Genomic DNA, 132,995 nt, shown 5'->3' with positions numbered 1-132,995 from the left:
AGTGAGTCACTGACAGAACTCTCTTTCAGTTGGTCAGTGTCTATGGGCATTGAATGAGGGTTAGTGAGCATAGTCTCACTCTCTGGGTCAGTGGCACCATATTCTCCATGTGTGTCAGTGTCTGTAAGTGTTGTAAGTGTTGCATTACCCAGAGAGTCAACAAGTACAGTCGTTCTCAGTGTGTCAGTGAATGTGGATTCGTTCAGTGGGGATGAGCCATTGTCTTTGGGCTCTCTCAGTGAGTCAGTAACTCTGGTCTTTGTCCATTGTGTTGTACATGAAAACTCTGTTGGTGGATCACTGTCTGTTATTGTATTCTCTCTTTGTGTGTCAATGATTTTGACATAAGCTTTTTCCCCAGGATCAGCATTGGTAAATGCTTCCACTGGGCCAGTGACAATATTCTGCCTGAGTGAGTCAATTACAGTCGACGGTCCATCATAAAGTACAGATTCTGTCAGTGAGTCAGTGATTGTAAGTTTTCTCTGCAAGTTTGTAAACTTTCTCAGAGATTCCCTGAAGCTAGACTCTTTCAGTTGGTCAGTGACTGGAAATTCTTTGGGCAAGTCAGTGAATGTAGATTTTTTCAGTGGAGTACTTGTTTGGACAGGTTCCATAACTTGGTCACAGAGAAAAGGCTGTTTCAGTGGGTCAGTGTCTGCTCTGTCTTTCAGTGAGACACTGAATGTAGAGTCTGTCATTGCACCAGGGACCATAGGCTCTCTCTCTGAGTCACTGAGTGTGACTACAGATTCTGTCATTGAGTCAAATATTGTAAGGCCTCTAGAGGGTTCATTAAGTGGACACATAGATTTACTAAGAGAGTCAGTAAATTTACATTCTCTCAGGAAGTCATGAGGCATGGCTACAGATTCTATCAGTGACTCAGTGATTGGAGACTCTCTCAGTGAGTCAGTTTGTGTGACAACAGATTCTGTCAGTGCATCAGGGACTATAAGGTCTTTACAAGGGTGACTAAGTGTACCTACAGATTCTGTCAGTGAATCACTGACTGCAGATTTTCCCAGTGAATCATTAGGTGTGACTACAGATTCTGTCACTGAATTTGTGACACTACACATGTCTAGATGTTCCGTCAGTGAATAATCATTTTTAGACTCTCTTTGTGAGTCACTAAGTGTGACAACATTTTCTGTCACCGATTCTTTGACTGTGATGTCTCTACGGGTGTCACTAAGTGTGACAACAGATTCTGTCAGTGCATCAGGGACTGCAAGTTCTTTACAAGGGTGACCAAGTGCACCTACAGATTCTGTCAGTGAATCACTGACTGCAGATTTTCCCAGTGAATCATTAGGTGTGACTACAGATTCTGTCACTGAATTTGTGACACTACACATGTCTAGATGTTCCGTCAGTGAATAATCATTTTTAGACTCTCTCACTGAATCACTGAGTGTGACAACATTTTCCGACACTGATTCTTTGACTGTGATGTCCCTACGGGTGTCACTAAGTGTGACAACAGATTCTGTCAGTGCATCAGGGACTATAAGGTCTTTACAAGGGTGACTAAGTGTACGTACAGATTCTGTCAGTGAATCACTGACTGCAGATTTTCCCAGTGAATCATGAGGTGTGACTACAGATTCTGTCACTGAATTTGTGACACTACACATGTCTAGATGTTCTGTCAGTGAATAATTTTTTTTAGACTCTCTCACTGAATCACTGAGTGTGACAACATTTTTCGACACTGATTCTTTGACTGTGATGTCTCTAAGGGTGTCACTAAGTGTGACAACAGATTCTGTCAGTGCATCAGGGACTGTAAGTTCTTTACAAGGGTGACGAAGTGCACCTACAGATTCTGTCAGTGAATCACTGACTGCAGATTTTCCCAGTGAATCATTAGGTGTGACTACAGATTCTGTCACTGAATTTGTGACACTACACATGTCTAGATGTTCCGTCAGTGAATAATCATTTTTAGACTCTCTCACTGAATCACTGAGTGTGACAACATTTTCCGACACTGATTCTTTGACTGTGATGTCTCTACGGGTGTCACTAAGTGTGACAACAGATTCTGTCAGTGCATCAGGGACTGTAAGTTCTTTACAAGGGTGACGAAGTGCACCTACAGATTCTGTCAGTGAATCACTGACTGCAGATTTTCCCAGTGAATCATTAGGTGTGACTACAGATTCTGTCACTGAATTTGTGACACTACACATGTCTAGATGTTCCGTCAGTGAATAATCATTTTTAGACTCTCTTTGTGAGTCACTAAGTGTGACAACATTTTCTGTCACCGATTCTTTGACTGTGATGTCTCTACGGGTGTCACTAAGTGTGACAACAGATTCTGTCAGTGCATCAGGGACTGTAAGTTCTTTACAAGGGTGACCAAGTGCACCTACAGATTCTGTCAGTGAATCACTGACTGCAGATCTTCCCAGTGAATCATTTGGTGTGACTACAGATTCTGTAACTGAATTTGTGACACTACACATGTCTAGATGTTCCGTCAGTGAATAATCATTTTTAGACTCTCTTTGTGAGTCACAAAGTGTGACAACATTTTCTGTCACCGATTCTTTGACTGTGATGTCTCTACGGGTGTCACTAAGTGTGACAACAGATTCTGTCAGTGCATCAGGGACTGTAAGTTCTTTACAAGGGTGACCAAGTACACCTACAGATTCTGTCAGTGAATCACTGACTGCAGATTTTCCCAGTGAATCATTAGGTGTGACTACAGATTCTGTCACTGAATTTGTGACACTACACATGTCTAGATGTTCCGTCAGTGAATAATCATTTTTAGACTCTCTTTGTGAGTCACTAAGTGTGACAACATTTTCTGTCACCGATTCTTTGACTGTGATGTCTCTACGGGTGTCACCAAGTGTGACAACAGATTCTGTCAGTGCATCAGGGACTGTAAGTTCTTTACAAGGGTGACCAAGTGCACCTACAGATTCTGTCAGTGAATCACTGACTGCAGATCTTCCCAGTGAATCATTTGGTGTGACAACAGTTTCTGTCACTGAATTTGTGACACTACACATGTCTAGATGTTCCGTCAGTGAATAATCATTTTTAGACTCTCTTTGTGAGTCACTAAGTGTGACAACATTTTCTGTCACCGATTCTTTGACTGTGATGTCTCTACGGGTGTCACTAAGTGTGACAACAGATTCTGTCAGTGCATCAGGGACTGTAAGTTCTTTACAAGGGTGACCAAGTGCACCTACAGATTCTGTCAGTGAATCACTGACTACAGATTTTCCCAGTGAATCATTTGGTGTGACTACAGATTCTGTCACTGAATTTGTGACACTACACATGTCTAGATGTTCTGTCAATGAATAATCATTTTTAGACTCTCTTTGTGAGTCACTAAGTGTGACAACATTTTCCGACACTGATTCTTTGACTGTGATGTCCCTACGGGTGTCACTAAGTGTGACAACAGATTCTGTCAGTGCATCAGGGACTGCAAGTTCTTTACAAGGGTGACCAAGTGCACCTACAGATTCTGTCAGTGAATCACTGACTGCAGATCTTCCCAGTGAATCATTTGGTGTGACTACAGATTCTGTCACTGAATTTGTGACACTACACATGTCTAGATGTTCCGTCAGTGAATAATTATTTTTAGACTCTCTCACTGAATCACTGAGTGTGACAACATTTTCCGACACTGATTCTTTGACTGTGATGTCCCTACGGGTGTCACTAAGTGTGACAACAGATTCTGTCAGTGCATCAGGGACTATAAGGTCTTTACAAGGGTGACTAAGTGTACCTACAGATTCTGTCAGTGAATCACTGACTGCAGATTTTCCCAGTGAATCATTAGATGTGACTTCAGATTCTTTCTCTGAGTCTATAACTGTGATCTCTGAAAATGGGTCATTGAGTGTGTCTACAGGTTCTGCCAGGAGGTCAGCAACTGTATTTATTCTACATCGATCATTAAGTGTAAGTGCACCTTTCAGAGGGTCCCTAAGTACAACTACAGATTCTTTCAGTGAGTTGATGACTGTAGAATTTCTTGGTGGCCCACTAAGGGTGACTACAGATTCTGTCAATGAATCACTGACTGTAGACTCTCTTGGTGGGTCACTTAGAGTGACTATATATTCATTTAGTGAGTTGGTGTCTGTAGACTCTCTTGGTGGGCTACTTAGAGTGACTACAGATTTTATCAGTGAGTCTGTGACTGCAACATCTTCCCCTACAGGAAGTGATATACTCTGATTTTTCTCCAAGGCAAGATAGTCATCTGTCTCCAGTTCCAGTTGGATCCCAGATTTTCCAAAGTTTTCTGGACTATGGCTGGTGGGTTGGCTGACTGAAACATTAAAATTCAGGATGAGAACATTCAGCATTTCTGAAAACTTTTACTGTAGTTATTTTGTGTAAGGAGTTTGCTGAATAATCAAATGTGAGAAATGCATTTGATTTCATTTTATGAAAATTGTGAGGTTTTCAAACACCTACAGTAACCACTATCTAAATGACTCATAAACATGTCTCTATGTGCCCCTGAATTAGTATTATTTTATATACACCGATGAGCCAAAACATCCACAGATGAAGCAAGTAATGTTGATTGTAGTTGATGTGTTGGATTTGGGAGAAATGGGCAGGTGTAAAAAATACCTGAGCGACTTTGACAAGGACTAAATCGTTATGGGCAGTAGACTGGGTCAGAGCATCTCCGAAACGGAAAGGCTTGTAGGGTGTTCCCAGTCAGCAGTGGTGAGTACCTACTGGCAGAGGTCCGAGGAGGGACAAAACCACAAACCGGCAGCAGGATGTTGGGCACCGAAGGCTCATCGATGCATGAGGGCAACGAAGGGACCCTGCCACATGCGCAAATTGTTTGGGAATGGTTTGAGGACCATGCCAAAGAGTTCAAGATGTTGCCCTGGCCTCCAAATTCCTAATCTCAATCTGATCCACTGCAATTTACAGGAGTTAAAGGATCTGCTGTTAACGTCTTGGTGACAGATACAGGCCTTGTAGAGTCCATGTCTTGGTGGGTCTGAGCTGTTTTGGGGGCACGCAGAGAACCAACAGCATATTGGCCATAATGTTTTGGCTTGTCTGTGTATATTTTTACCACAATGTTTATTTTATTATTTTTCCAATTTGGAAATCCCAAACATATTTGCTCTCAGATTCAGGATTTGATTCCAGCTGATATTTTCAGTGTAGGAATTAGAGAGCAGCTATAGGACATGCACAAGGCATTATGGTAAATTCATAGGTAATATAACACACTTTGCTTATATTTTCAAGTTTACCTGTTGGTTTCTCCCCCTTCACCAGGGTGCTGGCAAAACTAGCTTTCTGGTTATCTGGCAAAGTGACATATCCTGTTCCTGTTTCACCGGGTATAGATTTAGCATTCACCTATAGCAAGAGAAGATTGAACTAATGAAGCAAAATACAGTAAGTTGTCAATAAACATCTCTGAAAGATGAGTGACATGGCCTAAACAAAATATATTATTATCCCTTAATACAGCGCTACTCAACTCCACGTCCTGTCGGCCGAAGTGTCTGTTGGTATTTGCTCCTACTGTGCGCTACACCACCTGATTTCACTAATTATTTTACTTGCCTGGTTTGGGTAATAAGCGAATTAGTGAAATCAAGTGGTGTAGCGCATAGTTGAAGCAAATACCTGCAGACATTGTGACCTGCAAAATGCGGAGTTCAGTAGCCCTGCCTTAATACCTTCAGGGAGTGTACGAATCCATCTAAATTGCCATGCATGCAAAATGTCATAAATATAATGTTCTGGTTTTCCATGTTACAGGGTGTTACAAGTTACAGAGGAACCAGTCCAGTCAAACTGCTTTCCTCAAAAGAGTGGAGAAAAAAACATTTGGAAGCAGGACTGGGTCCATGATTCACAGAAAGCCAACAAAAATGACAAAGGCCTGAAAATATAAGTTCTTCTTTTAAAACATCAAGCATTCAGTTGTTGCTGAGATTGCAAGATGAAACATCTTTACCAATGAGTCAAGTGCACTTTAGCAATGTCTTGGGTGACTTTACTGACATTATCCCTCTTGAAAATCCCTTATTTTGGAAGTACAGCACAAGTGTAAAATAAATAAAAACATAGGCCTAAATATCTGGATAATTCACACCAATATGGATCGTTCTTAATCATATGGCTATTTCCTTGATGACAAAGTGTTGGAAGCCAAGCTGCCATAGTAACCAATTAATTTTTGTGGTCAAACACAGGTGTTAAACTAGGTCTAGATGAGATGGCATCCATTAAAAAGTATTATGATGCTGCCAATATTAGTTTTTATATAAAGCTTGGATGGCTGACCTGTAACAGGAGAAATATCTAAGAGTGGAAATTCACTCCTCCAGCAACCCTCTGCATGCCCTCTGTAGGTCTGGGTTGCACCAGCTGTACTTCAGTTCAAACATAGCCTAGTTCGCTTTAACATTAAATCCTACCAATACTCTTGATTTATGCATTACTAACATAAAAGTGGTGACACATAAATAATAAATAAATAAATGTAATCACACAGTCACTCACTAATGGTAAAACATATTTTCTGCAAACAGCATAATTTTTCAGTAACACCATGGTATTTTGCAATTCAGTAATCAAGTAAAAGACCTGAGCGACTTTGACAAGGACTAAATCGTTATGGCCAGCAGACCAGTAGGGTACCTACCGGCAGAGGTCTGAGGAGGGACAAACCACAAACCGGCAACACGATGTTGGGCGCCCAATAAAGAGGTTTCATTTATGGGTATAATATTTCAGTAGCGATCTAGCCAGCTAACTACAATGCCAAGTGAAAGTCGGTGACCACGAGCCGATACCACAAGCCTCTCATCTTAGTCATGACTTTATGTCCAACAGAGTTAGTATATATTAGGGCTTTTCTTAGATGCAGTTGCACACCTGCCAGATCCGAGTATGCCCGGCGCATAAGGAACCAAAATATTAAGGAATATTAAGGAGGTCCGCTGCATACTAGCGCCCCTGATTGCCCCGGAATCACTGTCTGGGGCTTGAATGGATGCGTCTCATTTGCTTTCCAGCTGCCAGGAGTTAGGGGTTGTAGCGGTGTTTCCCCAAATATACATGGGTGATTTAAATAAACAGGGTACAATTGGCCACCAAAATTTGGAGAAAAATGTGAAAATATCAGAAGCAACATTGGCTCATGCTTGCTTGAACGTGACTAAGTTATATGATAGAATGCATTAAAAGTAAACTTACCAGTGACAAAGTGATCAGAATGTACACTCAGTGAGAAATGTATTAGGTAGACCTGTACATCAGCTTGTTAATGCAAACATTTAATCAGCCAATCATGTGGCAGCAACTAAATGCATGAACGCATGCAGATTTGGAAAAGAGGTTCAGCTGTTGTTCAGACGAAATGTCAGAATATGGGGGAAATGTGATCTAAGTGACTTTGACCATGGAATAATTGTTAGTTCCAGACCGGGTGGTTACCAATGCTGATCTCTGATTTTCACCCAAAACAGTCTCTAGAGTTTGCAGAGAATTGTGCAAAGAACAAAAAACATAGATAACGTAGATCTGCAGTATTTGTTTGTTAATGAGAGAGGTCTGAGGAGAAGGGCCAGACTGGTCAAAGCTGACAGGAAGGTGACAGTAATGGAAATAACCACACATTAGAACAGTAGTATGCAGAAGAGCATCTCTGAAGACACAACACGTCAAACCTCGAAGTGGATAGGCTACAGTAGCAGAAGAACAATAAGTCTAAAAAATAAGTCTTGCCTACTAACTGTAAATCCACCTTGCTCCTTGACACCTTTTTCTTCTCCCTGGTGGGTAATAATCTTTTGCAAATGAAAAAAAGACTTGTCTCTGTACATATATGCTTTCTAGTTTTTGTACGAGTCAAGGTAACATGGTTTGTGACATGTATTAAGAGTTATCCGTACATGTGCAATATTTTAGTTCATCGATACATGCATATTAAGAAAGACTACATAGTGACTGCAAAATCCTGACAGATGTGTAAAATGAAGAGGATGTTTTATACTATCAGGTTTAAGTTTAAGTTTAAGACACCTGTTCTTTTTTAGTGATGATTAATCTTCAAAACAAACCATTAAGCGTATCAGAAACTATTTTTTTTAATGGTAAAAAGTTAAATATACTGGTCCCTCCCTCCAAAACGCCTTTTACGGAATAACTAGTTTTTTTTTTAACAAGAACTATGTTTGCCTCTGCCCAAAGGGATGCCTTGCAGGAGCAAGTGACCCCTTACTTAATTTATGCAAATAATAGAAATTCAAATAAGGTTGACTGTGACCTGGGATCCTATGGCTGCACTACAGTATATCGACTATATACCATACCTTGGTGAGATTCTGAAGCGAGGTGGAGCTGCTGCTGCTGCTGCTGCTGAGAAAGAGCAGGGAAAACAAGCACCAAGGATGTGTAAATGTCTCACAGGCACTACAAAATTTCAACAAAACAAACACAATAACAAAATAAATTCACACAACTAAATTTAAACTGAAAATGATTTCAAATGTCTGACGCTTTTCTATTTTCTAGGACTAAGCCCACAAAATCATAAAAACACTCTAAAATTCTACATCGCTGATTCATTTTATTTGTGTGTTCTCACTGAGATCAGATCTCTTTTGTAAGAGAGACCTGTGAAAAAATTTAAAGTTTGGTTCCAAAATTAGATACAGTATATACAGAAAAATATATAGTACTGTGCAAAAGTTTTAGGCAGGTGTGAAAAAATGCTGTAAAATAAGAATGCTTTCAAAAATAGAAATGTTAATACTTTATTTTGATCAATTAACAAAATACATGAACAAAAGAAAAATCCCAGTCAAATCAATATTTGGTGTGACCACCTTCAAAACAGCATCAATTTTTCTAGGTATACTTGCACACAGTTTTTTAAGGAACTCGGCAGGTAGGTTGTTCCAAACATCTTAGAGAACTGGAAACAGTTCTTCTGAGGATTTAGGCAGCCTCAAATGCTTCTGTCTCTTCATGTAATCCCAGACAGACTCGGTGATGTTGAGATCAGGGCTGTTGAGATTGGGGCCAATCAGATGCCTCCCTGATGGTATTGCTTGATGGATAAGTATCTGCCTGTACTTCTCAGCATTGAGGAGACCATTCATTCTGACCAAATCACCCAACTCCATTTGCAGAAATTCAGCCCCAAACTTGCATGGAACCTCCACCATGCTTCACTGTTGTCTGAAGACACTCATTCTTGTACTGCCTTCTGCTACCGCCAAATATTTCACATTTTGACTCATCAGTCCAGAGAACTTGCAGCCATTTTTCTGCACCCCAGTTCCTGTGTTTTCGTGCATAGTTGAGTTGCTTGGCCTTGTTTCCATGTTGGAGGTATGGCTTTTTGGCCACAATTCTTCCATGAAGACCACTTCTGACCAGACTTCTCCACACAGTAGATGGATGTACCAGGGTCCCACTGGTTTCTGTCAATTCTGAGCTGATGGCACTGCTGGACATCTTCCGATTGCGAAGGGAAATAAGCATGTTAAGTCTTTCATCTGCTGCTCTTAGTTTCCTTCGCCGACCACTGCGTCTACGGTCCTCAATGTTGCCCGTTTCTTTGTGCTTGTTCAACAGAGCTTGGACAACACATCTGGAAACCCTTTGTTAGAGTGCACTGAGGGTGGAAGACACGAAGGACGAGGGACTGCGATGATGAGGTGCTGAAGGTGTATTTTATTTACAGTGATGAACAAAATAATAATAATAATAATAAACTAAGAAGAAAGATTTTACAACAAACAAAAGAAACTGCTGATGAAAATGGCATGTAAAAAAAAACGTCCTGCAAGACAACGATCCAAAGCATACCTCAAAATTAACCGTGAAGTACCTCCAGGAAAGACAGATGAAGGCTTTGGAATGGCCACCACAGTCCCCAGACTTGAATATTAATGAAACTCTTTGGAGAGATCTCAAACATTCTGTACATCCAAGGAGACTGAAGAATATTTCTGAGCTAGAGGTGTTCTGCCAGGAAGAATGGGGAAATTTCCAAAAGCAATAATCGAAAGACTGTTAGCTGGCCACCGGAAGCATTTACGAGGTGTTATAGTTACCCAAAGAGAAGTTACAAAGTAGTAACTGACTTTTTGCACAGGGCCTTTTTACTTTGTTTTTTTTTTATAATTTTGAAACTTAAAGTAATCTTGCTTTAAAATTTGAAGAAATGTGTCAATTTAACGCTGTACCATTCAGAGGTCAGGTTTGCTTCTGTTCACTTGGATATTAATTGTAAAAGGCATTTTGACCAGGGGTGGCCAAATGTTTGCACACTACTGTATGTACAACATTAAGAAAAATATAACGTGATTAATGAGAGTAAACTGAAAAGCATCAAAGACAGTGTGTAAGTTAGTAACAGCGTGGTTAAACTTGGAGCGAGTGGCACGCAAGATTATATCATCTGCAAAAATCCAGCAAGATGTGTTCAATACAACTGATACAATTCACACATATGGCAGTAAATACACATACAAAAATGATGTTAGATTTTTGTTTGTGACAAATATGTCATGCTGCATGTATAAGGCACAGACACCTACCTCCCTGTGAACCTTAATTGTTGTCTCTGTGACTTGCTTTGTGTATCGGTATTCTTAGTTGGCTAGGTAAGCAGTGTTTGGATAGTTAACTTTGGTCACTTTTGCTCTGTTTGTTTGTTTCTTTGTTCTCAAAAAAAAAAAAAAAGGGCCCTCGTCCTTATCTTTGTTGTACAGGTAGCAATTGAAATTGTACTTCCCTCGAGGGTCTTTCAGCGAACTTATCCCTGGTTATGGGTATGCACTTTGTTGTACGTCGCTCTGGATAAGAGCGTCTGCCAAATGCCAATAATGTAATGTAAATAAGGGCTAACATATACAGCAATATGCAGCAATACCCTTGGTACCTGATCTGAATAGAAAAGATACAACCACATTATATTCTCTCTCCCCCATTTCATTTCAGCAGCAAATCTGCTTTAGGAATAATTAGAAATCACCATGTTCTCCACATAGATCATCTACTTATCCATTCAGATGCTGCAGTGCTAAAGCCATGCAAACCACAGTGCAGCACACAAGAAAGCTTGGCTCCTGTAGAACCCAACTGATCAACACCTATAAAATCTGTCATTTTTCACAATCAGTAGAATGCATTACATTACATTATTGGCATTTGGCAGACACTCTTATCCAGAGCGACGTACAGTTGATTAAACTAAGCAGGAGACAATCCTCCCCTGGAGCAATGCAGGGTTAAGGGCCTTGCTCAAGGGCCCAACAGCTGCGCGGATCTTATTGTGGCTACACCGGGATTAGAACCACCAACCTTGCGTGTCCCAGTGATTTACCTTAACCACTACGCTACAGGCTGCCCCACGGATGCAGACATGGACATATAGCATAAATGATAGCATTACTACAGCAGTAACATTTGCTCTTGACATACTTCACCCAAAGAGCAAATATCTTTCAGTCGCTTATCATTTTGCAATGTTTCAATGGGGGTGGTAAAAAAACTGGAAAGCCTTCAGACAGTCCAGTTATCATGCTTACGAGGCTCACCTCAGCTCTTTTGCACCACGTTGAGCAGTAGTCTTATTTTTGAAGGTGAAGAAGGCTGTGACCCAAGTCCGAAGAGATGGACTGCTTGTTTGTGCGTCTGCATTCTTCTCAACTTTAAGCTCCTGGACTTCTCTAGAAGTCTTTGCTGAGAAAAGACAGACCAGACAAAGGGAACAGATATTAATCAGTGTATTACATCGCACATTAGTGTAGTACATTACATTCGGCAAGTAAAATAAATGTATTTCACAGCAGTGAATGTGTTTTTGTTTTATTTTGCATACTTCAGACCCTTCATTTTGTTGTGAGGTCGTTCTTTCTGGCAACTCTGCCATGTAGGCCTTTGTTGCTAGGTCTGATGCTTTTAATTTATGCACTTGTAAATCGCTTTGGATTAAAAAAATATGTTGTGTTGTTGTCCTGTGAACAGCTACAGCTGTGTTTTCTACTCTTTTTTTCAGCTCTTTTGCTGTGATGTGTGGGTTCTTCTGAGCATTTCTAACCAGGGCCCTGGCCATCTAAAATCTTTCTTGGTCGTCCAGTCCTTGCCTTGACTTGGTTTCTAACAGTGGAAAAACGTAGTTTGAGACATTGAGTGAGTTTTGTAGCCTTTTCCTTCTTGGTGGAAATGAACCATCTTCATTCTGAAATCCTTGGATAACTGCTTAGAAGAACCCATGGTTGGTAATACCAGTCAGAACAGTCACTGCAGTTGGATACTTTACAAGGCATGGAGTTACTTCAGAATAAATAGTTCAGCCCTGGATTATACTCACCTGATCCATTGAAGCCCTAACAAGTAAATCACCTTGGTCAATCAGTCTGGGCCTTAGTAATCATTTTTTTAACAAGTAACAAAGAATAATCCAAAAGGGTTCCCAAACTTTTGCACAGGACCTTTGTCCTTTTTAAAATTTATTTATAAACAGTAAAACATTGCTTTTTATTTTAATCTTGCTTTAAAATTTGAAGAAAGGTCTTATGTTTAACACTGTACCATATAGAGTTCAGGTTTGCTTTTGATCACATACAGATTCTTTGTAACAGACAGAACAGCACCTACAGTTGGATACTGGTTGGTCTGTTGTGACCCGATTGCAAAGAGTTGTTTTGATTCTAATCACTTTACAAACGTAAAGTAACGTTACCATAGGTTTACATTGCAATCCTTTCACTGGCTAAATAAAACCATTTTGAGAAGCTACCACTGCCCAACGTAGCCTATTCATCCCCTTTTCCTAATCCTAGACCGCTGGTCTTCATCCGCTTACAGAGCATGCATACGACCCGACATGTCGAAAGTAATCAACGCTCAACATTCCATGGCTTCATCTCAGGTGATATTCACTCTCTTGCACATATAGTTGGTGGTGGTGAGCATGATAGCTTTGCGATAAATATAATTGTATTTGGCGGTGTTGAAGGTGTAAATATAGCATCAGTTGGTTTCCTTCTTCCTAACAAGTGTTCAGAATGGCAAGCGTCGCGTTTATTGGAGCACATTTGCCAAGCTGGCAAGCCTTCACAGATTCTTTCAAAGTATGTGCCCTGTGTCTACTAGCAGTGTCTCACTAACGTTTTCGGCTAAATGGCCTCACGGTGCTAAGCTAGCATCATGGTCACGGGAACACGTTTACAAAGCTAGTAGACCACCACAAACTATAAGCCATAATCTGTTGGGGGGCTCTTCTCCAAATCAATATTATTTCACCTCATTTAAATTGTAATGCATGTTTGTATTTTATTCCAGGTTAGTACAACCATTGATGACTTCGCATCAGCTTCTGAAGTCACCATTGCTTTTGGGAGGGGTGGCTCATCACCAGTTCAGGCAGATCAGCATCATTTAAAGTGATGGAGCCATTGGCAAAACCTTTTTATTGTACAACCTAGACACAGCTTAGAAAGAATAATGCAGAATGCTCATTTTTTGTGTTATTGTCATTACATTTTAAAGGGGATTTGGCCAGTGTTTTGGCTGTGGCTTCATTTCCAGGCCCCACCATAATACTCTGGATCGAGTCAAAAACTTCAGTGAGGAAGAAATCTTCCACTTCCACTGTGTTTGAGCTTCTGTAACTTTGATCTCGTAATACTGAGAGTAAGTCTTGTAGCTCTTGGAAAACAAACCACAAAGGGTTACCTTTCAGAAGACAGGATTATGCCTGTAGTGAAAAGAGTTCAAGAATAGTTGGTGGCACTGATGGTGCAGTGGGTAGCAGTGTGTGAATGAATGGTGTGTGTGCTCTGCGATGGACTGGCAATCTGTCCAGGGAGTATTTCTGCCTTTCACCCAATGTATGCTGGGATAGGCTCCAGCACCCCTGCGACCCTGTTCAGGATAAGCGGGTTAAGATAATGGATGGAATTTAAGTCATCAACAAAATTTTTCTATTGTAAAACACATTTCATTATTAAATCGCTCAGACTTTAATTCTGGAGTCTCTTATTGAATTTGTGTATCGTGTGTTTGCTTGCATATGATTTTCATTCTTTTTGAGAACTTGTCACCAGTGTGAACTCACGTGTACTCGTCATGACTTTACTGGTGGATGACGGCTGTGAAGAAGTTCTGACATTGCACCTGCATCCACTTCCATGCTGGGGCTCCTGGATCTCCTGGAACCATCGTCCTGTTTTCTGCAACTGTTCCCTCCCCTTTACATCATGAAGCTTTCTGAGGCAAACAGAGCCAGAAAGAGAGTGAGGACAAAAGTGCAAGGATAGCGTCCCTCTATTTCCTATTTCCACCCGAAAATATGGCATTTATGGAGAAAATGGCAGGGAAATAAACATAGTTTACATTTTACATTTAGCAAATGATTCCATGCCGATTTTCTTTTCAGGTTCTTTTCAAATTGCTTGTCTGCTTTATATTCGTCATAATAATATATCCCCATACACCAGGGTCATGGGGGGACAATCATGGTCTGACAGCTGCTGATCTTTCACCCTCCTTTTACCTGGGCGTCAGATGTGAAGCCAGTGTGGCCAATCAGTAGCACTAATTAAGTAGCACTCTGTTAATTATCCAGGAGAAAAGAAATCCAGTGCTGGATTTATGTCCATTTGACACTGGAATTTTGGGCATGGTTGGGAAGTCAGGCTACTAGTTCTAAAAATCCAGTGGCACAACCTTGTGTTACAGGCGTTCTGCGCATGAGAACATTTTACTCTATATACTGATACATTTTACAAGTGCCTAACATTTCCTTTTCCTGGAGCACCTGCCCCTTACCCCCCAAGCTCAGAGACGACTCCAACTAAACTCCCATCTGGACTGCTGCAGCCCTGCTCCTCCCCTAATTCATGGCCACACTTTGACACATCCTGGAGCTACAAATGCATTCCCCTCCCCTCTGAACCTCATACTTTACATCCAGGGCTTTTGTTTTGTTCACTTCTGTTACTCAATTTATTTAATTGAATAAATGAATAAATAATACCGTTATTGACTTCAACTTTGTTTTGCGACATGTTTCACAATTCACAATCGCAGAATTATTGATGTCTTGGGCTTGCACTTATGGCAAAATAAACAAGAAGAATTGTGTAATCGTGTCATGTCATTCTAGTCTTAATATCTGCACCTAAATATGGAACAAATAATCAGTCTCATCATCGGGTTAGTAGATGTCCTTTTTAAGATGTATTGTATTTAAGGCTATAAAGCCTTATGATAGAACATTGCAAACATTGGTAAGGGTTGCTGGATTTGGCATTTGCGCAAAGGGGTTAAAAAGAAAAAAACATGAATCATTTTTCTTACCGTATTCTTTCTTCTTCTCTTTGTAATAATTGCTTATGCCGCTCAAAGACTTCTTGTATCAAGTCAGATTCTTCACTGCTCAAGAAACTCAGATCTATATTTCCATGAAATGCTGTCATTTTACTGCTCTGCAAATTCAATGATTTTGAAAAACTGGAAACTTAAAAGGCCATATACAAGTGATGGCAGATCCCCTTCCTGATACAGCTCCACCACATGTGTTTATAACCTAGGTCTACTGATCTTCTGATTTAATAGCCTACTGATCTTCACATTTTTGTTCAAGATCCACAGGGCATTCCATATTTGGTGCTGTGTAAGGTAGCCTACAGACATGAAGTGATTTTATCATCCTTTCTTCACTACACAAACATGTAGTATTTCAATTGTATTAAAATGTAAGTCCAGTTGCTGGAGCCAGAACTGTAGGTCTGATAAACCTTTTGGCTGTGAAAAACAGCATGTGAGGTGGTCATCCCCCATTTGAATATGTATTCATAATTTAAAACTATGGAAATAAATCTAATTTTCATACATTAACTAGCTCATTTTATGCACCACCACACGTGGCAAAAATATTCATATAAAGGAGTGTGAATTTTCATACCAATATCTGTACTAAGACAATGATATAAAATAAAGCAGGACTGGCGAAAAGTAATGTTTTTTTGTTCAAAACTGCATACAAGCATACTACTCATACTTTCACTGAAATGAAGTAGTAGGCTAAGTATGCAGTTTCCTACACAGCCCTATTGTCTCTACCAACTAACATGGTCATTTCAAGGGAGGGTATGTTGATATCCAGGTGTTAGAGTGTTGACGTCAGGGATTGAAAATCATCAGGGTGATTTTAAAAATAAATTATCAAATTAGAAGAGTAGGCTACAGCACAACAGAGAAGCATTAAAATGCGAGCCATGTAATGGGGAATGAGTATGATGGGTGATACCTTTACCAAGGCTTTTTCTTCAATATTACGCCACCACTTGCCAGGTATTGATCTGAAGCCATTTTGTAGGTATAATGAGCTGGGGTTTTTATGATCCTTGGGCTATAAATGAAGAATATGAACAATATACTGTATAGCTTACATATTAAAATACATAAAGCATGTGGCCACTTTATTATTATTAGGTACACCTATGCAGTACTGGGTTACTTTCATGGCATGGACTCATCAAGATACTGGAACATTTCCTGAAGGATGTTGGTCCATACTGACTAGTTACTAGGGGTGGGGTTTGTCAATATCCCATAATGACATAGTGTTAACATGTTTCAACAGGCCTCATGCTTTTCGAGTATTTGTATTTTAGCAGTGGATGCTGCCATTTGTTCCCTCTTTAAAGTTTGTCTTGTCTTTCTTTAGTGACATTTTGAAAGATAAATGCGGTAACCGTTGTATAAAAGTGCTATGGAAGTACAATTTAAATTGCTACCCGTACAACAAAGATAAGGACCAGGGCCTATTTTTTATTTTTATTTATTTATTTATTTTTTTTAAACAACAAATAAACAAACAACAAAGCAAAAGTGACCAAACTTAACTATCCAAATACTGCTTACCTAGCCAACTAAAAATACCAAAACACTACGTAAATCACAAAGAAAACAATTATGGATCACAGGGAGGTAGGGAGGGATGGGGAGAGGTGCTGCTTGAAGAGGTGCGTCTTCAGTTTGCGCTTGAAGGTGGGGAGAGATTCTACAGTTCTGACCTCAACGGGGAGTTCGTGTCCACCACCGTGGAGCCAGAACAGACAGTAGTCGTGAGTGTGAGGTGGAGGTTCAGAGAGGGGGAGGTGCCAAGCGGCCTGTGGAGGCTGAACAAAGAGGTCTGGCAGGGGTGTAGGGTCTGATGATTTTTTTGTAGGTAAGCTGGGGAAGACCCCTTAACTGCTTGGAAGGCTAGCACCAATGTTTTGAATTTGATGCGAGCCATGACAGGCAGCCAGTGGAGTAAGTAGGGGGGTGACGTGTAAGTATTTGGGAAGGTTGAAGACCAGACGAGCTGCCGCATTCTGGATAAGTTGGAGGGGTCTGATGGCGGACGCTGGGAGGCCAGCCAAGAGGGAATTGCAGTAGTCCAGGCGGGACAGAACCATCGCTTGGACCAGGAGCTGGGTCGAGTAGGGGGTGAGAAAGGGGCGGATTCTCCGTATGTCGTATAGGAAGAACCTGCATGACCGGGTCACCGCCGCAATGTTCTCGGAAAGGGACAGTCTGCTGTCCATCACCACGCCGAGGTTCCTTGCACTGGGTGATGGCGTGAGTGTGGTATCCCCGAGGGAAATGGAGAGATCCAGGTGGGGAGAGGTATTATCAGGGATGAATATCATTTCAGTCTTGCCTGGGTTGAGCTTTAGATAGTGGTTATCCATCCAGCTCTGGATGTCACTTAGGCAAGCAGAGATACGGGCAGAAACCTGTGTATCAGATGGTGGGAACGAGATGAAGAGTTGGGTATCATCCGCATAGCAGTGGTAGGATAGCCCATGTGCAGTGATCACAGGGCCAAGGGAACGAGTGTAAAGAGAAAAAAGAAGCGGGCCTAGGACTGAGCCCTGGGGAACTCCTGTGGCAAGGGGCCGAGGTGTCGATACCGTACCAGCCCAGGCAACCTGGAAGGAGCGACCAAAGAGGTAGGACTCAATCCAGTCCAGGGCTGTGCCACAGATGTCCGTTGCTGACAGGGTGGACAGGAGGACGAAGTGATCCACAGTGTCGAAGGCAGCAGAGATCTAGAAGAATGAGGACAGAGGAGAGGGAGGCTGCTCGTGCGGCATGGAGCGACTCACTGACGGAGAGGAGCGCGGTCTCTGTCGAGTGGCCCGATCTGAAACCAGACTGATGGGGGTCTAGCAGGTTGTTGTTAGAAAAGAAAGAAGAAAGTTGAGTAGAAGCAGCTTGTTCTATGGTTTTAGAAAGAAAAGGAAGAAGAGATACCGGGCGGTAGTTCAGGATGATGGAGGGATCCAGGGTAGGCATTTTTAGCAATGGAGTGATGTGGGCCCTCTTGAAGGATGCTCGTAAACAGCCGGAAGACAGGGAGGAGTTCACAAGGGAGGTGACAAATGGGAGAATGTCTGGTGTGATAGTCTGGAGAAGAGAAGAGGGGATAGGGTCAAGGGCACAGGTTGCAGGGTGGTGGGAGAGCAGGAGTTGAGAAACATCAGAGTCTGTAAGGGGGGAGAAAGTGGAAAAGGAAGGGATGGGCCTAGAGGGGGGGATATACCACGGGTTCTCATTCCATAACGCTTAATTAATCTTGTATTAACATCCATCGCGCTCTCATCCAACATTAATATTATCAGAGTAATATTTAGCAATTTCCCCACTTAGTATTCAGTCAGGCTGATCAGACACGCTGATTGTTTACATACTTGTTTGGTCACTCAATCCAACTACAGATTCTGTCAGTGAGTCAGTGACTGTTGACATACTTGCTTGGTCACTCATTGTGACTACAGATTCCGTCAATGAGTCAGTGACTGTTGACATACTTGATTGGTCACTCAATGTGACTACAGATTCTGTCAGTGGGTTGGTGACTGTTATCTGTCTTGGTGGGTAAATCAGTGTGACTACAGATTCTGTCAGTGAGTCTGTGACTGTTGACATACTTGATTGGGCACTCAATGTGACTACAGATTCTGTCAGTGAGTCTGTGACTGTTGACATACTTGATTGGTCACTCAATGTGACGACAGATTCTGTCAGTGGGTTGGTGACTGTTGACATACTTGATTGGTCACTCAATGTGACGACAGACTCTGTCAGTGGGTTGGTGACTGTTATCTGTCTTGTTTGGTCACTCATTGTGACTACAGACTCTGTCAGTGAGTCAGTGACTGTTGACTCTCTTGGTGGGCCAATAAGTGTGACTACAGATTCTGTCAGTGGGTTGGTAACTGTTATCTGTCTTGGTGGGTTAATCAGTGTGACTACAGATTCTGTCAGTGAGTCAGTGACTGTAGACATACTTGATTGGTCACTCACTGTGACTACAGATTCTGTCAGTGATTTGCTGACCGTTGATTTTCTTGATGGGTCAATAAGTGTGACTACAGATTCTGTCAGTGGGTTAGTAACTGTCAACATACTTGATTGGTCACTCAATGTGACGACAGATTCTGTCAGTGAGTCTCTGACTGTTGACATACTTGATTGGTCACTCAATGTGACTACAGATTCTGTCAGTGGGCTGGTGACTGTTATCTGTCTTGGGTTAATCAGTGTGACTACAGATTCTGTCAGTGAGTCAGTGACTGTTGACATACTTGTTTGGTCACTCAATGCAACTACAGATTCTGTCAGTGAGTCAGTGACTGTTGACATACTTGTTTGGTCACTCAATGTGACTACAGATTCTGTCAATGGGTTGGTGACTGTTATCTGTCTTGGTGGGTAAATCAGTGTGACTACAGATTCTGTCAGTGAGTCTGTGACTGTTGACATACTTGATTGGGCACTCAATGTGACGACAGATTCTGTCAGTGAGTCTGTGACTGTAGACATACTTGATTGGTCACTCAATGTGACTACAGATTCTGTCAGTGGGTTGGTAACTGTTATCTGTCTTGGTGGGTTAATCAGTGTGACTACAGATTCTGTCAGTGAGTCAGTGACTGTAGACATACTTGATTGGTCACTCACTGTGACTACAGATTCTGTCAGTGATTTGCTGACCGTTGATTTTCTTGATGGGTCAATAAGTGTGACTACAGATTCTGTCAGTGGGTTAGTAACTGTCAACATACTTGATTGGTCACTCAATGTGACGACAGATTCTGTCAGTGAGTCAGTGACTGTTGACATACTTGATTGGTCACTCAATGTGACTACAGATTCTGTCAGTGGGCTGGTGACTGTTATCTGTCTTGGGTTAATCAGTGTGACTACAGATTCTGTCAGTGAGTCAGTGACTGTTGACATACTTGTTTGGTCACTCAATGCAACTACAGATTCTGTCAGTGAGTCAGTGACTGTTGACATACTTGTTTGGTCACTCAATGTGACTACAGATTCTGTCAATGGGTTGGTGACTGTTATCTGTCTTGGTGGGTAAATCAGTGTGACTACAGATTCTGTCAGTGAGTCTGTGACTGTAGACATACTTGATTGGTCACTCAATGTGACTACAGATTCTGTCAGTGGGTTGGTGACTGTTATCTGTCTTGGTGGGTAAATCAGTGTGACTACAGATTCTGTCGGTGAGTCAGTGACTGCAGACATACTTGATTGGTCATTCAATGTGACTACAGATTCTGTCAGTGATTTGCTGACCATTGACTCTCTTGATGGGTCAATAAGTGTGACTACAGATTCTGTCAGTGATTTGCTGACCGTTGACTCTCTTGATGGGTCAATAAGTGTGACTACAGATTCTGTCAGTGAGTCAGTGACTGTTGACATACTTGTTTGGTCACTCAATGTGACTACAGATTCTGTCAATGGGTTGGTGACTGTTATCTGTCTTGGTGGGTAAATCAGTGTGACTACAGATTCTGTCAGTGAGTCTGTGACTGTTGACATACTTGATTGGTCACTCAATGTGACTACAGATTCTGTCAGTGGGTTGGTAACTGTTATCTGTCTTGGTGGGTTAATCAGTGTGACTACAGATTCTGTCAGTGAGTCAGTGACTGTAGACATACTTGATTGGTCACTCACTGTGACTACAGATTCTGTCAGTGATTTGCTGACCGTTGATTTTCTTGATGGGTCAATAAGTGTGACTACAGATTCTGTCAGTGGGTTAGTAACTGTCAACATACTTGATTGGTCACTCAATGTGACGACAGATTCTGTCAGTGAGTCTCTGACTGTTGACATACTTGATTGGTCACTCAATGTGACTACAGATTCTGTCAGTGGGCTGGTGACTGTTATCTGTCTTGGGTTAATCAGTGTGACTACAGATTCTGTCAGTGAGTCAGTGACTGTTGACATACTTGTTTGGTCACTCAATGCAACTACAGATTCTGTCAGTGAGTCAGTGACTGTTGACATACTTGTTTGGTCACTCAATGTGACTACAGATTCTGTCAATGGGTTGGTGACTGTTATCTGTCTTGGTGGGTAAATCAGTGTGACTACAGATTCTGTCGGTGAGTCAGTGACTGCAGACATACTTGATTGGTCATTCAATGTGACTACAGATTCTGTCAGTGATTTGCTGACCATTGACTCTCTTGATGGGTCAATAAGTGTGACTACAGATTCTGTCAGTGATTTGCTGACCGTTGACTCTCTTGATGGGTCAATAAGTGTGACTACAGATTCTGTCAGTGAGTCTGTGACTGTTGACATACTTGATTGGTCACTTAATGTGACTACAGATTCTGTCAGTGGGTTGGTGACTGTTATCTGTCTTGGTGGGTTTATCAGTGTGACTACAGATTCTGTCGGTGAGTCAGTGACTGCAGACATACTTGATTGGTCATTCAATGTGACTACAGATTCTGTCAGTGATTTGCTGACCATTGACTCTCTTGATGGGTCAATAAGTGTGACTACAGATTCTGTCAGTGATTTGCTGACTGTTGACATACTTGATTGGTCACTCAATGTGACTACAGATTCTGTCAGTGGGTTGGTGACTGTTATCTGTCTTGGTGGGTAAATCAGTGTGACTACAGATTCTGTCAGTGAGTCTGTGACTGCTGACATACTTGATTGGTCACTCAATGTGACTACAGATTCTGTCAGTGGGTTGGTGACTGTTATCTGTCTCGGTGGGTTTATCAGTGTGACTACAGATTCTGTCAGTGAGTCTGTGACTGTTGACATACTTGATTGGTCACTGAATGTGACGACAGATTCTGTCAGTGGGTTGGTGACTGTTGACATACTTGATTGGTCACTCAATGTGACGACAGACTCTGTCAGTGGGTTGGTGACTGTTATCTGTCTTGTTTGGTCACTCATTGTGACTACAGACTCTGTCAGTGAGTCAGTGACTGTTGACTCTCTTGGTGGGCCAATAAGTGTGACTACAGATTCTGTCAGTGGGTTGGTAACTGTTATCTGTCTTGGTGGGTTAATCAGTGTGACTACAGATTCTGTCAGTGAGTCAGTGACTGTTGACATACTTATTTGGTCACTCAATGTGACTACAGACTCTGTCAGTGATTTGCTGACCGTTGACTCTCTTGGTGGGCCAATAAGTGTGACTACAGATTCTGTCAGTGGATTGGTAACTGTTATCTGTCTTGGTGGGTTAATCAGTGTGACTACAGATTCTGTCAGTGAGTCAGTGAGTGTAGACATACTTGATTGGTCACTCAATGTGACTACAGATTCTGTCAGTGGGTTGGTGACTGTTATCTGTCTTGGTGGGTTAATCAGAGTGACTACAGATTCTGTCAGTGAGTCAGTGACTGTTGAAAAACTTGTTTGGTCACTCACTGTGACTACAGATTCTGTCAGTGATTTGCTGACCATTGATTCTCTTGATGGGTCAATAAGTGTGACTACAGATTCTGTCAGTGAGTCAGTGACTGTTGACATACTTGATTGGTCACTCAATGTGACGACAGATTCTGTCAGTGGGTTGGTGACTGTTATCTGTCTTGGTGGGTAAATCAGTGTGACTACAGATTCTGTCAGGGTGTCAGTGACTATTGACATATTTGTTTGGTCACTCAATGTGACGACAGATTCAGTCAGTGCGTTGGTGACTGTTATCTGTCTTGGTGGGTTAATCAGTGTGACTGCAGATTCTGTCAGTGAGTCAGTGAATGCAGAAATAGTTGATTGGTCACTCAATGTGACTACAGATTCTGTCAGTGATTTGCTGACCGTTGACTCTCTTGATGGGTCAATAAGTGTGACTACAGATTCTGTCAGTGGGTTGGTCACTGCTGACATACTTGTTTGGTCACTCATTGTGACTACAGATTCTGCCAGTGATTTGCTGACTGTTGACATTCTTGATTGGTCACTGAATGTAACGACAGATTCTGTCAGTGGGTTGGTGACTGTTATCTGTCTTGGTGGGTTAATCAGTGTGAATACAGATTCTGTCGGTGTGTCAGTGACTGTTGACATACTTGCTTGGTCACTCATTGTGACTACAGATTCTGTCAGTAATTTGCTGACTGTTGACATACTTGATTGGTCACTCAATGTGACTACAGATTCTGTCAGTGGGTTGGTGACTGTTATCTGTCTTGGTGGGTTAATCAGTGTGACTACAGATTCTGTTAGTGAGTCAGTGACTGTTGAAAAACTTGTTTGGTCACTCACTGTGACTACAGATTCTGTCAGGGTGTCATTGACTATTGACATACTTGATTGGTCACTCAATGTGACTACAGATTCTGTCAGTGATTTGCTGACTGTTGACTCTCTTGATGGGTCAATAAGTGTGACTACAGATTCTGTCAGTGGCTTGGTGACTGCTGACATATTTGTTTGGTCACTCATTGTGACTACAGATTCTGTCAGTGATTTGCTGACCGTTGATTCTCTTGATGGGTCAATAAGTGTGACTACAGATGGGGTTGGTAGTGGGTTGGTAACTGTTATCTGTCTTGGTGGGTTAATCAGTGTGACTACAGATTCTGTTAGAGACTCTGTAGCTATAACCTCTCTATGTGGATCAGTTGGCATTTCTAAATGTTCTGTTTGTGTGTCAAAAACATTTGACTCTCTCAGTGCGCTATGGAGTGTGTCTGCAGTTTCTGTCAGTGAACCAGTGGTTGTAGATTCTTTCTGAGGGTCCCTAGGTGTAACTTTCACTGAGTTGATGACTGTAGACTCGCTTGGTGTGCTACTAATTGTGACTACATGTTCTGTCAGCGAAGCAGTGACTGTTGACTCTTTTGGTGTGTCACGAACAATAGATTGTTTCATTGTGATTGTAGACTCTTTCGGAGGGTCACTAAGTGTGACTATAGATTCAATTTGTGAGTCAGTGATTGTTGACTCCCTTGGTGGGTCACTAAGTGTGACTGCAGATTCTGTAAGTGATTTAGATACTGTCAATGAGTCAGTGACTGCAGTGTCTTCCCCTGTACTCAAATTTTTCTCCAATGCAAAGTGATCATCTGACTCCTGTTCCATGTGGAAGTTTTGGATCCCAGGTTCTCTGGAGTGTTCTGGCCTTGGGCTGGTTGGTCGGCTGACTGAAACATCAAAAAGTCAGGATGAGAAAATTCACCATTTCTGAAATTTACTGTAGTTTGTTCTTTTGAGTAAGATGTATTTGCTGAATAATGAACACAACCCTTGTGCACAACCTGGGTCTTTTCTTGCATATGATTTTCATGGCACTTGGATAGTGACCTTTTCAGATGTACGTATGTGTGTCCAATGTCAACTCACTTTTACTCATCATGACTTTACTGGTGGATGACGGCTGTGAAAAGTCTGTGACGTTGCACCTGCATCCACTTCCATGCTGGGGCTCCTGGATCTCCTGGAGCCATTGTTCCGTTTTCTGTAACTGTTCTCTCCCCTCCACCCCATGGAGATTTCTGAGGCAAACAGAGCAGGAAAGAGAGTGAGGACAGGACGAAAGCACAAAAGTGCAAAGACAGCTTCCCAACAACTGGATTGTTAAACATATTTGCACAGGTGAATATGTTCTACTTCCACTTGAAAATATGGTATCCATCGAGAAAATGGCATATTTATCATGTTTTCCTTTCTCCTACCCCTTTCCCGGATGGTTGACTTTGAGGCAAGTGGCCAAACCCAGGCTTAAGAATTCAGACCCCTTCACTTTTTACACACTTTATTCTGTTGTAGATCAATAACCCATAATGACAGTGAAAACGTGCAAATTCATTACAAATCTAAAACTGAAATCTTTCATTGATATAAGTATCCAGCCCTTAATTCAGTACTTGAAGTGTAGAAGCCCCTGGCAGCAATTACAGCTTTGAAGCTTTGCACACCTGGATTTGGGCAGTTTACCCCATTCTTCCTGGTAGATCCTCTCAACCTCTCAAGTCTGTGAACAGCTGGATCAGATCTATGAATCTTAAGGTCTCTCCACAGATCTTCTATCAGGTTTAAATCTGGGCTTTGGCTGGGCCACTCAAGGACAGTCAGACTTGTCCCGTCACCACTCCAGCATTGCCTTGGCTGTATGCTTCGGATCATTGTCATGCTGAAGTCTGTACCCTCGCCCCAGTCTGAGGTTGCGTGCACTCTAGATCAGGTTTTCTTCACAGATCTCTCTGTATTTGGCTGAGTTCATGCTTCCCCCAATTCTGACCAGTCTCCCTGCCACTGAGAAGTACCCCTATAGCATGATGCTGCCACAGCCATGCTTCACTGTAGAGAAGATAATACCAAGGTGATGAGCAGTGCCTGGTGTTCGCCAGACATAGAGTTCTGCCCAAAGAGTTAAATTTTTCAACATCAGACCAGAATCCTTTAAATGGCATTTGGCAAACTCTTTTACTCAAGAGTGGCGTCAATCTGGGCTTGTGAAATTTTCACTGCACAATCCCAGGTGGCTAGTACCAAGTAGTATCTAAAGTTCCACCCTTTCACTTGTGTGTGTGTGAGTTTATGTGTGTGGGTTTTATATACGGATGTACAAGTTTTACCAACATATGTGCAAGTGTTTCACATACTGTACAGTCAGGTCCAGAATTATTGGCACCCTTGATAACAAGCACAAATACGTTGAGGCCCACTGGTTTAAATCAGAAAAGCACCAGTGAATTACGTAGCAAGCTAATTCCAATGGAAATGTAAGACTCTGAATTTGAAGTGCAATTTTATTGTCACATTCATGTCGTCCTGCAGTCCTTCTTTTAGGTGGTGACTCATTTTACAGTGTTTCAATGAGGGTGGTAAACAACTGGAAAGTCTTCAGGCTGTCCAGTTATCATATGCTTGCAATGCTCACCCAAGGTTATTGTCAGAGCACTCTTTCGCAGCGTATTGAACAGTAGTCTTCTTTTTGAAGGTGAAGAAGGTGGTGACGTGGGTTCGAAGAGATGTGCTGCTAGGGACTGCTTCTGTGTCTGCATTGTTCTTCTCAACTTTAAGGCCCCTGACTTCTCTAGAACTCTTCTCTAAGAAAAGATAGACCACACAGAGAACACATATTAATCAGGAAGTTTAGTGTAGTACATTGCACACAATTATATTTTGACAGCACATATTTCAGAACATAATGGAGAAACACTACAGCATCAAGGCATTTATGGGATTATTATTTTTTTAAAGAAATTATTTATAGAATTAAACTGTTAAATTATTATTCAAATTTATGATCTACAATTTTGTGAAAAATTTATTGTTAGCTTGGCGACATATAAAGACTAAATCCATTCTCATTCATGTTTTATGCTAAATTCATCAAATATGCACTGATATCACTATACACTGATCATATGTTACATGATTTCTTCATAGGCTTTCTCATGAGAACATCCAGATATGAGATCACTGCATGCAAGACTCCAGTGACATTCTTGCCGTTCATATAGAAAGTATACCCTGGCCATGCTGAAATCATACTTCCACATGTAAATATATACAATTCAGCAAAAATACATTGTTAAATGCATATGCTGTTAATTCCTTTTCAGTGTGGATCCTTTGGGGTTGACTTGATTTGGTTGATTTTGCGTGTTAGCTTATATATTTCAGGTAAGAATCTTGACTGCGATCAAAAAATCTAAGCTTTAAAATTCAAAGCCATTCAATGACTGCCCAGTCACAATAGCAGTCTTACAGCAACATAAATGAGAAGCCATTAAACAGTTTAATGCACAAAATACACGTTTTTCTCTTTCTCTAAGAAAGCACAATTCCAGTCAAAAAAGTTACTGTACTTCATGCTTAGACAGTTGAAGGTTTATTTGGCACTGTCATGACTGCATATTCTTGAGGCAGTGGAGGAGCGTACAGTAACTGTATAATGTCTGCAGAGCATGGATTCCTAGCCCTGGTCCTTGAGAACTCCAGTGCTCCAGAACAGCACAATAGGCTGCTTTTCATTCAAACGTATCTCTTGAATTACAACAGTTACTGAAAAAATACAGGAACTGCTTTAGCTCACTACCATTTGTTTTTTCTTTGACTTCATTTTCCAGTTTTAATTTCAATTAGAAGTCACATTTTCAGCATTTGGGACTTTCACTGAGTTCAACTGCTTCTATCAATGAATCAATTCAAAATATAAGCTAGCCTCTTTCAGAATATATACTTTATAATAAAAGTATTTGTTGTCTGAGAATTTATTTTACCTATTAAAAGTCCTTGAATGAAGAAAATGTATTTTGTACCATCAACATCTGTTTCTGAAAAACTGGCATTAGGAGGTTAAAGTATCCCTTGTTAGTGGTTAGTATGTGTTTCCATTGTAAAATCACTTTTACTCATCATGACTTTACTTGTGGGTGACGGCTGTGAAAAGGGTCTGACGTTGCACCTGCATCCACTTCCATGCTGGGACTCCTGGATCTCCTGGAGCCATTGTCCTGTCATCTGCAACTGCTCCCTCCCCTTCACATCATGCTTTCTGAGGCTAACAGAGTAGGAAAGCATTGACTGAGGAGCACAGAATGGTGCTCAGGCCCTCATGTCTTCATGCAGGCAAAGGTGGGGGGTTCAAGTGTGGTTATGGGGGTTCTATGGGGGGGTCACTGGAGCTATTGCACCTTAAAAGCCTTTAGAAAATAAATGAGAGTTAAAAACCAGGCCAACGATCCAAGTAATCTTATTTAAAAGGACTAGAGAAAATACAGTGGGGTACAAAAATTTGGGCACCCCTGGTTCCATGAATATGCATGTGATGTTAAACATAAGACCTTTCTGCAAACTTTAAAGGACTACCATGGTGGTTGAATGTGAAATTGCCAGTAGTCTTTAGTAGAGATGTTCCGATACCATTTTTTTCCTTCCCGATACTGATTCCGATACCTGAACTTGCATATCAGCCCATACTGATCCTACACCTTTGCGTAATTTTCTTTTAAATATACAGAACTGTGAAAAAGTTTTAGGCAGGTGTGAAAAAATGCTGTAAAATAAGAATGCCTTCAAAAATAGAAATGTTAATAGTGAATGAACAGAAGAAAAATCTAAATTAAATAAATATTTGGTGTGACCACCTTTTGCCTTCAAACCAGCATCAATTCTTCTAGGTATACAGTTTTTGAAGGAACTGGGCAGGTAGGTTGTTCCAAACATCTTGGAGAACTAGCCACAGTTCTTCTGTGGATTTAGGTAGCCTTAAATGCTTCTGTCTCTTCATGTAATCCCAGACAGACTCGATGATGTTGAGATCAGGGCTATGTGGGGGCCATGCTTCACTGTTGCCAGCAGACACTCATTCTTGTACTGCTCTCCAGCCCTTCGGCAAACAAACTGCCTTCTGCTACAGCGAAATATTTCAAATTTTGACTCATCAGTCCAAAGAACCTGCTGCCAATTTTCTGCACTCCAGTTCCTGTGTTTTCGTGCATAGTTCAGTCGCTTGGCCACGTCAGAGGTATGGTTTTTTGGCCGCAATTGTTCCATGAAGACCACTTCTGACCAGACCTCTCCACACAGTAGATGGGTGTGCCTGGGTCGCACTGGTTTCTGCCAATTCTGAGCTGATGGCACTGCTGATTGCAAAGGAAAGTAAGCATGATGTGTCTTTCATCTTCTGCACTAAGTTTCCTTGGCCAACCACTGCATCTACTGTCCTCAACGTTGCCCGTTTCTTTGTGCTTCTTCAACAGAGCTTGGACAGCACATCTGAAAACCCCTGTCTGCCTTGAAATTTCTGCCTGGGAGAGACCTTGCTGATGCAGTACAACTACCCTGTGTCTTGTTGCTGTGCTCAGTCTTGCCATGGTGTATGACTTCTGACATTAAACTGTCTTCAGCAACCTCACCTTGGAGTTTGGCTTGGAAGCAGAGAAATTTCCCACTATAAAAGTTCACCCTAACTGTCTGGGCACATGAGATGAGACCTGTCAATTGGCTACGATTGACAGACTGTGCTCCCACTTTCCACACATTGTTGTTTATTACCTTAGTTACCTTCATGATACTTGCTCATCTTGGGAGACTGAATTTTCACAGTCAGTCAGCCTTAGTTACCATGCTTACGAGGCTCACCTCAGATTATGGTCAGATCGCTCTTTTGCACCACGTTGAACAGTAGTCTTCTTTTTGAAGGGGAAGAAGGCGGTGACGTGGGTTCGAAGAGATGTATTGCTACGGGCTGCTTCTATGTCTGCATTGTTCTTCTGGTTTTTCAGGCCCCTGATTTCTCTAGAAGTCTTCACTAAGAAAAGACAGACCCAGCCAAAGGAACAGATATTAACCCTTATAGCAACATATTCAAATAAGTCTTACATTAGGAAAATAAATATATTTTACAGCAGTGTATTTTTGTATGTATATATGGTATACAGTATGATGAGGGAATAAAATGAAACATCTTTATGAGTGAGCCAGTAGCACTTTTCCAATATTTTGGGTGACTCTTGCAAATCCCTTATTTGTTAAGTATAGCAAGTGGGTAAACAAATGAAATCTATTCCGCTCTACCTGGATAATTTACACACCCAATACTGTGATTACTACAATACTGTAGGAATTAATCCAATATCCAGATATTTTAGTCCAATATATTTTCAGTCTTCCCTTTTCCTTTCCTTTAAGGGCAAGAAAAACAAATTTCCAGTCACCTCCACAGAGACGGAGAAAAGCATTTGTTATGTACGGTACTGAGGACCCAAAAGCAGACCAATCATAATCCAAAAACGTAGTTTATTCAGTCCAAGTTCAGAGCCAAGAGATCAATAGACAGTACCCAAATCAAAAAAGCAAAAGAATGGTTGAAAAAACAAAGGTCAAAAGGTCAAAATCCAGGAAGTCAGAAAAATAGAGGTACAAAAACCTACTGCCATATCGTGGTTTATTTATTGGCTGATCTAGAATCTCCGCATAGGGGCCACTAATTTTTAACCCTATTAGTATTCTTTCAGCAACACCAGAAGGACGAGCACGCTGATACCTTCAGCCCTCGCTAAATTCCGTTGTTGGGTTAGCGTGGGGTTTTACACGCTCAGAAACATTCAGACACAGACATAACAGGGGATCACAAATGAAATAACTGTAATGGGCTACAACAACCAGATATGCATGGTAATGAATAAATAACAAGAATAAACACAAATAAACATCAAAACAAACAGAACAAACTGAGAAACATTACACCATTTTGGAATAGCTGCTTATCAATATATAGAGGCAGCCTGCCAAACTGAAATCCATTCTAATATCGTGAATTGTCCTTCACCTAATACCTACACCCTCATTTCCTGGTATTTTTAGCTAGATTTATTAAACAACATATCACCTTTTGTATCTCACCACCCACTTTTTAGGTGAGAAAAAGTATTGGAACATGTGACTGGCAGATGTGTCTTGGCGCGCAGATGTGTCCTGTTAGATTGATTGGTTACACAATAAATCGTTCTGAATGTCTACTCTTGGTTTCAGCCTTGGGTTTTGCCTGTGAATACTGCATTTGTGTTTGAAAAGATAAACCATCATGAAGACCAGAGAGTTGTCTTTGGGAAAAAAGCAAGCCATTTTGAAAAGAGGGGAAATCGATCAGAGACATTACACAAGCATTGGGGATAGCTTGTACAATTTTTTAAAATAAAAAATAAACTCCGAAAATGATGAGCTTTACTTATATCTAGGTAACAATCTTGACACCAATCATAAATTCAAAGCTTTGAAAGTTTGGCCTTGCCCATTTGTACAGTACACTGGGCATGACTGCCCAGTCGTACAGCAACATACATAATAAGCCATTACAAAAACAATTTAATTCACACATTTTTCTCTTTCTGAAAGATAAGGAGCTTTCAACAGTAAGAAATAATACAATTTCTGTCAAGAATTACTGTACATCTGGGGTGTCTCGGTGGCGCAGCCTGTAGAGCACTGACGTCGGCGGTTCGAATCCGACCGTCCGACATTTGTCGCATGTCTTCCCCTCTCTCTCGCTCCCATTCTTCCTGTCTCTTTATACTATATACTGTCCAATAAAGCTGAAAAAGGCCTAAAAAATATCTTTAAAAAAAGAATTACTGTACGTCATGCCTTGACATTTGAAATTTTATCCAGGAGTGTTTTGAGACTCTAAACACCTGGGGTGGTGGAGGTGCTTACAGTAACTGTCTATGATGTCTGCAGAATAGAGGTCCATATCCCTGGAACTGGAGAACCCCATGTTTGCTGTTTTTCATTCAAACTGATCTCTTGATCAATAACTGAAAAACTGCTGAAATACTGTAGGTCTAGGTCACTACCATTTGTTTTCTCTTTTAAAGGTTTAATTTCAATGACCACATATCCTTATTTTCAGCATTTTCAGGACTTACTTATTTCACAATCAATGAATCAATACAAAATATAAGCGAGCCTTTTTCTAAATTAATCATTTTCCACTGTATATTACATACTGTAAAATGAAGGCATTAGTTGTCTGTGAACTCATTTCATAGAATAAAAATAGAATATTAATTCTGGAGCATAAACATCTGTTTCTGAAATTATGGCTTTTTTCCATGTAAATCATCCCTCATTAGATATTAAAAGTGTTTAATAGAAATGAGTGTATATAGAAGTATAAACAGCTCTTTATACTCCATGTACTGCAATTAGCGTTAGAACAAAAACCCGCATATAGGGGGGTTCTGCAGGACCAGGGTTGGGAATCCTTCTTGCAGCCTTTCGTGTGTAGAATAGTTGTGGTCAGTGTCTATGGAATGTGAAAGGATTTTGTGCATATGACCATGTTTCCTGGCATATGATTTTCAGGGGTCTTTTTGAGACTCACTTGTACTCGTCATGACTTTACTGGTGGATGACGGCTGTGAGAAAGTTCTAACATTGCACCTGCATCCACTTCCATGCTGGGGCTCCTGGATCTCCTGGAACCATCGTCCTGTTTTCTGTAACTGTTCCCTCCCGTTCACATCATGGAGCTTTCTGAGGCAAACAGAGAAGGAAAGCATTGAGTGAGGACAGGACCAGAAAAAAGTCAAGAAATCATTATCACATTGTACAGTCAGCATAAGCAGCAGGGAATATACCAAAGATTAGGCTAGTAAAGGCAACATATAGTAATTTTTAGAAACATGTTTTACAGAGAGAAACAGATGGAAAGGTCTACAGTATGCCATTGAATGCTACATATATAATGTAATTCTGGCTCAGCAGTGAAATAATAGAGCCTAAATAATGTAGCACCGGCTGCTTAGGTAGCTAGCGCCGCAGTTGGTTCTGTTGTAAGTTAAGTCAGAATCAGAATGCACAGTGTGGGACGCATTGGTTGTAGGCTATACATTGACTGATTAGGAACATTTTTACTTTATTATACCTACTTACTCATGTAATTATCTAATCAGCCAATTGTGTGGCAGCAGATACAGGTCAGGAGCTTCAGTTAATGTTCACATCAACTATCAGAGTGGGGAAAAATGTGATCTAAGTGACTTTTGACCATGGAATGATTGTTTGCAAAAAGATGGTGCAAAAAAAATCCAGTGAGCAGCAGTTACACAGAGAGAAACGCCTTGTTAATGAGAGACATCAGAGGAGAATGGCCAGACTGATCAAAGCTGACAGGAATGTGACAATAATGCAAATAACTGCACAACAGTAGTATGCAGAACATCTCTGAACACAATGCATCACAACCAAAGTGGATAGGCTACAGCAGTAGAAGTCTCGGTGAGTGTATATTCGGCTTTAAACAACTTGTGTACCATGCTGTACAATAACAATGTTGTCCTGCCACAGACACTGAGTGGTTGACAATCACTGGAAGTACATCATTTACAATAGAACCAACTGCAGCGCTAGGTACCTAGCCAGCCACTGCTATGTTATTTGTCCTAGTCAATTTAGGCTACAGCATATTAGCGAAGGGTGGGTTTGAAAATAGTTATTTATTCATCATCATTCATATCTGGTTTATTGCTTTCCATTACAGTTATTGAATTTGTGATCCCCTGTGATGTCTGTGTCTGAAAGTTCTGAGCCCTAGTCACTCCCCTCTGTGCGCTTCACTATTTGGGTGGTTTCGGTAGTTTCCGGGTTTTCAACATTTCTTTCAACCTCGCATTCCCTACTTCCGGCTTCTTTCACTAGTCAATGTTGTAAAGCACTATTCTTACTAACAACTAACAACTACTAACTAATTTAGATATTGTACAGTACTAATTATATTAATACACTTACTGTCTAACTAATAAACTAACAGTCACTACTCTAATTTCGGTAGTTTAGATTTAATCACGTAACTAACTCACTAATGTTATCTCCTATTTTCCATGCTGTTCTATAGCTCCGCCTTCCTATGCTATCCCTCATTACTTGCTTAGTTTCTGCGAAGTGTTCGCACCTGTTTCTTACTATCACTATGTCTCCAACTCTATGTCCATTCCCTAATCCGGAGCCATATGTCTTACATGTGGGTCTATGTGCCTCCAGTCCACGTTTTCGTCTCTCCTTGTTATTGTATCATTACCCTCTTATGTTTTCCACCTGTTGTCTATTTGTTTAGCCCGCCTCACTCCCAAGCCCCGCCTAGTTTGTTACCTTCCCTCATGTATTTAAACCTCAGTCTCTGCATTTTCCTTCAGAGCTGAGTTACCTGTACGCCTGATTCTCTTCTACAACCCTTTGCCTGATTCTGAGGTTGCCTAAGCCCTTTGATTTGTTTGCACTTCTGTTTATTTGGTTTTGATTTTTGATTCTTCTACCTTTTTCGACATTGATTTTGCCTTACCCCTTGTACCATCGCCTTCTGATTTTCTGGACTTTTTACCCATGCTTGTTTTTTCTACTCTCCTTTTGTATCTCGTTTTTTGGCTTGGGTGTCTTGTGATTTCTTGGCTTTGGACTTGGACTGAAATAAACAACGTTTAGGAATATCCCGGTCTGCGTCTGGGTTCTCAGTACCGTACATAACTTATTTAATAAAGACTACAAAAAAAGATGTCGTTTTTGGTCACTGAAATAAGTTATTTTGAATACAAATAATACATGTCAAACTTATTTAGTATTTTATTTATTGTATTTTTATGCTATTTTACTTTTTAGATCAAAGAAATAATCAATTCTGAGTGGCCCTAGCAGCATTTGCCCACCTTGCCCTATGGCCAGTCCATCACTGATGAGAACTTCTTTGTTATCCAGCTTAACCTGCAAGACCACTCTGGTCAACCAGCTTTACAAGCAAGCCCACTCTGGTCAACCAGCTTTACAAGCAAGCCCACTCTGGTCAACCAGCTTTACAAGCAAGACCACATTAACTGACCAGCTGAACCTGCAAGACCATATTAGTTGACGACCTTCACCAGCTAGACCATGCTGGATGACCTTCACCAACACATCAATATTGACACAAAAGCCTAACAAGGTTTTGTATAAAACCTCAGTTCACATCTCCAATGTTTTTTAGAGTTACACCACCGGACGTGACTAGCTGCAATCTCTTCAGGTGCACTGTAAAGAATACCGATGATGATTCAATGTCTGCAGGAAAATGAAGCTAAGAATTTACTGATAGAATTAGAAGTAGTAAATTCATTCAGCCTTCTCCAGTCATGTCCATGTCATTAAAAAAATAAAAAACGAATCATTTTACTTACCGTATTCTTTCTTCTTCTCTTCTTAATAATTGCTTGTGCCGCTCAAAGACTTCTTGTATCAAGTCAGCTTCTTCTCTGCTCAAGAAACTCAGATCTATATTTTTGTGAAATAATGTCATTTTGCTGCTCTACAAATCTGATGGGTTTCTAGCTGGAGGCTTAAAAGGCCATATGCATGCAATGGTAGATCCCCTTCTTGAGATGACTCCACCGCATGCGTTTAAAAACTAGGTCAACTGATCTTCCGATTGTTCACAACCTATGATCTTATGATTGTTCAAGGGCCTTATGGCATTCCGAAGTTGGTGCTGTTTGAGGAAACCTACAGATGTGAAGTGCCTTTACTATCCTTTCTTCAGTATACAAAGATATAGTATTTAAATTGTATTTAAATGTAAGTCCAGCTGCTGATACCTGAAATTGTAGGTCTGATAAACGTTTCGACAGTGAAAAACATCATGTGAGGCAGCCGTCCCCCAAAAAGCTCATTTGAATGTGTCTCATAATTTAAAACTATGCAAATAATTAAACTTTTCATGCATCAACTAGCTCATCAAGGCACACCCCTTACAAAGGGACCAGGAAAGAATACTCAGGCATATGCTTTTTCATATCAACATATACCAAGATAGTGATATAATACAAAATAAGACTGGCAGCAGGCAATGTTTTCTAGACTGCTATTTCATTCTGCTGCAAGAGGTACTACAATCGTATCTACTACATATCTGACAGCAGCACAGTTGTTTGAGGCTCATTTGATACCTTGGACCCTTGATGACTTAAAACCATTTAGCCAACAAATGTGTTCCATACTGTAATAAACAGCCATTCAATCCCCACATAGGTATAGATGGAAACTGAGATAAGTTGATATTGCAATGCATTTGAATTATCTTATGGTTAATACATACTATATTCAATGTAGTTTGAAGCCATTCACAGATTTACCTTTAAAGTCTTCAAACACAGTCTGACAAGAAATAGAAATTAGATAGTGTTTTTATTATAAACAGAACTGGATCAGTAAGGCATACAATAGATATATACAGTACTGTGCAAAAATCTTCAGCATTCTGTACAGATAAGATTCTTTCAAAAATAATTCAATGAAAGGTCCTAAATAAACATATTATACATTTTACATTTCATTTTAGTAATTTGACAGAATAGTTAAAAACTGAATCAAATCAATATTTTTTGTGACCACCCTTCAGCGTTAAAACTGTATCACTTCTCTGAGATAGCCAACGCTGTCCTGCAGTTCTATAAGACAGTCAGCAGGGAGAACGTGCCACAGTTCTTCTGCAGACTTTGGTTGGCTTCAGACTTTGGTTGGCTCCTTGCTTCTGATCTCAGAGAGCCTTGATCATGTTTTTATATAAAAAGTAGTCAATTGCTTACAGTAATATGTAACTTTTTTAAATTAAATACAAAAATGTCTTAATATTGCTTTTCTATGCCCAAATTAACTGATATGATTTCTGCTATGTATTAATAGACAACCAACAATTATATTGATTATGAATTGCCTACAATAACATTGTAGAAACTTGTTGTAATATTTCATAATATCACTATTTATGTTTATGTTACAAATATTTCATTTGTCTTCCTCAGTTCACTTGTCAGGAAGTGCATCTCTAGTCCCAGTTTCAGGAAAAGCGTCTGACCTCTGCCACCCAGTTGGTGAACTCAGAAACCAGAGCATACACCCCAGGTCTCTCGGGGCGGCCACATCCTACTCCAAACGAAGTCACCCCTACCAATGTCCAGTGTCCATCTTGGTAGCACATGAGGGGCCCCCCTGAGTCTCCCTGAAACACAACACAGCAGCAGTAGCTGCCAGGGTGTCCATGTATGCATACATAGAAATACAAATACATCTTCATGCACACTACACAGGTACACACATACACTGTAAATACATGTACACCAATATTGTCAACAAAGTTTTAGACTGTGAAAGGTAGAGGAGTGGGTTTGAGATTGTGAAAGGTAGAGGAGTGGGTTTGAGATTGTGAAAGGTAGAGGAGTGGGTTTGAGATTGTGAAAGGTAGAGGAATGGGTTTGAGATTGTGAAAGATAGAGGAGTGGGTCTGAGATTGTGAAGGGTGGAGAAGTGAGTTTGAGAAAGCTTGTGAAAGCTGCACGATTAATCAGAGTTGTTGGGATACAAAATCACACTGCTAGCGTGGAAAGAGTGTTGGTCTCACCTGACAGGAGTCCACACCCCCTTCAAGGTACCCAGCACACACCATCCTGGCAGTGATGTTATACTCAGGCAGCTGCTTCTTGCACACGGCCTGACTCAACAGGGGTACGGCTGCTTCCTGCAGTACATCTGCCACTGAACCTAAGGGCAGGACAGAAGTGTTTATATTCTATTAGTGAGGGGGTTCTCGAGTTGGCGGGTGATGTATGTTACATCATCAAAGAAACATGTGCTTCCTTTTTTTTAACCCCTTAACATCACTGGGTGGTAATCAAGGTGTAGCATTGTCATGTGTTACATTATGGAGAGCCTGCACAGTCAGCAGAATGTATAGCTGTACTACTATTTGAGTGGTCTCTAATATGATACTGCTCCTGATTGAATGGGCTGTGCCTTGTTATCAGTGCTGAACTATGCTGCATTCAAGTTTTTTTCCTTTTTCTTTTTTTTTATTTATTTGACGCCTAATGTGGGACTGAGCATCTCCAATTCCTGCCCTAATTTGCAACATTCAACTGTAACTAGCTGTGTTCATGCTACAAACAACATTGCTAATTTGGGAGGGTTCTCCTTCTAACACATGATGTTGCCAACTGTTTCTTTTCACACCATGGACAACAGCTAAAGCTTGCATAGAGCAGAGTGGAGTCGGAGGAAGACCTTTCATAAGCGGCTTTCATATGCAGTCCACAGGTTCCCAATTGACTAGTGGGGGTCACTAGATATCAAACTGAAACCTGCCATACCTTGGTCCATGCTATCGGCAATTGCTCAACACCGTATGGAGCTATCAGGCACATTCAGTACTGGCACGGTCTGGATTCAATGACAGGACATGAGGCTCATCCATGCACCACAGCGTGATGCCTCAACCAAATGGGCCAACCAGCAGCCCGTATTCAGTTTTGTGTTAATGCAGTTGCTGAAGTTTTTGCCAACTGCTGAGAGCAACTTGCCTTGCTCAGCCACTCTTCCCCAGCCTGCAATGAAGCATTTCCTCCCTGGTTCATCATTGTCTGGGAGACAGATGGGTTGGATGTAGTCTAGATAGAGCAGACACGATGAGAGATGGGTAGGTACTTAGTTAAACAATAAAAAAACAGATGAACCAAAGACAAAGTCTTTTTGAAGTGAGCACCTTAAAAAAATGGGTGTTGTGGAAGAGAGTCTGTGAGAAAGAAAGAATGACTACAGGATGACTATTCTGCCCAGAGATGGGATGATGTCCTGCCAGTAAATATTATTATGCTTAAGGGTAGGGATGTTGAGAACTTTTCCATCTCAATGCGACTTGCGGCTTCCATTACCTGTATTAATCTTAAACGCACCTTGAATACAATAATGAATGTAGCCTGTTAGATGAAGTAAAATAAATCTCTCAAACATGGAGGGGATTATTTGACTTTCAGACACACAAAGTACTTGAGTAATATGCTTTAAGCTGTATGCACACCTGTAAAGTTGACCGGTGTCTCCAGGTGCATCATAGCAATGTCACCATCCTTGGTCCTCCTGTTGTAGATCTTGTTGAAGATGATCCGGTCAACCTGTCTGGTCTCTTTGTGCAGGGATGGTGGACCCCCCTGTCGATGGAGGCCTAACAAGGCCTTCCAGCCAGAGATGTGCACATTCTTCCTGCAGGGTCAGAAAATAAGGAGGGAGGGGAAAATGAATGTCACTGCTGAGAAACTACATACAGTCAAGAGAAACATATACATACAAATCATCCAGACTTAAAAATAGGTAAACAAGAGGTGAGAGCTACAGGCTAGACTACATACAGCTAAAATGCAGTTGACACAGCTAGAAACAGTTGAAACAGACACAGACACATACATACTGTACATTTGACAGTTGATACACAGAAACAATTAGCTATACAGGCAGCTGAAACAGACACAGACAGGTGAGACCAACAACAACAACTGTTTAAGCAAGTGAGGCACAGGTGAAGGTGAAAGTAATGGAAAGTTCCAGACATGGGATGGTACATACCCATAGACACAGTGTGCAGCAGTGATCAGCCACTCCCTGTCAATCAGCGAGGCTCCACAGACATGACGCCCTCTCCAGTGCAGAGACACTATCCATGGCCACACCCCTTCCCGCGCATCAGTGCCTCCAACCACTCTGCTGCTGTCATCATCTTCCTGCTCCTCATTGGCTTCTCTTCCCTCTCTCCTTTCCATCCCTCCTTCTGACCATTGGACCATTTGAATGCCACACGCTATTGCATAGAGAGGCCAGCTCATTATGTGTTCAGTGTGGGAAGAAAGGTTACTACAAGGCTGCTACAGGGGACGACATTGGCGGTAAGAGTAATCGTCTGGCAGTCGGGGGTTGCCGGTTCGATCCCGCCCTGAGTGTGTCGAAGTGTCCCAGAGCAAGATACCTAACCCCCAAATGCTCCTGACAAGCTGGTTGGTGTCTTGCATGGCAGCCAATCGCCGTTGGTGTGTGAGCGTGTGTATGAATGAGTGAATGAGAAGCATCAGTACAGTGCGTTGTATAAAAGTGCTATATAAATGCCAAACATTTACAGGGAACTGTGTGCCTGTGTGTGTGTGTGTGTGTGTGCATGTGCGTGTATGCTTGTGGGTTGTGGGTAAGCGTGTTTGCATGTGTGTATGTGTGTGGTTGTGGGTGGGTATTTGTGCATGTGTATGTTAGAGTGGGTGTGTGTGCGTGCACATGGTTATTGGTGGGTGTGTGTGCATGAATAAGAGAGAAAGTGAATTAATGGGAACAAGAAAGTAACTTCATACTTACGCTTGTTGTCACATTGTAGAGATACAGCCATCCCACCAGCACATACATCACTGGGAAATAAAGCATACATTAAATACAATAAATGGTTGTGCTAGCCCATGGAGTGCTACGTCTTTGGGAAACATGTTCTGTGTTTAACACTAATTCACTTACGTTCTGGTAAAAATGACAAACCATAATCTGCCAACTCACAATAACAGCACAATGCATACATTCATAAAGTGTGTGTGAGTGTTCTTAATTTCTTAATGACACTTATTAATTAAATAAGCGGGATTAAATAAACTACAAATAATGTTTTGTTTTTTTGATTGTCGAGGAATAATTCAGTTCAGAATAATGCATGTCAGGACAAATCCAAGCCATGAAGTGCAAGGAACTCTCTGTACACCCGTGGTGAGGCATATATTATGGAAAGGGTATAAAACCATTTCTAAAGCTTTGAGCCCCAAAGAAGATCTGTGGAGAGACCTGAAGATGGCAGACATAACTTGAGAAGATCTGAATGGGATAAACTGCCTAAAACCAAGTGTGTAAAGCTTGAAAGACTTGAAGCTGTAATTGCTGCGAAAGGGGCTTCTACAAAGTACTGAATTAAGGGTCTGAATACTTATATACATTAGAGATTTTAGTTTTATATTTTTAATAAATTTAATAAAAATTTCTAAAGACATGTTTTCACTTTGCCATTATAGGTTGAGTGTAGATTGATGGACAGAAATGGCAATTTTATCAACTTAACACAATCAAGTGTGCAAAAAGTGAAGGGATCTGAATACTTTCCGAAGCCACTGTAGTGGTACACAGGAGTAATTATTTTGTTGTGATTCAAGTCAAAGTGATCAGCATTTAAAGAACACTGTTTATTCTTTCCACCATTTTGGATCCTTTTTCTATGTAAAAATGCAGTATCCTGCATTAACATGACCACTGATTTGTAACAGTTTTTTCATACTTTTAGATCACATCCATTATTATGCTGTCCGGATGAAGAAGCATTGTGTGTTGTAACAAAACATTTAATTAACATATTTAATTGGGGATACTGACCAATTTAAAATAATTGGAAAAGCAAGGATAAAATGACTACAAAAGTTCACAGTACCCATTTATTAATCGTGGTACTAGTAGACCTGTTCAAACTCATTATCAGTCTTTCCCAAATATTTCTGAAATATAATGGAAAAGACAACCACTTTATGTGCATGGTATGATGGTGTATGAATTCATTCCTTGCTCTTACCTTGGGGATTGAGTCATTGTTTGGCATCTGTATTGTACTGTTTGGTGATATGAGTTTAGGCTGTCGCTCCCTTATGTGTGATTTGATTAAAGGATCCACTGTACAATTATTGGTACATTTTGATATTTAGTTTACCTTAGTTCGATGTCCAGAGAGCCATTGCTCATGGGAATCAAAGTGATGAAGGAGCCATTTCCTTCAGAGAGGGGCACCATAGAAGCATTTCCTGCCCTGAAATACACACACGCACACATACTTACTAGGTCATGATGCAGCTGTGACTCACTATGAGCTCCCAAGATCATTCCACAGCTTAGACTCTTGCTTGATCATGACACAGCTATAATATAAGTCTCACTAGGCCATGATACAACTAGAATTCCCTTTAGACCAACGTACAGCTGTAACTCACCGAAAACCCAAATAGTTGCACAGGAACCTGGAGAGCTGTGTTGTCCAGTTATCAGCACACACAGTGTGCCATGAGTTCTGAACCTGGAGCTGCAGCTGATTGATGGTTCCATTGCCTGACTGGAGGTTCACTGTGACAGAGAACCACAGTGTTTGTTCTTCACAAATATCTTGCTATCCGCAATCCACTCCAACTTTTCAAAATACCTTTTATAAATATAACTTTTAGAAATATAATATGTATGTATGTATGTATGTATGTATGAGTATATTTCATCTTTGATCAGTAGAGTCTATATGAGTATGTATTGCAACAAATATACAATATCAGGCATACAAGCACAAGGCTCCACTATGGTAACATGTAGACAAACTGCACGCATACACATCTGATACAGTTAGAGAGAAATTTGCATTTTGCAGAAACACGGGCCAATAGTTAGACCTGAGTTCCTGGCTGTATGAATCATCAGGGAAACCTGTTTGGAATTGTTTAATATCTTACCTGCCCATATACACATGCAGTATATTTGGTCTGCTTTAACAACTTAACTACAGTTTGAGTGCCCAGCTCATCGTATAAAGTGGGCTCCAGAATTATTGGTACCCTTAATAAAAATGGAGGGAAAAGGCTGCATATAATAAACAACATGAATAATGATATATATGTTATGTTCAAACATATAGGAAAACTATTTACTTTTATTTCAATACAGTGGGGTCAAAAAGTCTGAGACCACATTGAAAATCTGGGAATTATTTTTTATATAATCGTGGAAATAAACAGTTTTCGGATTTTTAAACTCTTTAAACAAGATAAAGTTACCTCAAATCTATGCAAGAACTACTTGAAGACCAAAGAAGAGCAAGGAGTGCTGCACAATCCACAATCACCTGACTTAAACCCCACTGAACGCTTATGGGGACAACTGGAAGACTGACAAAAGCCAAGCAGTAACATCACAAGATGGTCTTTGGAATATTGTCAAATAATACTGGGATAACATGGATGATCAAATTTTGGAGTCTGTGCCAGCTCGAGTGCACACTGCTATTAAAGCTGGGGGACATACCAAATACCAAGAAATTCAGAAATTCATGTACATTTTTCACAGATTCAACTTTTCACTCAGAGTGTTATGTTGACAATATAAATAACCATCAGCATGGAAAATCCAAAGAACTGTCAATTCAGAAGATACAGATGTACAAAGAAATACATAAACACTTAGAAATACCACTTAGCACTGTAAGTGCAATAAAATAAAAAGAAACTGTAGCTTTAACTTTTGCCGTAAAAACCAAATGGGGACAAAAAAACTGTTAAACACATGAACAATTAAACATACCACTTAGTACTGTAAGGGTAATACATTTAATAAAAACATATGGAATGATTGCAAACTTGGCAGGAAGAGGACACAAGCGCATATTATCCCCACGGACAGTATCCTCACAGATGGTGAGGGAAGGTCCCAGAAAAAATCATAAAATGGCACCTCCATACCAACAAACTCTTTGGAAGGGTGGCATGAAGACAGCGGCATGAAGACTGACTGAGTTTGGCAAACCTCATTGGAATTATGAGTGTAAGAGAGTGCTATTAATTGAGGCTTTTAAATTCATTAAAGGAATTAACAAAGTGAACTACAGGCCATTCCTTAGGTTGAGTTTGGTTAGCAGAGTTTAGTTGGCACAACTCCGTTCCTCATATTGACAAATGCCAATAACTTTCTCTATGAGTGTGAAAGATGATATCCACTCTGCTCTGTGAGTGTGGGAGATGATATCCACTCTGCTCTGTGAGTGTGGAAGATGATATCCACTCTGCTCTATGACTGTGGGAGATGATATCCACTCTGCTCTGAGTGTGGGAGATGATATCCACTCTGCTCTATGAGTGTGGGAGATGATATCCACTCTCTTCTATGAGTGTGGGAGATGATATCCACTCTGCTCTATGAGAGTGGGAGATGATATCCACTCTGCTCTATGAGAGTGGGAGATGATATCCACTCTGCTCTATGAGAGTGGGAGATGATATCCACTCTGCTCTATGAGTGTGGGAGGTGATATCCACTCTGCTCTATGAGAGTGGGAGATGACATCCACTCTGCTCTATGGGAGTGGGAGATGATATCCACTCTGCTCTATGAGTGTGGGAGATGATATCCACTCTGCTCTATGAGTGTGGGAGATGATATCCACTCTGTTCTATGAGAGTGGGAGATGATGTCTACTCACCACATTCAGCTTCATCGGAGGCATCGGAGCAGTCTGGGTGACTGTCACAAACACTAGTGTTTGAAATACAAGCTCCAGACCGACACTGATAATGTCCAGCAGTACAGGGCTCTGGTAAAATTAGTATTACATCATTAGGTGGTTATACTTCATTAAGTATTCACAAGCTCACACATAAACACACAGACAAACCTCATTTTCAAATGTCCTTGTTTTCATTCCATTTTAATATACGGTAGTTAGTGCCAAACCTTACCAGGCTGACCTAGCCTGAAGCCAGAGGTGAAATTGGCATGGAATCCCCTGCCATATCCTGACTGGTCCGAGAAGAACATAACAGTCATCTGATTGGTTGTGGAGAACACATCTGCAATTGATGTATCACTTCCAGTGAAGACACCTGATATGGAAATAGTCAGATGTCAAATGAAGGGAAGTCAGTAGGAGATGCAGCTTTTGAAAGGTGATTAGGTGAAACAGTAGGTGTACATTTTGGCTGTACAATATGGGCTTAGATAAGATCAGAAAAGAGGCAGTGTTGTGTCAAGGGGGTAATGAGTGGCAAAACAAAATATGATCTAATAAAGTCAAATAGTCTGGATATGTGTGAGCAGTGACACAGGGTTGTTAGTGGAATGAAGGAACATTAAGTGGGACTTACCAAGCAACTCCGAACTTCCTCCAGCTCCATCTCGCACCTCAACCATGTCAAACGTAGCTTCCACGTCAAAATCCGAGAAGTGCAGTTGGATATTTTTCCCTTCCCCTCCGTGGAGGGTCCACACACCTACAGTATGTGTCCAAAGCATACACAATATACATGTAATATGTAAAGCACAGAGAACATTAAAATGTGGGCAGACAGCCAGGTCACTATTATACTGTGCTTGCAGAAGACAGGGAGATGTGTGCGAGAGAGAAAGGCACTCACAGGATGCTCTGTTTCCGTAAGAGCTTGGATAATTGGGGGAGCTGAAGGTGGAGTTTGGCTCCCAAAGGTCAAATGGTCCACCGCAGTCCGCTAAGAGAGCAGAAGGAATACACGGCAAATCACACACACAAGCCACTGGGTGTGACGATGGGTTGAGTATAGAGGTGTAAGAGGGTTTTTTACTGGTTATGAGAAGGCTACATACATAATGTGGAACATAAATATTTGTATAGTACCTTTTATTTAAAACATGTAACCCAAAGTGTTTCACATACATGGAGTAAAATGAAATAAAATTTAAAAAACATACTGTAAGAAAAACAGGTTGTGCAAGTCTAATGAATTTGTGTGATGGGAAATGGGACATCAATATGGGAAAGGGATTAAAATGAATTGTATGAATTGACAGGAACGTAATGTCAGTTTTATGAATCTGTGAAGGGGAGGGGAAGTCATGCTGGTGTGATGCATAGATAATAGGTCAGGAAGTTATGACAAAGAGGTAGTAGGTTTGTGTGGTTATAACATACGAGGAATGGGTGGAGGAGTCGTTGGGATGGGTACAGGGGTAGGATCTGGATAGACTCCTTCCTCACAGGGACCATTTGTGAGGCTAATGTCATCCAAAGCAATATCATTTTTTAACCCCCCTTTCTTCTGAGCCTCAAAAACCACCTAGAGAATATTGGGTAAGCAACACACATCATACACCCATCAGGCAAAACACCATGCAAAGTTTTCCACAGGTGTTGACAAGATATTAAAAGCACAACCTTTATGGAACATTAGTATGCTTGCCAACCATTGTTCAGAGCTTGCTTGCTGAACTCAGTACCTTAGTTAACACAGAAAAGGTATAAATAACCAGGTAACAAAGCCCTCCTGGAGAACACAAGGAATCCGATGTTCTCGTCAGAGAGGAACACTACACCCAAATTTACTTTGTTTAATTTTGAGGAAGGTTGTCCATGCTTAGATATAAAGCAAGATTGTACTGGAATATTCCAAAGTTTGTCTTATGTCCTATTCACAACGGACTAGCATTACAACAGAGATTCTGGGAGTACTGACCGTTAGGTCTGCTGTATCATTCAGAGTAGCCTGTCCATAATTCCATTGGTCCCCGTAATTTCCCTCTTTCTGGAAGACCACTGTGGCTATGGTCTGATTTTCCACAAACACCTTCAATAACCATACATCCACTCCGTACATGTGATACCTGGAGCATCAGACAACATGAATATGTTTGTTGCTTTAGCTACACATTACATTACATAATTGGCATTTGGCAGACGCTCTTATCCAGAGCGACGTACAGTTGATTAGACTAAGCAGGAGACAATCCTCCCCTGGAGCAATGCAGGGTTAAGGGCCTTGCCCTAGGGCCCAACGGCTGTGCGGATCTTATTGTGGCTACACCGGGATTAGAACCACCAACCTTGGGTGTCCCAGTCATTTTACCTTAACCGCTACACTACAACGCTCACCGAGTACTTTATTAGGAACATTTTTACTTCATTACAGCTACTTATTCATGTGATTATCTAATCAGCCAATTGTGTGGCAGCAGTTCAATGCAAACAATCAAGTAGATACAGGTCAGGAGCTTCAGTTAATGTTCACATCAACCAACAGAATGTGGAAAAAATGTGATCTAAGTGACTTTGTGATTGTTGGTGGCAGACAGGGTGGTTTGAGTATCTCAGAAACTGATCTCCTGGGATTTTCACTCACACTAGCCTCTAGAGTTTGCAAAGAATGAGAATGTGGACAGGAAGGTGACAGTAATGCAAATAACCACACATTACAACAGTGGTATACAGAAAAGCACTTCTGAACACACAACGCATCATTACTCCAAGTGGATAGGCTACAGCAGTAGAAGTCTAAAAAATAAAAAATAGTCTAAATTCAACATCACTGATAGACTTTAAATTCAAGATCACTGATTTCACTGATTTCCCATTCTTAACAGACATTAGTCAAAAAAGACATCACCAACCAGAAGCTCAGGCACATTGGCTCTTTTGAATGAGTCAATGGGAGGCTGTAAATCCGAAAGCTCTTTTCCCATGTACCAGGTCCTCCCGGGGTGACGATGTAGTACCCTAAAACATCATCAAATGACATTTACAAGTCTGCTCACTCCTGGCAGAATATGCTGCAGTGGCATACACATTAATGCATAGGCATATGAAGACAATGCCTGCACCTGGTGATGACTACAGTGGTACAAAGTAATCCTGCATCTTTACCTGATTGGTTCCCCAGGGTGTGGTCAAAGCTGGGCCCAGTCAAAGGGGGAAATGTAGGGAAATTGACTCGCATCCAGTCCCCGTCCTCTGTTTGGTCCTGCCTCCAGAGACACAGACCATCCTCAAAAGAGCAATTCACCTTGTCAGCATCTGGCAGGAGACAGATAGCCACCATTACTTCAGCAGCAAACATTTGTAGTATGGATTGCACTCTTTCAGTGTCTGAAGAGACTTACTGGTTAGGCCATGCAGGTTTTCCTCCCTGTAGGTGGCATTGAATCCCTTCAGGTTGTTTATGAAGTCTGAGAGGAACTCAATAGTGGCCTCATGGAACAGAATCCACACAGATCCCGGGGAAGAACCTGACAGGGTAGCTTAAAAATGCAGGGTAGGTTAAAAACCAAAAGCTTATCGAATTGCAGCAAATTGGATGCTACAATCCAATCAGATGGTCCAATCCAGAGTGATTTATAAAGCAACGATGTACAATGTATGTCGCTCTGGATAGGGCCACCTAATTCATTTAGCAATTTAGCCTTATTAATATGAGCAATGCATTAACCTACTAACAACATTCCCAGACCCAGACCGGCATGTTAGGAAGCGGGGAGTAGCCTATCGTTAAAATATCAATGCAAGTTAAACAGTAACCAAGAACCAAGTACAAATTCTAAATACTTACTTCATATTGGTTACCCTAAGCTAAGCAACATGGAACTTACCCTAAGGATGTTCTGCATTATTAAATCTAGCTAGTTAACTTGTTAATTCTGGAACAAGTATGTTAATTTGCCTGGTTAAATACTGACAGTGCACGGTAGCCTATATCTTACTTTCATAAACCAGCGTATTTAATTTATGATATAGCTATGTTGGTAGCTATCTAATGAATATAACTTGTAAGACTGTTAGTTAGCCAAGTTACTGAAAAAGATACTTAGCAAGCACAGTATTTTTTTAATACAACTGCCGACACAGCTAAACACTTGCACTAAAAACGAATAATGTATCATGACGGAGCAGAATGGGACAGGAGAGATAATTGGGTTATCAATACTTTGAAATTCACAGAGCCAGGAATTTAGACATGTAGAGCTTGGTTGATGATTTCGCGGAGCGCAAGTTGCGCTGGGTGTCCTTTTAAATGAGTGAGCAGCATTTTTGCTTTTTACCTTACCGTTAAGGCATTATTCGTTAGAAAGAGTAGGCAAATATAACACTGTGATGTTGTTTCCTGTCTGTTAGTATCATTACTGCTATCTGTTCGGCGGACTGGCTAGCGCTTATCCCTGTGCTTTGTCTACTGTCTGTGGTTCTGAATGGCTGGTACATGCGCGCTGCAAGTGTGAGTGTGGGTAATGTTATTGAAGGGGTGGGGGGCCCGGAGTATAATTTGCACGGGGTCCGATAGGTCTTAGTTACGCCACTGATTCCTCTTCTGGACTTGCGCGGTTAAACTAAATAAATTCACATTTAGACATAAAATAAATGACTTACATAGATCTGCGACAGTGTGATGGTGACTCAGTATTGAAAGCAGTTCCTGACTGCTAGTGGTAGGTCAAACTGAACTAAGGCAAGTTATAATGACTTTGTCACCCCCTTGTGGCAGACACATAATACGCAAGGGATAATACCGTCAGTTGTGAGGAAATAACTGCCCGACAGGGTGGTGCTCGGGGAGGACCGTTTACTGACCTGAAGGGCAGTATACAAAATTAATGCACACCCACGTGTCACGTCTCAGCTGAATGCGGTATTAGCCGTGGGTGGTCGGTTATTTTTTTATGCCGTGGTATAGCTAATACAGCGTAACCAAGGAACGAACGAACCAAAGGGGAGTGATCCATAGTTCTCGCCTGGATTTGGGATATTTATGCCCAAAACAAATTTGGTAAACACCCAAAGTGGATTCTTTTGAAGCAGGTAATGCTTGGCAGTGATCATTTTGGCTGTTGGCGATGAGTGATAATTTGTTTTCAGAATTCTGAATTGATGAAGGTTGTAAAAATTGTTGTAGTGGAGAAAAGCTGCACGGTAACACATTTCATTTGCTCAGGGCCTCACAGGGAAAGTGAGGCATAGAATAGGACTTTGGATTAGCTTTCCAACAATGGAATTCAGACAGCTGTGCTCTGTTTACAACTTACTGATCAGGCTTTTGCTTTTGCCTATGCCCTCATAGACATCGAGAACATCAATATCCTCTTCAGTGTCAAATGACTGGAAGTCTACACGTATGGCATATCCATCCTGAACACTGAAAACAGTAAAACAACAATTAGTATTAATTTTGCAAAAGACCTACATGGCAGTTACTGTCAAGTGTTGACTGAGTCATCGGAAGCAAGAGTCAGCATTGAGAGTGAGCAGTGCTTGAATAACAGCTGTGTTGAACTAGGGCAGATAATTCAGTACGATGAGCAGACTATGAATGGTGGCATTATTGAGTGCAAGACATGTTTGTGAGAAGCAGTAGTTTCCAAGTTATATTTGTGGGAAATGTTTGAGTAGCCAGTGATAGTACTGCATGTAAAGTGTATGAATAATAGCATTGTTGAGGGAGTATGACTACCGTATGACCCAGCGACATGTAGTATCACTGTCATAGGGCAGTGGGAAGTTTTTGGAATGGAAGGAGCCTGTGGGGCCAAGCAGCAGGAACTTTCCATCACAGGTTGTTGCTATGGAGACAGGAGACAGGACAAACCTGAGCTGCAGTTCGCATTTTCTTGCATACTACTCACAAATATTGTATGTTACTCACCACAGAGAATCTCATCTTCATCTGAGCCATTGGGACAGTCGTATACTCCGTCACAGAGCATCACATTGGGAATGCATGTTTGGCCATCGGTACATATCATCTGACCAGAAGCACACTGCCCTAAAGATATTACAACAGACTGAGCTACAAGATCCAAAGGGACATTTTGAAATCAGTGGCGGGTCATCCTGATGGATCATTGGACAGAAAGTATCAAGGTTAAACAGAACATTCAATGCCTGTGAACTGTACCTGGAACTGAGGTGGGCTCACTGGGCTGCACTGTGACGGTCGTTATCGATGGTCGTTCTGTTGGGAGTTTTCCTTCAGCTGCATGGAAATACTTTCTTTTACAAGTATTCCACATCAGAGATGTCACATATAGCTGTATTAGCACATAAGACCCCTTCCATTATCATAATTCATGTGCATTACATCATCATACATTAAAAACAATAATACATTAAATTTATATATTAAAAATTAACAGTATTTGTCATGGAATACTGACAAAAAGATGTTCCTTTCAGTTATCTCCATAATATGTGGAATGACTGCTTTCACTGATAGCGCCCCCATGTGGGGCTGGAGGCCCATACCTGTGATCAGAATGCTCTTAGCATCAATGACCAGAGCTTCCTGAGTTCCAGCCTGCACCCCAACCACTAGCTGTTGCTGTGCCACCTCTGCATCCACTGGCCCAGCAAAGTGGAGGTCAAAGGTCACTACCACACTTCCACTGCTGCAATACATCAAGGAACAGCAGACATTGGATTTTTATGTGCAACTGTCAACGTGGTCAATTCTTGTACAGTTATTGTACTTAAAAAGGTACTGTAACTGTAAAGGTTCAACAGGGCTGGTACCTTGTACAGGCAGACTGACCAGAGCCAATTGACCTGATATAGGTCAATATCCTACTAATTGAAACTGTCCCTCCCTAGCTCCCTTGCTAATTAGGCATTGACTGTGTGATCCATGACCATAAGAAAGAAAATTCTCACCTGAAGCCAGCCACCATACATGCCTTGTACTGTTCTCCTAGTGAGCTCCCAGAATAAATATTGGATACCTGAAAACAAAAGAATCAGTCAGGGGTGGGTTTCCCGAAAGCCTCTTAATGCTAATAACCTCTTTAAAGATCACTTGTTCACAGCAAAGAACCTCTTTAAGATACCGCTCGCAGTCGCCCTTTTCCTTTTCCAATAGAAAGCGTATGCTATTGTGTGTGCACACACAATAGCATACGCTTTCTATTCATGCTTATAGTCACAGCCTGCAGTCTCCTAAAATGTGTAGTCACCTCATAGTCAATTATTTTTCATGTAGCCTATATTGAGAGTAAATATCATAACAGTATAAAATGTGTAGCCTACCCATAAAAAACTATTAAATTGAACATGATAATGTCACACTGATAATTTGACTATTTTTACTCCAATTCAATGCAATTAATAAGAAAATGGTCATTTAATAGCATTCGATTAATAAAACAAATTGCTGCACCTGTATACTTGTATAAATAAGGCCAACACATTGCCATCCCTGCGATGTGGAGAATGGCTGAAGTGAGAGAATGAGAGGGGAGAGCACAAGGATAAGGCGAGTCACAGAAAGAAAAAGAATGGGCAGATGAGAAATGGAAAGGTAACAGAAGGGGGAAATTGGCAGGAAAGTGGGGGCAAGTGGGCTTGGTGCTGTGGCACTGTCTTGTAAACACACTCAGTCTGAATACAGGCTGAAGCTGAAAGTTGTGGACCGGAGAAAGCAGAGCAGCACTCGCCACGCTGGGGGCCTTCTCCAAATAATAAAATGAGTAAACCTACCCATGTGATCCCACTGTTGGACAGTTTCAGTGTTTGCACAATGGGAACATACAAATGAACATCAAAAAAGCAAAACTGTTGTTTGCTATCTCACGAGAGCTTGCAAGATAACTAGCTAGGCTAGCGAGATTGGCAGAACATGGTTAGAGTTTATTAACGTTACATAGCAACTGCCTGGCAGACAGGGAACTATTTTTGTGTCAATTATTCTTGTAATGACATTGTTAACACAAAATGCTTTTAATTGGATTGTGTCTGTAATATCTATATGTTCATATTTGGTAACCATTTTATAAAAGCAATAACTCACTTTATTTTAACTTTAAATTTATCACAGCTACGGGGGTTGTGACACTCTGCTGAGCGTCGGGCCGGACAATGCCCCGTAGCTGTGATAAAATTACGACATACCACTGCCTGTCGTAAGTTATTGCTTAAATATACACCCCCTATATACATTCACTGGGGGCCTACATGCTACCAGTTGTGATCAGTTAGAGGTGTGTCCTTCCCCTGATTGGTGCTATCTTTTCTGTGGTACAGTTTGGCTTGAATAGAAAGTAATGACTGGCACACAGGTGAGTTCAATGGAAGAGTGCAAGCAGAGGAGTGGTGGAGGGTTGTGGTACAAAGGAAGTGAAAATGTCTGCACTCGCATGTTCTTACCAGATGCTCCACGTCAAAGGCCAAAGCTTTGAACTGCAGTGATGACTTGTTGTGAAGCTCCTCTGTAAATATGGCACCCTGGGAAATGACCAGCCTGCCACTCAGATTAACTTCTGTCTCATCTGGTGCTGCAGATCACAGGAGCAGTATTCATGTTTGACTGATCTGTGCCACTCAAACAATCAGACAGCATACGGCCGTGCATGACTGAGCAATAAAAAAAAATAATCATTCCTAAGCAATAACTGCACCTTTGAGAATCTTTCACTCAGAGGATGAAACATCGCATATACATTTGCATATATATTTACAGTATTTTTGAGTATTGAAAAAGTATTTAAATTGTGAATAACCTTGTTTGTAGGTGTATTTTAGAAGGAGATATCTGTGCCTTTAGGAAGGGTGTGGGGTCTAATATGGGTAAAGTTTGAGGGGCCCTCCCTCCTAAATGGTTGGTCATTCAGCTTCATCAAACCACATTATAACACTCTCTCATATAGATTAACATGTATTTTAAAATGTGTTCAAATCTAAAAGGGTGAGGTCAGAAAGTGATTGACTTCAGATGGAATACCTCCTTTAGCTCAATATAAACAATATGGTAATGTTGCCATTTACCCTTTTCACATCTAACAATGGAACTGTCATTCATTTTTGGATGTGGTTTACATCCAAGCATGAGTAGCCTAAATCATATTTATCAACATAAAATTAAACAGTAAATTATTGATATTTATCATCTTGAATGAACTTTCTAAATTATTTTTCATCTTTATCGTACTATATTCAAAGAAACCATAAACCACGGGGGGAAAAAAATCCATAATGCAAACACAGATGATGAACAACAAATAGAAACATAAAACAAGAACCATATTTACACTGGTTTAGTTAGTGGTTATGCAAAACATTTCCCAAAAGTGTCATTTTAGAACTGTTTTAAAAGGTTAAAACTGAAGTGTTTCTTCCACCCATTAACTCAGCCAGCTGATTTATAATGAATTAGTTCTACCTCATGACTGAATAATTGTGCTACTTAGCTAATCTGAGTCATTAGAACAAAATACTAGGGAGGACTTTTACTTTCTGAACCTGGATTTTCCACCTGTAAAAAAGGGAAGCTCTTAAGTGAACACAAGGGTTAAGAAAAGCATAACATAACGATAATAAAGACAGAGAAAGAGAGTGGAGGTCTTGTCTTACTGTCAGGGTGCAAGGCGAGCCAAGTGACAACAATAAGACCCAAGCACACAGCCAGCAGTAGAAAGAAGAGGATGGAGAGCAGGACCTCAGTGGAGGACAGATGACAGTTTCGCCTTTTCATTTCTCTCACACCCTCTAAACTCTAGTACGCTTGCTCTTTTCCCCAGCTCGTTTCCCCAACTCTCCTCTCGTTCAAAATGTTCTTCCTGGAATCTAAAACTCAATTCTCTTTTAGAATCTCAGTCACACATTCTCTGTGCCCTAACAGAGCCAATTTCTGAAGAAGGGCAGTTATTTATAAGGAAATAGTTATAATCTTCTATTGCTGGCTGCCATAAATCTTCATTGTGCTGTAAATGATAAAACAATCAATAGTTAATCAGTGCAAAGTCACGTATAATCCATAGCGATGCTTTAGAGTGTACGTAATGATCAGCGATCCTTCTGTGTGCCGCAGTACACTTTGTGCACGGACAGGATGGTCTGATAAAGAAAAATGTCAATTAACTATAATAAGGGGTCCTTGGAAGCTTTGTATCCACACAGCCAGTAGGTATGCAAAATAATGCCCAGGAATCATTTGCAGACATATACACAAACACAAAGAGAGACATATGCTCACACCAACAACTTGAATTCCACATGAACTCTCTAGTAGACTTTGACCAGGTACAAGTCCACTGATTCCTGAAGGTGCCGATTTGTCAACACGGCACTTTTTTATGCTCTATCATTCCAGTCAGGTAGCAACTGCATTGCTACACCCCTGGGTTTTTATCAATAAAAACTGCTGTACAAAGAGCTCAGTTTGCTGTTCCCAATGAAATGTTTCTTTTAATCAATAAAATGCATACATGTATTTCACTGATAGAATAGATATTTTACTGATATTACAATTTATTGCAATCTGTTTGAGACATGTCTAGTCACGTGTTTTTCCATTTGATAGAGCTTAAGTATTATTGATCGTGTGTTAAGTGGTCATTGCACAATACAAATATATTAGCAAAGATAGTTCAGCTTTAAAAGTTAACAATTAGAGCCTTTCAGGATTAATTAGTACTTTAGCTAGCCATAAAACTGAACTTTCTTCAGTAAAACAGTTATCTGTAATCCCCCGAGGGATGTATACATACTTTATTAAATTCATATAAAAAAAACAAACAAAACAAAAAAACAAAAAAATAATATTTATTGACATATGCTTTATTTTCCATCACGTGTAAACTAGTGCCCAAAAAACAGGTTATTGGCACTCCTGGTTTAATACTTTGTATACAAGTAATACAAAATACCTTTGTAGCATGTGTACTTTCCTATAATTATTGATAAGATTAGAGAACAGATTTGGAGGGATTTTTGACCATTCCTCCATGCAGAACTTTTCCAAATCACTGATATCCTTTGGTTTGCGCTTATGAAGAATTAAAGGCAAACTGTAGTCACTTTTATTTCTTTCAAACATGAACACCACACAAGAAAATTGACTTTCTAAGCTTGTATTTGCGAATGGTCAGTTCAACAAACCTATCAGCTTCATGGTTACAGCTTTTGACAAAATTTACAATAGTCTCCCAACATGTCAAATATGTGCAGAGAATGTAGCCTATTGCACACACTAATCGTGAAATTATTTGTGGTAGGCGACTGTTGGCTCGGTTTGCGGCAAGGAAGCAGGGCAAGCCGAGGACCACGCCTTCTGGTTAAGCACACGCACACCTGGATTACGTTATGAATCAGTCCAGGAAGTTATAAGGTCTGCCTCTTTCCACAGTAGGCCGGGATCCCGTAGGAGAGGAGAAAGAAAGCAGAGACTTGAGAGTGCCGAAAAGCCTTTGTGATCTTAGTTTATTATTTTTGCCCAGAACCCGAGAGGGAGAAGGGCGAAGACCTTTTGTTTATTTTTCGTTCAGGCGTGGGCTCTTCCTCCCACCAGTTTCAGCTGGTTAGAAATAGAGCTGCGGTACAATCCAGAATGTCCTCTTCTCCTGCTCGTCTCACCCTGCCCCCCAGGGGCGTGTCACAGCGTGTGACAGAAACTTGTTTTCTGATATCCTCCGAAACATGCCTGTATATGCCTGTATAGAACCATCCTTCCGTAACTTGCACTCTATTTCATTCATCCAGACTGCCAGAGGCAGTCTAAACCTTTGGATGACTCATGCCAGCAAGGTCAAAGGGACACAGCACATGCCTTCAAAAGTCAAGAGATAAGGCTGACAGAATTACAAATGTAATTTTTGTCATTAAAAATGGTTTCCCCTGTGATGGATCACTCCGTACGAGCATTTCCATGCATGTTCCGCAGATGCTATCATGTCAACATTGCTGCCCCACATGCATGGCGATGGCCAGGTAGCCTCAGTACGTGTCACCGAGTGGGGCCCCTTTGGACATGGCCCATGATGTGGAAATGCTCGTACGGAGTGATCCTTCACAGGGGAAACCATTTTTCTTATACATTTGAGAGGTCACATCCACTATTCAGTGGGAAAGTCTCTGTATGGAGCTCAAGCTAGAGCGTAAAGCTAGCTCCGCTTAGTTGTCTTAGAACTACTAGCAGCGGGAGAATGGACAAGGGCAGGTGTTCACAGCCTCTGGAGGGCAAAAGCAATCACAGCTCGGACAGCAGATGTGAAGCTTCTGTTGGTATATTACTTGACCTGCGCATGGCACGAGGTTGAATATATCCAGTAGTCTAGTAGTAGTAGTAGTAGTTGTATATATCCACCTCAGGTGGTTGCAGAGGCACAAGATTTCAATGTGAGACCCTTTTGACATGACTGTCCCTGAACTCCCTGCACTGCATCGTCCTTGGGTTGTACGGTTTGGCTACATTTTATGATCCCCACAATGTAGCTAGCAATGGATTATACATTTTTGTCATGTTGGTGTCATAGATTTACTTGGTAGATTGGGGGAGATTGACTGTGTGCCCCCTTTGCTTTTGAGCGTTTGAGGCAAGGCGGTAACAGGAGGATTTTACTATGTCACGTTCCGTGCCTCCATGTCTAATTGTTATTTTCCTCGTTCCAGTTTCTGTGTTTTCTGAGTCCCTGATTCTCATTGTCTCCTTGTTAGTCTTGTATTTAAGCCTGTTTCTTTGTTCTGTGCCAGATCATTTTGTGCCTTGACTTTGTGCTTGTGACATACTTTCCAGCAGTTTCTGCCCAGTGCTTTTCCTGCTCCTGTTTTCCCTGCTTCCAAGTTCTGTTCCAGCCCCTTTGCCCATCTCCTGCTCCACCACTGCTTCCTAGCTCTATCTCAGCCCCTGCTTACCCTGCCTGACTGATCTCCCAGATTTGAGCCTTGCCTGATTCATGACCAAGAACATGCCTGTCCTTAGACATGGTCGCTGTGCCTCAACTTCAACCTGTTTCACCTTCCACTCAAAAAATCTATTTCCTGCCATTTCTGATCTGGAGCTACTTCTTGTTCTGCGCCTCCTGACAGTAAGATTGATATTAGCTAGTACTGTGTGCACCCCCCCCTAAAATTAGAGCAGTCTAGAACTGTGCCTGAGACAGTCAGATTTTTCGCCAAACTGTCCTGGTACTTCCCAGGTGTAAAATCCAGCTAAGACCTGCTCGAAATACCAGCTTGACTTTACACACACACACACACACACACACACAAGCCAGTCTGGGAATGTTGTCAGCACTGTATTGCTCTTTTCAAGCAAAATTCATTGGCCAGCCATATCCACAGCAACCTATATTGTACATTGTACTTGCATTGTAAGACTCTAGATACGACCGCCTGCTAAATTACATTAATGGGTAGAATTAGCTGTGAAGTAAACTACTACAGTAGGTAGGTCTGCAGATCTGATTTGTCGCAATCTGATTGTAGCGCCCTAGCTGCAAGATGACTTTTTTCAGACCAGACGAGCAATTTTAGATATATAGGCTACTTCAAGTTAATTTACTGATTCTTAATTAAAAGCTGCTTAACTGCATTCATATGCAGACTTTTTTTTTTTTTTTAATGTTACATTCTTTTTATTGAGGGTGCCAATCATTCTGGAGCACACTGTATATTACTTGGATTCTAATACAGTGCTGTGAAAAAGTATTTGTCCCCTCATTTCCATTCTGAAGATTCAGTGACAAATATGCAATAATAGAAGAAATCAGGAAGGGGGCAAACACTTTTTCATGGCGCTATATGTGTAAATACATGCTTGCAAAGTTGCAATATAAGTTGCATGTCTCTCAATAACAAGTTAATTTATTTCCAAATTAACCATGGTTAATGGTTTAATGTTTGAACATTTACAGGACAAGGAAAATGAAATATGTTATTCTGCCAAAGACTCAAACAAAGCATTGCAGAACTGTGAAGAAAATCTTTGCAGTGCCATGCAAATATGGTGACGGAAATAATTTAGTTTGAGGAGAGGCTTTTGGGTCTTCTCTACAGGTCAATGGTGACAGAGCTAGACCTTTCTCTGGAAGCCACTCTCCCTCATTCTTGCCATCATCTTTTGTCTCTTCCAGTAATTAAATCAGGTCTTCCTGAAGGTATTCGGTATTCAGACTTCAATTCCTGTGACTTCCCTGTGTAGACAAGGACTCCATACAGAATTTCAATTCCGGTTGAGGCTCAAAAGGTGGTTTCTTTTTCCCTGGAAGAGCCAAGTGGAATGAGGATGAGAAAGATAAGGGATTAAAAGCATGGACTCATTCCAGATGCAAGACTTTGCTAGTAAAGAATGTTAACCATAATTATTGGTGTGAGAAGCAGCTCCTACGGGAGTTTCCTGCTTTTAAAAGTCAATAGCATACATTTTGCAGAAGCTTGCATTCACGGGCCCTGTATTCCTAATAGAACAAAAAAAACGTATAAATGTGAAACATACAGAAAGTTGTTTTTGTAATAATGATACATACACAGCAGCCATAGCTTATAGAATGATTACAGAGGTTTTTAATCTTTTAATGAGCTGAACAGTCCTGGCCAACAATCTGAGTGTTTCTAGTTAAATAAATCCTTCTTGTCTGAGTTTTCCCCATCCGTGCCAACAAAGGAGGTGAAGGTAGTGTGGAGGTGCTTGCCTGAGCGCGTGTGCGAGCGAGCACGTACATGTCCGCCTGCTTTTTCTCTGCTCCTGTGCTTCTCAGACTTGCGTCTGCGTTCACGGTTCTTCCTACGCTTGCGCAGTCTGCTGGGCACAGCAGCATCCGTGTGATCTCCTCCCTGCATTTCTGTCCCGGGGGGAGGGCTGGGGGGCAGCGCCAGGGGGCTGGAGCTGGGGTTCTGGGGATTCTGGGACTGTTGCAGTGGAGGTGGCTGAGTCCAGAGGGGGAAAGCCAGAGTGGGCCAGAGTAGAGGAGGTACTGAGGGGGAGAAGGCCGTGGGCGGGAGGTAGCACTGAGGCTGGGGTGGAGAAATATTCAGAGGGAACTGCTCGGGGGGAAATCCACCCACCTACAACACAAGCAACAGCTTTTACTCATCAATTTACACGTTAGGACACTTTAACATTATGACATATTAACAATGAGCGCATAGGAAAGGCAGCTTAGTCATGTGAATTAAAATGTGTGTCTCAGGTGCATGACAAAGTTCCAGTCTATAAGGAGTTTGGGTGTGTCCCTGGTAGGTGGGGGAGTTTGTGTAAGCGGGTGGTCAACACCCAATTCCAGTCCCATTGGAAGAGACAATAAATCACTTTCAGTTATGAAACAGAAAGAACACGTTTCAAAACCCTGCGAGATTATCTTTTATAGCTGTGTGAAAATGTTCAAAATGTATTACTGCAAACACAAAGTAGGTACTACTTGTTGGGTGTGTCCCAGGTAGGTGGGGGGGTTCAGGTAAGCGGGTGGTCAACACCCAATTACAATCCCATTGGAAGAGACAATAAACCACTTTCAGTAAAAAAATTTTTTAATGTATTAGTGCAAACCCATAAATTATGTACTACTTGTTAAGATGACATTTCCCATAGGTTTCAAATTGTATTACATTTGAAAGTGCTAACTTAGTTCAACAAATGAATACATTCCAATTCCATAGGTGTCTGAGCGATGGGGTTCAGGTGGATATCAGGTGTTTGGTAAAAATTCTAGGTTTACTGAATAGTTACGAGATGTGGAATTGTGAAGGTACATGTCTGATGAGTAGGGAATAGGTAAACTGTGTGTTTCAGTAGACTGTAGTTACTCCCATGGGCCAGAGACCTGTCCTCTCACCATGGTGTTCCAGTTCATTGGATCCTGAGAGAGGCCCCTGTTGTCAGGGAAGGCAGAAAAGTGGAACACAGGGGATTCTGGGAAAACTGGGTTAGCGCTGTAAGGAGACAAAAATTTACCACTTCCCATTAATCTAGCTTCAGCAACATACAGTACAAATCAGTGTATCCCCCATTGAATGAATGTTATCACACTGTAATGTATTTAAACTTCTGACATTGTGATTAGCAATCCATATGTTTTCCAGAAGAGCATACACAGTACCACTCATGGGTTCTGCATATTCTAAAGCATGGGGTTGAAAATCTGCTATCCATTCCACAATGTAACATTGGCACAGGAATTGCTGATGGCCTGTTCTGTAAGCCATAGCATCTCCAGTTTTCTGGGCATGTGTTGGCTGTGCAGCACTTAAAAGGGAAATATGGTACCTACAATCTATGCATGTGACATTACATCACAGCTGACCATGCAGCCATATTTTTTTCTGTCATTTCAAACTGAAATGTTACTGAGTCCTAAGTAGTCACAGGCATGCACACTGTTGAACATTGTACATTGACAGTTACAGCGAGATTGGGGAACTCACCTGTGTGGCTCCAATGGGGGGTCACTAGGTCCTGTCCCACCATCACTGTGTGAGCTACCTGCAAGATGTGCACACAAGGGGCAGTCAGGATGCCCCTCAAGCCAGGTTCACACTAACAACCCCCTTAGCTTTATGTGTGCTGTTTTCACACATCCCGGATCCTGGGATGGTACTTTACATGTCATCTTGCATGTCATGTCATCTACTGTTCAAATGCTACAATCCCAAAACATTTTTACATTTGTGCTTCATGAGTGCCACATTCACATTTGTAAATTTATAAGATGGTTCATTTGCATAGCATCTCACTAGCTTATGATTAAGAAACACCGATGTTTGGCATTGTATTGTTAGTCTTATTTGGGAGACTGTCTCTCTGCAGTGAGGCTGCCTGTATTCAACTGTGTGAACTACTGCTGATATGTAAAATATTTCTGCACTGATGGCTAGGTAGAGGCTCTGGTATTTTATATGACAAACAAGCCTATATGTAGACTCACAGTTACAAAGGGCCAACATGCCATTAGGGGTAAACTAACATGTTATCAGCCCAGGGCAGTCAGCTTGAGCAACCTGGTTAAGGATGGCATTCCATATTTGTTTGTTGTACGTCGCTCTGGATAAGAGCGTCTGCCAAATGCCATTAATGTAATGTAATATATCGCAGCTTCAGAATAGTCCATTTCTATTTATGAACAGAAATTTGCAGCTTTCAGACACCTTTTGTGAGGGAACTATAATAACCAATTTGTGTGCATTACAATTCATAGTAAGTTTTTAGCATTGTGTCTTTTGGGGCCCACCAGAGCTGTACTGCAGTCTGATTGGACGGCCATACAGCCTGATGCCGTTGAGAAGGGCAATGGCGTAGGGGACTGCCTCTTGGTGCTTGTAACACACAAACCCATATGACCTTTGGCGGCCCTCCCTGTCCCTTGCGATGGTGACCTTTTTCAGTGGACCTGCCTGGTGAAACAGACCAGTTAACAGCTGACACTGAGATCGCAAACCAGAAACCAAACCAACAGAATATCACTATATAAAAGAATAATGTAGTAAGCTGTTATCATTTTCCCTAATCACTTGCAGGATGCTGAGACTGGTCAGGTGATAAGAATCAGCTTTTAGTTTGCTAACTATAACCAAGTAAAATGAGTAGCTAGCCTATCTAGAAACACATTCCATGTTTCTATTTGAAACTGAATTATAGGAAACGTAAATAAAAACATAACGAAATCGTAACATTATTTTATACATTAGTCATCCATCCTCCTCTCCCTCCCCCGAAACAATGACCACAAGATCCCGATTATAATTACATTATATAAGTTAGCCGTTATATTGTCAGCGCTGCTATTGTACTGTAGATAGACTAACTAACGTTACATTTTCTTCCTACACTATAGCAATGCCTGATGCTATGTCTAATCACTAGTACACCCTTCTCCCCGTTACAAATTATTCACCCTTTAGCATTTAATTTGTATTTTATACAGGTGTCGAAAGAAATACATACAATAAATTAATTACAGGTATGTAGCTAGCTGGCTAGTCAGTTACCTAGCTATATCTTGCCAAGCACAGTGGGAACTTAAGAAATCTAACGTTAGCTAGCTAACTGGCTAATATAATAATACAGATACCTGCAGGAACAGCTCGAAGAGAATCTCCTCTTTCACCGAACTGTGTAAATTTCCCACAAAGACAGTTTTGTCTACCTCACTGTGCTTGGCCAACATAACTGTTCAAACAATTAGCTAATTTATTAATTCTCAATTAATCTTATAACCGCGGCCAGGATCATTGTTGGAAGCCAAAATTTGTTTTTCTGAATCTGAACCACACTGGCGGTTGCTAATAGTTCGTGCTCTGCCGATTGCCGTAAAATATTGTGAGGAACTTTGCGACGTCAAATGACTTATTATGACCAGCAGATGGCGCCATGTCATAATCATGTGGTTTCTCCGTAAAATTACTTTTTTGGAAAATGAATGTTTGAAAATATACATTTTGCCCTTTTCTACTAACATACTCATTCAAAAACAAAAAATCTAAGACCAAATATATTATATAAATAAATCTACAACTTGCCATCCTTATTGACATCCGCCAAACACAAAACTGTCAAACTATCTCACAGTCCAATAACTGCGTAAACCAGGAAGTATTACACATACATACGGTACATATGCTGCAGATTTGTTGGCTGCAAATTACTGTTGAAAATCTCTTTCAATTGGAAAATTCTTCCAATCTTTAACTAGTTTTAGTGAGTCTGTGTCCACTGTAACCTCAGTTTCTTGTTCTTAACTTACAGGAGTGGGACCCAGTGTGGGAGTCTGCTGCTGTAGCCCATCCACTTCAAGATGTGTTGTCTGTTCGGACACACACTGCCACTGTTGTAACACACTGTTTTTGAGTTACTATCGCTTACCTGTCAGCTTAAACCAGTCTAAGGCTAGGCTATTCTCCTCTGACCTATTTATTTAACAAGGGCACCCACATAACTGCTGCGGACTGGATTCTTCAGGTTCTTTTTTGCACACTTCTCTTTTCCTCTAATTTGTTATAAGATTAGAGAACACATTTGAAGGGATTTCTGACCATTCCTCCATGCAGAACTTTTCATAATCATTGATATCCGTGCTTATGACAAAAACAAAATGGCACCTCCATGGTGATACAAAGACGGCTCTTACTGAGCACAATAAACAGAACCAGGTATCTCGAGTTTGCCAAACCTCATTGAAATTATAAGTGGGAGAGAGTGCTATGGCCAGATGAGACCAAAATTTAACATTTTGCAGATACACACCATCAAAATGTTTGGCAGCAAAATGGAATTCATATAAGGGGAAGCACCTCATATTTACTTTCAAATATGGGGTGGGTCATTGATGTTTGGAGATGTTTTGCTGCCAGGGGTCCAGGAGCACGATTTAAGATCAATGTCGCAATGAATTCAACAAAGCACCTAGAATCTTGGCTGAAAATGGTCGCCTTTGCTGGTAAACAGAGACTTGGTCGTAGGTAGATTATCCAGCAGGACAATGACTCCAAACATACATCAAAAACCACACAGAAATGATGGAAAGTAAAAACAACAACCATGTTCTGCAATGGCCATCTCAGTTTCCAGACTTAAATCCCATGAAAAACCAAATTATAGGAAAAGACTCATGGCTGTAAGTATTAAACCAGGGGTGCAAATAATCTGTTTATTGGCAAACATTTTCTTTATTTGAAAATAGAAAAACTGGTTCATTCTACTTGATCATTAATAAAGCACACTGCTTTACACATTTGGAAAATGAAGCTATGTCAATAACTATTATTTTTTTGTTTGCAGCATTTATCAATTTACTGTGCATATTTTTCAAGGGTGCCAATTTGTCACTGTTTGATTTTATGAACAATAATTGTTAGGGGTGTCAATAATTTTGACACCTATGGTTTTCAGAAGAATGGGATTACTTTATAAAAACATAGGAACATGAGAGTAAATGTATTGAAATAAAAGTATATAACGTACATAGTATTATCTATGTTGTTACATTTTTATAAATAAATCTGGACCTCACTGTATTATTAGCTAGGTGATAGTTTAGATACATAAGTTTGACAAGTTCATAAATAGATTATCTCACTGTCACTGAGTATGAAATGAGTCAGAGTATAAACTTTAACCTATGCTTTAAATGATGCAAGTTGGGGTCAATTGCATTTCAATTTAGGTAATTGAGGAAATTAAATACCCACAATGTTCTGTGAATGTACTTTCAATTCTTTTTTGGGAATTACTGAATTCAAATGGAATTTACCCCAACCTTGGTATTATTATGTACATTATGGAAAACTGATATTAAATCAGCAGTTAGAGTGAGATATGTTTAGATGTTTAACATGTTTAGAATTGTTTTCACATGATATTTTAATACAAAATACTTGTATGTATATCATTTTTTGATATCATAACCCTGACTTTTGACGAGCCAAAAAGGTTTTCTAACACACTGACACCCTGCATGATGAACCTGAGCCCATAACAAATGCAAAATTGCTGCTGGATCAGGTTTCTCAGAGTGGAGTGTTCTATGGAGTGGAGTATGTGTCTGGTCTGGCCGAGAAACACAAGGGAAGGTATGACCGAATAAGGGCGGGGACAAGAGTCGCTCTGGTGTCTCTTACTTCCTGGTGTGAGCTGTGAAAGGGACTGTGCAATGGCTGGTTAGACATGCTCAATGCCGCTGTGAAACTGCACCTGTGGGACCATACATTTGAATGACATTCCAGCTCAGGACACACAGGAGAACTGTAACATCCCAGAACGGAAATAAAATTTGTCTTGTTTTCGGGGCTCTGCTGTATGTTTCACACAAGCTCAAGCGCCACAAACTTCAGGTAAGAACTTTTTTGTAACTGTTTTATGTGCCTTTGGAGTATTGCTGCCTCTCACATCCCAAGCTTCACCTGTTTACCACCGTGTGATTCTGCTACTGGTATGAAAAAAGTATACAAACAGTACATTTTGGGCAAGGATTAAAGTGCAGATAAATAGTTGTCCTGCAGATTTCATAACATTTGAGACGCTAGATGAGCTCACTGTGAAACTGGTTTATCCTGTGAACATGTACAAATGTATATGCACACACATGTACACATGTGTAAACATGTATAGAGGAATTTGTTGGGTAACCAACTTACTCTAGCAGAAGTCCCTGAAACAGAAAGTGGTGAGCCATTTGTGTATTATTATGTAACATTTATTAGCAATGACAGTAATGAAATACTTATTTATGCCACATTTTGTATGTGTGTGAAAAGCAGTAGAGCAAGGGATGGGATATTTTCATATTGCAGTAAATTGCTTTAAGGAGGAGCATTAAAATGCTTTTGCCTTGAAATGCACATATACACATAGTGAGCACTTAATTAGGTATTGATTCGACTTATATTTCTTACTTATTAAGTCTTCTGCTGCTGTAGCCTATCCACTTAGAGGTTTGATGCATTGTGTGTTCAGAGATGCTCTTCAATAATGTTGCAATGCATGGTTATTTGCGTTACTGTCACCTACCTGTCAGCTTCGACCAGTCTGGCCCCTCTCTGACCTCTCTGGTTAACAACAGATTTCTACCCACAGAACTGCTGTTCACTGGATGTTTTTAGTTTTTTACAACATTCCCTGTTTTGTGTGAAAACTCCAGGAGATCAGCAGTTTCTGAGATACTCAAACCACTCTGTCTGGCACCAACAATCATTCCACATTCAAAGTCACTTAGATCACATTTGTTCCCCATTCTAACATTTGGTCTGAAAAACATCTGAACCTCTTGACCACATCTGCATACTTTTATGCAATTAGTTGCTGCCACATGATTGTTGGATTAAATATTAGCATGATCAAGCTGGTGTACAGGTCTACCTAATAAAGTGGTAACTGAGTATATATGAGTATATTTATCCCCAGTGGTCCTGTATAAATATGTGTTTCTCTTTGTCACTCTGGGTATAATATATTTATCTATATATTTATATATAGACTTGAATGGGCTTCCCATTTCCATGACAGCATTCTAGTTTGACAGCCACTGAAATGAATGGACTTTAATGTAATGGACTTTAATTTCCATCACATTAAAGCCCATTCATTTCAGTCAACATTATGTATGCACCTTTGTAAGTGCTAAAAACCTAAATGTAATGCAAACGTAAGGTTAGATAAAATCAGGGCGTTCACACTCTATTTAACAAAATGCACCGATGCTTTGTTAATCTATTATATGATGGATAGGAACTGCATATCAATGTATGAGTTAAAACAATAACTTATCTTAACATTGACATTTCCTGGTCTTTTGTTGAATTGAGGGCAACAAATATTCTGCCCATTGAAAAAGGGAAGAAATGGAGTAAAGTAGACTTTTGTTGTCCCAAGTTTAGTGAGTGATGACGTAAGAGGGAAACCTGGGAAGGTGCAGTTGAAGTCTCCAAATTCTTCCTCTATGATAGGCTATTTCCCCTCAGGTACAGGAACATTTGTTTCTCAAAGGCACACTACAGGTTGTGCATTGTTTCCACTTCAGTCCCATTAGGCCTGAGGTGCAATGTAATGTACTGTTACTGGAGTGTCCTTTCTGTGAACTGCTCAAGCCTGGAGAAAGATGGAGGCATTAGATAAAAGCTGTCCTCAAGCTGACACACAGCTCACACCCTACTGACATCCTCAGATCAAAGCCTTTTCTTCCTTCCTCTCTTGCCATCCTAATTTTTGTATGTTTCTTTCTGTTTCTTTCTTTGACTGTTTCTCTTCTCTTTTCTCATCTTTAAATTCCACTACTAGCTCATTCGCACTTCCCTCTTCCCATGATTACACCATCCACCTTATTGAAGGGACCAATTCCTCAATTCCAAAAAAGTCACAAGCCAACTCTCTTCTTAAATTCTTGTAACTCCCTCCACTGGGTCCTTCCAGTAAACAAGCCTGCATCATTTACTGGTTTCACAGCAAGAGAGCAAATGTGTTGCCGGCAACAATTAGCTTTTTAAGAGGAAACTCAATTCAATTAAACGGTGAGCCATATAAATGGCAAGTCATTGTATAAACACTTACAGTGGGCTCCAGAATTATTGGCACCCTTAATAAAAATTGAGAAAAAAGGCTGTATATAATAAACAACGTGGATAATGATCTATATGCTATGTTCAAAATGCTTATTGAAATGTTTATTTCAATACCTTTACTCTCATGTTTTAATGTTTTAGTAATCAAATGCAAATGCATTATGCATGTTTTCAGAAAATCACAGGTGCCAAAATTACTGGCACCAGCAAATCATGGCAGAAAGTATAACTGCCTCTGCTAGGAAGCTGAGACTTGGTTGTAGGTAGATTGTCCATCAGGACACTGACTCCAAACATACATAAAAAATCCACACAGAAATAGTTAAGTGAAAACAACAACCATGTTCTGCAATGGCCATCTCAGTCTCCAGATTAAAATCCCATCAAAAACCTTTGGCCTGAACTAAAGAGTGGGGTCTATAAGCGCAAACCCAAGGACATTAATGATTCTGAAAGGTTCTGCTTTGAGGAATGGTCAAAAATTCCTCCAAATGTGTTCTCTAACCTGGGATGTTCGCACAAAGTATTAAACCAGGGGTGCCAGTAATTGTGGAACCTGTTTTGTGGGGAATTATTATTCGTTTTTTTTTTTTACGTAAGACTGGTTGATTCGATTAAATAATTAATAAAGCACACTACTATACACATGTTGGAAAAAAGTGTTTAACTGAATATATTTTTTTATTTTACAGTAATTTCTATGCATATTTATCAAGGGTGCCAATAATTGTTGAGTCCACTGTATATACATTTTTGTTTTGCATCACTGCAGCATATATTATTATTTTACAATTAATGATTGTATGATGAATGATGGTGGAAATCAGTTTATTCAATTGATTCTGCTTTCTACCAGGAAGATTGCATTGAAGTGGCTCAGTTTATTTAAGAATCAAGTCAGCAATGCATCAAGGGAGCCTCATGTGAATAAGAGAGGGGGGATGGGAATATAGCGTCTCGGTCCACCATGGGTTAACATTTGATTAGCAGTTATTGTGGGCAGTGGTGGGCAGCAAAAGGATGGATGTGCGGTAAGAGCCGTTGTCTGGCAGTTGGAGGGGTGCCGGTTCTATCCCCCGCCCGGCCGGGATGTGTTGAAGTGTGTCTGGGGAAGACACCGAACCCCCAAATGAGCTGGTAGCATAGCCAGTGAGTGTGAGAGTGTGTGTATGAATGGGTGTATGAGAAGCATCAATTGTGCAGCGCTTTGGATAAAGGCGCTATCTGAATGCCAACCATTTACCACCCTGTGAGGGCTATCAACCCCAGCTCAGTGAAATATAGTTTGAATAAACTATCAATTCATGGGGTCATTAATACTTGAAGTCATTGTATCCTTTCCTGGAACTTGTGATTTTAAATCCTCACCTTCATTGTTTGTTTTTTTCATAAGTCAAACCCCTTGCTATGGCATCACTCAGCTCAACATGCTTTCACCAAAACACTGTCACTTTGGGCACACTGTCACTCTGATTTGCACACTGTCCCACCTCTCTGTACCCCGATACTCATGGTTTCACACATGGTGACACCTCTTAGCATACAATCACTCTCTTAATCAGACCATTACAGCTGCGATGCATTCATGTTCTTTGGCATAATGCCACACCAATTGAATTTTATTTATGTTTCTCCACATTAATAAGCCACCTCAACACCCCTACCTCAACACACCTACCCTTCTTCCACTACAAACGTTTCAACGTAATTCTGCACCAATAATTGAATATCATATGCATAATGAGAAAAACATATGACATTCAGCAATTTTGGGGCACAGTGAATACAAATATTTTGTAGCAGTTCTATTGTTGATCTTGGAAATGGTGAGTGGCAATGATCCACATATGAGCCATAACAGAGAGATTGAATGTACCAGCCTCCATACAGTCATCCAATAAATTTTTCCTATTTCACATACAGCAAATTGTAGCAGACCAAAAATAATAGCATAAAATATAATCAATCTTGACATCTTACAGTGTCCTGTCACTGTCACAGCTCAGATCTTTGTTACACATTCACACTTTTTTTCTCCACTGCAGGATGTTGGTCTGGTGGTTTCTGGGTATGGTTGGTGCAGTTACAATCTCAAAAGGTAAGGGTCATTGCTTTATTTGCTATGAATACATTAGACAGAGCAGCCTGAAGTGGTTTGACTGTTGGTATGATTTCCAAGTGTTCTCAATTTGGAGATAATGGTGGTTTGTTGGAGTCCCATAGCCTTAGAAAGAGCTTTGGAGTGGTCTAGTCAAAGTCTTTACTTGAACCCAATAGAGATTCTGAATTGACCTGAAATGAGCATTTAATGCTTGAAAACATATCAATTTGGTTCCACGAAGCAGATTCCTCCACAGTGATGTGCAAGATTGATATCACATTATAGGTAGCATTTGGTTGCAATTTTGGCTGCAAAAAACAGTGGTGCTACCAGTTAAGTTTAAGTGGGCAATTACTTTTTAACCGGGGTGACTTGGGTATTTGATAACTTAATGAAATAAAAATAGCTATTATTGTATTATTATATAATACTTTTTCAGGGCATTGAACACTCAAATGCAGGCACCCACATGCAAATAACATTCTCTTTTAGGCCTGGCTAGAGAATGTGATGACTTCACACGCCTGCACTTCCACAACTCTTTTATTGGAACCAGCTTACGCGTGAGGTTTCTGCTGTACACACGGGCGAACGAGAGCTGCGGGCTGGAGCTCTCACATCACAACGTGTCAGAAACTGCCCTGTTCAACCTGACACGTCGCACCGCCTTCGTGATCCATGGCTACAGACTTACGGGGTCACCACCAATATGGCTCGATGAAATTGTGAAGAAGCTGCTCGCCCAGGAGGATATGAATGTGCTGGTGTTTGACTGGAATTACGGCGCTGCAAACCTTAACTACTTAATCGCTGTCCGCAACATGCGCAAAGCAGCAGATAATGCCACTGCCTTCATCCAGCAGATGCAGGTAGGAGCCACGTTTGCTGGACAATCTAGTGCAGCTTCTGAATGAAAGTCTTGTCAGTGTTGTGATCCACAAAAATACGTAAAATGAATAAGAAGTGAGAGGGAAAGAGGAAGGGCGTGGTGTGTGAATGAGGGAAGCTGAAAGATATGTAGGGCAGACTCTGTGCAAATGGTCCCTTGATGGTCTCTTATCAGCATTATAATAAAGTCGGCGCAATGGTAGAATAGCGACCGGGAGTGAGAGATCAGGAACTACTTGAGTCAACAAGACATGCTAATACAATCACAGAAGGATGGTCAGTACACTACTTCCTACTTGAGATGTGCCACAGGATTGTCTGCATCCTCCCTCTATGTGTATAACTCTTGATCAAAGCTGGAGTTATAAATTGGAGCTAAAACCCTGAGTGTCATTTGTGCGCTTTGTCACTACTGGTATCAGAATAAACCTTTCATATTTTCATCAAGTTCGAAAGACGTCCTTTTTTTCCTAACAAAGCTGTTGGAGTCACTTTGGCCCTTATCTCGTATATACACTCAGTGACCACTTCATTACGTAAACCTGTACACCAGCTTGTTAATGCAAATATTTAATCAGCCAATCACATGGCAGCAACTAAATTCATAAAAGCATGAAGATGTAAGAATAGGGAAGAAATTTGATCTAAATGACTTTGATTGTGGAATGATTGTTGGTGCCAGACAGGCTGGTTTGAGTATCTCAGAAATTGCTGATCTCCTGGGATTTTCACGCACAAGAGACTCTTGAGTTTGCAGCGAATGGTGTGGAAAAACAAAAAAACATCCAGTGAGAAACAGTTCTCCGGCCAAAAACAATCTCTTAATGAGAGAGGTCAGAGGAGAAGGGCCAGACTGGTCGATGCTGACAGGAAGGTGACGGTAACACAAATAACCTTGCATTACAACAGTGGTATACAGAAGAGCATCTCTCAACACACATTGTGTCAAATCTCTAAATGGATAGGCTACAGCAGCAGAATAAGTCTAAATAATAAATACCTAATAAAGTACTCACTGAGTGTATGTAATTTAGGTACCTAATATTCACAGCTGGGAATTAACAGGGGATATTGTGGGTTAATCACCTGGCTGTGTGATTCAGTACTATCCAGTCCTTGACCTGCCTGGTCAGAGGTCCACTTGTCTAGCCAGTCCCTGTTGATGCTTTCTGTGCCTCTGGATTTATTGTGTTTCTGTGCACTTGTCAGGCTTGGTCTGGGTTGTTGATCTCACAAAGTCTGTCTCCCTGTCCTGTTTCTTGCAGTTTGTGCCTTTCTGTTCTTTCGGACTCATTTGGTCTGTCTCTGTGCAGGAAAATGGGGCCTCCCTGAGTTCCATCCACATGATTGGTGTCAGCCTTGGGGCACATCTCGCTGGCTTTGTGGGGAAAAAATTCAAAAATTCAAAAATTCATGGGAAAATTGGAAGGATCACAGGTGAGTTGCAGAGAAAAGGCGATCATATTTTAACCTCTCTGAACCCTATCCCTTTTTTATCATTGCTTCATTTTTCCTGTCCTTTTTCATTCAATCTCTTTATCTCCCTTTCTCTATTTACCCATTTCTCTTCTCTTGCTGTCACTTTTTCCAGTCTGATCACCCTTTTTCTATCAATCTCTTTTCTTGGTCTCGCTTCATAGACTGGCACAGTTAATTTGTTAGTGGTGAATCAATTTCACTTAGTTTCACTCAGTTCTTTCCTTACCCTGTCATATAATTGGCTCTCTGCACTCCTTTCAAATCATCTCTCTGCTTCTCTGTACTCCATTCACACAGCACTGGACCCAGCTGGACCTGAGTTCACCAACAACCCTCCAGAGGACCGTTTGGACGTGACAGATGCCCAGTTTGTGGATGTTGTGCATACTGACATGGATGGTAAATGCTACGAAAGCAGAATGTTTTGTGAAACTATTTTTGCGTTGTATTTAGACAAATGTGCAGCTGACTGACCTATTTTTGTGTGTCACACTGTGTTTCTACAGCTCTTGGGTTCAGGGCGCCACTGGGACACATTGATTTCTATGCTAATGGAGGAGCTGACCAGCCTGGCTGTCCCAAGACCATCTTTTCAGGTTGACCAGAAATGCGTGTGCTCATGTTAATGTTAGATGTATCGGCCACTGTACGTGGATGTACATGTTATATGTGACCCGTATGAAAATATCATGTGATATTTGCTTGAATGAGTTTTTTGTCATGCAAATGAAAATTTCCAATTAAAAAAAGTCATGTGAAATTGAAATCTTCACATGGGAATTCCATATTTTCACAGGACATTTTTTCAAATGTGAACTAGTTTTCACATGTGAAAACAAAACATGTGACTTGAAATAAATAGCATGTGATATACACATTGTGATTTTTTTCATACTCTACAGGCTGTCATAGCCTCCTACTTCTCCTAAAAAATATATTACATATGAACAGAACAATTTTTGGAATCCAGTATGACCATTTGATGGTTTTGTACTTTCTCCAATCAATTTAAAGTACTGTACCACCATTCTTGCAGTTATATTTACAGGAAAGAAAAACTGTGTATGTGATGAAAACACTATGTGGTGGACTTTGTGTGCGTGTCACCTTTGAGGGCATTAACAAGAAGGATAACAGAGCGGCCTCCTCTCTCGTGTTCTACAGGGAAGCAATACTTTATATGTGACCACCAGCGGGCCGTGTACCTCTTCCTCTGCTCTTTGGATAAGGACTGCAATATCACAGCCTACCCCTGCTCCTCCTACGACGACTTCCTAGATGGGAAATGCACACAGTGTGATACCTTCAAGCCCGCTCCCTGCCCGATACTCGGTGAGATATGCTCATGGCATTTATTTAGTATCAAAAATATTGCACGCAAGAAGTCGTAAAATGAGCACACAGAGGGGCCGGCTAGGCCAAAATTCTAACTTTGTTCGACATGTATAAAACTCACACATACTCTAATGTCTCTTCCCCAAAACGAGCCACAGGCAAAAAGGGAACTAAAGGTGCAGGTGCAGTCACCAAGCTCAATACATCTCTTCTCACAGGTCTTGCTGTATGCATTCAATGCAGTGCAACTCACTATTAGAGGTCAACTATATCGTCTCTGTAGCTATTTCTGAATAAAGCTGGTAGGTTTAACCACAGTAAACCAATAAAAGTACTTCATTTTGAAAAGTGTGTCAGTGAGTCAGAACCATCAAGGCTAGGGTCGGAATGTGTCAGAAACGTGAAACTATTTTGCCTTTCAGATCACAGAACCGTATTCCGGATATAATGCACCTTCCTGAAAATTGTTCACACATACATAAACACATGCATATACAGTCTATTTTAATACTTGAGTATATACACTACCGTTCAAAAGTTTGGGGTCACCTTGTCTTTTTCTGCTTTTTCTGATTTAATATTTTATTTTCTGTTTGTAATCAAACAATTCATGTGGTCAAAGTACAGATTCAGAGCTAGTATATGTACACTTTTATTTACAGATACACTCACCCAGCACTTTATTAGGAACATTTTTACTTTATTACATCTACTTATTCAAGTGATTATCTAATCAGCTAATTGTGTGGTAGCAGCGCAATGCATACAGTCATGTAGATACGAGTCATGAGCTTCAGTTAATGTTCACATCAGTGATCAGAATGGGGAAAAATCTAAGTGACTTTGACCATGGAATGATTGTTGGTGGCAGACAGGGTGGTTTGAGTATCTCAGGAACTGCTGATCTCCTGATGGGATTTTGACACACACTAGTCTCTAGAGTTTGCAAAGAATGGTGCAAAAAACAAAAAAAAATAGAGTGAGAAGCAGTTCTACACACATAAACGCTTTGTTAATGAGAGAGGTCAGAGGAGAATAGCCAGACTGGTCAAAGCTGATAGGAGGCTGACAGTAACGCAAATAACCACACAATACAACAGTGGTATGCAGAAGAGCATCTCTGAACAATGCATCATAATAAGTGGATTTTATTGAAGTTATTGAAGTGAAGTTTAATAAATACCTAATAAAGTGTATATGAACAAAGTTTTAAATATGGCCTAGACAGACCCTCATACAGAGCAGTATTTGCACGTGTGCAGCTGCGAAGCCACCGTCGAGGGAGCATTTCTGTTTTGCAAGCAAAAATGCAGTCTCATCTAAGAATAGCTATATATGTATAGACAGCGACGCCAATAGAAACCTATGGGGGGAAAAAATCTGCCACACAGGGCACCAGGAAGTGCAAAGGTTTGGCTCACTACACATGTTCAATCGTGTGCTTGGTCACATGCCTAGTCACATGCACAATGAGGAAAATATTTTTTAGGTTTTTTTGGCCCGCCATCATCACCCCCACTCTGGGGGACAGCTGAATTACACCAATAATTGGATTATACATATTTGTCCTCTGGTGTCCCTCCCTGTGGAGCTCAACATAGTGACGTGGGTTTACCCTCTTTTCTAAGCTTGCTTTTCTCCCAAAGACACCTCTCTGGTCTCCATGTTGGTTTATCGCTTCTAACACAAATGCAGTCTTCACAGGCAAAACCCAAGGCTAAAACCAAGAGTAGACATTCAGAACTACTTATTGTTTAACCAATCAATCTAACAGGACACATCAGGGCAACAAGAAATACCTGTCATTGTAATGTTACAATACTTTTGCTCACCTAAAAATTGGGTGGACTGATGCAAAAGGTGATATGTTTAAAAAAAAAAAAGAAATAAATGCTGAAATTCGGATCTGTCATCTCATGTACTGTACATCTTTTGAGCTCAAACTCAGTTGTCTTCAGTGCAAAAACAAAGGAATTGACCTTGCTGGTCCAATACATTTGGAGGGGACTGTACATCAACAAACTGATGTTGTATGAATTTTGGAGCCTTGAATCTTGTGATGGTGGAGCTGTGACCCATGTGAACTTGGCTTGTTTGCTCATGGACTGTGGGGACGGGGATGGGATAGAGATGTCTCCACTCCCTGTTGTTGCATTCCTCAGAAGTGACCGACTGTTGTGTTCTGAGTAAAAAAGAAAAAAAGGTTTTTAGCCCATTAATATCCATTAAATTGTGTTAAATACTATTGGATTATCATGATCTCTTCAGCAGACCAGGACAGGGTGGGCGTGAATCCTGTGCTGATTAACATTCATATTTGTATCATATGTAACTCATTCCTCCTCACTAGGTTAGAGCAAGTCAGGAGTTCTGAATTTAAAGAAATGTTTGGGCTTTTGCCGATTTCTGTAGTCTCCAACATGTTTCCCTGACTATCAGGTCCTTTTTATCCCACCAGGTTATTACGTTACTGAGTGGAAGGACACACTTCTGCAGCTGAATCAGACGAAGGCATTCTTCTCCACCACTGACAAGAATCCTTATTTCAGTGAGTAGATGACAAACAAACACCATCTCATAGCACAGCCACACTCTGCTCAAAGCACAGTATACCATCTCACATCTTTACCCACACTCTCTGGCAGGGGCTGTTCCATTTCTTCACACTTATATATGTGTGCTTGGGTACTTACATACTTTGTGGTGTATTGTGATGTAGATTAAGTTTGTATTGCAAGTATGTGGAACAAGTATGTGTGCAAGTATGTAATAAGGGCCTGAGTGAACACACTGTTATGTGGTCTCTATTTCAAATTTATTGTGGTCACAACCCTATTAATTACTGTGGAGCTTTTCTTTCCTTGCTTTGCTCCGGTTGTTACACAAACAGGTGCACCCATTTTTAAAGGAGCACTGTCACGTAAAAATCACAGTCGGTTTAGCGGTTTCCTAAATATGGGGCAAAACATCGCTCAGGCTAGCCAAGGTAGGTTTCATGATATTTGTATGTTAACGTTACCATATTTTCTGGGAGTGCCATGTGATCGCCTTGATGGGTGGCTGTCCATGAACCAGTCTCTGCGTTCAAGGATGGAGTTTGAGCGCCCGTTACCTTCTGGGAAACACAGGCTGGAGATTCAAGCCAAACATGTCCAGTGACTTTTGCCCCATATTTAGGAAACGGCTACACTGACGATGATTTAAAAAGTGCCTACACACATAATGTAAGCATTTAATTTCTAAATAAGCTCAACTGAAAAAAGCGTGACAGTGCTCCTTTAACCCTGCCAACACCACCAAGCTCATTCTGGCTCATGTTCTGACTAGCTGTTGGTAGCTTTGTGGCTAGTTCCGTTGCAGAATACCCTGTGCCGTGTATACAAACCCCTGCTTTAGTAGTTTCTTTCCACAGACGCCATTTAGCTAGCTATTAGCTAGTTACTCATGTTTGTATTTAGTTATAGTTAGTAGCTAGCCTATAGTTAGCCAACACTAGCCACAGTGGATTCAGTCTGCTATCCTATCCTGCACAATTCTGTACGCACGCACACTCACTAGCGCATCACCCTGGTGTAAACTAAAACCAGCTTGAATACAAGAAGTTTCAGAACATAGCTTGAGCTGATCAAACCATGTTGAGCATGGATCTGGTCTAACTGGTCAACCAGCTATTAGCTTATTCAAAACCTTGCCTGAGCAGTTTTTTTTTCAGCAGGGCAATTTATAGGGAGTCTTGGATTTAGGCATGAGCTCCCTGCCCCAAAGAGGAAATAAGCCGGTTGAATCTCCCGAAAATATGCTGTAGCTTTGTGCAGTGGGACCCAGCTATCATGGCTAGCCGGCTGACATACAAAACCGAATTTAGTTAGTTTATAACGCCACTTGATTAATGGTTAGCCACCAAGGCTAATCTCTTGAAAACCCAGCTCAGTACTGTAGTAGCCAATCCATACATGTCTCCTCTTGCCCTGCACCTCCTTCTGTATTGGATCATAGAACGTTCAGTGTATTGGACACATGCCCAGAAGCGGCCCAAGACGTTTTTAGAATGACAAATACAAGTAGAAAAGAAGGTATTAGGCAGAAGTGAACACAGACAAAGGTTGCGAGTGTATCATAGTAATAACTATTCGTTTTATAATATTCTCAAGGTGAACATCCTGCATAGTATAGCTAGTAATAGCAAAAGCATGATGTGGGCTTTCTAATTACAGATAAATTAACCGAGCGTGTTATTGTTATATTCAGATTAACAACACTATCATAACGCTATATAAATAAAATATAAAGTTACATTTGTAAACCTCTTTCTTACATTGATATTTTGGTTCATTAGATTATTCGAGAAATGGAACACAATTCTGCTAAGCACAAGAAGGTGCATGGCAAGTGCCATGCATGTGTGAGCAAGTGTGCATATTGGGGCAGCCTCACAGTAGATCTGCCTTTGAAACCCATACACTCAGTTTGATTCTACTCTTCCACAATGCATACTACAGGGTGGCCTGTAGCGTAGTGGTTAAGGTAAATGACTGGGACACGCAAGGTCAGTGGTTCTAATCCACAATAAGGCACAATAAGATCCACACAGCCGTTGAGCCTGTAACCCTGCATTGTTCCAGGGGAGGATTGTCTCCTGCTTAGTCTAATCAACTGTACGTCGCTCTGGATAAGAGTGTCTGCCAAATGCTAATAATGTAATGTAATTGCATGTTAACTGAATCTAGGTGCTTTGCAGTACAGCCTTTAGATGTAACTTGGGTCTTTAGGGACAATGTGTCTATAGAGCTGCTCCATTTTGGTCCTGCTCCTGGGGCCTTTTCCACAGAGCAGGATTAATGAGATTAACTACACTCGGTCCCAGCAGATACCACAGCCCTTCTGGATAATAATGACTAATGATTTCCTTGTTTCCCTCTGTGACAGAGACCTACTACCAGGTAGATATTGTGCCCTGGAATAAACCCATTCGCTGGGGAGTGCTCACCATTAAGCTGCATAATGGTACAGATGTGGCAGAGGCCAAGATCAACCAGTGAGTCAATCAGGAGTATCTCTCTTTTAGTCCACTGTCTTGTATGTACCATTACTTTAAACAACAATGATGCTGTAATGTTGCCATGTCCTGTGTGGGAGATGTGTTATCATCATCATCATCATCATCACAAGTTGAGTATTATTAATTAGTCAATTCTCCTTGCTTTTTCTCTGCCCCCTCTGGTTGACTCTCCCAGTAAATCCACCAAGTTTGAGCAATATAAGTCAACTCGAATGCTGGCCCAGTTTGACAAAAACCTACAGACAATCCGAAAAATCTCACTTCAATTCTCTACGGGGAACGTGGCTGGCCCTAGCTACAAACTGCGCCTGCTTCGCTTCCAGCTCAGGTCCCTGGAGCACTTTGACAGGTCAGCGTCCCCTCTCTGCTCACCTGTGTCTATTCACTTTCTTTCTCCTCAGCGGCATCCATTCACCTGTGACATGGTCCATACCCCTCTCTCCCTATATTGATATCAATGTCCACTCATGTGAATCTCAGTCGCCTTCATCTGTGTAATTTACAATCTGATTATTTTGCTGGTTCATTTAAGAGTGAACCAGCTACAGACCCCTGCAAATCCCTTTTTCCACCCTGTTTAAGGATGTTCTCTGCTCTGTGGTGAATGAATCTCCTTTTCTCCCTTTCCTTTGTCCCGTTTCCTCTCTCCTGGCTGTGCATTGATTCTGAATTTACTGACTCTCCTCCTCACAGACCAGTGCTCTGTCGGTACGACATAATCCTAGAGGACAACGTGGACGTTTCTTTCAGACCCATACCCTGTGAGACGTCTGACTTCTGAAACAAAACCAGGTGGCAATTCAGGGAATCCTATGCACTTTGAAGAATCCAGCTTCTGGACCAGCAGCAGGGAACTTTCTACTTAACCCAGAATCACTGATTCTAAGGAGTCTTGCCTCTGAGCCAGGGTAGTGAATACAATTGTGAATACAGAGCCTTGATATCCAACCAGGGTTGGTATCTGATGATAGTACCACAGGTCGCTAATGTCTGAGGACCTGATGCCTCACTAGCTACTTCAGACTGTTTGTTTCAGATTTTTCTCGTTATCATTCATGCAATTATATAGACTATATTATATTTATAACTCCTTATATATCCTCTGCTGTAACTGTGTAGACTACTGCGATCACTGAAGGCACATAACAGGTGATTTTGTGTCAAAATTTGTTCAAAAAAATTGGAAATGAGGGATTTGCTTTTGTTACTTTTCTATGTATATCTTTTCTTTTTTCATCTGGTATGATTGACAGCTGCGGATGAGTTTTCAAAGTGAGTGTTTTGTTTTTTAAATGAACCAGTTGTTACTTGAAAGTGGATTCCATAAGTAATCAAATCAACTGTAATTATTTTTGTACTAAGCTTTTTGTACTTTTATTAGTCTATGTACATTGCCAGATTATAAAAAACAGTATTGCATTTTTTTTGTTCAATTATTGAAATTATCGTTTAATAACTTTAAACAGTGTGCATCTTGACATGGAACAAAATCGTTTTTTCCAATATATAAATAATTGTTGAATCTGATCTCAAAAGTTGAATTATTTTGCAGATTGTTTATATGACTAATGAGAATCAACAAAAAATGGTCTTTTGCATGCACCATGTCCACAGGGTCAAAAATGATCCACCCTCAACAGACATTCTGTGATAGAACCAGTATTGTTTTTGCAAAAGCCTGTGACTCATCAATACATTTGTGATTTAGTTTAGTGATTTAGTTACAATTTGTACATGACATTCGCACATTTTTGTCGACCATCGGCAAATAGGTCCATGTGTGCAATGTAGTGTGGCGCAGCTGGAGATGGTGGTGTGGCTGTCAACCATTAGTTGATCTGCCAGTGTATTCCCAGTGCAAGCAGGGTATTCCTGGCCTGTGTAGCCCCCTGTGGCCAAAACAAACATAATGGCCATTATCAATGACAGGTTTCTACGATCTTGACACTCATAATTTCATTTATTTCTTAATAAGGTGCAGCTAATGGATATTGCTGATACTTTAGATAAACAATTTGTTTACAGATATTCTTTATATTTTCTTTCTTACTACAATATGTCTGTGCAAGTGTTACTTGCAATCTGTGATGTGAAGAAGAAGTAATAAAGGCCTTGGAAGCTTCAGCTAGGAGATATCACATGCTTGTCTGCCCACCCCCAAATCAATAGCAGATAAATTGCAGCAAAAAGCTCTGACATACTGGATGTTCCAATTTGGGGATAAAAGGGGGGGAAAGCAAGGCAAAATGTAAACCTGTTCCTGTTCATACAACAACACATGGTTTAAAGTTTTACTGTCTTTATTTTGTGCTCATGCTGAGGGGCCATGCACTATGACTACAGTAATCACACTCTTACACTAACAACAATGTGCTCCTCTTTATTTAAATATGCAGGATGAGACAGAATGGTTTAAATGCTTGATTACACATTCACTTTTAACCTGATGTGGAAGACCCTAACAGCCTATTGCACCCCCAGGGTATGCTTTTTGCCATAAATTATTCTTGAACAGATTTTACACACACAAAGAAATCAGTAAGTAAGAGACAATGTGTGTACACCCATGTGTACACCCATGAAAGGTCTCTCACCAAAACATACACAACTGAATTTCTGGGTTTGCCGAAACCATGAAGTCACAATATTCCATTTATTCACTTACTGATTTACTTTTATTTAGCCAGCCAATACCACAGAGATCCACCTTTTAAGGTCTTTAAAACCCTGGAAACTTACAGTGGAATTTAGGTTGAACGCAGGACCGGGCTTCAAATAGAATACTAAATATAACAGTCAAAAATCTGGCCATAGAATCTAAATCCGGGCCAGGTTTTCTTTCCTCCCAGGTAATTAAATGAATAACTAGGGCTACTGATTGGCCAGACTGGTTTAACACCTGACTCCCAGGTAAAGGGAAGGTAGAAAACCAGCAGTTCTTGGCCCTCACTGAAATAAATAAATAAATAAGTCAGTCTTAACAAGTATCTTAGTCATATATTTAGACTTAAAATCTTATTTCTATACGTCTGCACTTTTTTGCTAAATGAGACTGAAAAACATTCAAGTTTGACTCATTTCGAGATTTGGGGTGAGAACATTTCACTGTCAAGCAAACAGTAACTTAAAACAAACTAATATTTTCTGCTTGAGAGAAAATAAATATCTTAAGCCTTATTACAAGACTAAAAATGCTTGTTAAGACAGACATTTTTGCAGTGCTTGAGGACTGTGATTTGAGGAACAGGGGTCTAAAGTGCGGTTCATAAACTTTCTGGGGCAAACCAGCTAAAAAAGAAAACACATTTCTGTGGCTGTCAACTCTTACTAAGATGTAGATGGCAAGCATATGTTAAGATATGTTTTAACATGAACACTGATTGTAACTAGTGCAAAGTTCAATGGAAAGGACATGACATACTGTGGTTTCTTTCATACTTGCTGCATCAACCACCTCAACTCCCTCCATGACCAATCAGTGCGCCCTGACCCAAAGTTGGGAACTAATCTTGGCCAGAACCAAGGCCAGTCCTGAATTCTGAGTTTTCCTGATACCATCAGGGAGTCTGGATCTTGCACAGTAAAAGCCCCATTGCACAAAAAGTAGGAAAAACTCCAAACACTATCCAGAAATCATTTCATAATTCTCCACCAACACAGTCTTTGCTGATGGAGAACCGTTACTTATTCCGCAAGCAAAAGGTCTAAATAAAACCTGACTTGAATTACAGTTTTTGTCATAGATTCTGTGTATCTAAATCCCTTGCTTAGTCAAGAAAGAAGTAGGATAGAGATTAGGCTGTCTAAGGTAAGCATGGTTATGGTTGTTGTTGCACATGACAAGCTTCTGAGGATTTGTATGTGTTAAAGCCAGAGGGTAGATCTGTCTTGTACAGTAATTGTTTCTATGACCAACAATCTACATTAGTCAGTGCTGCTAAAAATGACTGGCTCCTGAGTGGGCAGATGGCATCACTGGCCAAGGACAGGGAGAGACTAGAGAAATACGTGTATGTTTCACTAAGGATTCATACAATTGCAAATTACACTACACCTGAATATGGTTGTTCCCGAGCATAAAAAAGCATAATTCCTAGCTCTCTGAAGGACTAAATTATTTTATCTATAGATGCAATTTCTTATATGCAGTTGCCTTGCCACAATGAGCCATGTTCTAAGGAGATTTCAGGTTAAATTAATTTTGGAACAAACACATAAGCATGTCTTTAAAGGAATGAAGTAATCACTAGTCTGTAATACTACCAGTTATGTAAGGGAAGCTCTTTGCAAGGCATTTGTCTTCTTAACTGTACATTTTGAAGGTTACTGAGAAACTGCTGCAATACTTAATGGCAGCCCAGCTTTACACACACACAATCACTCATAAACACACAGCAATACATATCAACTGCATCACACATTAAGAATTCTCCTCACACACACAGAAACTCATCACCTTTGCATAATAGACACGTTCAATTTCCATGTGTGGTTTTCTGAATTTTAACAGAATAACACATGCCCAAACCAGCAGGGTTATGCTTCTTGAGGTGAAACTAATTTCTGTAATGCAGCCATCATTCCTGAGACCCAGCAATCAATAGGCTATGGGGCAAAGAAGACTGCAGAGCGTTTCTAGAAGGGTCTTTGAGGAGCAACAGCAAACTACATTCAGAGCTTTAATCTCCAGAGGAACAGGTCAATGGTCTCCGCACCACAACTGGCGAACTCCAGGGTTCTGTGGAGGAGAAAGAGGAAACTGTCACAAACTGGAGTAGAACATTTCCTGGGTTCACCTTGGTTGCTAGATGTTGAAATGGTTGTGTGGGTCTTCTGGTTTGCATTGAATATGTAAATGTGCATCTGTGTGCATGTTTACAAGCGCCTGTATTTCTGTATGTACGGCCATACACCATATTCGTAGGTGCAGTATGTGTGAGCCATGCATATACATGCCTGTTCGCAAGTGTGGGTGTACACATGTGCATGCAAGTATGTTTCACCTGGTCACTGGATGTTTCGCTTATCAGATGACGGGGCACGGGTTTGGATGGTGAGGTGGGTATCCGCTACCGGGCTGCAGAAGCCCTCAATCAGGTTCTTGTTGCAGTCCCCCAGGTTGGCACCAGGAGAGAGTTTGGGATAGGCCACATGGCCCGTCAGGTCAAGCAGGTCCTCTATGGCACGGGAGTTGCTCATGCCGTTGTGACGGACCTCGTCGACGGGAGAGAACTCCGGGATGGAGATGAGCTCCTCCTTAGAGACAGGGCTTCAGGGGACAGTGAGGGAAGGAGCCATAGTAAGTGGATACAATGGTGAGCAGTTACCAGAGTCAACTTGCTGCTCATCATTGTTGCATGGGAGAGGGAGGGGGGGGGGGGGGGGAGGTCCCCTAGGAGATCTATTTTGTTTTCAGTTTTTTTTTTTTTGCTTTCTTACAAGTCATTGGGTTTCTTTCCCCTCAGTGGATGACAGGGGGAAACTGGCGCTGTGATGAGAGACAGGTCTCTGCTGCCCTCTCACCTGACTTCCATGGACTCGACCTCATCGGCCTTGTCCTTCACAGTGCTCTTCACCTCAAGCGGCTCCAGGTTGATAAGGGGGGGCGCGGGTTGGGGCTTGGCTGGGGGGACAGGTTTTGGGGACAGGGTGGGCTTCATAACAGCACCACCCGAATCTCCCAGCTCCAGCAGGGGCTGCCCAATTACTTGTCCATTTACCTGTGCATTCAACTGCGCCTTCACACAAACTTCTCCTACAACACACAGAAAAAGGCATATTGGTCCAGGGAAGGAGCGAGCATTATGAACATTCGGGGCGGTATCAATAAATGACATTGGTTTGGCCGTATTAGCTGATGACAATGCCAATGCTGATTCCTCCAGGTTTTAAGTTACAGCACAAATGCAAACTCAACAAGCTCCCACATTCATGGAAGAAATGCATGAGCACAGTCATCAACTTATGAAAAATATTACAAATTATAAATAAGATTGGTTTAGAAGACTATGATTACATTTCAAAACATTGTCACTACTTTATTGCAGCTGCAGCACATCAAATGCTGGCATTTTGGCATGTGTGTTCCATCAACATATCGGGCCATCGTATCAGCCATACACTTAGCATAGGGCCAAGCTATTCTTAAGCTATTATCAGCCAATACCAATATGGTCCTGATTATCTTGTACAACCACAATTCATGCCTATCTTCACTTAATGTAGTTTATTACACCTCACTGCAACATTATGGCAGTGTTTCAGTTTGAACCACACTAAAACCACTGTACAATTCACAACCTTGACAGAGAAGCCTTCATTCTTGTGATACTTTCCACAGCAAAGTGATAAACACAACCTTTTTACAACTGATCCCATTTCTCTTCAATTATGCAAAAACAGCCACCTATCTTTGACCTCCAAGTGAAGCAGAAGCCGATTAGATTACGTACATTATGCCTGTGGCTCTGTGGGAAATCAACCTCAGCATTATGGATGATCTTCAAAATAGTCAGTGCGGTGCTGTGAAAGTGATCGTCTCCTGAGAAATGCTATAGTAAAAACACTGCAACATTAGCATCACCCCGGTGTCAGCTTCCCTGTGATCTTCACTCCTCCAAACCCCAGCAGCATCTATTACTGCCACCAAGTTGAGTGCTGTATTCATCCCAGTATCCTCCCGCTAAAGACTGCCTGCAGAATGTGAGGCGCAAAATGAGGAAAGACACTTTGGCAACGCCTCGTTCAGCTGGGTCCTCCCCAATTCCACAAGCCCTGTCATGCAGGAGTGGAGCACTGATGACGCAGGGAATAGTACTGTGGCATTGTGGGAAGAGTAGGGAAGAAGTTGGGCACAGAGAGCACAGGTATAAGCACCACTGCCCAGCAAGCTAACCTGCACAGCTGCAAGCACATTGATTTTCGTAGTATGAGTCTTTTTCATGGGGTAATTAAAAAAAAAAATTCTATGGATATTTCCTAGCTATCCAGTTCAAAAAGCTCTATAGCAAGATTAGGTAGCAAACAAGCCAAGAAGCTAGCTAACATAACCATTTACATTTTTTATGTGCTGTTGCTGTGCCTTGAAAGATACAAATTCTGTTAGACGTTAGCTAGCTAAGCCAATTCTAACCTACTGCTTGGGATGTGTAGCCAGGCTAGATATTACACATGTCTGAAATAATATCTAATAATATTACAGATATGATTATACTACTGCTAATAATAATAATAATAATAATAATAATAATAATAATAATAATAATAATTAACATTATATTGTTTCATCGTTCAAACAACACCTCAATGGGCTACAAAGACAGTGCTATTTCCTATAGTGAGCCATATAAGCAGTGTTAAATGGTGCTAAGTCATACAAGGTTTTTAATTTGTAGACTAAATTTCATAAGTATTTGCGCATGTTTCATTCAGGAGCTCAGCTAGAGCTGAACACCAGTGCAGTGAGGAAAGAGGAATGAAGGGAAGTGGTAGATGATGGTGAGAATACCTTGGGGTGTAGGTGAGACAGGCTGAATTAGGGAGGAATGACAAGTAGACTCCACCCGCACCTCTTCTTTCTGTTTGAACATATTATGTCATCAGATTGACAGTGAAGCATACCGAGCACCTGAGCACCATAAGTAACACATAACCGAAAAACAAAGACTGCAACTTTCATTAACTACAAACAGAACCAAGCCTGTACTAGTAGTAACCTACAGTGCAGTCCATAAGTATTTGGATAGTGGTACAATTTCTGTTATTTTGGCTCTGTAACCCAGCACATTAGATTTGAATTGAAGCAATATGAATATGAGATTAAAGTGCTGTCACCTTTAATTTGAGTCTATTGAGTTCATTCATATTGGCCATCAGATCCATGTGGGAATCTTTCATACATAGTCCCATCATTTTAGGGCACAAAAAGTAATTGGACAGAGCTTGTCAGCTCTTTCTGATTAGCCAGGTGTATATTAGGTGCACTGTATATCTGATCAACCAAATGAATATCTGAGGATTTTGAAATGAGTTATGAACATGTAATTGCTTGACTATTAGCGAATAGTTTTAGCTTATCTGGCATGTATATATCTCAGCCAGATTTCTGATGAGGTTTCAATCACCCCCCCAAAGCATTGCTTCCCCAAAAGGTGCAATGGGCAGTACCCTGGAAGGCAAGTGATTAAGCAAATAACATCACTTTGTCAATTATATTTTAAAACAATTCATTTTTCATTACTGATTTCGCTAAATTAATGATGAATCATTAATGAAAACATGTTTTAGAAATAACACGAGAAGGAATCTGACCTTCATCTCAGCATCAGTTTTTCGGGTTCGCTTCATGATCTCCTCGATCCTCTGGGAATGAGAGGCATTTCAGTATTTTTCAGTTTTGAAGAACATTAAAACACATTTAAATATACACTCACTTTATTAGGAGCACCTGTACACCTACTTATTCATGCGATTATCTAATCAGCCAATCGTAGGCAGGCAGAAATGCCTTATTAACGTGAAAGGTCAAAGGAGAATGGCCAGACTGGTCAAAGCTGACAGGAAGGTGACATTAACGCAAACAACCACGCATTAAAACAGATGCAGAAGAGCATCTCTGAACACACAACGCGTCAAACCTTTAAGTGGATAGGCTACAGCAGCAGAAAATAAGTCTAATAAATACCTAATAAAGTGCTCACTGAGTGTACAGTAAATACTAAAGGATGTATTTTTGCTCCTTTTCCAGCAAATAAATCAAAAGATTTCCCTGTGCCATCTGGGCACTTCAAATTATCTTTATATTATATTATCTAGATATTCAAATTAACTTCATAGACACTTTTGTTATCTATGAAGATTGGGCTGGTTCAAAGCAAAAGTACCCTACAGCATACTTTCCAGCAGTGATGTGAATCAGTTCAGATTTCCACTGAGATAATTCCCCTTTAAAATGACATTGGCTAAATAGGTACATTTTACATTTTGTACTGGAGTAATTTTAGAGGAGAACCTTCTTCCTCTGCAGCCTTTCTTGCTCCTCCTGTAGCTTCAGGACCTCCCTCTCTTGTCGTTGGCGCTCTGCCTCCTTCAGGGCCTGCAGCTCTCCCTCCTCCCGCTGCCACAATAAGAAAGAACACGCATTTACACTCCCCCTGTCACAGGACGGAGAGTACAAAAACACACATACCAACACTCCATCACACTATGCAGAGTTAGGGCTGACCTCTCTATCCATCTGTATCTGAAGCTCCCTCTCCTGACACTCCCTGTGCCGCCGCTCCTCCTCTTCCCTCAGTTTGCGCTCCTGCTCCTGCCTCTGTTTCTCCACTTCCAGCTGCCTCGCCTCCTCTTCCTGCTTGGCACGTGCCTCTGCGTGTCTCCTCCGAAGCTCTTCCACTCTCATCCTACAGAACAGAGGCAAAGTGAGGACTGACACAAACACACACACACACACAGATACCTGACACACACACAGATACATATATAAACATACACACTCAAACCTACAAAATACACTCATACAAGCACACAGATATCTGATACACTTAACACACATTCACACATACAGTGCAATCTGGAAGTATATGAACAGAGGAACAATTTAAGTTATTTTGGCTCTGTACTCCAGCACATTGATTTGAAACGAAACAATGAATAATGTGGTTAAAATGCAGCCTGTCACCTTTATTACCATATTGGGCGATTCATGTGGCAGTTACATTTCTTTTTATACCCTCCATTTTAGGGGACCAAAAGTAATTGGACAATCGCCTTCTCAGCTCTTTCTGATTATTCAATCGGTGCCTTAGTCGAGGTATGAGAAAGCTTTCAGTACTTTATCTAGTCTTGATCTGTTCTTTGATTGGCATTAGTCTGTTAGTGGGTTTGTCAACATGAGGACCAGAGTTGTGCCAATGACAGTCAAGGAAGTCATCCCAACAAAGGCTTTCCAAAACAAACTGTTTGGAACATCATTAAGAAGAAAGAGAGCCCTGGTATGTTTGGGATCATTGCCTTGCAGTGGGATGAAGCACCGCCCACTGTGTTTGGAGATATTTGAGTGAACTTGAGCAGATAAGATACTTCTGAAGACATCAGAAGTATCTTATCTGTGTTTGGAGGTATTTCAGTGAACTTGAGCAGATAAGATACTTCTGTAGACATCAGAATTCCTTCAGAGTGCAAAAAAAAAAACAGAAATTGTACCACTGCCCAAATACTTATGGACTGCCCTGTCCATGAAATAACACAGACACACACTCATGCAAACACGCACACAGATACCTGAAAACACACATATCCACTCAAACAGTAACAAAAACACACACAGATATTTGAAAATACACACAGATACAGGCAACACGCATGTGCGCGCACACACACAAACCAGCAGCATAGCTACAAGATGGGCCTTGGTGAGTCTGGGGCCACCCACTTGCAACACAGGCCCATCGAATCTGTTGTACTTTATTTATCTAGCATTTTATGTATTTTAACACAAACAACTATGTGAGGCCAAGAGTCTTGCATCAGTCCGGCCTTTGGCGACTCCATTGACGGGCACAAGGATACACACAGACCTCTCTTCCTCCTCTTGTTCACGCCGCTGCTTGTCTTCCAGCTCCTTCTGCAGGCGGGCCTGTCGCCGCCGCTCTGCAAGCAAACGCGACGCCTCCTCTGCATCTGTGGTCCCAGCGATGGGCTTTCCTGTGGGTGTCAGTGGGGATGGCTCTGCGGCAGAGAGAGACATAGTTACAGGCACATGTACATTGAGGTTGAATCTATCATAGATGCAACCACAAATGCATTGGTATCCTCACATTGCTTAATAGACCAATGGCGTGAATCTGGAGGACTGACATTGGGGACATTGGGGCCCTACTGACATTAATGATAGAGCAGAGAGGGCTCCATCACACAGACCCTGAGTCACACACACAGTCATGCACAGGTACACTCAGGTAAAGCCTCACCGGCACTTCTGTCCCCGCTCAGGTCACTGCTGCTCGACTTTGCCATCTTTTTCTCAGGTGTCTCCACATTCAAAGCGTTCTTCTCAGGGGTCTCTGCTTTTGAGGTCTTCTTCTCTGGGGTCTGAAACTTATATATCTTCTCTGGAGTCCCTGGCTTAGACGTCTTCTCTGGAGTCTCTGCCTTAAAGGCCTTCTCTGGAGTCTCTCCCTTCGAGGCCTTCTCTGGAGTCTCTGGCTTCGAGGCCTTCTCTGGAGTCTCTGCCTTAGAGGTCTTCTTCTCTGGTGTCTCAACCTTAGATGCCTTCTTCTCAGGTGTCTTCATGTTCAAAGTTTTCTCATCAGGGGTCAAAGTTTTGATTGTCGTTTTCTCAAGAAGTTTGTTACCCTTGGCCTCCTCTTCCTTTGTGTCCTGGGTCCCTGCTTCACCTTTCTCCCCCTCCTGCTTCCTCTTGTTGCCGTCCATGTTGTGTGTGATTGATCTGTGCTTCAAAGGGGAGGGGGGGTACTCCCTCATGTTGCAGGGAGACTGGGCCCGGCTCTTTGACATGATCCTGAATCAAAAAAGACATCAACATCCTCAGATGCTGCTAACATTTTGCAAGCATCCGAGTTATAGCCAACAAATATGCTATATAAGTCACAACAGTATGGCACACTGAGTTGCAAGTGGCATTAGGCAACATATCACTACAAGATGATATCTGCCACAGGTTTGATATGCATGACTGAATTACACTATTACTTCTTGGTTCAGGTGGTAAAGAAGAGCATTGACACATCACACGGTGCTTCACTCCAAGATGGAGGATACTGCTGAGACAGGCTGGCTATGCAGACATTCGCTGAAATGGCAAAACTGACCTGGAGGCTGCAGGTGAGGCGGAGCGCATGCTGGCTGTGGCAGGGGATTCGGGCCGTCTAAGGGGGGAGCCGGTCCCTGGAGAGGCTGTTCTTCTCTCTCTGCGCAGCTTTTCTGTCTAAGAAAGAGAAAAATACCAAGTATGTTACACGTCTGTAGGAGCCCTTCTACAAGTATACAACAGCTCCTGTTCCCAGGGGGCTGCCATGCGCCACGGTTTCCTGTGGCCTACCCCTGGCCCACCCCCACTCAGCTTTATACGCTCTGGCCCAGGCTGATAGCTGATGGAGCGAGGGAGTGTGGAAGACTGCCAGGTGAATTGAGTGAGGATGAGACCTTCTACACTGTGTTTCCGTGAGAGACTTGGACTGACCTTGATGTTTTCAGGAGACATATTTGCCCCTCTGTTCTCCTCAGACAATCCCGGGGACCCTGTTCTGGCCTTCCGGTGGCCCCCCCTACCCGGAGAGCCTCTGTAGGGGGATCTGTGTGGACTAGCAGGTGCTACACAAGGACACACATGAAATACTTCCAGGTGAGAGGTTAGACCAGAAAATAATGCAAAGGACTGAATGGAGTCAGGGGGGCCCAAGAGCAGATAATGGGTAGTTTACATATTTAATTCTGTAATCTGAATGCACTATTTTATTTTACACCACTACCCTGCTGGAAATTCCAAATAAGACCACCTATTTAAGCTGGTTTAAGGTGTGTTTTTAGATACTTGCTGGTGATAGCTGGTATGTGGCTAGTCAAAGTTGGCCAATCTGGTACAGTAAGCTGATGGTCAAACAGGTGGACTAGGTCAATTGGTTAATAGCTGGTTGACCAGTTAAAAGTGTCAAAAAACATAGCTTAAACCAGCCTGGCCGGTTTAGGCTGTTTTAAACTGGACTTTTCAGCAGGGTATCTGTGTAACTCCCATCACAGTTTTGTAATAAACCACCTCTTCTGCTGTCCCTTATTACGTAGGTATTCTGCACATTGTAGGAATGAACACATGGCCTGTTTAGTAGATGGGGTTCATGGCACCATCCTACTAAATCAACTATTACTGATAGGTGACATGGTACTATGGAGATCAAAGATACTTATTTAACATCAAGGTCTATTATTTTGCTTGTATCCGTATCTACACACTGAAGCACCCTTGGATTTACACTGGATACCCCAATAAACCCAGCAATGCAGGAATGGCACTGCTCTGGGTCAAATACATTTTTGCATGCATTTAATACCTTCAGAGACTCCAATCATTTATATTTTATATGAAACAGGCAAATTCACCACCAAACTTTGTTCTAGTATTTTCTGATTTGTACACAAATTATATCTGGGGACAAAGGTACGAGTTCCAGCCCTTAAACTGTCACAGAATTCCTTTGGAAAGATGATAAAATGCTCCACCACTGAAACTAGCAAGAGGCACACACTCAAAACACATAGATATCTATCAGCATTAAAGACACACACGCCTACAATCAAACAGAGCACACAGACAGAAATACACACAGAGAGATGGATACACAGACACACAAATGGACAGCGAGACATAGGGACAGATGTGGGAACTGACAGACATGGGCAGCCATCACTTGCCTCTCTCTGCAGTATGGACTATAGCCGCGGAGGAGGATGAAAGGCGTTTGCTGAGGGACGGGTCCTGGGGCTGAGACAGGGTCATGGCGGATGCTGACAAAATATCAGCTGCTGGAGAAAGATGCATTATGGGAAAGGTTACATTTGGGGGGGGGGGGGGCGAGTAAGGGTTGCGTGCCAGACAGAATTATGCGGTGGAGGAGAACAGTAAACCTTCATCGGAGATCCGTCTTTCGATGGAGGTGGGTGCTACATGAACTATGGTGGGGGGTGTTCCCAATTGCTGATTGTAGTGCACATTTTGATCAGCCTTCATTTCGGACATCACTTCCCCTTAAATCTTTGCACAGTCTCTAAAGTCAATCTAAAAATGACTGTATGCTTCTACCCTGACTACTGTGCCATTATACATACACACAAGTTACAGCATGTATGTGTGCATATACAGTATATATAGATATGAAACCGGATTTGGTATCTATTTATGTATTTATATGTAAAAATAATATACCATAGTGTTCAGAACAAAACATCTCACTGAAATGCAATGCCAAACTAGACAGCAGGTAATCAAGCTAAATACACATACCAGTGTCTGCAACATTTAAAAAAAGCTTATTCTGAAGTCTCTCAACAGGGGACTGTGGCCTTTCAAGCACTACTGAATGACAGCTTTGCCACTGGTTTGTTAACCATGATGTCAAGCCACATTTCCTCTCTTGCCTGTACTCCCTACTATCTTGGGTGGGGGAGGGAGGTAAATCATCTGGTACCCAAGCAATAGCCTGGGCCCCCATTTGTAATGGTCGACTGCAGCACTGTCTTTATTCACAAGAAGATCTGACCAGGGGTAGGGTGAGCTCTCTCCGGGTGAAATTATGTAATATTTAATTACACACGGGATCTGGACACTGCAGTAATAAGTTCCCCCAGCATGCTGTGGGGGCTGAACTAATTTGCAGTTCACTGAATCCTGTGGCCTACATTTAGCATCAAACAGAATCTCATGTATTCACATCCCACTCATTTTCCACGAGATTCCCTATAAATTTTTTAGCTGAAGGAGGGCTGGGATTCTGGTCTAAATAACTCTGTGAGCAGATGTGACATACAGCTTCACAGGCATCCTCAGACACAGTGTGATCTGGTAAGGCACAGGTCGGCCTTGCTCCTGCGGGCACATGTCACGGTGGAACATCCACGCAGGATCACACTGGGCTAAAACTCGACAAACACGGTTACAGGCAGGGAAACAACCCCCAACATTATTTTGCCTGGCCTGGAATTAAATGAATGTGGAGAGAGAGACAGAGAGAAAGATGATAGAAAAGGAGATGGAGAAGGAGATAAAAAAATAGTGATCGATATCAGATCAAAAAAGAGTGATGAGGTGCAGAGAGTGACCAATGATGAGGAAAGCAGGGAGAGGCACGTGTGACGGAGTGGTGGAGAGGGAGAGAGGAGAATGACAAAAGGACGGAAGGAAAGGAGAAAAGGCAAGAGGGTGAAGAAGAAATACTTGATGAAGATGAAGTAGACAGAATAAAAAAATGAGAGGAGACTGAATGCAAACGAGGCAGAAGGGAGGGTGGTATACAGGCTGGAAAGGAAAGTGTGGCTCATATGAGAGAAGAGGGGAATGAAGAGGGTAGGACACAGTGGATGCAACGTAGGGATGGACTGTATCGTGTATCATGTAACTGAGCCTTAACAGACTCATACATAGCACATTCATACATACTCTGTACACAGACTGCAATACATCAATGCACACACACACACACACACACACACGCATACATACATACATACATACACATAGGTATTCACTCAAAGTATATACAAACAAGCATGTTTTCAGGTTTTCAGTTTGAACTACAGTCACTAGGATCACTTGAAGGTCACTGTGACAATATTGGCCTAAGATACATTTCACTCTCAATCTCAGCTGTAGCTCAAACTAAAGATGCATGGAGGCGCAGAAGTAATTATGGGATGGCCAGGTCTGTAACGTGAGGAATGAGGGCATGACAGGAAACAGCAAGTGTTCAGTACCGTCGCTAAATTCACTGGCAGGAAGGGAGGCAGCGAGCTCATGGGGGAGGGCGGAGGCAGCGGAGCGAGGAGGCGGGGCATTCTCACAGTCACCTGGGCAACAAGCGAGGCGGGAAAGGGCGAGGAGCAGAGAGAGCACACACAACCTGTTACAGCCAGCAGAACCGAGCAGGCAGGAGGCAAGGAGCAATGGCTGAGGAGAGAGGGTGTTACTGCGGGTCCCAAAGCACCAATCCTGGATCAATATCCACCATTTCACACACAACAACGAAGAAGAATGTTGATAAGAGAGGTGGGTAAGCCGATCTAGGATCGTCTGTTGGGGGCAGAAAGAACACAGTGCACTACCGCACCACAGACACGCTCAGAAGCACACTGTACTCCGCACCCCGTTGCAGACAGAATTTTAATCAGGAGCACCACATTCTGTTAGAAAAAGAGGCCACACACACATACCCCAAACAAACCCACCCATTCACACATAGTCACACACATACTTGAACCAATACAACTGCATATTATTTTTATACTTTGAGGTGGTTTGGTATAATTTTTTTTTTTTTTTTTCTGTAACATGAAAGCAGTAAGCCTTATCTGCTAAACATATTCACCTTGGCTTGGTTTGGTGTCAGGTTGTTTTCAAATACTGAAAACAACCTGATACCAAATTATGTGTGCTTTTCAGACAATGACATATCACAGGGGAAAAAAAGGGGATTTTCAGGACTGTAGTCAAATGTAATCCTCACAGTATACAGAAATGGCCTTCCTGGGTTTCTACAGTATTAATATGTGGCCTCTTCACAAAGGCACCACTGAGTCTAATTTTTAGTAACTCTATCCCTCGTCCAGCATAACAGTGAATTCACTGACCCAGCCCTTCACTCCTGCACTGCAGCAGAGCAGAAAACAGCTTAATTTACCATAATTCATGGTGACTCAAGCGCTGCCAGAGATTCCAGTCTCTCAGAGTCAGCTGTAACCTTGACGCCCTGGACCGTCAGATCTGGGCAACACCCAGAAAACCGTCTCCACAGGGGAGATGGACTACCAGCCCCAACTGACCCAGCTATGGAGGGTGCCCTAAGCATAGCTGCCAAATCCTGCCCCCCCACCTCCAGCCTCTCATCAGCAGGGTTGCTTTCACAGCAGGAGGCATCCCTGGCCAAATGCTGTCCCCACAGCCTCTCAATATTCAGACTGCTTATGCGGCAGGACTCCCTGTGCGCTGCGTTCCCCCCCGCCGGACTCTGCGGCCCCACCCGGACTCCCCCGCTCCCCCCCGGCCCGGTGACTCACCCTCTCGGGCCGCGCCCGTGCTCCAGGTCCAGCGCTTGGGCCGCTGCTCCAGCTGCAGGCTGCGCTCCAGGGAGCGTCTCATCAGGGCCTCCAGGCGCTCCTGCTTGTTGAGTTCCAGCACAGGAAAGACAAGGCACTCCCTCACCAAGCCGTTACTATGGCGACAGGGCGAGGAGGCAGGCGGCTCCATGGCGACTGCGTCTCCTCTGGCTGTCTACCTCTTTTGTTCTGTCTCTCTACTCTCGCGTCCAAGGGAAAAATCCTCGGGATCCGCCTGTCTCCTCCTCTTCCTCCCCATCCCCTCTCTCTCTCTCCTCTCTCCCCCCTTCCTCTCTCTCTCTCTCTCTCTCTCTCTCTCATGGAGGCAGGCAGATGGAGAGCATAGCGTCATGTAATATGCCTCCCCCCCGCCCTTGAAGCCCTCGCACACATACTCTCTCATGCCTATAAAACCGTCAGACACCACACCCGTACACACATACAAAGACACAGAAGTCACGCATGCAAATTCAGACATGCAAAGGTAGGGGAAAGGCTTGAATAAACCCACATATCTCAACAGACTCTCATTAAAAAAACATTATTTTTAAATCGGCACACTATAATATTCACTTCGCTCTTTCTCCCCAGCTGCTCCGACACCTATTTATCCTTCACTCAATAAATCAATCACCGACCCAAGCACTAAGAAAACACTCAGCAAGCACAAACCCAAATCACCCTTCACAAGGATGATTCCAAACTCATCTGAAGATTAAAAATAAGGGGCCCATTTCAAGACTGTACTCATGCACATAGACATAGGACAATTAGGCATTTCTATTGTGGTGCTGTGACAATGGCAATGCTGGGAAGGACCAGTCACTGAGCTTTCCATTGGCTTCCATCCCCCATGGTTACTGTTGCTAACGCTGCCATATGAAAAGGACAGTACTGTGCTCAGACAGTACTGTGCTCTGAGCAGTAGACCTTTACAAATGAAAATCATCAAAGATGAAGCACTGAAGCAGCTAACATTGCCCTCTGCTCACCATTCACTCCAGGAACAATGAGTGCTACCTTTCACAACATCCGCATTTCATTTAAGACCAGTGTCAAAATAAAATCAGTTTTACGGGAGCTAGCATCAGCTAGCTATCAGTTTATGTGAATATTACTAATTGTTTCAATTCAGTACATGAATAGGTGTCTTGCACAAGCTTATATTAGCAAAAATGCATACATGTATAATAAAACAAAAGAAAAAGGGATAAAAATGCAGAGAAGGCAACAGCATCATCATTATTTATGGTGACTCAACAATAGTAAAATTAAAATGGTCAGCTTTACTGTTAATGATTGTTTCATAGATTAAGGAATGAGTACATAGCCTGCATATATTCAGCTTTTATTGCAAACAGTGTACACACGTTTATGTTGATGTCTTCATCTGAGTCTAACAAAACCGCAATCAAAATGTGCCTGAAACATGTTAAACATATGGCGTCAATGAAATCTCAAATTTTCCTGAAAAATGTGAAAAGTAAAAAGATAAAATAATGAGCCTGACACACAGAGCCCAAGTTGTAATGAGGAATCTTTCCTGTGGAGCTCAGAGTAACCACCCTGTAATATTGATTGTGCCTTTGTTGTCTCAGTTGGCTATGATTGAGAGTCAGAGACGAGAGATGAGCTGCAACAGTAGATTTGCAGCGGAGAATATGAAGCATGTTTCCTTTGAGGGAGCACATGCTGTGGTGCCTGACCTGCTCAGTTGTCCCTAGTGCTTTGAACGTCTGTCCACATTACAGCAACGTGCAAAACAACAGCTTTCATTGCAAACTAGACACAGGCACTCTCACAAGCCTCCAGGGTGGCACTATGTAAAAGTCTGAATTGAGTTCGGCGAGGTGAATTAGGCTCTGGGACTGTCATCAGTCCTCTGAGAGTCCATCTCAAAGCTCTCAGCAGTGCTCGCGTTAAATCGCGTTTCTGCATTTGTTATACAGAACATGACAACAAAAGGTAGATTACGCCGGCTTTTTATGATTACAATGCGTGATGACCCAGATTTGTTCCACAACAGAATAAGTACTCCTGCTTCTTTGGTCAATCGTCTTTTGATATCTGACATTTGTGTTGCTTGTTGATCGTAATATTTACACAGCCGTTGGTAGCATTGCACATTTAATTTAAGAGAAAGTGCTTAATTTGAATTGAACGTCGTAAACATGATGTCACACTCTAGCTGTCTTGCTCAACAGAAATTGCTCATAGGGTTTAAAAAAAATATTATTAGCCAGTGAAATAACATTTGTTTTGATCAGAATGCCAAAACATTATTTGTATCTTATTTGCTCCTGTTAACGCACTTTAATCCTACTTCTGTAACAAGTGTTATAATAAAATGATGAACGACACAAATTTATTGTGTCATTATTATGAGTTGGCATATTACGGCACAAATACCTATTTTTATCAGAAGCAAGTGTATTAATATAAAACAGATTTTTAAATGCCCTGCTTTCAAAAGACGCAAAAGACGCACCATTTATCTTGGCCAGGGCGCCCTGAAAAATTAGATCTTGTAATCTCAATGGGACTCGCCGGGTTAAATAAAGGTTAAATACATTTTTTTTAATCCATAGTCTAGTGTGAGCATTGTAACAAACATTCCACACATTCTCTGCCCACCTGAGGCATGGGCTGAGATCATCAACTATCTGCACAACAGCACTAAAATACTGTCTCAGCCAATTATCTTATCAACTCTGAACTGTGTTCATCTCTATATAATTACCAACAATCATTATAAACCCACACTGCATTAAGCCTTCTGGGCACCTGCCTCTTCTGTGAATTAAGCCAGCAAAATTTGGCACAATGAATCCACAAGGAATTCAGCCACCAATGCAGCTTGACTCCATACAAAACACATACAGGCACAATCACACACACCCAAGCTCATAGATGCACTTAAATCCCGAGATTCATACTAAGCCATGATAAGTAATGAGTAAAGTCATAAATAAGTGTATGAACCCATGTGATTAGGCACATGTGAGAGGAGTATGTAAGTGTAGAAGTTCGTAGTTGTAGAGTACAGTGTGATTGCAGTAATGGGGTTCTGGGGAATAGTGTGTAGTTTGTGAGTGTATTATCAATTGATAGTTGGAGTGCAGTGGGACTTTGAGAGAACAGTAATAGCTAGCTAAAGTGCAGGGCGGAGCGTGTGAGCACAGTAATAGGTAGCTAAAGTGCGGAGTGTGTGAGTACAGTAATAGCTAGCTAAAGTACAGGGCGGAGCGTCTGAGTACAGTAATAGGTAGCTAAAGTGCAGGGAGGAGCGTGTGAGTACAGTAATAGGTAGCTAAAGTGCAGGGCAGAGTGTGTGAGTACAGTAATAGGTTGCTAAAGTGCAGGGCAGAGTGTGTGAGTACAGTAATAGCTAGCTAAAGTACAGGGCGGAGCGTCTGAGTACAGTAATAGGTAGCTAAAGTGCAGGGAGGAACGTGTGAGTACAGTAATAGGTAGCTAAAGTGCAGGGCGGAGCGTGTGAGTACAGTAATAGGTTGCTAAAGTGCAGGGAGGAGCGTCTGAGTACAGTAATAGGTAGCTAAAGTGCAGGGAGGAGCGTCTGAGTACAGTAATAGGTAGCTAAAGTGCAGGGCGGAGCGTGTGAGAACAGTAATAGGTCGCTAAAGTGCAGGGAGGAGCGTGTGAGTACAGTAATAGGTAGCTAAAGTGCAGGGAGGAGCGTGTGAGTACAGTAATAGGTAGCTAAAGTGCAGGGCGGAGCGTGTGAGTACAGTAATAGGTAGCTAAAGTGCAGGGCGGAGCGTGTGAGTACAGTAATAGGTAGCTAAAGTGCAGGGCGGAGCGTGTGAGTACAGTAATAGGTAGCTAAAGTGCAGGGAGGAGCGTGTGAGAACAGTAATAGGTAGCTAAAGTGCAGGGCGGAGCGTGTGAGTACAGTAATAGGTAGCTAAAGTGCAGGGCGGAGCGTGTGAGAACAGTAATAACTGATCATGTGAAGGGTGAGGCGACCCCCTGACCTTCTCCTCTTCCAGCCGCTGCCTCCTCTTCTCCTCCACCGCGGCCCGACGGAGCTCCTCCCTCTGCCGCTGCTCCTCCAGCCTCCGCCAGCGCTCCTCCACCGTGCGCTCGTACTGCAGCTGAGCTCGCCGCTCCTTTTCCCGGATTGCCTGCTCCCGTACCGCTGGGGGGAGGGGCGTCATACAGTGGGGTCCAAAAGTCTGAGACCACTAGTGAAAATGTTTCTATTTTGCATTCTTTTCTAATTTAATAGAAATTATTTTATTATAAATGATAGGCTTTTGTCAGTCTTCAAGTGTCCCCATAAATGTGCAGTAGGGTTGAGATCAGGTGATTGTGGATTGTGCAGCACTCCTTGCTCTTCTTTGGTCTTCAAGTAGTTCTTGCATAGCTTTGAAGTAACTTGAATTTGTTTTTAAATTTTCTATATCCGAAAGCTTTCTGTTTATTTCCACAGTTACATGAAAAATAACTCCCAGATTTTCAATGTGACTTTTGGGCCCCACTGTATATTTCACTTGTACAGTCTCATCCCCAGAACTGCAGTCACACACTGCTCAAACTCTTCAGGCAGAGCATCGTCTCAGAGACTCTTTAAAATCAGCTCCATGTGGACCAGCCTCCCCTTTATCCTTTACCCAACACACAGTCCAGGCTGTACCCCAGTGCTTCTGTCACATACTGCGACATGAAAGCATGTCTAAATGGTGATGACACTATATCATATACCTACATGCAGGACAATAGGTTATTTGGTAGAATTTAAATATGGCTATATTTCAATAAGAACAGCACTACCAGAACTGTAAACATGATATGACTTCTTTTAACAATATTATACAATGGGCTCCATCATTTTAGGGACAAGGAAATTTTTTTTCTTGATTTGGCTTGGTACTCCAAGATTTGTAATGAAGCAATGCACATTCCCATTCTTTATTGCCTCCCTCACCATCTTCCTTACTGTCCATGGGGACATCATGCACTTGTGTCCTCTTCCTGGCAAGTTTGCAACCATATTGCCCTTCCAGTGCTAAGTGGTATGTTTAACCATTTATATAGTATTTGTACCCATTACCCGACATGTGATGGCCAATTATTATCTGTCTCTTTTGAATTGACAGTTCTTGGGCTTTTCCCATGTTGATGGATGACAAAGGCATTTTGCATGTTGTTACCTCATTTTTATACGCTAGTGAAACCGGAAGTTATGGAATGACACAATATAGCTCCTTTGGACTGAGATTTATTCAATTCAGTAAAATCTTTGGTAATAAATTGAACTGATGGAAATGTTTAGACTGATATAAGTCGCTATTGCAATGCATTTGAATTTTGGAGATGCTTAATACATACCATGATAAGGCCATACAATGCAGTCCATTCACAGATCTACCTTTAAAGTCAGTTTAAGGCAACTAGCCTCCGAAACAACAAGATTTATGCAGTACAGGCTTGACAGCATCACCAGAAATACTCAGCACATGGTGAGGTCTATGTGTCACAGATTCAAGCAGCAATTGCATGTGAAGGATATGCAACAAATTACTAAATATGACTGCTTTCATTTTCATGACATTTATATGATGTAAACATTATGGTTCCCTGAAATGGGGGAGGGGGGGGCTTTGTCATTTCTACATGGTGAAACCAAAGTGAATTCTGAATTGTTTGATTACAAATTTAAATTGTAGATTTGAGTACAGGGCCAAATCCAGACAAAATGTTCCAAACATTATGAAACTCGCTGTAAATTGTTTCTGGAATATGGAAGCATAAACGAAATATTCTTTAATAAATAAATGTCCATGTTATTGAGGTCATGCTGAAACTCTACCATTGACCCCACAGGTATAATTTTGAAGATCTGGTTGAAAACATATTCAAGATCAAGTAGGGGTTCTAATCAGTCACCATATAAATTGGGGATTGATAATAATTTAGAAAACTGTTCAAATGTATTCTTCAACACTAGACAAAATCCCAAAAGACCCGTGCAGGACACACTTACCGAGGCTCTTCTCTCTCTCCTCTCGTCTCTCTTTGGCCAGACGCATCCGGTCATCTGTCTTCAGGTACCCTTCCACATCTTGGAGGAAGAGTGAATGTGTACAGTCATACAGGAAGCAGCTCTGACTCTGGTTCTTCACCAGCAGATGCATCTTAAACTTCACAGTAAGTATAACCAGAGAGGTCCTGAGGTTCAAAATTCAGTGATATAGAAGCCCTTCACCGAATGCTTTACACCACATTGCCACATACATTTATTTTTAGGGTCCATGCATTGGAACAGGCAAATTAAGTTAATGCCATGCATTTCAGAAAAGGTAATGGGAAATCACAAGGGAAAAGGTCAAAGGAAATCAGAAATGAGGCATTTTCTGCTTTATATTTCTGAGAAATATGACAGGTTCATGCAGTGTGGGAAAATGCTACCTGTATTTAACGTGGGGGCAGGACTTACATTGTTTACCTGAAGGGCTGCTGGGATTGGTTGGCATGCGCACAGGGGAGGCATGACCATTGGTCTGGGGCTTCTTCTCAGCTACTATAGGTGGGGTTATGACTTCAACTCAAAGGAAAGAAACAATCACAGGTAGTGTCATCCCTGAAGACACAGCATTCTTGGTGTAGAGTGAGAGCTTTAATGTTGAAAATGGTTGTTATGAATTCCCTATTATTGGTTGCTTATTTTCTGAAATGACATGTATAATTAGTTACCTTATATTGTAGGTTTAAGTAATGAGTTCTATTATCATTTGTGACACTGGTAACCTTTTCAATGTGCTTTTGTAAGTTTGGATAAATCTACTTTTAAGTAATAGGTAGTCAGATATTTGTAACAGTACAAATGGTCCATATTTGATAAAACCATGGGGCTCATCCACGAATGAGAACAGTACACTAACAGAACAAGGCATCTGGCAGTCCAGCAGCATCCTACTTTGATAGTTTCTCATTTATTTTCTTTCATCATTTTATCACCAATGCCTCTATTTGAAAGTACTTACTCGGTTTCCCTGCAGGGCTGCTTTGATTGGCTGGCAGGCAGACAGGGGAGGCATGACCATTGGTCTGGTGTCTCTTTTCTGCAATTGATGGTGGTGACATCACTTCAACTGCGGGGAAGATAAATAACTTTCATACATATATTTCTAAAAGGCCTGATTGAGGGAAAGGTAAGAAAATTCCCAATTAATCCTCTGCCACAAACATCTAAAATGACCCACTGTGCTCCAATTTCAGAATCCCCAGCTGTATCTATACTTTCATTTGTCAAATCATCTGTACCCCTCTTAAAAGTGTACTCTTAAAACTGTATGCAGTTAATCTGTAGAACCTTAAGTATTTGTTCAAATACTGGTTTATTTTTATTTATTTTAAGCTCGTTCATTCAGTGTAAACCACAGTAGCATCCTGTTTAATCCCCTACTTCATCTCAGGCCGTCACTGAATATTTAGGGTCTGAATTTGTGTGGACTAATCACTCCACAGAATAGGCATAGGCCCAGTGTATACACACAACATCAGTACTGAGAGCTTAATGCAGCCACACCCAAAAGTTTATCTGTGCCAAGAAAATCAGCGCAAATTACTTCCTTCCCACACAAAAAACTTCCCAGATCATCAAACTCGCATCATCAGGCTTCTGATCCACTCCAGTGCTGCATGTAAACCCACGTCCTTAACATTGCGAATACAAGTAGAGACATTTACTCTGAGATGCATCTGAGAGACAAACATCCACACTGCTTCATGCAGCTTACTATGGTTCATTTTTAATTCTGCAGGTTCCATTTACAGAGCTGATTTCATCTGCCCCCAGGTCTCACATGAGAAAGTAATATTAAATGGATTAAATATTCAACTACCCTGTTGCAAAGGTTCTTAAACTTGGCCCTGGGGCCACCTGCATATGCTGTTTTTTTCCTTACAGCTAACAGCCAATCAAATAAAGCTGTTGAAAACATGTTCAAGTTCTTCAGATTTTAACTGTACGGGAATCATGACCTATATTGCAGACTACAGAAAACTAATGCTTTAGGTGATCTGACAGATTAAGTCATTCAATGTGGATATGGGACACTTATTCTTGAAGATATGCAGCTATTTCTGTCATAATGTGGTTTTAAGAGATCAAATTATCCCTTAATAGATATTAAAAGTGTCTAATTAAGAACAATCGGCCTATTGTTACAAATCAGGGTTTGCAGCTGTGGGTGGAAACTGGCATAGACAGCGGTCCCCCATGAGTGAATTTGAGAACACCTGCCCTATTGAGTTGACTAGTTCCAACATGGGGGGGTTGTTTGATTGGCGTACTGGGTTTATGAGTCACAAGAAACCACTAATCTCACGCCACCCTAGACACCACTAATCTTACATCAGATTTCAAATCACTAATCTCACACCACAGTAGAAACCACTAATCTTGCACAATGTCAGAGACCAGTCATTTTCCACCACACTGGAAAAACAAATGATGTGCTCAGCTAGAGGCCTGTAATGGCTCACTAATAGAGAAGCCAATGCTTTAACATTGACACTCTCAAAACACAGAAGCATAATGAAGCTACAAAATGGAATGTGGAATTTGTACCAAAAACCCACCTGCCTAGCATTCTAGCTCTCTCTGCTGTTAGTCTTGTGATCACTCGGTCAAAAAGGTGACATGGACGTGACCCTATAATTATTCTTTCCATTTGCCCTGAATTTTAATTATATTCCATTACAAAGACTGGGGCGACTACCATCTTAGAACATAGCTACTTTATTATTACTTCATCACAAGCGACATCATCACAAGCGACAGAACATAGTCCCTGACTTCTGAGGAAACAAACCAATCAGATCAATCCAGGCTGACAGCTCAGGTAACCACTGCCTAACTTCTTTTCATCGAGACAGATCCCACCACTTAACCACACCATCATGGGGGTTGGTTGACATACTTCCTATCTACAGCATGGAGCACCAGTCCTTTCTTCTAGCAACTGCTGCACTAGTTAGATACAAACTCAACAGACACACAGAAACATGTCACACAGAACACAATACAATGGTGTGTCATATCACACTGTTTACTGAACTGAATACATTAGCAGAGGACTCATGTATCAGGACAGGACACAGGTACTGGTTTTTTGTAGACTGGATTACAAACTGCAGTTATAATCTGGGTTTATTACAATAGGGAACACCTACTTCATCCTCAGACAAACAGCATTTTACACTTGTCATTTTCAGAGTTTATTTTTTATTTTAGAAATCGGGTGAACAATCGGATAAAAAATATGACATAAAAAACTGGTGGAAATCGGGTTATAATAATGCAAATTTCTGGGATAAATCTTTTATTTTTATTTTAAACATTGCCTTTTTTTTAACCATAGGCTTTGTGAATGGAACAACAATAGTGTGCTTTCCATTGCGCCTGCTATTTCAACTGCACATTTAATGACGTTCACACAGTGACATATACAAGAAATAGGCCTAACCTTGCCATAATAATGACGAAGTCATCCAAATACAAAATACAAAAAAATCCTGTTTAGTCCCTTTAGCTGCACGGCCAGAGTGCATTTGTTTCCATTCAATTCTTTTTAACAGTGAAAGTAATAAAACAAATGGTTCTGTTTGTATATATTTTTTTACAATACCACAATTTAGCAACAACGGTTCCTTATTTTATGTGCGGTGACAAAACAAGCATGGCAGGACCACAACTTCTCAGCATTTCAGAACTTATGTATCCAATACCATAGTTGGGAGACACAGGGGAACCGAACCACTACTCTTTTCGATTCCAGGGCCAAAGCTGCTAATTATAGCTAGTTAGCTGTAGCTGCACCATTCACTCATCAGCAACGTCGGAGTGAAACCTAACTTAACCACTTAGCTAGTTTCCGCTGCAAAAACAAGTCCTTAGGCATTTTTTTTTCCTTTATTGCACCAAAGAAAATTTCATTAACTCCCTTGTACTACCGTCTTTTCTCCACAACCATGCTCTCTCTAAAAAAGCACAAACAACAGGCACAAAGCTCCACTCACACTCTCACCATTCCCTCACATACACACACAGACCAATCACCAGATTTCCACTCTTAAAAATGAGAGCATATGCTCAGTTACCAACAACGCCAATGGTCTCTAGAGAACCAAATCCATAATAGATTTTAATTCCAAAAACATTTCAAAGGCAGAGAAACATCAATAAGAAAAGAAAAAAATCCAGTCCAAAAACGGTTTAATCCGAACTGTCCTTATTAAAAAAGAAAAAATGTGCAGAGAAAAAATGAGCAGAGAATTTTTCAGGGAATTTTTCCTTGGATATACAACACAATGGGTCCCAGTGGTGGAAGAAATGCGTGTAAGCTGAAGCAAAGCAGGAAGTTGGGAGGAGCAGGAGAAGGAGGGGCAAAAATAGGCCCTGAGTGACCCCGTCAGCAGCAGTCTGTCGATCGATATGCACTAAGCAGATAAAAGCGTGGGTTCTGATGTGAGCGATGGGGCCTTGGCTGTCTGCTAGTTAACCTTGTCCTGCAGGGCTGCAGTGCAGCAGAACCGGACACCCCGTTTTAAATCATCCAGAGGCTCCTGCACAACCCTGGCTGCCAGGTTTCTATAATAACAGGGGCACCAGCGACACAATCCCTTTCACTACACAGCTGACAGCTACAGCATGCTAGAGAACACCAGCAGTTATCACACTTCCATTTGCAACTTGAGCTGGCTTCTTAGCACTATGCTTTCCCAAGAAAGTGCCGAGTTGGTACAGCCCTGCTCTCCTGTGCAAGGCCCCGACCATTAAAGTGGCCTTCAGTTACACCACATCTTTGCATGACAACTCACCCAGCAACAATCGATAGCGGAAGATTAGGTTTACATGAACTCTTGATGATCAATGGAGGGCCAGATAGACAGATACAGAGAAGGCTCGTGGCGAGGTTTATACTGTTTCTGAACATGGCTCCTCGCCCAATGGAGCCCAGCACACATATAGCCCCTCGTCCATGCTATTCACACACTCCCTCCTATATACAGCCCCTCCAACATTCACACTCTTTAAACTATGAAAAAATTGTGATTCCATTTGTGTAACCTAGATTCAACAAGAGACGTGGTCTAAAAACACCCTAATGTAGTCCTGATGAAAACCACCTCTACAGGCAAACTACAGTGAGCTAACAAACCACTAAAATATCGCCCTAATACTGGAAGTATTACATTATGTAAAAGCATTTTTTCCGAAATGCATTTACACTTTAGTTTTGTTCTACTTTGCAAGGTTCCAGGAGGGCAGTAAATAAGCTACCATAAAAGTCTACAGTCAGTAAAAGGTCTGCAAGGATTGCAACCAGCCCTTCTGGGCTGAAAAAGTCTCTTCTCTCCTGCTGATGGACTGAAAGTAATGAAGGCAGAGGATCATGTGACTAGCACAGATCAGGCAGTTCATGGTACTCTATAACTGTTTTTGGAGCAGTCTTTGGAGTGGTTGAATGAACATTTCAATGAAATTAAGAGTGAGGAATGAGTCCAGAAATAATACTTTGAGTCTGCAAATACAAAAGTTTGAGCACTATTATTTTGTGTAAAATCAAATAACTATAGGTTATTTTGTGTAAAATCAACCAGAGGTGTGGGAGTTGACGACTCCAATTTTGCTCAAACTTTGCGTGAATATTCTTTATATATTCAATAAAGAACTCTCATGGTTTACTACACCAGCACCACTTGGTGTATGACTTCCAAACTTCTAACACTAGTAGATATTTTGGTACAACCAAAATGAATAGCCACAGGCAAAATGTTACTTTTATGTAAATTGAAGTCCTGTTTGAACTGATCAAAACATGTTAAGGCATTGCAGTATCAACTAAATTTTGCCTATTATACCTTTTGAAGAACATAAAGTTTAATTTTGATAGGAAACCACCTTACCAACTACTTGGCTGAATATTTAATGCTTTTTGGTCATTTTCAGGCCAGACCCAACTTTGGCATTGTATAATCTAATTTTACTTATGGCTGTTCTATCTACTAGTCTTAGTTTGGAAGTCATACAGCAAGTGGTGCTGTTGTAGTAAGCCACCAAATATTGAAAAAACATTGCCAAGTGGCATGATTTAGCATTCATGAATGGCCATAACTTTTTTTATGAACAGCATTATGAAACTTGAGTTCATAATCTGTAACTAGATGGAAAAGTGTGTCAGACTACACATTTTGCTTTAAGCAAGATATGGTGCTCCAAATGAACACTAACACCAATTTCCAGTCCAGAGTGACTTTTTGGGTACTACCCGCCACTTATTTCTAGAGCCACAATCTCTAGAATGACGAATCCAATGAGGCTAATGTTTTAGATATTCTTTATTGAATATAACATTGAGAAAAGTTGAGCAAATTTGGAGTGGTCAACTCCCACACCTCCCCATAATATTTCATTTTAATATATCTACTTTTTGAAAATAAAACTTACAAGCAAAGGTAAAAAATTATTAATTTAGTAACTGGACTTTGGATAATTTATATCTCAAAAACTGTCTGTACTGGTAGTGTATTTCAGCAGGCTGTGTACCTTGTACCAGCTCATAGTGTCTGTGCCATAACTGTTCATTACCAATGTCTACTACATAGATGTGTTCTATGTTACATGTTCTCTGTGCTCCATTTCATGTCTGTATGAACTGTGAAAAGTGTTTGTTTACATGGAGGCAATGAAGGCTTCAGAGATAAAGAAACACTCTCCAATGCAGTAAAATGTTGAGTTAATTAAACTAACAGTTCTTGTGAGTCGAATAGGAACCACATGTACTCTGTAACAGTTGATATAACCCTGAACATTGTACTGTGTGCATGCTCACCTAACCTCCCCTCTGATGGGAGTAATTACAAAAAACTGCAAAAACTGAGGCTGACCTGGATGATTTGAGAGAGAACAGTCTTGTTTTTTCTACCCATTCAACTTTTGAAATTCTCTGCCAATTTCCATTTTCTCCCTTTACGTAAGGCTCTGCCTGCGCACATATCTTTCCCCCACAATCCCATGCGCCTTGCTTGATTCCCTTTTCTTTATCTGCCTAATTCAATCCTGTTTCGTTGACATTCCTAAGAAGAAAAAAGTACTATGTCCTTGAGCAAGGATGCTTACCTGCAGCGCTCCATAAACAATAACTGGGCATAGGAGCAGTGTGTCCTGCAGGACAAAAGCTCTCCCCACTTGAGAAAACCTGGCACACCCCACCTACCATGGCCATGTCAGCATCACCTTCATTTTCCAACCCTTCCTCCCAGGTCTCTGTCACCCATACGCAGGTCTGCAGCCATACATAGACACATAGCCTAAACATACCCACTCATACCCAGAGACCAGGAGGTGACTGCAACCTAAGGAGATCTGACAAGGCTAATAAACCTGACGTGCCTTCAAAGAGAATTACAGAATGCATCTAATCTGATCATCCCATGCACTTTGTGCCTCTTTTTTTTATAAACATGTGTATTCTGACAATCAATGACCTGTCGATTGACCTGTCTTTAAAAAAACGAACCTAAATCGGCATGGTTAGACATTTTGACAGAACATGATGCTAATGAAATTCAACTACGACATGTACAAGCGCAATTCAACTACGACATACAAGCGGAGCCATTTACACGGCATTCATGATATATGGATATTTTAAGATAGAATATCCTCTATTTGATTATCACTGTTCTGTGCGCGTCGAGTAAGTATTTCGGCGATGTAAGAAATATGTCAGATGTTTTGTTATTCCAAATACACGAGCCAATTGTATTTACATCCTATTAATCTGCACATTATCAATTTACAACAATGAAAAGGCAAATGTCTATATTAGAGAACCAATTGAAAAACTGTGTTATTAAAAATGTATGGCGTATTGATAAACACACCTGCTCGCAGATGTTTTTATTCCTGACACCGAAGATGTCACTCCCTTTCTGACTGAATTCTGAACGCACAACACAATATTAACTTACACATTTGAAGGCTTTGTGTAATGCTCCACAGCTACAAACAATGACGCTGGCCTTCGTAAAGTCCTCGGCTTGTTTCGTTAACCCCGCGATTTTCTTACCTGCCGGTGCCTTGACTGCATTTTCTACTGCGCATTCGGCCATCTTCGTGGTCACCAACAACCGTTTATCGCACAGGCGCAATGTCACATCCAGCTGAAGCCAAATCTCTCACAAAATTAAGCTCTGAGCAACAGCATCCCTACATTCTTTACAGCAGCACCAAAAGGCTGTGCGCCCGCGCTTGGGGAAGTGTCGTTTTCCACCGTCTCAGCACAATATCGGGCGCTCTCAGAATGCTAACTACCACAGTCTGCTCAATGAGATGGGTCGAAATAATGACAGATTTATCCTGTTATTTTAAGTATTGACGAGGTTAAAATAAAACTACAGCAGTTAAACTGTTTCTAAGATGCAGGAATTTGGTAGTGCGTATTAATGCCTCTGCTGCCACTGCATTACATCACTGATAACGTGCAGCTAAAAAATCTGACAATGGCACGTGGTTTCACAATATAATTTCTTATAGGACAGTCCTCAGTTATGATATGCTAAAATACGCCGCCCAATTAACCACTATTCCGGTGCCACAATAATGTCAGACATAATTTCGCCTATACTTCATTCTTAATCAGTGCCAATTCATTCACGACTAAATTCTCCGCCATGTTGCAGGACAAAATACATTTGTAATACATTTTAATATACGTTTCTCGTGCATGATGTGTAAAAATGGTCAGTTTCATACATTCATAAATGTATTTGCAATGTATGTGAAATGCAACAATACATTTTACACCCATTTGCATTGCATTTTAAAACACATTTAAATAATTAATATTATTTAGAAATCTGTTTGATACATGCATTGAAAATACATTTATCACACATTTCACATACATTGGAAACACATTTTTTAAATACATTTTGACATGCATCAGAAATGCATGTTAAATTGCTGCCTATTTATAATGTATTTATTTTTCATAGGGGAACTCATGGGTCCCTATGGGGCTTAGTGCCTGATTATTGTGCTTAATCTGCAAGAATGTTCATTAAATTTAAATAAATTCAGAGAAATGTGTTACTTTTCAGCTAGCCAGACAGCTCAAACTGTCTTCTGTTAGCGAATCACCCAGATGCCGATGGTAAATTAGATGATAACTGAAGAAGGGGGGCGGCCTGTAGCATAGTGGTTAAGGTAAATGACTGGGACACACAAGGTTGGTGGCTCTAATCCCGGTGTAGCCACAATAAGATCGGCATAGCCGTTGGGCCCTTGAGCAAGGCCCCTAACCCTGCATTGCTTCAGGGGAGGATTGTCTCCTGCTTAGTCTAATCAACTGTATGTCGCTCTGGATAAGAGCATCTGCCAAATGGCAATAATGTAATGTAAGATGACTGGCATAGAATTTAGCCAATTTTATCATCACTGAATTGAAATATTTCTGGAGGAAAACACACAGTTGGAGTGGGTTGTCCTCCAACATGGCAGATAAATCAAGGTCACATGGTCTGTGACATGTATTAAGAATAAAGAATATTGGTTTACAGTAACGGATACATTGTTGTGATTATTTTGGGAAACTCACTAGATTGGCTCATAAATGGAGTTTACAATGAGATTTTGGTGCTGAGTAAAATGCTACTGAGTCAAACTGTTCTACTGCATACAGTAGATAGTATAGTATAAAGTACAGTCAGGGGTGTCTTAGTGGGAGAATAGTGTAACTGACCTCCCACAGCCTCAAGGTGGGGGGGCTTTGCCTGGATCTTCCAAGATCTCTGTGGACCTGTAAAAATCTCTGGTCGAAGCTGTCCATGCCATTGATTTGATGGTTACATGATTGTACATTGCATTACAGTATATTATATTCATTTTGCAGAGTCTCCTATCCAGAGCAAGTTCAGTCATAGGAGAAACAGATGGTGCGCTTCAAAAGTATGGTAATGGTAAAGTGAAATTTGTTGGTTTTGCTAGATGCATTCAGATTTGAGATCAGAAGATTAATATGATACAAAAGTACAAACAATTAGCTTGAATTTCATGGTATTTACATGCATTTATTTATTTAACCACTTTACAGAAACTGCTGTTTTTGTGTTAAGGATTGTGGATTGTTCACACATAATAGTAAGAGTCTAGTCCTGGTTTCAACCATGGTGTACTCAGAAATACTGTACAGCTCAGACAATTGCAGTTGATTACAAACCAATCCTAGAGCTGTGCAAAAGGCTTTAAGAGAAAAAGGCTTTAAGAGCAGAATTAGAGGCTACACTGCAAGATGCAAACCAGCAAAAAGCCAGATTAGAATTTGTCAAAAAATAGGGACAAGCCGGATGAGTTCTAGAAGTTGTATGGTTAGATGGGCCAGAAAATAAAAATTTCCTAATGCAATGGAAACCCGAAAGTGAAAAAATATTTATCGATGATGTAATGGAGGATGGCTGCAGTAGGATGAATTGCGATTTTGTCTGTCTATGTACAAAAACGAAATCCTCCAACTGCATCAGCATCGGTGCATCATTCATATCTACAGCAAGATAAAGACAACAAAAAACTGCCTGACCAAATCATTTATCAATGGGAAAAAATTGAATGTTTGGGTGGCCTGTAGCGTAGTGGTTAAGGTAAATGATAAGACAATAAGATCCGCACAGCCGTTGGGCCCTTGAGCAAGGCCCTTAACCCTGCATTGCTCCAGGGGAGGATTGTCTCCTGCTTAGTCTAATCAACTGTACATTGCTCTGGATAAGAGCATCTGCCAAATGCCAATAATGTAATATTGACCTATAGTACTTGGTACTTGGTCCATCTCCTTCAGCTGAAAAAGTACAGCTCAAAAACCAAGAATTTGACATTTTTCTTTTACCATTCATCCAATATGCATCTTTCCAGCTTGAAAATGAATGATTGCCACATGGTGCTTAGACCCTGTTATATTCGACATTTTGGGGACCATAAGCAATTTTATTTGGGTCTTTCCAGTGACAGGGATGCTGTAAAATAAGATTTGCTGACATAGGAACAATTCAGTGAGAAATGTGATTATGGAAATCAGGAAGGGGGGCGATATGTTTTCACTGCAACGTGTAAAAAAGGCGGCATTTATAACGGGGGCTTGTGTTAACTGGCAATTAATTTAAAAAAGACAAGGATCTCAAGGAGACAAAAAGCAGAGGTTTTATTTGTGGAAATTTGTTTATGGACATAATTTTGCATTACTGCCATGCTAAATCATAACATGTTCAAACAACACTGTATATAATGTATATAATTTAAAATCAGGACAACTTAAAATTGTAAGGCAACTTTTTTTTCTTTTTAAAATAAACACAACTTTTGAAGGTCAGCTTTACTAAGGAGTGGGCGTTAGCTGAACTTCCGCATTCCAAGTTGAGTTTACTTAAAAAGCTGTGAATAAAGTGGATGGGTCTCACCAGACCATAGGCTTTCCCCACAACCTCCGTTCAATCAGCGGTTTGCCAAGATTCAATCTAATCACAATATGCTTTCTAATTATTTGAACAAAATAGTGTTGCATACTTTAGACAGACAGAATTTAATGGTGAATGGAATTAGAAATAAATCTTGTAACAGACTACGATACATACTTAACATCAACACAGCCAATAATAAAACTGTGGTTAAACTGAATCAAGGCCTTCATCTTTATTACAATCACAGATATCATTAAGTTAAGCTATGGACTGTTCCAGGGAAGAGAACGGTTCAACTTCTGAAAGTGGACGTATGAATTCAGTGAAGAAACATCAACAAGAAGGTGCACAGCACAGCCTCGTCCGTACACAGAACCATCCCATAAAGGCCAGTCATGCAACAGCTCATTAAAGACGGGACACTATACAACACAACTTTGCTTAACTGGAGAACTAAATTGAATATTTAATAGTAATGTTACATTTTTAGTGCATCTCAGGTTGTCATCAAAAGACAAAGACAACAACTCTTAAGTCCAGAGCTTGGGTAACTAATGTTTAATTTGTCCATTTAGCAAGGTCGCACAATTTCCCTTCGAAAACAAACTCATTTCAATAAGCCAGTGACAAGGAACACTCCACTGAAGGCAGCATGAAGACGTTGCAGTTTATTAAGGTGTCATAAAGGATGACTGTCTCACTGAGGGCAGACATCAACCATCTGAATTCCTTTGAATGACACGGATAAAGGTTCATACAAGATATGGCTAAAGTTTAGAAGGGAAAAACAAAAGGTTTGTCTGTGATACTGACAGGAAGAGATGCGCGCCAGTCACACTACAGGAAATGAAAATCAAACCACAATCAATGCATGGGACACTCAATGTTGTTTGACAAATTCATTTTGTGCCCAAACCAGAATCCTTTAACATTTATTCGTCAGGCCAAAGAATTGATTTCAGTTCTAAAATCAGGTTGGCAAGTTACAAAAATACACATTTGAGTCTGTTACAGTAAAATACTTCCATCCTTTTTACAAGGGCTTTCTGAGCACTGCATATTGTATATTTGAAATTATATTTTGTCAGAACAGCATCATCATGTGGACACTGGTGTAACTGCAAAATGTTTTCTTCAATACATACATAAAACAACATTTATTATACAAGATCATTTACAGGCTCGTGTAGGAACCGCCCATTCTACACCCCTTATGTTTATAGCAGAATGGTACAAGTCTATAAGCATATCTAAAAACTGTCAAGTCCTGGTTCAGAAAACCCTTGCTCATTGGTCTTAGTCGTCCTCTAAACAGTCATTTTTCTAACAATGAAAGGCTGATCTAAATTTCTACTCAGAACAGAAGACAGAAGAAAACTGTTAATCCAAAAATAATAAACCTAAAATCAATTAATTGAACTCTGCATAATCCACCTTAATTAAGTCACTGTAGTAATACTACCGATACTGTATGTGATTAAGCAATTCATGAAAATGAAAAACTGCTGCTACCAATGTCCAATGTTCAACGTTTGATGGTATTTATTATAACCACGATAATCTGGGAACATATCAAAATAAAACAAATTACCAGATGAAACATAAAATGTTTGAACTTTTTATTATTCGGATAGTCTGCATTTGATTCTAAATTTCACATGAAGTGAAATAAAATATAAATACAATAAAACAAAACATGTGTAAAGAATGATTCTGTGTTACCAGTGACAAATTTATTTTTGAACCACCTTGTATGGGGACAGAACAAAGACTCCAGCTCATGCTTGGGAGCCAACCGGCCACAGTCCTGTCTTGCAGAGATAAAGGAGTCCCACTTCCTCTTTGCAAATAACGGGGCCAAGTTTAAATCTGAAAAGAAATGATAAGAAAAGCAAAGAATATTCGTTTTTAGTTTATGTACCCAATACACAGTAACACTTGGTATTATGGATTATTGCTGTCTGAGCAAAACTATGCAAATTCATTTAACCCCATTGGAATCAGCAGTCTCTTATTCAGATTATATTATTACTTTCGCTGCAAATAATTTCAGATATATTTTTATTGTCAGAGACGACTGGTGAGTATTTGAGACTGTTATACTCCATTACATAGATGTATCAGGAAATGGCATTATCCATTCAGACACTAACATCTCAAAAAACATTTTTTCTATGGAGCATGCAAATCAATGACCTTTGAGAGGACATCAGTAACTTATTTACAAATTAAGCCATACTTCTATAGTCTGCTCAACAAACTAATCTCACATTTTCTTCTTATCAGCATTGCCATTAGAGTACATTGTCGTGAGAACTTCGGTATATACCTTCTCTACATGTTACAAATATTTACAAAAGTATTTTCTTTCTCCACCCAGCCACTTTGGTATATGCATCAGACAAAACTCATAAACGGAGTGCTATTTCGGTACCGTATATAGGACCTAATGTAAAGCAACGGTACCACAGACTAGGTTTTAATTATAATGTGAGCACTAACACCTAAAACCTCATCTTGAACTGCATTTCCGTAGGCCATACCTTTCAATGACCTTTGAGAGAACATGTTACAGAGACGTTTCTCAAGGCAATTAATCATCCACACCTTTTCCTGTTCTTTAGGCTATATTTTTTTAAATTTGTCTCCAAATGAACTGATCCCCGTTATCCTTGTTTATTTTAAGCTGTTTATCAACAGCTGTGCCATGTCACTACCTCACTACCTAGACAGGACAAGACATCCAAGTGGATGTCGATGCCTTGTTTTTAAGAGCATCTTAACTGGAATTTAATATAGAGGTGATCAGCCGAAGCTCTGAACATATGCATTAGAACGATTTAACGTGGTTGGGAGCACAGCAACACATTTACTACTGAACCTCCGCAGAACCTCTGTAGCAAAGATCAATGCAGCAGCAATACAAAGGTCGAATAGCGATTGAGTGCGATTCCAAAACAGGGGACAGAGAAAACAGGGTTGAAGAGTAGTATAAAAGTACCTCAGTACTGAAGACTATATTTCCAGTTTATTTATTATTTTTTTGGAAATTTCTTGTTTGTTCAACATACACAAGCTAAACGAACATTACCAAGCTGTACTTATACTTACATCGTCAATGTCCTCATCGTCATCTCCAATGTCATCAAACTGAATTTCGTCATCATCGCCAGGTCCAAAGGTATCAGTCTCATTAATTTTAGCTGAGAGGGAATCATGCGGAGAGGACGTAAACGGAAACAGAGAACAAAAGTGAGAAAATGAGAATTGAACATATAATTCCTTACAGAACTGAGAAAAGCAACATTTCTCAGTTGCAAAATGAACATATTGCAGCAATGTAAAGTTATTGGAAAAATAATGATGTATGCAGTACATGTCGACACTCTAAAGGAATGACAAACAATATGGACTCAATTTCCAGCTGTAATAATCTTTCTGGGCAATGCATCAGTTGGGGCAGGTGGTCTTGGAAATCTTGGAAACATGAACTAGCCAGACTTGGGGCTGGACCGTCTTATCTGTAGTCATCCATGGCTGCTACCCACTGTGGCTCTCCTGTAATTTCATTTTCACTATGTGATAAACTCACCATGCTCAGGAAGCTCGCCATACGCCTTCAGACTCCTGGCCTCATCTGCATTATACTTAAGTATGACATCAGCTTTGTTGTCCTGGGGAAAGAGGTGGCCCAAAGGGCATAAAGAACAATTCAAAAACTCTATATACCTGCCTTTGCCTTGATTAGGGTTGACACACAATGTTAGATCAAGCCGTAATTAAGAGGCTACTATTGCTCTGCAGCACTACTGTAACTGTTCAATTCTTTGTCAGTACCTATTACACTTCTCCTTATAATGCAAAGTTAATTACTAAAAGAACAAAACAGGCTATATAAATATTCCAAGTGAAAAAGCTCCTTATTTTATTTGATCCTATCCATGCCATGCACACAATATACCAGTTCAAAGTCTAAAGTACAACTTCACTGTCAATGGAAGCCCACGTACCTGATAATCTCTGAGTCCCACCAATATGATATCAGATGTGTTTATCCAAACCTTTGAGAGAGAGGAGACAGTGATACAGATATGAAATAAAAATATCAGAGTATCAGAGTCCTGCTTGACTTATATAAAAAAAAAAAAAAAAAAAAAAAAAAAAAACATTGCCTAAACAATTTAAAATAAAAATGACAGATTAATAGATGCTTAAAGTAGACAGCCACTGAAAGCAGCCATCACATGACAAGAATCAAACACTAAGGCTTATCGTTTCAGGCGTCAATGTTTCCGCCATGGGATTTTAGTGGCTTGACACTGATCATGTGAAAGCAGTTTAAGGGTTCCAGAATTTCTAGGACAAGCATTCAGCCATCTAAACGATTTGTAGGGTTGCAGACACAATATGATGCCTTCATTCTTCAAATTCATCTCCATTTAATCTGAACCAATGTGGTAAATTGCCGTAGTCCCTGAGACATAATTTCAAGAGTTACAGGCCAAAAATCCCAGTCAACCGAATCAGCAAGCCCATCTGTCCAGTTGTATGTCTTTATTTCAAAAACACTGTTCATGCTTACACAAAAACATGAAATCAAAAATAGGACTATCAAGAGCCGGTCTCCAAACTTTAGTTGTAGGCGCATAAACAAGGCAGCACAATCTTCTTTGATCCAACGTTTGTTAGTTTTTTCTACATTAGAATAGAGTCTCATTAGCCAGCTGAAAGTCCAGAGACACAAAGAGCAGCACTTGCTTACAACGCACCAACAGTTTGTTCGGGGCATGTTGAGTCAGCATTTGGTCTAGAACAGTCCAAACAGGACAGAGTAAGGAACCTTCTCTGTCCTTCGGTACCAAAGCAATAGCACAGGATTGGTGGGGGGTTCTGGTCAGGAAAATGGGATAGGGGAGCAGTGGAACAGTGGGTGTAGGGATATATAATCCATTGAGGGAGGTGAAATGCTTTGAAACAACAGGAGAGGAACCTTTGCAGTGACATTTTTTTTAGTAGTATTTCAAAATGCCAAACCGCCAAATACACCCCAACAGAAGAGAAATCCAACTGGGTTATAGGTACAGCCCAGGGGATTGCTTTTCTGTTGTGATCCATTCAGCAATTTGGCCTTTTGAAACACTCCAATACATGTTTTGTGAACTGCAAAGGTTGCTCTCCTGTCGTTTTATTATATTTTATGGAGCGCTGATGATTCCCCACTCATATTTCTATCACATTTTCCAGAGGTTGAAATGTGAAAGGACATTTGAACTGAACTCGGAATTCAAGAGAGTACCTTTTTCCGCAGTTTCCCCCGGATGTGGCAGAGACGTTTCACACCATCAAAGCACATGGCCTCCAGCCTTCCATTCCCCAGCATCTTGATCACCTGGGCATACTCTACAAATTAAAGGTAAATTATTTACAGATCATCATTAACATATCCAAAAAAAAAACACACAAATCCTATCTTTAGACCTTGTTAAATGTAATGCATTAATATTTCAGAAATGGTGGAGGCAAAACTTACCCTGGCCATCTTCCTTGAACACCAGCTCTCTCTTTTCAGATTCATTCTCATTCTTACCACGTCGACGATTCTTACCTCCCTTACCTTGGTAGGGAGAACAGAGAGACCCAATAAGATCAAATCAGACATTCTTGCTCATTATACCAATAAGTAACCTAACAAACCCCTGGACAACCATGTTATCTGATTGGAGATGATACGGAGTCAATGGTGATGCAAACAAGACTCCAAACCCACAATATGTAATGTTGGCTCTCCTTTAAAAACAGATAACAGATGAAGCTGAAATCTTCCCAGTTAAAGTTATCAGTAAATTGCTGAAAGACTCACCTTCAATGATGAATGTATATTTTCAATATAAAAGGCATTTCTAATTCACCACAGAGCAAAACAAAACATAGAATGTCTGTAGTGAACATCACAGTAGAACACTCAAGAAAACGAATACATAAAGGCTATAATAGCAACACTAGGAAAAGCTAGCACACTGACAATGTAAAAGCTGCAATGTGGAAGCAATATAAATTTGAATCCTATAGGTGCACAAGCAACAGTTGCAAATGTTTACAAATTAAGCCTGCTTGACTTCACCAGTTAGCTCTAATGTTTTTATACGTTACTTCAAAAGCCCAGAACGATGTGAATCATTTTATGAAATGATTCCCGTCGTTTGCTGCCAGCCGGATGGCCACACAAACATCGCGTGTTTTGCAGTTGTGCTCAGCACAGCAGGAAATTGTTACGTTAATGACGACCATCTCAGTCCTCCTTTGGACCACTCACAATTTTAAACTCTCCTAGTAACTATTATAATTGGAATAACCAATCACATAGCATACTGGCTTGGCCTGGGCCTAATCTTATTGCGAACAGTAACCTATCTCCGTGGCCGGTTTAGCTACCGTTAGCTACCGTTAGCCCAATCGTACACGAGTCCGCATCACACCACAGTTTCCCACAATCGCTAGCAGCCTAAAGGTACACGAACACAAATATAATAAAGAAACAACATAGCCAGTCCCATTTGCCACCTAATTCAAAACTGCTGTCGACTGATCACATTTTCCGAATCATGCTAGCTGCTAACTATTAGCCTATTAACTAATATACATACGGCCGGCAAGTTGCGCAGACCGGAGAGTTTTCGTTGCTCATACCTTTATTCTTGGGCATGTTCGCTGATGATAAGAGCTGGTTGATCCAAACCCGTACTGTGTCTGTATTCTTGATATGTTCCAAAAAATTAAGTGGCGGGTAGCTAGCTATAAAATCGTCACGATGTCCGCAGCTGGCCTGTTTCCACGGACCTTCTGGTGAAGCGTTTCCTTCCTTGTTGCGCTTGCGCAGAATCACGCATCTAATAGAAAAAACTTTATTTATACTCTAACTATTGTGCGTTCTGAGCTCAGGTTCTGAGCATGGTACCAGGACTTGATATTCCCTGAGAAGCTTTAAACCCCAGTGGTTACCGGAGGTATTGCAGTTTATTAAGCCTCTTGTGCCAAAAAGCTAATTTATCACATTGATAAGTCCATTCAAAACTATGAATTCACGCGAAGTTATACTATTCTGGACATGCCTAGTACTTTTATGGAGTAAAATCTATTCACACCGAACACATTACTATCCATGGACCGATTTATTTTCTGTGCCACACAGAACAAGATACAATATTTTTAAAATTCATATTCTTCCCTTCCCTTACGGTTAAGGTACCTAGTACGCATGCTTGGCCAAACATGGCAGCCTTCATGAATTGGCTTCATGCGCCATTGAGCAGTTCCCATAATCCATGGAAGAAGTAAATAGAATCTGCCTCCAGTTCTCATCTATCTCAATGGTTCTGAGGGTTACAGAGGTTACAGCAACAGAACGTACAAATATACAAAATCCTTACTTGAATGGCCCTGGACACAGACCATACAGTAGCAGTGCCATAAACTTGCAAGCCAGCCATTAAGGTGGATTTGGTCCTGAAAAGACATTACAGATGCATGATTTGTGCTAAAAAGAAAACACTGGGTTGATACCCCAGCTAAAAGCTTGTAAGTTTGTAATTGTAGATGGTAGAAATTCATGCCCACAAGTATATACAAAGTACAACAGCAATTCTTCAACCTGATCAGGCTGTTGCCCCAACCCCAATGGGTTCCCAAATTATTATTATTCCCACCCCAGTGCCCCACTTTGTTCCCTCCCCTCAACTCAACCCTTCAGGCTGTTGACTAGACAAGATTACATTTGAACATGAACATTTAATATTTAGCTATTTTTTTAATCTTCACAAAAAGTGCTGTAAACTAAAAAAGAAATAATACTGTTATCAACATAAGCTTAATTTCTCAACAGGTTCCACGATTATTGGCACCCCTGGTTTAATACTTTGTGCTGGCTACCTGACAGCCACAATTCTTTTCTTATAATTTGTGACAAGGTTAGAGAACACATTTGGAGGGATTTTTGACCATTCCTCCATGCAGAAGTTTTCAGAATCATTGATATCACTGGGATATCCCCCTCTTCAGTTCAGACCAGGTTTTTCATGGGATTTAAGTCTGGAGACTGAGACGGCCATTGCAGATCATGGTTGTTGTTTTTACTTAACCATTTCTGATACTTTGTTGAATTCATTGTGGACCACTGGCAGAAAACATCTGCAATATTTGACAGTAGGTATGAGGTGCTTCTTCTTGTATGCTTTTTTGATGCCATGTTTGGCCACAATGTTCACTTTTGGTCTCATCTGACCATAGTGCTATCTCCCAGTCATAATTACAATGAGGTTTGGCAAACTGGAGTCGTTTTGTTTATTGTGTTTAGTAAGGCCTGTCTTTGTGCCACCCTTCCAAAGACTTTGCTAGTATGGAAGTGCCATCATATGTTTTATTTTTTAGACTTGGTGACCCCAAGACACAACCAATCTCTGCAATTCTTAAACAATCCTTGGGTTACTTATGGCCTTCACCATCTTCCTTACTGTCTGTGGGGATAATATGCACTTGCGTCCTCTTCCTGGCAAGTTTGCAACCATTCCATATATTTTACACCTTTTTTAAAATAACTATTATTGCACTTACAGTGACAAGTGGTATGTTTAACCATTTATGTATGTTTTTGCACCCATTACCCAACTGGCCATCTGTGTCTTCTGAATTGATAGTTCTTTGGCTTTTCCCTTGCTGATAGTTGACAAAGGGATTGTTCATGCTTGTTACCTCATTTGTATTCTCTAGTGAAACAGAAAGCATTGACACAATTAAAGTAAAATTGCATTGAAATAAAAGTATATTGTTTTCTCATACGTTTGAACATAAAATATAGATCATTATCCACGTTGTTTATTATATGCAGCCTTTTTTTCTACATTTTTAATGAGGTCATATTTCTGGAGCCCACTGTATGTGATATTAGCATGCTAGTTAACTGCTTCAGTTTACTTATTGTTTGGTCCTCCTTCCCTCAAATGCCTTTATCTATAAAGTTGAAAAAAGGTCCATTTTTAATCGTTAAGACATACAGTGGGCTCTAGAAATATTTCCACCCCCAACTAGCAATGCACAAAAATACTGAAAATACTACATGTGAAAAATACAGTACTTTATTAATGTTTAAATGGAACCAGCCAAGTCAATAAAAAATAGATTGAACTAAAATCAAGCTTTCGTTATTACTGGCACACCTGATTTAGTAGGCTCCTAGGTGCAAGGATAAAAAGCACTTCATCTTTTCCCGTAATGCTTGACAAGGTTAAGGAACACATTTGGAGGGATTTTGTACCATTCCTCTGTGCAGATCCTTGCAAGATCCTTCACATTCTTGGGTTTGCGGCGTTTATCAACTGCCCTCTTGACTTTTTCCTAATTAAATTCGTCAGGATTTTTTCGAGAACATAGTCCATAGTTTTATTCAGCACAGAAACATATAAAATATAGTTGAACATACCACTTAGTGAAAAAACTTTTTTTCATGAAAAAATGTTTCATTAGGGATGAGCACGCTGCGTATTCTGGCTTTTAACATCTTGAACCTGGTTGCTACCGGAAGTTGTTGCCTTGACCAACAGCTTCACGTTCCCGGTTTCCACAATATTCTGTCCTATGCGTCGTTCGTGCGTACAGTACGATAATAACAATTTTGCCTAAATTACAATAGTAAACCGTTCATTGCATTTACACTGAAAACGAATTCACGGAGCAAAATCCACGACGGAGAGTCAGCAAGCTGTATGCATTGAAATGTAGCTTTTCCGTGAATGTAGAGTAGCCTCCAGAAAGGCTGTTTTGCCGTCGAGTTGAATCTGCAAGAGAATGATGGATGCGCCCACCGATTTACAGATATATGTTTTTTTTTGCTGGGTCGACATACCTATTCGGTTACGTTTCTTCCGATGAATAAAAATAAAATTAATGTGTTAAACCTCACCAGAAGCCATTTGCAGAACTGAGGTGTTGCTATCTGGTACCGTAAACTGGGAATTGGATCACAACTACAAAGTGCTATCTAGTTAGATGCCTTCCAGTATTACCAGGTCCTCAAGCAACGACGTCTGTCACGACTCAGGAGGAGCGATGTGGTGAAGGTAGGCTATAGTGCAATCCAGTCAAGTACAGTGCATTGATTTCTCCAAATCGTTTGTGTTCGATGCGTGTCAAGGTGGTGCAAATTGGTACCAAACTACTGAACAACTGGACGTGTGGAGCTGAAACATTGGTGCATTAGCCTACTAATGAGCAGGCTATTTCAGTGTTAATTTGTCGATGGTACAAAGAATAGTCTTGCTGGTCTACTGTAGATGTATGGCAGTAAATCAAAGGGGTATTACGATTCACTTTAAAATAGTTGAAATCCATTTTTTTTTTGCAAACCTTTAAAACATTTTTCATTTTCACTGGTTGTTCATTTATTTGCAGAAACCTGGCAGATTAAATGAAATAGTTTATTGCTAATTTTACATGTGGGAAATATAGGTACAAAATTGTGCCCAACTTGAAAAAGACTTGGGAGTAGCTAATAGGGGATCAAAACCTTTTATTCATGGTTCTGTAGCAGTTGAAAAGACCAACATGATGCTGGGATATAGGCCTATAACTAAAAGTATTGGAGTATAAATTCAAGGACATTACATTGTAGTATGTTCTTAGTATTGTGTGCAGTTCTGGGGACCACACTACAAGAAAGACATAGAGACTCTGGAATAGGTTCAAAGAAGGGTAACCAAATAGATTTCTTGTATAAGAGATACAAGTAATGCGGAGAGTCAAGGTGGCACACATTGGCATCAAACTACTAAAAATATGTAAACTCTTGAAGCTTAGTAGAAGGAGACATAGGGGCAAATGTTATTGTTAATCCCTTTTATGAATTTAAAAGCCTTGAAGTGAATCACAGGATATTCTTCATCTTAAGTTCTATTCATAGAATGGAGCACAACAAATTCAACAAACTATAAATTCCACGCAGACAGTAGTAAATATTTCTACAGACAGAGAGTTGTCACTGTGTGGAATAGCTTCCCAGTCCATATTGTGAAGCAGTTTTTCCAGCATTTTTGGGCTGAATGGCTTGTTCTTGTCAGTATGTTTTGTTATGTTATTTGATATACAAGCAGTCTATCTGTTATGGAAGCATATACACTTTTTTAAAGGACTTATGGAGTGCAGGCCTCTTTTAAAGCCCAAACAATGGCAGGATGCTCGCCTATATCTTTTGGAAATGTTTGGCTATGTGCACCGCTAGCCTTACTTGTCTGTACTTGTTAATAACTACCCGAGAGTCTTTTCTGTCCAACAACTGTAACCAGGACATGGACGACAGGGTTTCATTCCTAACCAGCTCCAAAAGGCATAGTTCACTTTTGTCTGATATCTTATTGCAGCTGTGCAATGTTTTTCCACATAAGATTACTTCTAGATGTTACTTGTATAAATCATTATTTTCAACCAAGAAACAGTTAAGAACAGATTTTAGCTACCATATAAACACCAAACAAAATATATATATATAGTGACTTGTTATCATTAGCCAATTTGATATTAAACAGAGTTAAGGCTAATGACTTAATTGTATTTTTAATTCATTTTACATCGACTCACTCATCTTATTCCTTCATTGTTTTGCAGACACAGAATACACCAGTCCTAGAAGTTTTGGGAGTGTTTTTAGGTCAAGAAAACTGTGGAAATGGCCTTTGTCAAAGAAGAATCACAGGAATGTGAATTGAAGCAAATGTTAAACCAACAAAAATGTGAATTGAAACCAGTAGGCAAAATCAAACAAGAGGCCCACAAGCCTGTGCTCCAGGATGAGAGTGACACTGAAGATGGTTGCCATCTGAAGATAATTACTTTGCAGGAAGCAAAAAAAGAGGAGATTGGTGATTGGGACCTTGATGCTTTTGAAACGTCTATCGAATTGAATACAAACACTCATGATGTTAATCAAGGACTCAGCTTGGAAGGAAGACTGAATGAGTCCTGTGACAATGGAATGAGTTTCCTTGCAGCAGGGGGAAATCTTACCCAGTCACCAATTAACACAGGAGAAAAAACATACCAGTGCTCACAGTACGGGGAAACACACACAAGAAACGGAGACAGTGCAAAGCCAACTGGAAAGAAATATTGTTGCTCGCACTGTGGGAAGACCTTTGCCACCTTAATTCATTTCATTGTGCACCAACAAATTCACCGGGGAGATGGGAGAGGAGAGCGGCCATTTCATTGCTCTCAGTGCGGAAAAAGTTTCTACCGAGAGAAGGGTCTGAAGACACATCTGCAAAGTCATAAAGGAGAGAGACCACACCGTTGCTCTAAATGTGGGAAGTTGTTCACTGTTAAGTCACTTTTGTTGAGTCATCAGCGCAGTCACACAAGAGAGAGGCGATACCACTGCTCCAAGTGTGCTCAAAGTTTTGCTTCTAAAGCAAAATTTGAAAGACACATGCAAGTGTACTTAGAAGAGATACTATATAGTTGTTCACAGTGTAAAAAAAACTTCATGACAGAATGCAGTTTGAATAGACACAAACAAACACATATTAGGAAGGAAACAAACAGCTATTTTAAACAATTAGCAACAAAAGAAAAAATATATAGTTGCTCCCACTGTTCCAGGTCATTTACAGTATTAACAAATTACATTGTACACCAGCAAATTCACAGAGGTGAGGGGACAGAGGAAAGGCCATTTTGCTGTTTGCTGTGTGGGAAAAGATTCTACAGGGAGTATGGTCTGAAATTGCATGAGCAAAGTCACAGGACTGAGAAGATACACTGTTGTTCTGAATGTGGGAAGTCTTTCAGAACAGAATCAGTTCTGATTAGTCACAAATGTACTTGCATAAAGAAAAGGCATTACTGCTCCAAATGTGGCAGAAGTTTTACCTTGAAAAGTACTTTTGAAAGTCACATGCAAATGCACTCTGGAGAGAAAAAATACAATGTCTCTCCAAGTGTGAAAAGCCTGCCTTCAGAGTCCTCTCGCAGGAGACTCAAGGAAACACACGCTGTAAAGGAACAAAGTCACGGTTTTCAACAAGCGGCTTCAAAAACTAAGTCATACAGCTGTTCCCATTGTGGCAGAACCTTTACTATGTTAACAAATTATATTGTGCACCAGCAAATTCACAGAGGTGAAGGAAGAGAAGAAAGACCATTTTGCTGCTCTCAGTGTGGGAAACGCTTCTACAAAGAAGACAGTCTGAAGAAACACCATCAAATTCACACCGGAGGCAGAGCACACCAATGCTCTCAATGTGGAAAGTCATTTCGAACAAAGTCAGTTCTACTGAGTCATCAGAATATTCATGAAAGGCAAAAACAATACCATCATCTCAAGCCTGATGGGGGATTTGCCTCAAAAAGCAATTCTGATGAAGATATCCATATGCACTCCAGAGAAAGATTACACAATTGCTCCTGGTGTGGGGAAATGTTTTCCACAGAATATTTTCTCAAAAGACACCAGCAGTCACACTGCAAGAAAAGATCTCTTGGCTGTTTTAAACAAATACAGACTAAACAATACTGTTGTTCCAACTGTGGTAAGGTATTTACAACATTAACTAATTTTGTCGTACACCAGCAAATTCACAGAGGACAAGGGAGAGGAGAGAGACCAGTTTATTTCTCCCAGAGCGGGAAATGTTTCTACAGAGAGAATGGTCTGAAATCACACCAGCAAACTCCAACTGGAGAAAGACGACCGGAAAATGACACGCTTATTAGCAAAACACATTTTGGCAAACCGATGACTGAGGGATTAGGATCATACCCCTTTTCCTATGGTGAGAAGACTTTTACAACCAGCTCAATTGTAAAACAGCACCAACAAAAGCACACCAGCGAAGAAATGGGATGTGATGGACAGGTTCAATATGCCACTAGAGAAACTGTGTTAGGTGACAGCTGCTTGGCAAATAATAATTCTGCATCAACAGAAAACTCAGGAGGAGGGGAGATAGTATTGGGGAAGGATAGAAAGAGGGAGATACAGAACACCATGCCTTTTAAAACTTCACCTAAATTTGACATGGATGAACACAGCATTCCGCACAGGGTTCATTTAGACCGTTTCAGTAACTTGCAGACTATAGAAACATGTCAGGAAACGTTGGAGACACCTCACGTTGGATTTGACATTATACCTCAATTTTATCCTGACGTCTGCCATAGAGTGGAAAGCTCTGGGTCCACCTCAGCTGATGGAGTTATCGGGGAAGAATCTGTAAGGACTGGAGAAGTGCTGAAGGTAAGTACAGTCATTATGTTTCACTGTGCAGATCATGTTTTTTTAACATGTAATTTAGCAATTCAATATCAAAGGCTATAATTTATCCAATATGTCCTCACATTTACCAAAATTTTTATGCCTTAGTACTTACAGTCAGGTCCATAAATATTGGGACATCGACACAATTCTCCTCTTTTTGGCTCTATACACCACCACAATGGATTTGAAATAAAACGAACAAGATGTGCTTGAACTGCAGACTTTCAGCTTTAATTTGAGGGTATTTACATCCAAATCTTGGTTGCAAATCCTTTGCAGTCAATTACAGCCTGAAGTCTGGAACGCATAGACATCACTAGACGCTGGGTTTCATCCCTGGTGATGCTCTGCCAGGCCTCTACTGCAACTGTCTTCAGTTCCTGCTTGTTCCTGTTTCCCTTCGGTTTTGTCTTCAGCAAGTGAAATGCATGTTCAATCGGATTCAGGTCAGGTGATTGACTCGGCCATTGCATAACATTCCACTTCCTTGCCTTAAAAAACGCTTTGGTTGCTTTCGCAGTATGCTTCGGGTCATTGTCCATCTGCACTGTGAAGCGCTGTCCAATGAGTTCTGAAGCATTTGGCTGAATATGAGCAGATAATATTGCCCGAAACACTTCAGAATTCATCCTGCTGCTTTTGTCAGCAGTCACATCATCAATAAATACAAGGGAACCAGTTCCATTGGCAGCCATACATGCCCACGCCATGACACTACCACCACCATGCTTCACTGATGAGGTGGTATGTTTTGGATCATGAGCAGTTCCTTTCCTTCTCCATACTCGTCTCTTCCCATCATTCTGGTACAAGTTGATCTTTGTCTCATCTGTCCATAGGATGTTGTTCCAGAACTGTAAAGGCTTTTTTAGATGTTGTTTGGCAAACTCTAATCTGGCCTTCCTGTTTTTGAGGCTCACCAATGGTTTACATCTTGTGGTGAACCCTCTGTATTCACTCTGGTGAAGTCTTCTCTTGATTGTTGACTTTGACACACATACACCTACCTCCTGGAGAGTGTTCTTGATCTGGCCAACTGTTGTGAAGGGGTTTTTCTTCACCAAGGAAAGAATTCTTCTGTCATCCACCACAGTTGTTTTTTCCGTGGTCTTCTGGGTCTTTTGGTGTTGCTGAGCTCACCGGTGCGTTCTTTCTTTTTAAGAATGTTCCAAACAGTTGATTTGGCCACACCTAATGTTTTTGCTATCTCTCTGATGGGTTTGTTTTGATTTTTCAGCCTAATGATGGCTTGCTTCACTGATAGTGACAGCTCTTTGGATCTCATATTGAGAGTTGGCAGCAACAGATTCCAAATGCAAATAGCACACTTGAAATGAACTCTAGACCTTTTATCTGCTCCTTGTAAATGAGATAATGAGGGAATAACACACACCTGGCCATGGAACAGCTGAGCAGCCAATTGTCCCATTACTTTTGGTCCCTTAAAAAGTGGGCGGCACATATAGAAACTGTTGTAATTCCTACACCGTTCACCTGATTTGGATGTAAATACCCTCAAATTCATTCTGCAGTTAAAGCATATCTTGTTTGTTTAATTTCAAATCCATTGTGGTGGTGTATAGAGCCAAAAAGAGGAGAATTGTGTCGATGTCCCAATATTTGTGGACCTGACTGTATAACTCATGTGGTCAAACTGTACATTTGTCTGATGCAAAATGGACAGAGCCTGAAGGCTGTCAAGACAAAAAATGCTAATTGTAATTTTCTTTAATACTATAATACTCAGTATATGCATGCATTTCCTCACTTTTTCACTAGACATAAAATAATCATTGTTAAATGGCTGCCTTGTCTCACCCAATCTCTTGTTGGACAGGTACACCACGCAGGGACCAATTTTCAGAGTAAAGAGAGGCCTAGGAACTCTGGGGAAATAACTTTGGTCCCGAGCAATGAAGAAATATTGGACTATGACTTGATACCAGAAGTAAAACATTGTAAATGGAGAACAGTATCAGTGAATGAAATTAAACAGGAGAACAATGACTATGTGCTGCTGAAAGACAGTCATGTGGAGGAGGATTGTCAGCCGCTAAGAGATACACATGAGGAAATTAAAAAGGAAGTGGGCGAGGCCAAACTAGGCTTTTCTGTTAAAACTGAATTTTCTGCCACAGAATTTAATGAGAACAGTGGGTATTTTTACCAACATATTCAGAACCATCCCCCCAGTCATATGGAGAACTTCACCACACAAGGAAGCATTACACTTCATCAGCAGTATCAAGCAGGAGAAGAAACTTACCCTCGTTTTACATGGATAAAAAACACAGAGAAGGACCTGGATCCACATGCCCAAGGTTCTACAGGAAGAAAACACTCTTTTCAGCAAATTCCTTCCGGAAACAAAATATACTGTTGTTCCCACTGTGGGAGAAGGTTTAATACATCAGTGAAGTACGTAGTTCATCTGCAGATTCATAGACGAGAGGGGAAAGAAGAAAGACCATTCAGCTGCCCCCAGTGTGGGAAAAGTTTCTACAGAGAGGAGGGTCTGAAAACACACCAGCAGAGTCACACAGGAGAGCGAGCAGGTGGTGGTCCTCAGAGCGGGAAGCCTGCTGGAATGTCAGCTCTGATGAGCCACCAGCATAGTGACACAGCTGAGAAACGGCAATGGTGCCCTCAGCCTGATAAAAGCTTTAATTGTCAGGGATCTTTTTGGGAGCACAAACAAATTTACACTGATAAAAGCTCTAACTCATACTGTGGGGAGACATTAGCAGATCCTGTTCTGAAACAGTGGCAGGGAATGAACACTGGTGTGATGAATGAATTCATACCCAGCACCTTGAATGGACATCCCTCAGGAGAGCAGCTCACAGCACACCCCCTGAATGACTATACTCTTAGACCTGGAGCCACAGAGTTTCCTGTATGTACACTGTCCTTTTCAGGTGCTGCAAATACACATTTACAGATGGTGAGTGAGCAATCTCCACCGCCTTGATGACACTAATCATCAAAAAGCATGTAATATTGTAGATTAACTATTATCACTTGCATGTCAAAGTAAGTTATCTGAGGTTAAAAAACAACAACTGGTCAGATAGTTTTATGGCTAGTTAGCTCTGACCACTAACGATATGCTTTAAAAAAAAGGAGCTACAGACCAAAGCAATGTTAGTTCATGACATAAAATGGCAGAAACTTCCACTGCCATATCCTGTAATATTATATCCTTTGAGTGAGGCTGACTGTTAAGCCCAAAACATACCCTACATAAGTCTGAACTCAAATGACAACACTAGGCTGATGCATTGCAAACGCATGGTCGCAGTTGTACATGTTTTAACCTCCTAAGACCCGCACTCTTTTTTGGTGTGCATTTTTAATTTCTCTTTGCTATTTGGGCTTATTGGGACCGGATAAGTATAAAAACTAAGCATCATCTTTTGACATGATGTAGTTTTTGAGAAAAATGATGTCCACATATGTGGACTCTCGGTCTTAAGAATTAAGTATTATGGTTGTACAGCCCAAAATGTGGAGTCCACGCATGTGTACGCCAGGTCTTAGGAGGTTAAGTGCGTACTTCTGTCCCTGCGGAGGTAACAAACACAAGACCTCAAGGGGGCGATCCAGGACAGTTGCAGACTTTTTCCAGCAAAAATAGAAGAAGACTGCTTCATCCTTGGTGCCTGCTATAGTGCCCCTCGCTGCAACTTTTTACACTGCAGTTTGTTAAGAATTTTAGGTGACACATTTTAGAATGCATGAAATTGACTTTGCGTAGCTGGTAGTGTCTGCATTTGCGTACTTGTGTAGGGTATGTTTTGGATCTCATGGTTGTTGAAATAAGAAAAGGTTTGCACACCTGACTATGTAGACCACAGGTGATGTGTAAATGGCAAAAATAAGTTGGCAAACTGCAACACTTGCATTTCGGACATCTCTCTGAGTCAGACTGGCAAAGTACAGATATGTCTGAAATGCGAGTCATTATTTCAATCAATAAATGTTGCAAGCACAGCAAGACACAGCGTTGCGGAGTTCAGGGTTGATGAAATGAACCTGAAAATGACCTGGACTTGAAGCGTAATACTTGAAAAAATAAATGCTATTAGTTATTTATATTACCTCAGAAACAATGACAGAAACAGTGACCCAACAGTTACAGTTCTTCGAAGCTGAGAAGAGATTTTAATCTGCCAAAAATACTTCATGTTTAAGGTAAGAAGTTCTGCTTAGGGATAGGATTTCAACTTCAGCCTCTGAATTACTCATTTTTTGTAATCGGTGACACTTGCTTTTACTAATTTTGTGATTACAAAGATTACATTACATTAATGGCATTTGGCAGATGCTCTTATAAAGATATTTTAAAGCATAGAACAAGCAACCTGGATGTTCCTCTCAGTAGACATTAATGAGGGCTTGCAAAGGCTTTTTGATAGACGTAAGATAATCTTCAAAAAATATACTGTGGAGGTATGGTATTGTCATGTCAAGAGGTAAGAACATGAATAGCATGCATTCTATGATGAACTACTCCTTTAAGGTTCCTGCTTGACAACCACATGGTTACTGTTACTTGCATTTATTCTCAAATGCCAATGGTATGTTTAGAAAAAAAAGGCTTCTCATTTCTTACTATTAAATATATCTCTCTTTTCCCCCCTCATTTAACAGTTTCAGAACACAACAAGTATGTTTGAGAGTGAAGAGGAACCTGTTAGATCTGCAAAAAAGCCATCACAGGAATGCATCTTGGCACCAAAGTTGAAATACCATGGTGACTGGGAATTAGAATCAAGAGAGCAAATGAAAGAGGAGGAAAAGGAACACAATCCTATTACAGCTGACTGTATGGAAGAGATTCCGGAACTGAAAATAATTACTTTGGATGAAGTGAAGATGGAGGATGAGGGTGAAAGTGTAATCATTCAAACGTCTACAGACTTAAGTAACACACACCATTATGTCAATCTCAGAATCCCAACAGCAGACAGACATAATATCTCCCCCACCTGTGCCACAACTTCAACGACAGACACCATAGGCCCCACACTAAGGCCAATGCAGACAATGCTCCAACACTCACACTGTGGGAAAAGTTTTATTGCAGAGGATAACCTCCAAATTCACCAGCAAACTCACATGAGTGAGTGCTGCCATTTTCAGCAAATGCCTTCAGTTGATAAGTCATATTCATGTGCACGCTGTGGGAAGAGCTTTACTACTTTGACAAATTATTTTGTACACCTGCAAATTCACAGAGGAGAGAGACCATTTAGTTGCTCCCAGTGTGGCAAAAGCTATTACAAGGAGGAGAGTCTGAAAACCCACCAGCAAAGTCATATAGGATGGAAACCGTGATATTGGCTATATATTTTATTACATTAATGTCCTGTTCCGTCGGTTTACTTTTAGAGCCTGGAAATAAGTGGGGTTGTGATTAACTAAAGCCTTTATTACTGGGAAAACCAAACATTTGCTCTAAAATTAATTTTCATTCCAATCACTTGGCAATCACTCTTATACAGAAGAACATGCGGAGAAGAACATCAGTGTTGCAAATATTTACATTTCAGACTAGGCAGAGCATTTTACACATTCTGTGACTTGTTTTTAAAGCTTTGACAGTTGCCCAAGTTTGAATATTGGATATTTATTTAAGTTCCAAGTAAGTTTTTAAGGCTTTGACAGTCGCATATTCACAGAAGCATTTATGACCAAGTACCTTTCTAATGGTAGTGCCACAGCTGGGAACCCACAACCTCATGGTTACAAGGCTGCTTCTCTACCCTTTACACCACACTGCTGCTCAGTATTATTTGGCTGACTTGGAACAGTGTATTTAAGTAAATTAAAGTAAATAACACTTAATATTTGGTAACATGACCCTTGCTTGCAATAATTTAATCAAGCCTGCGACCCATTGACATCATCAATTTTTCTTTTGTGATGCTTTTCCAGACTTTTACTGCAGCCTCTTTCAGTTGTTGTTGTAGACATTCAGAACTATTTATTGCTTAAACAATCAATCTAACAGGACACATCTGGGCAACAAAAAACACCTGTTCCAATACTTTTGCTCACCTAAAAATTGGGTGGTCTGATACAAAAGGTAATATGTTCCAAATTGTTTAACAAATCTAGATAAAAATACCCGAAAATAAAAGCTGAAATTCGGATTATATCTTTTGACCGCAAACGTAATTGTCTTCAGTGTATAGCAAAACAAAGGAATTGACCTTGCTGTTCCTTTTGCAAGGTGGACCGAGTACAACATTTTTCCTTTCCCCATTATTTAACATCTGTATGGCCTGATAAAATATATGTGTGTTAATTTGCATTTATTATTCCAATTTAACTTTTATGGAACTTTTATTAAAATTCTGAGTGCATCCACTTGATTCGATTTACTAACTGCTTGTAAAACTGTAGATTACCTAAACAACTAAAGAATGGTAGCCTATATTCCTGTAAATATTGGTACAGTAGCTGCTTATGTACACCAAGGTGTTTCCTAAGAACCTGCCTTTTTAATGTGGGCTTGGTTAAAAAATGGTAAGTTTCAAACAGACCAGTAGGCTTTGCAATACTG

At 40.8% G+C, this 132,995-nt stretch overlaps 6 protein-coding genes and 1 long non-coding RNA gene across 11 annotated transcripts; 2 read left to right on the top strand and 5 right to left on the bottom strand.

The window, feature by feature from the left end:
• Positions 1-36,638: 36,638 nt before the first annotated feature.
• tmprss15 (transmembrane serine protease 15) lies at positions 36,639-53,669 on the bottom strand. Its single transcript, XM_061249337.1, has 25 exons — positions 53,549-53,669; positions 52,346-52,473; positions 50,858-50,925; positions 50,453-50,595; positions 50,106-50,183; positions 49,854-49,973; positions 49,662-49,770; positions 49,237-49,346; positions 47,323-47,460; positions 47,087-47,236; positions 46,834-46,939; positions 45,903-46,050; positions 45,362-45,506; positions 44,832-44,921; positions 44,562-44,687; positions 44,157-44,300; positions 43,901-44,011; positions 41,658-41,787; positions 41,381-41,476; positions 40,003-40,052; positions 39,229-39,460; positions 38,687-38,868; positions 38,190-38,276; positions 37,235-37,374; positions 36,639-36,835 (listed from the first exon to the last, which is right to left on the bottom strand). The coding sequence occupies exons 1-25, from the start codon at positions 53,667-53,669 to the stop codon at positions 36,674-36,676; spliced, it is 3,114 nt and encodes a 1,037-aa protein (XP_061105321.1). The 3' UTR covers positions 36,639-36,673.
• A 3,528-nt stretch (positions 53,670-57,197) lies between these two features.
• rbm11 (RNA binding motif protein 11) lies at positions 57,198-62,208 on the bottom strand. 2 transcript variants are annotated; one of them, XM_061250036.1, is made up of 6 exons: positions 61,978-62,208; positions 61,138-61,300; positions 60,335-60,392; positions 59,746-59,842; positions 58,606-58,978; positions 57,198-58,175 (listed from the first exon to the last, which is right to left on the bottom strand). In XM_061250036.1, the coding sequence occupies exons 1-6, from the start codon at positions 62,071-62,073 to the stop codon at positions 58,090-58,092; spliced, it is 873 nt and encodes a 290-aa protein (XP_061106020.1). In that variant the 5' UTR covers positions 62,074-62,208; the 3' UTR covers positions 57,198-58,089. The 2 variants fall into 2 exon arrangements, with proteins under 2 accessions (XP_061106020.1, XP_061106021.1); XM_061250037.1 differs by having other exon boundaries at positions 58,634-58,978.
• A 2,330-nt stretch (positions 62,209-64,538) lies between these two features.
• On the top strand, positions 64,539-79,361 carry LOC133132709 (lipase member H-like). The gene is made up of 11 exons (XM_061248365.1): positions 64,539-64,735; positions 69,004-69,056; positions 69,552-69,928; positions 71,261-71,384; positions 71,724-71,825; positions 71,933-72,022; positions 72,591-72,758; positions 75,220-75,309; positions 77,688-77,796; positions 77,996-78,169; positions 78,514-79,361. Exons 1-11 carry the CDS (start codon positions 64,701-64,703, stop codon positions 78,599-78,601), a joined length of 1,410 nt encoding a protein of 469 aa, XP_061104349.1. The 5' UTR covers positions 64,539-64,700; the 3' UTR covers positions 78,602-79,361.
• Positions 73,398-76,177, bottom strand: LOC133132710 (uncharacterized). Its single transcript, XR_009709164.1, has 2 exons — positions 75,781-76,177; positions 73,398-74,943 (listed from the first exon to the last, which is right to left on the bottom strand). It is a non-coding gene; the product is annotated as an uncharacterized LOC133132710 (long non-coding RNA).
• A 741-nt stretch (positions 79,362-80,102) lies between the features above and the next one.
• LOC133132708 (MAP7 domain-containing protein 2-like) lies at positions 80,103-109,121 on the bottom strand. Of its 4 annotated transcripts, none has more exons than XM_061248361.1 (18): positions 108,747-109,121; positions 101,652-101,759; positions 101,105-101,212; positions 100,652-100,729; positions 98,640-98,803; positions 94,606-94,705; positions 91,252-91,362; positions 90,026-90,156; positions 89,655-89,770; positions 88,794-89,344; positions 88,401-88,551; positions 87,044-87,224; positions 86,831-86,935; positions 86,131-86,181; positions 85,328-85,397; positions 83,344-83,575; positions 82,824-83,089; positions 80,103-82,558 (listed from the first exon to the last, which is right to left on the bottom strand). In XM_061248361.1, exons 1-17 carry the CDS (start codon positions 108,787-108,789, stop codon positions 82,828-82,830), a joined length of 2,562 nt encoding a protein of 853 aa, XP_061104345.1. In that variant the 5' UTR covers positions 108,790-109,121; the 3' UTR covers positions 80,103-82,558; positions 82,824-82,827. The 4 variants fall into 4 exon arrangements, with proteins under 4 accessions (XP_061104345.1, XP_061104346.1, XP_061104347.1 ...); XM_061248362.1 differs by having other exon boundaries at positions 91,252-91,359; XM_061248363.1 differs by having other exon boundaries at positions 101,114-101,212.
• A 2,724-nt stretch (positions 109,122-111,845) lies between these two features.
• eif1axb (eukaryotic translation initiation factor 1A X-linked b) lies at positions 111,846-119,012 on the bottom strand. The gene is made up of 7 exons (XM_061248820.1): positions 118,813-119,012; positions 117,656-117,739; positions 117,422-117,525; positions 116,136-116,186; positions 115,718-115,799; positions 115,237-115,328; positions 111,846-113,994 (listed from the first exon to the last, which is right to left on the bottom strand). Exons 1-7 carry the CDS (start codon positions 118,826-118,828, stop codon positions 113,989-113,991), a joined length of 435 nt encoding a protein of 144 aa, XP_061104804.1. The 5' UTR covers positions 118,829-119,012; the 3' UTR covers positions 111,846-113,988.
• A 4,823-nt stretch (positions 119,013-123,835) lies between these two features.
• Positions 123,836-126,792, top strand: LOC133133237 (zinc finger protein 271-like). Its single transcript, XM_061249336.1, has 2 exons — positions 123,836-126,403; positions 126,704-126,792. The coding sequence occupies exons 1-2, from the start codon at positions 123,836-123,838 to the stop codon at positions 126,716-126,718; spliced, it is 2,583 nt and encodes an 860-aa protein (XP_061105320.1). The 3' UTR covers positions 126,719-126,792.
• The last annotated feature ends 6,203 nt before the right edge of the window (positions 126,793-132,995 follow it).

The sequence above is a fragment of the Conger conger genome, chromosome 7, assembly GCF_963514075.1.
Source record: "Conger conger chromosome 7, fConCon1.1, whole genome shotgun sequence".
NCBI lineage: Eukaryota > Metazoa > Chordata > Actinopteri > Anguilliformes > Congridae > Conger > Conger conger.
Note: the sequence above shows the minus strand (reverse complement) of the source record. Positions and strands in the feature narration are given on the sequence as shown.

Bases quoted from the DNA above. Each gene is read 5' to 3' on its own strand.
- tmprss15 (XM_061249337.1), bottom strand. From the start codon at position 53,669: ATGAAAAGGCGAAACTGTCATCTGTCCTCCACTGAGGTCCTGCTCTCC. The intron at 52,474-53,548 runs GTAAGACAAGAC...TGTGATCTGCAG, and splicing joins GCTCGCCTTGCACCCTGACA to CACCAGATGAGACAGAAGTT. The intron at 40,053-41,380 runs GTAAACTAAATA...TTTATTTCCCAG, and splicing joins TCTCTGGACATCGAACTAAG to TGATGTATGTGCTGGTGGGA.
- rbm11 (XM_061250036.1), bottom strand. From the start codon at position 62,073: ATGTTGGCCAAGCACAGTGAGGTAGACAAAACTGTCTTTGTGGGAAAT. The intron at 58,979-59,745 runs GTGAGAGGACAG...CTTGTGTTGTAG, and splicing joins CAATGAACTGGAACACCATG to GTGGGTGGATTTCCCCCCGA. The intron at 58,176-58,605 runs GCAAGCACCTCC...TGGCTCTTCCAG, and splicing joins TCGCTCGCACACGCGCTCAG to GGAAAAAGAAACCACCTTTT.
- LOC133132709 (XM_061248365.1), top strand. From the start codon at position 64,701: ATGTTTCACACAAGCTCAAGCGCCACAAACTTCAG. The intron at 64,736-69,003 runs GTAAGAACTTTT...TCTCCACTGCAG, and splicing joins TCAAGCGCCACAAACTTCAG to GATGTTGGTCTGGTGGTTTC. The intron at 71,385-71,723 runs GTGAGTTGCAGA...CCATTCACACAG, and splicing joins GAAAATTGGAAGGATCACAG to CACTGGACCCAGCTGGACCT.
- LOC133132708 (XM_061248361.1), bottom strand. From the start codon at position 108,789: ATGGCCGAATGCGCAGTAGAAAATGCAGTCAAGGCACCGGCAG. The intron at 89,771-90,025 runs GTCAGTCCAAGT...TCTCTTTCTTAG, and splicing joins TGTCTCCTGAAAACATCAAG to ACAGAAAAGCTGCGCAGAGA. The intron at 83,576-85,327 runs GTATTCTCACCA...TGTGTGTTGTAG, and splicing joins TGTCTCACCTACACCCCAAG to GAGAAGTTTGTGTGAAGGCG.
- eif1axb (XM_061248820.1), bottom strand. The intron at 117,526-117,655 runs GTAAGTTTTGCC...TTTAATTTGTAG, and splicing joins GTTCAAGGAAGATGGCCAGG to AGTATGCCCAGGTGATCAAG. The intron at 116,187-117,421 runs GTACTCTCTTGA...TCTCTCTCAAAG, and splicing joins GGGGGAAACTGCGGAAAAAG to GTTTGGATAAACACATCTGA.
- LOC133133237 (XM_061249336.1), top strand. From the start codon at position 123,836: ATGGCCTTTGTCAAAGAAGAATCACAGGAATGTGAATTGAAGCAAATG.